This window comes from Carettochelys insculpta, chromosome 1 (genome assembly GCF_033958435.1).
Source record: "Carettochelys insculpta isolate YL-2023 chromosome 1, ASM3395843v1, whole genome shotgun sequence".
NCBI lineage: Eukaryota > Metazoa > Chordata > Testudines > Carettochelyidae > Carettochelys > Carettochelys insculpta.
Window position 1 is genome coordinate 331,536,434 of NC_134137.1, and position 121,896 is coordinate 331,658,329.

Here is a 121,896-nt window from a genome sequence, read left to right on the forward strand (position 1 = left end):
GTTTGATATTACAAAAGGGATTCCTATCTGGACTCCTGACAGAGCACACATATTTTGTTTATACTTGAAATGGATGCAGGAAGAGATTAGCAACTTCTTTTCATTTACTGTAAACAAGCCAGCTCCTCCCAACCAGCAATTTTGTGCAGATTTACAAATAACATTCTCTGTGGGTGTTTTAAAAAAGAAGAATAAAATAACTATTCCTGAAAAACAAACTTTGGATTCAGCACAGGGGGCTGTTACTGCCGAAGTCAAGAGGCAAGCCCAGAAATGAGAATGAACTTGTAATGACATGAAATAGGTCAACCAGGCAAAAGGTGCTGGGTGTGTTTGATTTTTCTGCTTTGGATTCAAAGAAACAAATGTGAAGTCAACAATGTGGACTTTGAGTGGAATGAGTGTCCCAATCAAAATAACATTTTGTAAAAATATTATCCTTTAAACACTGTTAGCTGCCGTCATACTTATAATAATCTGGAATAACAGGTAAACAGAATGTTAATTGAATTTGCAGATACTAAACTGAGCACGCTGTGAGCACAGGGAGTTAGAGAGGAAAGTGGGCAGGAAATGATTCAGTGGGGAATACTATAAACGAGTATAATGAGCATGAAACTATCCAAGGGAAGAGAAACATTTGGAAATCAGTAGAGCTGAAAAAAAACAAGGGGCTTGATTTTCTCTTCTGACTGAAAAGCACCTGGCACAATACCTGACTTGGGAGCAAAGCTGGCTAAAATCCATGTTTTTGCTTCTCTGAACATGATATTAGTCAGTATCAATTTGGTGTGCAGCACAAAGACTGTGAATGGCTAGCTAAATACAAAAGCAGTTTCTCTTCTCTTTGTGTTCACACATCCGGATCAGCTGCTGGTAGTAGGCCTCACCCTCCCTGACTGAGTTAACCTCGTTATCTCCAGCCTTGCTCTGGCCTGCCTATTTATACCTGGCTCTGCAAATTTCCACTACCTGCATCTGACAAAGTGGGTCTTTGCCCACGAAAGCTTATGCTCATACATTTCTGTGAGTCTATAAAGTGCCACAAAACCCCTCATTGCTTTTACACAAATTAGAGCAACCTAACAGTCAAAGGCAGTTTTTGATACACGAACCATTTACAGACAGGTCCCCGTTAGGTGAAACAAGTGTTCCCTGTAAGTAGAGCTCTTTAGCAGCCACTCAGGAGAGTTTCAGATGCCACCCAGCTGATTAGCAGAGTGCCAACAACTGCCCAGAGCCCGCAGCATGTGTTTCTACGGATGGTGCACCCCCACATATACCCTGGGCGCACATAAGCACATTTATTCCTCCCGTGGGTGGAAAAAAATAGAGGGAACATGGGGCGAGACCCACTTGTAATCCTCTGAAAGAGAGGAGTGGACGTTTTGTGTGATGTTGCTTGTGTAATCCCCAGAGGCATTGAGAACACATACTAGGGTGAGCAAAGTCACCACTCTGCAGCCTGGGCTGAGTGCCAGCTGCTCTTTAGCTCATGTGCTAGAACAGAGGGCTTTAGCCTTTCTAGTGCCAGGTACAATCCCAGCAGCCTGTGTCTGTTGGTGCTGCACTTGCCTAGATTCTACTTTACTTCATAGAATGAACTGTTCAGTTTAAATAGGAACAGCTAGTGTTGTACAGACATTAAAGTAAAATCAAAGGTACTTTGACATTTTGCCCCTTTAATAAATCTCACAAGGTGCTCTAATTACTATGGGCCTGACTTTGATCTCACTGGTGAAAATGTAAATCAGCAGTGACTCCACTTCAATCAACACCAATGTAAAACTTCTATAAATAAGATTAGAATAAGGCTGTTATAAATTGTTCTCAGTAAAATATGTGTTTATCTTAGACAGCCTAGCAAGGCTTTGCTCATGAAACTAGTGAAGAGGAAAAAGAGGTCTTCCAAAATATTTTTATTTGAAAAAGCTCCAATTTATACATTCTAGCCATGTAAACAAGGGTCCCTTAACTGGAATGAATTTGAATCAACAGTCAGTTTCACCAAGTTTGCAATTCAATCCTCCCTGCTCTTATGAACTTTGTTTGCCAGCATCAATAGTTACAACACAGAGATTGGGTTAATCTGATGTAGTGAAGGACTGGGACTAAAATAATGAATATTTTATTCAGCCATTTGGTATTTTTTTAAATTTCTTAGCGTTGAAGACATTTGCCGGGGTAATTCTTCAAATACACAGAGGTTAGAGGGCTGACAGGACGTTATGTTTGCATTCTGGTGAACTTTAGGTTATTTCCACCTTGGAAGGAGCAAAGAAAAGGGGCTAAGGAAGGACAATCTTATAGGTAGGGCACCAGACTGGGGTTTAAGCCAGTTCTTGGCTCTGCAGACTGCAAGAGACTTCCTCTGTGACCTCTGCTGTCTCTTAGGCTACTTCTACACTCGCCCCCTCCCTTTGGAGATGGCATGGTAATGAGGCAATTCGAAGCAGGCTAATGAGGCGCTAAAGTGCATATTCAGCGCCTCAGTAGCATAATGGCAGCCAGGTGAATTTTGAAGTGCAGACTTCGAATTGCAGCTTGACAGTGAATATGGGGGCAGCTTCAGAATAAGCACCCCGCTTCAACATTCCCTTACTCCCACAGAACTCAACCAGAGTAAGGGAATGTCAAAGTGGGGAGCTTATTTCAAAGTTGCCCCCATCTACACTGTCAATCTGCAATTCAAAGTCTGCACTTCAAAATTTGCGTGGCTGCCATTATGCCAATGACGTGCTGAATATGCATGTTAGTGCCTCATTAGCCTGCTTTGAATTGCCTCATTACTGTGGCATCTCTGACAGAAGTGAGCAAGTGCAGAAGCAGCCTTAATCTCTCCGTGCCTCTGTACCCCAACTGGACTATTTCCATAGGGACGTTAGGTTAAAGCTGATGATGACTTCAGATAATAACCCAAAATGTGTAAAGTGCATAGAAAAACCTACAGTGGCCTTTGAGACTATCTGTAGTCTCCAGAGAAATCATTGTCTGAAAAGTGTTGTTCCTGGAATCCCTTTTCTGCCTCAGGGCATTCCTCATCTACAGGCTTCTCCATCCCTTCCTCTCATTATTAAATCTGTTTCCTGTTCTCTCCCGCTCAAAGATGTGTCTTCTTTCTGTCCCCTTTTATTCCTCCTTTCAGGACTACTTCAGTCCTTGCTTCTTCTCAGGGACTGAGCTCTCTTATGCCATGCAGGTTCCTGCAGGAGACGCACTCCAATTCCATTCATCTGCCTGTGCACATCTTCAGGGAAACCAAAGGGGTTTGAACTGGCTGCTGCTTCGGAGCAAGAGCTGAGGTGAACACTGCTAGCAGGTTGTGGAGCATCTCAGTTTAGAAAAGTGCACTCTCTCTCCCTCCCTCTCTCTCTGATTTTGCTCTTTAAACTCTGTTACTTCATCAAACGTTCAGAATGAAACAGCAAACATTAATGTTATAAAGCAGAAAGCCATGAGTCCACAAGTCTTCAAGGAGTGCTATGTCTGTGAGGCACAGCCATGTATAGAAAGCTAAGCCAGTCCAATCGCCCTTTGATTTTAACTTCACGTTAACCAAGTCCTTAGATCTCCATCTCCAGATGATATTGAAAGTGATCGCAGACGAAGTTATAGATTTATAGAACACTAGAAATGGAAAGGATCTCAAGAGGTCATCAAGTGCAGTCTGCTGCCCTCACGCCAGGACAAAGCATCATCTATATCATCCCTGTTAGATATTTATCCAACTTGTTCTTAAATATCTCTAGTGATGGACATTCTACAACCACTATAGGCAATTTATTCTAGTACTTAACCATCCTGACAGGAAATTTTTTCTAATGTTCAGCCTAAACCTCTCTTGCTGCAATTTAAACCCATTGCTTCTTGTCCTATCAGAAGCTAAGGAGAATATTTTTCCCTCCTCCTTGTAACATCCTTTCAGGTACTTCAAAGCTGCTATCATGTCCTCTCTAAGTCTTCTCTGTTCTAAACTAAACAAACCCAGTTCTTTCTTTCTTTCTTTCATGTTCTCTACACCTTTAATGATTCTTGTTGCTCTTCTCTGGACATTCTCCAATTTCTACACATCTTTCCTGAAATGTGGTGCCAAGAACTGGGCACAGTACTCCAACTGAGGCCTAATGAGCACTGAGTAGAGCAGAAGAATGACTTCCCATGTCTTGCTCTCAACACTCCTGTTAATGCATCCCAGAATCATGTTTGCTTTTTTTGCAACAGCATCACACTGGTGAATCGTATTTAGCCTGTGGTCCACTATGACCCCTAGACCCCTTCCTGCAGTACTCCTTCCAAGACAGTCACTTCCCATTTTGTATGTGTGAAACTGATTGTAATTTCCTAAGTGGAGTACTTTGCATTTGTCCTGAATAAACTTCATCCAATTTTCCTGAGACTATTTCTCCAATTTGTCCAGATCATTTTGAATTCTGACCCTATCCCCCAAAGTACTGGCAACCCCTCCCAGTTTGATATCATCTGCAAACTTGATAAGCATTCTCACTGTGCCATTATCTAAATCATTGAGGAAGATATTGAAGACAAATGGCTGCAAAACTGACCCTTGTGAAACTCTACTTGTTATTCCCTTCCAGCATGACTGTGAACCATTAGTAACTACTCTCTGTGAATGGTTATCCAACCAGTTACACACCCATCTGATAGTAACCCCATCTAGGTTATATTTCCCTAGTCTACTAATAAGAACTTCATGTGATGCTGTATCAAATGCCTTACTAAAGTCCACATATATCACATCCACCACTTCCTTCCCCTTTATCCACAAAACTTTTTATCCTACCAAAAAATATCAGGTTGTTTTGACATGATTTTCTCTGGACAAATCCACACTGTTATCTACCTCCTTATTATCTTCCAGGTGTTTGCAGATGAATTCCTTAACTATATGTTCCATCATCTTTTCTGGCACTGAAGTTAAACTCAGTGGTCTGTAAGTTCCTTGGTTGTCCTTATTTCCCTTTTTTATAGATGGGCACTATATTTGCCATTTTCCAGTCTTCTGGAATCTCTCCTGACTTTTATAACTTTTCAGCAACGATAGTAAGTGCCTTGGATATCTCCTCTATCAGCTCCTTGAGTAATTTAGGATGCAACTGATCAAGAGCTGGTGGCTTGAAGACATCTAAGCTTTCTAAGTAATTTTTAACTTTTTCTTTCCCTATTACCCAGTTTCCATCAACCTTCTTGGTGAAGACAAACAAAGAATGCTGTTCTCTCTCACTTTCAACATTTGCCTCGGCCTCTCCAGTTGTGCTGCTTACTTACTTTTCAGCAAAGTTTGAAACTGACAGGCTATGTCGACACTAGCCCCAGAACTTCGAAAGGCGAATGATAATGAACCTAATCGAAAGATGCTAATGAGGCGCTATTATGAATATGCAGTGTCTCATTAGCATAACGGCTGCCGCAGCACTTCAAAAGTGCCACTTTCAATCACATGCGGCTCATCTACACTGGGTCCTTTTTGAAAGGACCCCACACACTTCGAAATCCCCTTATTCCTATGACAATTAGCATCTTTTGATTACGTTTATTATCATGCCCCTTTTGAAGTTTTGAGGCTAGTATAGACATAGCCACACTGAAGTAGCATGCTGAATGGCTGCTTCAATTTTATAACTAGTATTGTCAGTACTATTTGAATGTAGTGTCTCTGAAGGGGGGAGGCATACAAACTATGCACTGGGAAAAAAATAATGGTATACAAATTTCTTAAAGGCAATGAGGAGTCCTGTGGCACCTTAAAGACTAAAGCCATGTCTACACTGCACCGCCCCTTCCAGAAGGAACATACTAATGAGTGAAGGGAACATTCAAATGAGGCAGGGATTTAAATATCTCATGCCTCCTTTGCATAGTCCCATGAGTTCTTGCTTCTGGAAGAGCCTTTTCAGGAAACAAAAGCAACCGTGTAGACTTTGGAAAACCCCCTTCTGGAAGAACCTTTATTCCTCAAATGTTTGCCAATGTTTCCTCAAATGTTTGAGGAATAAGGATTTTCCTGGAAGGGGAGTTTCCTTCTGAAGGAACCCTGTCTACACAGCTGCTTTTGCTTCCGGAAAAGTCTCTTCTGGAAGTGAGATCTTGTGAGAGTATGCAAATGAGTCATGAGATTTAAATCTGCACCTCATTTGAATGTTCCCCTTTGCTCATTAGCATGCTCCTGCCAGAAGGGCAGTGCAGTGTAGACATGGCTTAACAGATTTCTTTGGGCATAAACTGCCATGGGCAGAAACCCACTTTTTCAGATCCACTGATTGGAAATTAGAGGCAGGAATAAATATACTAGCACATTAAAAAAAAGGTGTTACCTTTTCAATCGGAGAACCAGTGCTAAGCTTCTGCCCATGAAAGCTTATGCCCAAATAAATCTGTTAGTATTTCAAGCACCACAGGACTCCTCGTTGTTACTGTGGATACAGACTAACGCAGCTACTCACTGACACAAGTGTCTTGTTTTCAGGAGGCATGTGTCACCAGCCAAGAGAACTGGAAGTTTAAACATTGTTGACTGCATTTTTTATCTTTTTTTAAACTTAGGAGTGATCCTGAACTAGTAAAGTCAAGGAGAGTTTTGCTATTAACTTCACTGAGAAGAGGAGAGCCCTTATTTGTCAGCTATTGTACTAATTTCTTTTCACAAAATTAAATGAAAATTCATACTTTAAGTCTCAAATTTGCCTTTTTGCCTTTTTAGAATGAATTTTGCTTTGGTTTCAGGAGTTCTGAATTTTTCTTCTATAAAGAAGTGGATTTCATTTTGTTTTTGCTCTGGATTCAAGTGAGTCTGGGAAGTCATTATAAACATTGCAGTATTGTGTTCTAAAGAGCCGTTGCCCATGGCTACCCTGCCCACCTGAAAAGGACATATTTATCTAACATTCATCACACTTGTTTACATACTTACTCTGACATTACATGACCAGATCAGTGTTACGGCTGTAAATATTTGAGTTACTCTATTTAAAGAATAATTTTCCAGATTTTTAGTTTTATAGGTACCTTTGCTGACCCCAGATTATTTGTCACTTGGCCATGAAGCCAGTAGCTTCAGACTAGTCTGTTTAAGGTCACCCATATGAACAAGAGAATTGCATTAGATTCTGTTAATATCATGGGATAAACAGTGTGTTCTCTTGGGAGATAGCTTAACTATTTCTTGTTGAGATGGTTCAGTGAATATCAGAGCTGCACTCCACTTATTCCATTTTTTCCCCTCCTCCCGGGGTCATTTCACTCATTTTGTCCCTACAGTTTGAGCCAGCATCTTTACTTCACAACATGGGAAACAAATGTTCAAAATTCTGCCGCACAAATGGAAGCTGCCTAAATTAACCTTATTAATCAAATGGTTGCTTGTGTGCGCTAATGATATTTGGAAAGTCTAAGGTTCTCACTGCAAAATGAGAACAAAAAGCTTTGTCCAGACTAGAGCCCTGTACGCTGGTAGAGCCGTACTAATGCAGCTGCACTGCTGTCCGATCTCCCATGTAGCCACCATACATCCACAGGAGAGAGCTTTCCCATCAATATAATTAAATCACCCTATAGAGTTGTGCAGAAGCAAGGGAAGGCCACAACACCTAACTATAGCCAGGGACCCATGCTAGTCCAGGGCGGGGCACCAGTCTCTACAGGGCTCAGCTCCTTCAGCGGTGCTGAGCAGCAACACAGTAAGCAAGGATCCTGCCCTGGGTCGTGGTGTGGAAGCAGCCAGTGCCAAGCTCAGGTCCTTCCAGCAGGGCAGATCTAACAAAACACCAAGGCTATGTCTAGATTAGAGCAATTTGTTGGCAGAAGATTTTGTCGGACGATATCTTGTAACAAAACTTCTGTCAACAGAGCACATCCACACTGCAAAACAGCCACCCAGAACCACAGCAGACAGGCCCTCAGGTCACCATTTCCTTCCAGGAGCCCTGGTACGACGCACCCTTAAAGGGCCACCCCCAAGGCGTTCCTACCTCCTCAAGAGACAGAACACCTAGAGCAGGGCTTCTCACCTTTCTGGGAGACACAGCTTAGGCCAGGGAGCCACGACACCTGAGCAGCCCCTGGGCTTGTGCTGGCCCCACGCAGAGGTGCTTCAGCAGGTGCTGAACCTTCTAACGGCTGTCCTCCTCTTACTCACTGAGGGCGAGCCCAAGGCAATTCATGGACATTTATATCGGGTGGCTGGGCCAGGGACACAACACCCGTGTGTTCTGCTACCCTGGCTTTTTCTGGAGGCTGGAGGTGGGCACGTTCATCCCCCACCATGAGCTGGCAGCTGGGGACATGCAGATGCCACTCTGCATCACGGGAGTGTGGCCTTCTCCCTCACACCCTTGTGGATGGAGCCTTGTACCAGCCAGCTGGACCCCAGCCGGGAATTGTTCAATGCCTGCCTGAACTGGGCCAAGATGCAGGTTGAGGGCACCATTGGCCACCACAAGGCACACGTTAGGTACCAGCTCACCTTCTAGGATGTGGGAAAGTAAAACATCCACCAAATTGTGGTGGTGTTTTGTGCGCTACAGAATGCAAATGTGTCCAATCGGAAATGCATATGAGGTGATGATTTGCATATTGCACACTACATTTGCATAATGGCAGCCACTTGCTGGTCCAGAAGTGCCATTTTTGGGGAAAAAACAAGCAGTGTAGATTGGGTTCCTTCAAAACCGAACCCCATTTTTGAAAGAACCCCTCTTCCTGAAAAATATGAGGAAGAGAGGGTTCTTTTGAAAATGGGGTTTGTTTTCGAAGGAACACAGTCTATGCTGCTTGGTTTTTTTTCTGAAGACAGCACTTCTGGAACAGTGAGTGGCTGCCATTATGCAAATGAGGCACACGGTATGTAAATCAGTGCCTCATTTGCATTTCCAATCAGCCACATTTGTATTCCCCTTCTGAAAGGGAAATATAGTGCAGATGAAGCCTAGGACAGTTATTTCAAGATAATGGCTGTCATTTCAAAATAACTTTCCTGTGTAGACCTATCCCCAGTTGCATAAGAACAAAATAGATCACTGGACAAGAAAAGCTAATTGGCCTTCATTTGTCACGGCCTTCTAAAAATTAATATTAAATCTTATTTGATATTCTATTTACAAGTTGAGTGAATGTGAAATAATTACCAATAGTTTCCTTGTAGTCTAGAAGCACATCAACTTTTCAAATGATTCTTATATCTTATTGTGTTGGGCTTTTCAGATTGCAACGTTTCATAACAAGCAAACAATTAGGCGTGGAGAACACTGACTCACTGTTGCTGGTTTATTTCCATCTGTAATGTAATAAAACATGTCTTAATGTGTTAGGACATGGAATTTCCAAGAGAATGTGCTAGAAGTAAAGGACAGAATCCTGCATCAAAGAAGTTGTTGGGTGTTTTGCTATTGACTTCACTGACAGAGTTGAGTATTTTGGAACCTACTTCTGCGAGATTCACGTGTTCATGTACTGAGGCCACCTAACCTCCATTAAGACTTTTTATCCTTTATCCTTGCCATAAAGTTTTGTTTAAGTCAACAGTTTTTACTGACTTAGTGACTAGGCATAAAGTGTGCGTAGAATGTTGAATATTTAATAAACAAAACAGAACGAATTGTTCACAATGAGTGATCGCTATAATATGTCTACATTCTGGGGGCACTGTTGTATTTGTGATTGGAAAGTATTCCTCTTTTCACAGCTGTTACCTGGCTAAAGAACAATGCACTGGCACAGCCAAGAAGTGGAAGTTGAAAGAAGCTATTAATTTCCTTGGCGTGAGATAAGGTGTTTTCAGGATTACGGACTGTAAAGCTTCCTGTTTTTCAGAGAGTTCTCAAAAGCAGACCTGGGGTGACCAAATTCAGCTCTCAGTTGCACCAAACTCGGAGTAACTCCCAATGAGGTTACTCCTCAGTTACACCAATTGACTCAGAATCACTTTATGGACATATCTTGTTCTGCTGCTCTTCTTTAAATCTGAGCAAAAATCACTTCTCTGCACTGCATCCTCTCCATGTCCTATTAATTATCATTTATCTATTTATTTGTATTTCTGTAGCATGTTGGAGCCCAGTTACAGAGTAAGACCCCGTTATGCTAGGTACTGTATGAACAGGGAGCAATATATATATTGTCATGGCCCAGTATATATATACTGAGATAACGCTGTATATTTCTTATACCAGCACCCAGAACATAGAGAAAATGGAGATTCACTGGTAGCTAGAGTTTTTTGCTTCGTATAATAATCCAGTCAAAACTTGCTATTTTGGGTGGTAAATTTTAAATTATATGTTGTGGGTTCTGGCCAAATATTCATTTGCTTCACATCTTGAAAATTTCATCAAATCACAGATAACATCACAGTGTCTTGCTACGCCGTCCACACCAAAAATATGGTAGCAAACATTGATGCAGGTTAAATGAAACAATAAAAGATTAATAACAGTAAGTCTGATTCTAGACTCATCAAAACTGCATGAGTCATTTTCCCGTGAAGCTTACTGGTAGTTTTGTTTGGTTGTTTTGTTTCGGACATTTGACAGTTGCTTTTTGTCTAAAAGCCATTCAAAACACTGCCTTAAACAGAAGTTAATGTTGGCACTGGACTGCAGATTTATTAGGACCAAAGAGAGTGCTCAGTAGGGGGTAATATTTTTAAAGGGATAATGCAAATTAATAATGATCATGTATGAAGAATGGGGTTGCTATGTTTTATTCAAGAAGCCAGAAAAAATATTTTTTTGTTTTTGAATTAGAAATTCAGTTCTGACCAATCCTGGAAGACCCTACAGTTACCAGAGAATTAGTAAAATTAGGAGATGACTAAAGTCCACTTGACAAGTAGAGCCCTTGACAGAGGAAGTGATTTATAAAGAGACTATGTAAAATGCTTTGTGTTTAGCTTGTTTTTATTAATAACTGTTTCATGCAAATAGTCAATGAACATTTTTGGATTCATGATGTCCCTAAAGTTTCACTTCTACCTCTTCAATTTAAAGAGTTAAAGTGCACAATACACATTTTTGAGAACTCAGTATCAGAAGCAATGGCAACATACGATATTCATGGCATTATGCATTTCTATAGGGAAGTAGAATTGTTGTAATGGAATCAGATCAACAGTTGTTTTATATCCATATTATTATAACAACACTACAGTAAAAAGTGTCTATTTATCACATACACTCAGGAAATAAAAGCACTTCCTGTTTTGTCATATCTGGAACATTAGCCATCTGAACCTCCAAAAAAAAAAAGGTTAAATAATTTACCACACTGTTTATTTCAAAGAGCGCCTTCCAGAACCAAAGGAAATCTACGTGCCTGTTTCTGTTTCTAAGGGCATTGTTCCTTCTGCCTGTGATGTTCATCATTATGTTTTGCTGCTTTTGTGATCTAAATATAGTTCAATGGGTCAGAATTCCATGGTTATCCCAGTTGATTCCTTTCCTATTGTATAAGGATGAACAATAGGAAGCAAAGAATGACTAATGAACACAAGGTGTTGGAAACAGGTAAAAATTTCTGCATTCATAATATTTGCTTCTCTTTTGGACTCAGATAAAGCCCTGTGATTTCACTGATTCTATATCTATCACAACTGGATTTACATCATGATTTTCACATTGATCACATATATATTCTACTTTGACTTGCTAATCTGTATAAGATACCCTGTTGAAAAAATGTAAGGGAAGAAATAACCAACCCAAAATGGCAAAGGAAAATTGAATGCAAAGGAAACCCCAAGAGAGCCTTTTGGTGAAAGAGACTTATTGTGCCAAAGAATACATTGTAATATATAGCCATAATCTATGAAATTCTCTTAAATCTGAGAAAATACAGCTGTATTATTAGAATTTCAGTAGACTGAGTATTTTAATAGATTCCATTATAGAAACATACCCTGTCAAAGGTGTCTCAGTTCAGGGAAACTGCAGTGGTGTTACCCTTTTGGTGTCCATCAAGGGTTCATCTGCCATCATACATCTCTCTCCCTCTTGACTGGTGCATCTCCGGACTCAGGCTGTTCTAGTCCCTTCCTATACTTTGAATTCCCCAGTAAGGTGCACTGCCTCAAATGGCCTGGTTTGCTTTCTCAGAGGCTATGAACACTGCAACTCCCCATAGATTTAAGTTACTACACAGCTCTTTCTAAGCCTTCACATTTATTCTTAAGATACAAACGTTACAGGAAAAAAAACATGTTAAAAACATAAAAGAACATATACACATGCTAATAAGCTTACAGAAGATCACCCCAACTCCAACAAGGGCTCTTGTAGGAATTAGCCCTTCAAATACCATCCATGGGTTGATGACAGTGGTTAACTCCAAACAAACATCCCCAAGAAGGTCCAAGTCACTCCTTTACACAGTTAGGAACTCTGATTGTGTCTTCTTATTACAGGTGACCAGCAGACAATGGCCCATCCTCATGGCAAAGATTCAAAAAGCTAAATTTTTGCATACCCTAAGCAGGCCAACAGACTTGCCTGGCCCCTGGACAAGATGGTGGGGGGGTGGTACCATTCCCCCAGCAACAGCTGGTCCTTGAGCAGAAGGGGCATGACTGTGGCCAGCCTCCTCTAACCTGCCTGTCAGGACCACCAGGAACGCACCACCTGGGGCTCCAGCGGCAATTTAAGGGGCCTGAGTCTCCAGCCCTTTTAAAATCACCTGGCCCCAGGGCAGCTGCCTCCTTAGCTTCCACCTCCCCTGCTGGTGGGCCTGACTGTAAGTGATACAGTGATTCAAATAGTCCTTTGAAGCTCACAATACTTACCTGAATTTACATTAGTCATGTTCTTCCCTCTCTGAGACATTACGTATAATCCTTCAATAATACAAACACATCTGCATTTTGCAATATAACAATGCACTTAAATCAATAAGGCTGAACTTAATTAAATAAGATTTGTCCAGAATACTGCAGGAAATTGTCACAAGAGGTTTATATAGCTAAGGAAAAGCCAAGGAAAGCCTGTCTTTCAGGGCTCCAAAGCTGCCTCGTATTCGCCACACAGATCTCCAGTGAAGTAATTTAGTGCTGTGTGCAAAATCTCCTGAACGCCAGCAGGAGCTTTGCTGCCAACTTCAGTGGAATTCTTTTGTTTTTTTCCCATAAGGTCCTCGTCACCTCCGAAAATCAGATCTGGGAGATCTAAGAGATCTTGAGTTGTCACTGTTTTGTGCATCTTGAGAACTGCTGCCTGGAAGATAGTGTCTTTGTACAGAACTTTGTAGATGGAGTCCACCTCAGAGTCATGTCTTTCAATATTTGTGTCTCATGAGGTTTGTTTTTTTTAATTCCAATAGCCCCACTCACAGTGATAGAAATGTAATGGGGTGGCCATTTTGTCTGTGGTGCTCCCAGTGGAAAATCTGAGAAGCTGATTGTATTACTCTTGACGACTGTCATGATAATGAAATGAGTATGGAGTATTATTGTGGGAGGGTGAAGATACCCATGAAAAGTTTAGAACTAAAAGGGCAATTCTGAATTTACGGCTGGCCAGAAGGCCAATAAAAGTGACCAAGGATACAAGTAGAAAGTTGCCATTTCCTCGAGTAGGAAAGTGGTTTAGCATCTCCACTTGGGACACAAAAGCTAAGAGAATTGAAAGAGGCAAGCTGGGAAGTGACAAAGAATGTTGAATGTAAAGCTTGAAAGTGCTGCAGCACGGCACTGGGAAATAAAGATTACATTCTGAGTATCAAAGTGTTATATCTTTTGCTACTGGCTGAATTAGGCCCAGAGTATTGTGATCACAAATACACAATTACTGAAAATGAAATCTTTAACTAGTGGATAACTTTTGAGTATGGAATACTGCATTGTGTACCTCCTTGTGAATGTATAAATGTTACAAGTAATTCGACACAGCAATGGCTCAGTATCAGAGCAATCACCATGTTATTTAGGCAAACGGATTTCACTCTGCACAGCAGAGTTGTTGACAAGGTGATACATAAAAAATATGGGATGCAGAGCCTTAGCAACATCACTTGAGATAAAAGAAACACATTGAAACTTTATTGGCAGGACAGCAATATGAAATATATGTGTATCTATATATATATATATACCCAAGAGGAACTTTCTTAAGACATTTTGTGCAACCCAAAACTTTGAGACATTTTGTGATTGCAGACTGAGCAATCTGTTGACCAACTGTCTTTCAAAAACATGCTGTTAGTATATAAATCTGTATCAAAGGTACTGCAGCTGTTCAGCTATGAAGCAAGTCAATTTCTGTAGCTCACTGAGGCAAAGGAGAAATTACACATAAAAGCAGAATTTAAGACTGGTGTTGTGAAACTGCCTAAGGAAGCTAAACAGCAAACTCCCACTGAATTTTCAGCCTAAACCTACTTCTAACAACCCATTATAAAAATTGTCATTGACATGTTTATTAATGATGCTAAAATACTGCCGAGACTCGATAATTTATAGTTTTCTAGTTAAAAGACTGAGCTAAAGATATGATTGCAGGGGACACACAAGGGGAGGAGAGATGTCCCTTCTGCCACTTTCCAAAAGTCCCAAAAACACTAGTGTTTCACTCACCCACACAAAATTCAAACCCCCCAAATAAAACTGTTTCTCCATTATAAATAGTAACAGAGAGGTAGCTGTGTTAGTCTGTATTCTAACAAAACAAAACAATGAAAATGTAACACTTTAAAGACAAACAGAATGATTTATTTGGTGATGAGCTTTTGTGAGACAGACTGGTCCCTCCCACAACAGCTCGTCACTGAATAAATCATTTTGTTCTTCTTTAAAGTGCTACATTTCTGGTGTTTTGTTCCATTATAAATCGAATAATCAAATTCCATTTTATAACAGTAACAGCATTCAGTTATATCGCTCATCCTGCTCTGCTCTGGTGCTCATCATTTCAATATTTCAATACCAATGCCTGTTACCTAATTGTATATCTCTGTTCACTCAAGGTTCTTCTAGAGTGATAGTTGCTTTCAACATATCTAGTCTTTTAAATATCTGGTACAATGCTCTCTGTGCCCTAAACTCCCCATTGTGCAAATGGAGAACATGTTCAGGAAAAAATTATCTTGAAATTTGTTTAATTAATGTGCTTGTGCATTGACCAACCCGTACCAGACTCCTGTGAGGACATCCTAGCCTTGGCTTTAATTTCAACTTTAGGAGTAATATTACTTGAAAGCAAATTTCTCTTTCAAAGAAACAGTCTCTTCCTGACAACTCCTAAGTCCAGTGCTGGAAGTTTCTTCTCTGCTGAAGGCAGATGGGACAAAATCAGAGTTCATATATTTCCATATCTGCACAGACTGTACCATTTAGGCATATCAAGCAATGCAGCCACCCCTACCTCTGGCCTGCCCTTACTTATTTTGAGCAGTCATGATGAGCATCCAGTGAAATAACTAAGTAGCAGCCCTGTGGGCACCTTGGGTACAGGCTGCATGTGGCTCATAAGAAACATGGGGATTAGGTTTTCCTAGCCTGCTCCTGCCTCCACTGGCCTGAAGGGCCAAAATTCTCATTAACTTCATGGTGCAGGAGCTGGACCCTCAGTGGACGGAAGAAAAAAGAAAACCTGAATCAAAACATACCGTGAGATAAATCATTACATTGTTCTCACCTCATGCTCAAGTTTGCCAGAGTGAGGATTAAAGCAGGTCACTTGACCAGTTCTGATTTAATTACATTTGAGGTATTGACTGGTTTGAGGCTCCCTAAACTTATTCACAAATTATATGATTGCTACATTCATGCACTGATTTTAACTGATAGGTGCATTTTGTTCCAAGGTGAAGTTGTTAGCGTAATACTGTACTAACAGAATCCTGAATAACCTGAATAAACAAAAAATGTATGTTTACACGATGCAGAGACGTGTTGCAGAGAATTCTTATAGTTAGAATAATAAACTAAATCGGTCTTCTTGGAGCCCAGAAGCCAAGAAAAGCAGGATTCTATCTTATCCTAGAGGACACAGACTGGTTTAAAAAACAGCGGCATGCCGGTGGTATTATAAACAAAAGCTGAGAGAGTGAAATCTAGTAACAGTATTTATCACATTTGATACCTGGCAAGATCCCTTCATTTTTCGATGCTGTTGTTTCATATGAAGTGCATTTAAAAGTAGAGACAAATTCCCTTTTAAAAATTGTCCTGATTACACGCTCTCAAATTTGCAGTCAAAGCAGAAGGACAGGTGCACTGTTTCTTTATATCTGAAGCAGGAAATGAGGATGGAAGGGGCAGGGAAAGTTCTAGGAAGGTGCTCTGCAGTGAAACTGAGGCTGCATCTACACTAAGAGATAAGTTCATATTTAAGGCAGTTAGCTCGATATTAAAACCTCCCAGGCCTCACTGTAAATGCCATTAGCTCGATTGAGGGAGCACTAATATTTAGATAATATTTATATCATAATATCATCAGAATTGGGGGGATGTAATGTCAAGTTTGAGTTTAAAAGTTTGAATAAAGGCTACTGTGGAAGCATCATGTCTTAAAATCAAATTTGTTAGCCTCCCAAGGCTGACTGGCGCTGCTGCACCTAGTTCACAGTCCCTGTTACATGTGGGAGCTGGGAAACTGACCATCACAGCAGCCCTGGTTAGTTTCCCAGCTCCCACCAGTGGCAAGGAGCTGGGGAAATAGAATATACTGCTGCACCTGGCTCCCAGCTCCGTGCCACTTGTGAGAGCCAGGAAATTGACAAGCACAGCAGCCCTGGTCAGTTTCCCGACTCCTCACAAGCTGCAAGGACCGGGAACCAGCCAGCAGGGTGAGCGCTGCCAGCGGCAAGGGGTGCAGCAGGGCCCATGCGGAAGGGCACAGAATGTGGAGCTGAGGGAACTGTGGGATAGGTTCTCACAATGCGCTCCTGCAACAGTCAATGTTTGGCCATTGAGCGTTAAAGCAGTAAGTTGAATTTGTGGGGAGCCTGTGGGAAGGTGAGGATACTCAAACTCAAATTTATAAAACCCAGTGTTATAAAAATGCTATTAATAAATCGGAATTTATCTCATAGTGTAGACATAAACAGAGAGTTTAATGTTAGGCACAGTATCTTTTTGTACAAAAAGAGGAGCCTGAACTCAGATGGCTCACTGTCTCCCCTCCCAGCAGGGGATCCTGGGGCTGGGGCTGGGGCTACTGAGGTGCCATTACTCAGTACCAGCACAGAAAAAGCACTGGTTAGGCACAATATAGTTAGAACAGATGCTAATAGGGTATTAGAAGTGAGCCATTCCTCCTGTGCTTATTTATCCTTCTCACACCAAGTGCCAAGTGCACTGCCTGTGGGTCTATTGTACCAGATAGTAGGGAGTTTAATGTGAATATGGGTGCAACTACACTAGGAACTAACTTCAAAGTTAACTTCGAATTTAGGCACTACATCGAAGTAGCCAGCAGAGAGTCTACACACTTTTTTTTTTCCTTACTTCAAAGTTAACTTAGGGAGCCCAACTTTGAAGTTCTCACTCCATTCCTGGGAATGGAGCAGTGCCCTTACGTCGAAGTTTAACTTCGAAGTAGGGTGCGTGTAGATGCTCAACTTCCAAGTTGCTTAAGTAAGCAATGTTGAAGTTATTTTTGTAGTGTAGACACAGCCTATGAGTGGCATGACTGAGGACCCCCAAATCTAGAAGTCACAGTCCTGTCAATCCAGGTGTTGAAAAATTGTGACTCAGTCCGCAGAAAATCACGAGACTGACTAAAAAATAACAAGATTTCTCAAAAAATAATAAATTTGACTTTCTCTATTTTTGTTTTGTAAGCCTTTGGGGTACACTCAGGTCACATTTTTTCCAGCTTTTCTCCACATCGATGAATACTCTAAACCTCCTGTAGGAATGTCAAAGGCTGATATTCTCACTTCATCACAAGATCTCAGAAATGGGGGCTTTAAGAAGAACTCCAAATATCATAAGGCAAGAGAAATATGAGAGTTGCAGCACTGAACATGCCCAAGACTATCTTCTCGCATACACAGTGTAAGTATGGTATAGTGAATAAAGGTCTGTGAAAATGTCAACAATAATAGTGATACGAATTCCCTGTGAAATCCTGAAATAACAGGACCCAGAGTTGTCTCATGATAATGATCAGCAAATAATTTTAAAGGATTTAATACAGAATGTATGGAAAATAAATGTGTGTACAGTCGCCCCCATTTCTGTTTATACATAGCTTGTAATCAGAAAAAAATGGCAAGGAATAAATCAGCGTTCATGGAGCACTCGCTGCCCTTGGCCGGCCCACCCAGGGAATCTAATGTTGCCACCGACAGCTCAAATATGTTGGTGAATCCTGAGTACATGCCACCTGAAGCAAGTTGTACACACTTCAAAAAGATGGGCAGAAAAAAACCTAGATTTCTTTTGTAATATTTTAAACTCTCCCCACTCCAGGAAAGCAAATTTATAAACCAAGTGGGGTGGGGATAATCCTGCAACCAAGGGGCACCAACCGCTTCCATGTGCCCCCAGGAAAGATGTGGCCGGGGCGGCTGGCTCACCACCCCTGGAAAGAATGGGACCGTGGTTGGAAAAGGCACAGCAGGGCAGCCAGCCCTCAGCACCACCCAGAGCTTAGTATATTGCCCTCCCTCAACCCCCTAACCAGCCCTCAGATCTGTGCTGAGTAGTGATACGGTAGAAATTTAAAGGGCCTGGGGTGCTGGCCACCACCACTGCTGCAGTAGCAGTGTCTGGGAGCCCTGGGGCCCTTTGAATTGCTGAACACCAGGATAATTGTCATACCCCACTCCGCACCATCAGTGGGCCTCCCTGCCACAGTATTCACATCAGGACACTCACTGAGCTCAGTGGTACTACTCACATGTGTCAGGATTACCCTGTGAGTCAGAGGTGTGGGACTGAGCCAATAGACTTGTAAAGTCAATGTCGAAGACCATGTACTGAGATATACCCGGTATCTTTATGAATAGCTGTGCGACACTGAATATTATGCAGGCATTATTATAGTATTTGATTAATGATCTGTTACAGCATGTGCTGTTCCTTCAACTAAACCACTGTGTCTGAAGTTTGCAGCTTTTGGAGGCTAATCATGAATGCTCTAGAAAGGGAGAACGTTTACTGAGAAAAATGTAAAATAGAACAGTAAAGCTGGTTGAAAAATAGGGAAAAAAACCAAGTGTTTGCAGAAATGTAACTGTCTAGTTTTATTTTTAAATGAAAGAGTGTAAGAGCATGGGGGGAGGGATATGGTTTGAGCCTTGGCCTGCTAAACCCACAGTTGTGAGTTCAATCCTTAAGGAGGCCACCCAGGGACTGGGGCAAATAGATACCAGGGAGGATACCTGGTCCTGCCAAGAGGGCAGAGTACTAGACTAGATGACCTCCCAAGGCCCCTTCCAGTTTTAGGAGATGCACATCTCCATTATGTTTACTTACAAAGATTTGTGATAAGTTTTACATAAATATGCAAGGATGTGACATAATTTTTTTAATGTGACATAATGGAGCTGCCCCTACTATCCATTACCTAAAAAGAAGCTTCTGGCTCCCCAGTCTTTGCTTTTGATTGTAAAAGTCAGATCAAAACAAAGAAACTTCATCTGATGTTATGCAAGCTCAGCGGGGGGCAGGAGAACATGGCAAAACTATTGGTACAGGAAGTCATAAAGATACAAGTCATATTAAAGCAGTACAGTCTTGGAGGCTAGTCTGGTGGACGAGAAAGATTGTCAGATAGTCAAAGAGTTTGCCCCTTTGCCCCAATAGGTACCAGCACAAAAAGTTTCCAAGTTACAACCAGTTTACCATTGTCCCATAAAGTTTGTTTCCAGCCACCAGTCCTGGCTCTCAGTGTTCTGTGCTGTTATTTAGCTGTAATTTACCCCTTAATTATCTTCTAAGAGCCCAGTCAGCAGTGACAGTGTTGAAAATGTGCTAGACAAAATTTGCTTCCCATGGTCCAGTAAATTCTCTCAGCTGGCACTGGTCAGGTCCTGAGGGTGCCAGATTAGAGAGATTCAACATGTATTTGTCCCAGGAAAGAGGTGGCAGATGGAGGAACCATGCATGCAGCAACCAGCCTGGCAAAGAATTTGCTCTAGCTCCTATAGTTAGTGACAGCCACTTTACTTACGAAAACATTTATATATTATTATTATTATTTATCATTTTTAACTAGCAGCAGTTGTTTGTCCTGTGGTAGCACCCAGCAGCCCAAATAATTGCCCAGGATCCCATTGTGTTAGGAGCTGTACAGACATAGAACAGAAAGATGGTCTCTGTCCACAAGAGCTTGCAATCTAAGCAGAAAGCATTGAATGGTGTCTTTGTCATGGGCAAGAAATTTAGATCTCTTAGCTTGAATGGAGAAGTATGACTAGAGCTGGTTTCTGCAACTACATTACAATAGTCCATCTGTTTCAGCAGGCGGCTTATTCACCAGTGTTGCTGAAGCAGGCAGCAGTGATGGAATAGATTTGTTTGATGTCATTTGAAAGTAGGATGTTACTATGCCTGGGCCGCCGAAGGGCTGAGCAGGATGTATCACCCCAGTGACAGAGGTGCTTCCCTTTTATTTAGAAGCTAGCAGATCTTGCTGCCAAACATAGTCTGTGCCTTCCCCTCCAGCAGGGAGGTGCTCAATACCCAGCACTACCTCCAGCCCTGCCCTCTCCTCCAAGCCCTCCCACCCCTTTCCACCCCAGCTCCACCACCACCCCTTCCCCAACCCCTTGTCCCCAGGCTGCGTCTCACCACCCTCACCCTGCATCTGCCCCAAGCATGCCCCATCCCTGCTCCTCCCCCTCCCTCCTAGAGCTTACTGCATCCCACCAATCAGCAGTTCAGAGTGCTCCAGAAGTGCTGGGAGGGAGCGGGGTGGATCGGGAAGAGGGATGCTGGCATGCAAGAGAACCAGGGAGAGGGAGCCTAAGTGGGGAGCTTGGCTGCCAATGAGTGCGCTGCACCCATTCATTTTTCCCTGTGGATGCTCCAGCCCCTCAGCACCCACAGAGTCGGCACCTATGCTGTCAAGAGCTGGTTTAGCCATCTCAACAAGCTGCCACATACTGAGCAGTAGATTATTCCTATAAGTAGTAGTTACGTGAATGTGCTTGACTAGCTTGTTCCTCGGCCTTTCTGGTCAGTAATCAAACCCCAGTTCTGTTTATGATGGTGCTAAGGCCACCAGTGCAAGGGAAATCAAACAAATGGGTCAGAAGGCACAGATGAATCAGGCTTTTGTACTTGCTGTGCAAATCTTGGACTGGGCTGGCAGCTGGGGAAAGGAATCCATCTCCACCAGCAGAGGAGATTCCTATGCTTCCACGCCTTACATTCCAGCCTGGTGCTGGGGTAGGCGTTGCAGCACTTCTTTTCCTCTCCCTGAAGAAATGGTTAGTACATCTGCCTGGCTAGATTTTTACGGTACACTCATCACCAGGAAACCTGTGGAGCAGCTGCTCTACTGGCCCCATTCTTGTCCCTTCTATGTCACATCCCCAAATTCCCGCTGAATGAGAGAGAGCGGAGATGGCGGGGGACTGTAGGCAGGATGCTAACACATGCAGTGAGCTTCCCCAGAGCTGGGTTTTCTGAATCCAGATCTCCTGTGAAATAGAACTGCAAGAGTCAAACAGCGAGGACCCCACCAGCCTGCGCAGGAGGTAGTGTGACCCGTCACCTGTGAATAGTTTTCTGTGCCCTTTCCCCAGCAAGCCCCACCCTATAGTGATAATAGCTGTTATTTCCAATATCCTGGTTTAAAATTAATCTCAACTGAGGTTTACCCTTCTTGTTCTAACCATGCATAAGAGTCATTAACATTACTCTGGAACTTTAGAAACTCAGTCCAACTAATTCTAAAACCAATGGCTTCCAATTCATCCCAGGCATAACATAACTTTGTTACTCCAGAAAGCATATTCCAGTGGCCCCTCATCAAAAATTATTGCCCACCTCTGCGTTACAGGGTGCGTTCTCATTGCCGGGCTGGGGCCAACTCCTGGCCCTCTGGGGTTTGTTGTCAAAGCCAATGCCCTCATCCATGGTTTGCACATGTCTTCCCAACTCTCTCTTCTCTGCAGCTCCTTTCGCTATAGGACCAACAGCGTCCCCTTCATGATTTGGCCCTCCAGCTAGATCATTAAGTGTTCCCTCTTCCAGCATCTTGTCTATTGACTGCCTTAGGCAGTCTTCTCATCGCTGCCTCAGTTCTTTGCCACATCCTCTATAACTGGTGTGGTAACTGAGGCCCATCCTCTTCTCCAGGTTCCAGTCAAGGAACCATCAGTTCAGCAGTTCTGGACTTTCCTCTCACTGCTGCTTCCCTGGATTGCTTCCAAACACTCTGGTTCTCTTTCCCTCCCTGGGTGTGCCAACTTCAAGCACCCTACTCCTCTTTCCAGAGAGTAACTGCTGCCTCCTGTCCTTCAGCCTTTACCAGCTGTCCCATCTGTAGCCTGCTGCTTAGCTTTATTGACCCTGCTTGCCCCTGTACAGGCAAGCTTCTCTCTAATTAGCTGCCTCCTGTCTAATGCTCCCCTTTTTGCTGCCTAAATAGCTGAGTGGGCCCAATTCAGCTCTTCTGGAGGGGAATGGGGCGAACATCCCATCAGCCACCCCAAAGTGCACAAATTGGCCTTGATGTGCAAAAGCAGCTGTTTTGTCAAAGCTGCACAGAAAGCAACAGTTGGAATGGGGTCAGGGAAGTGCTGAATGTTCTCACATGAAAAGCCACAAAATTCAAATGGTGCTTTCTCCTCTAGGGAGCCTAATCTCTTATTGCTCTAACTTGATTAATGACAATCATGATTAATCCTTTGAGCTCCCAGTAAGCAGAAAGTCTCCACTGTCATTCTCCATCTCTTGTGATCCTTGGCAACAGTCTTGATTTGATCCCATGTTAAGCCAGCTGCTTTTACTTCATCTAGGAAGCTTCGTTGCCATGTTTGTTTGGGATGTCCCTTTTTCCTCTTTTTCTTCTGTTTCCATTCTAGCGCTTGTCTTGTGATACATTTCTTGCAGTCCTCACACAGGATGTGGCCTGCCCATAGCTATTTTGTCTTCCTGAGCTGGACCTCCATTGGCTTCCAGTTTGTTTTGGTCCACAAGGTTTCATTTGGCATTCTATCATATCACTTCAGGCATTTATTGACAAATGTCTGAATTTTCTTAGTGTTGTTCTGAACAACGCGCCACGTCTCCGAGCCATACAGCAGCACTGATTTCACATTGGAAGTGAAAATACATAGTTTGGGTCTTGTTTAAATGGATCTCATACACCAGACTGGTTGTAGTATGGCAAAGGCTTGTTGTGCCTTTTGTATTTTCACACTGATGTTCTCTTCAGTGCCCTCATTCCTGCTGATAACACTCGCCAAGTATACAGACTGGTTAACATCTTGCACAGCTTTTCCTTCGATTGTAATTTCGCTTTCCTGTCTGTTGTCAATGCACGTCAACTTGGTCTTCTCTTGACTGATCGTGAGGCAACTAGCTCAGCTGTTTCCTGCAGGGCATCTGTCTTCTCTTGCATATGCTCTAGTTTGTTTGCAAGCAGGATTAAATCATCTTCAAACTCTAGATCTTCAAGTTTCCTGGTTGGGTCCATTGGAGTTCCCTTCCTGAGTCACCATATGCTGTTTTTGTGACCCAGTCTAGGACAATCAGAAAGAGTAATGGTGGAAGAAGGCAACCTTGGCATATCCCTGTTGTGACCTGGAATTTTTCTGACAATTTTCCATCATGTACGACTTGGCAGGAGTACTCCTCATACAGTTTCTTGATGATGGTAATCAGCTTGCCTGGACCTCTGTAGTGTTTCACGATGGTCCAGATGGACTGCCTGTCCACACTGTCGAAGGGTTTCATGAAGTCTATGAAGCTGATGTAGAGAGGTGATTGTCATTTGATGCATTGTTCTACGATGATCTGAAGTGTTACCATCTGGTCTGTGCAGAATCGCCCCCTCCTAAAACCTGCCCGTTCTTCTCATAGTTTGTGGTCTATGGCATCTTTCATTTGTTCCAGGATGACTCTGATTAGTACTTTGCTTGGAATGGACGAGAGACTGATCTCTCTCCAGTTTTCACACGGTAAAAGATCTCTGGATTTAGGGAGTTTCACTAGCACCCCTTTTCTCCAGTCCTTTGGGATCTCTTCTGTTGTCCATATCAAATGGTGTAGCTGGTCTGCTATAGCAGATCCTCCTTCTTTTAGTATTTCGGGTGGAACATTATCAGATCCTGCTGCCTTGCCATTCTTTAGGTACTTTATTGCCTCGTGGACTTCCTCTTTTGTAACTACCCTAGTGTCGATGTCTAGAAGTTCTCTTGCTTCTAGCTGTGGTGGGTTTGTTGTTATTGGTCTGTTTAACACTTCTTCAGAATGTTCCTTCCATATAGCTAGCTGCTCATTCACTGAGGTGAGTAGCTGACCATCTTTGGTTTTGATAAATATGTTTGAGTTTGTTTTCCTTCTGCTCAAGACTGGAGTTGTATTGTACAGGGTTTTCAAGTCCCCTTATTTAGATGCTGACTCTGCTTTTTCTGCAAATCTTGTTTGTGAAATTTCTCTTGCCACTTTTCTTTACATCCCTGGCAATTTCATAGTATCTGGATGAGGCATTCAGATACTGGCCTCTTGTTTCTGCTTGGCTGACTAGCTGTTTGGGTGCCTTCCATTCTTCAGTCATTCTCCATTTGTGGATCCATTCTTTCCAGTTGGTGGGAGGTCACCCTAACACCACATTGCATGGTTCCACTATCACTTCCTTTACTGAGATCCAGACTCCCTCCACAGTTTTTCCTGCTTCTTCCTCCCTTTCAAATGCCCCAAAGCAGTTGCTCAAGGTACTCTAGGGGCTTTTTTTCCTTTCTTGTACCCTCAGCTTCCCCACATCGAATCTGGCTCTTGTACTGAGCTATCGTTTTCTTACCACAAGTTTCATTTTGAATTTAGCAGCCACTAAGATATGTCTGATCAAATGGCTGCTCCAAAACTAGCACACACATCTTCCATGGATTTTTGCCATCTCCCTCAAACTGCAAAGTGGTCGATTTGGTTTTGTGTACAATGGTCAGGTGATACCCAATCTGCTTCATGGTAATTTTTTGTGTGGAAAAAGCGTGCCTCAAATTACATGTTCATTAAAGGCACACATGTCCACAAAGAGTTTGCCATTTTCATTCATCTGACCTAGACTGTGTGTTCCCATTTCTTTTTCTCTTCCATTGTTGTCACTGCCTACCTTTGCATTCATGTCTCCCGTCAGTCTCAGCACATCACGTCAGGGTGTCTTGTCAAGCACTGATTGAAGTTGTGTATAAAACTGATTTCTTTTTCTTCCACTGCATGAGTTGGGGCATTGTACATTATGACGGTAACCTTCTGGAATTGGGATTAAAATCTGGCTCTGATCAGACGCTCTGATAGTGGTTCCCACTCTGTCAGATTTCTGATGGCATCTTTGGACAACCGAGGGGTTATGGTGGGTGAAAGGCTGGATATAAGTAAACAGTGTGCCCTTGTAGCCAAGAAGGCTAATGGCATACTAGGGTTTATTAGGAGGAGCATTTTGAGCAGACCTAGAGAAGTAGTTGTTCTCCTCTATTCGGCAGTGGTGAGGCCACATCTGGAATATTGTGTCCAGTTTTGGTCCCCCCGGTATAAAAAGGATGTGGATGTGCTGGAGCAGGTTCAGCACAGGGCAACAAAAATGATTAAGGGGCTGGAGCACAAGACCTATGAGGATAGGCTGAGGAATTTGGGCTTGTTTAGTTTACAGAAGAGAAGACTTAGGGGTGATTTAATAGCAGCCTTCAACTTCCTGAAGGGGAGTTCTAAAGAGGAGGGTGAGAAACTGTTCTCAGTGGTGTCAGATGGCAGAACCAGGAGTAATGGTCTGAAGTTGAAGAGGGAAAGGTGTAGGTTAGATATTTAGAAAAAACTACTTCACCAGGAGAGCGGTGAAGCATTGGCATTCATTGCCTAGAGAGGTGGTGGATTCTCCATCCCTAGAGGTTTTTAAGCTCTGCCTTGACAAGGTTCTGCCTGCGACGACTTAGTTGGGGTTGATCCTGCTTTAGGCAGGGGGCTGGACTAGACGACCTCCTGAGGTCCCTGCCATCCCTAGGTTTCTGTGATTCTATGAGACGAGCTACCCCTGCCTCATGGATGTCATCTTCCTTCTCTTTTCCTGAATATAATAAGATCTCTCCTGACTGCAGCCTAGCCTCCCCAAAGGTGTTCCATCCAGTCTCACCAATGCCCAGGATGGAGAGTTTGTACGCTTGCATTTCTTTTGCCGCTTGTGCACATCTCCTTTTTCTCTCAGCGTTCTTACCTTCCACGTGCCAATCACCAGATTGTTCTTATGAGAAAGCAGCTCGCTCGCTAGGGGCGTCTGGGGTCAGTAACACAGTGTCCTTTCAGGTTTGACTGTTGTATGTCATAAGGCTCCACAGAGGAGTCCTTGGTCTTCCCTGGACTGCGGTGATTTTGAACGATGGAGAGGTTTCCATAACATTGTTTTGTTTTACAGGGGTGACTTGTTAGCCCATTGCCCAACTTTAGGTGACCATCTGTCCCGTTTTTCCCAGGACAGTCCCTTATTTAAGCTGTCCCACAAACGTCCCCACTTTTTTTTAAGAAAATGGGCAAATTGTCCCATGTGTTGTGGGGCTCTGTTCCCCGGCACCCAATATCTCAGGGAAGCAGCCTCTGCTGCCAGGGAGCCCTACTGCAGAGCAGCTGCCCAGTTCCTTGGCACCCTCTGCCTTGGGGCAGCACCCCCACTGCCAGGGAGCTCCTCTGTCATGAGGCTGTCCTGCACCTCAAGGCAGCAGCTCCTGCTGCAGGGGATTTCCTCTATGGGGAAGCTGCCCCATTCCCTGGCACCCCATGGTGTCAGCCCCCACTGCCAGCAAGCTCTGCCATGGGACAGCTGCCTCCTCCCCTGGCACCCCGCACCTAGGGGAGGCAGCTCCCACTGCCAGGAAGCCCCTCCATGGGATGGCTGCCTCTTTCCCTAGTACCCTGTGCCTCAATGAGACACCTCCTGATGCAGGGAAGATGCAAATGCCTTGTTCCCTCTCTCCCCCGCACGCCCCCCCACTGGGAGGCTGTGAAACCCCTATTCTCAGCACGCGCGCTTGCACACCCCCCCCAGAAGTTGCCGAGCCCCCATCCTCCCCTCCCCCTCATCAGGAGGCTGTGGAGCCCCCATTCCAAGTGCCTCACCATAACCTTCCTCCAGTATAAATCGCTGCAGCAGCCCTGCACAGTATGACGCAGAGCCCCAGGTGACACACTCCAGATGGCACTGGAGTGGGGGAGGAGGTCAGGGTGGCTCCAAGGGCTGGCTGCTCCAGCCCCTCCCCTTTCAGGAGCACAGAGCTGTCCTCGCATCTTGCCCAGGAGCCTAGCAAGGCTGTCGGATCACCTGCCATAAACCCTACCCCCCCAGCCAACCTGAGAGGCACAACACTTGCTGCAAAAGTACTAGCCAGGTGTAGGGTTGACTTTGCCTCAGTGATGAAGGGCAGAGACTGGTGCAGGACACACATTGTTCTGCCAACGTCACCCATCCTCAGAGCCATGACAGTTGGATGTTGGCTTTGACCTGAGTAATCCCATTGTTTCCAAGCTCGAAAATTTATCTACAGGCATTAGTGATCCACTTCTTATTCTGGGGTTGCCATTGAAATACAAGTTGTATGTTACCATCAGCAGCACTTACGCTCCTACCGTGACAAGTGCTGACAATGAGAAAGAAAAGCTTAGTGGTGCCTTGTACATGAACTCATTGTATCTATGTCAGTGTCAGATAAACCAATTATCTAGGAGGACTTTTGTGAAAAGTTTGAAAGTTATGTGGTAGTCTGGTGGACTTCCATTAGACATGTGATTGGGAAGGGGAATCGCAATGGAACAGGGCTACTTACAGAGCGTGTCAGCCGCTATTAGCAATCATGAATACCTTTTTCCACCTACCAAACCACAGAAAAAAAGTCATGGATGCATTCAAGATCCAAGAGATGGTAAAGTCATGATTATAGTCATTGCCATGAAGAACTGCAGCACTCCTAGATCAGATGTTATTCCTGCACACATATGCAGTTATGGAGGTAAGATCCTCCTGAGGTGATGTCATGAACTACTTCTAAATATATGAAGTATGGAAGACTGCAGGACTTAAAAAATAACACCATCACTGTCACCAAATACAAGAGAGAAAATGAAAAGTCCAACTAAGCATCTTGTTGCTCTCCATTGCCAAAAAGGTAGTAGTATTCTTTGATCATTTGCTACACAGCGTCACTAATTTTGTGATACTGGAGTTGAGATACAGAATTAGGCCAAAGCAGGGAATGGCAAACATAATAATTGTAGCATGTCAGTTTCAGGAGAAATACAGAGACTAGCAACAGAATCCTTATGCTGTCTCTTCTGACCTGGCTAAAGCATTTGATGCTATCAGTAGACCTGCGCTTTGGCAATTACTATGTAAATTTTGTTGTTCTGAAAAATTTACTGACATTTTGAGACTATTTCATGATGGAATGTTCAGACAAGTCTGAGATGACGGCCTTCTATCTGACCCACTTCTTGTTACTAATGGTATTAAGCAAGTTTGAATAACTAGTCCAATCTTGTTTAATCTTTTCCATGCAGCAATATCAATGATGTTACAAGAGAGCAGAATACTGGTATCATGTTTCCAATCTTCTGGAAATATTTAATCTGAACAGGCTCTGATCTTCCCTGGAGGTCTTTGAGGCAATTGCTCATGAGCTGCTGTATGCCAATGATTACTCCAGGAGCACATTGTCTAAAAGACATACAATCAGTTATGGATAGATTTACAGTCTGCAGAAAGGTACTGGCTGAAAATGCATTTGCAAAAGGCAGCAGTCACGTAACAACCTGCACCAGGGAAATCCTGCATAAAACCAAAAGTCAACATTAGCAACACATCTGAATGCTGTTACAGACTTCTGCCCTCTTAGCAGTACATTGTCAAATGATAAAGATTATTTTGTTAGTCTTTAAAGTGCTACTGGACTGCTGTTTTGTTTTGTCAAATGATGTTACCGTAGACAAGAAGCTAAGTCACATAAACAAATCCAGTTCATCATTAGGCTGGCAGCAAAGTGTCAAAAGCAGCTGTGCTGTCCAACCTGTCGTATGGGTGTGAGACGTGGACCTGCTACAGTCATCACATTAAGCTTCTAGGTAAGTTCCATTTATGACATCTGTGTGCCATACTCTTCATCAAATGGCAGGCTAGCTTTTCCCATACTGAGGTTCTGGACTGAAGCCAATCCACAGGGATTGAAGCCATGCTTATTGCATTTCAGCCTTCAGGGGCGGTTCATGTGTTGAGAATGGACAACATCAGAATGCCAAAGCAGAACTGCATGTGGGCAACTGCATATGAGGCAGCTAGAAGGAACACTTCAACGCACGGGTGCCAGCTTCTCGTTTTTCTCTGGGGGTGCTCAACCGCTGCTCCACCCACAGCCCTGACTCCACTCCATTCCTTCCCCCTCAGGCCCTGCCCCTGCTCCCACCTTTTCCCCTTCCCTAAGCACACCATGTCCCCATTCCTTTTCCTCCCCTCCTGCACACCACCGAACAGCTGATCCACAACTGGTGAGAGGCCCTAGAAGGGAGGCAGAAGGACTGGACGGCAGGGGTCACCAGTGGGCAGAAGTTGCAAGGGCGGGAAGGAAGCTTCCCTGACTGTGTACCCACAGAGTCAGTACCTATGCCTCAAGGCCACAATGACTCAGGTGCTGGCTTCACGGGTGGTGGGTATAAGACACACAGAGAGACAATGCCCTCTCCGGGTCTTAGTGCTCAACCAATCCCCTACTCCTATCCCTGTTCTGACAGTTCCCACAGCAGGATGTTGAAGCTTTGTGAGTCTTCCCAGAGTGATCTAGTTAGCTTAACTGTGAAAAGTCTTTCATCTTGACAGACCTACTGGCATAACATTGAACCTGTGAAAGAGCCATTAAGTAGTAATGAAGCCATTTAACAAGCATTGCCAACCTGGAGGTATATATCATCAGTTTCTGAATTTACTGTCAAAAACTGTTGTGCGTTATTGTTATAGCTTTAAATTTGCTTTAAATATTTCCTTTGGTTGTTGTTGAAGATTGTACACAAGTCTAAAAAATCCTGGCATAGATTTTTAGATGCACAGTCTGAGTATTCAGTTTATCTTTAAATGCTTGGATCTTCAGACACAGGCTTTCTAAATATATTCTTCAAAAGACCTCCCTTATCTAAAATACACATTTAAATTATTACAGCACAAAAACGTGTTTCCAAAGTCTTCCTGTCCATCCATGCTCTCCTTTCAACACCAACAGCCTATTGTTGAGCACCTTTATAAGGACATTCCTTTCCTTCCAGAGAGCTGGACAAATGAGTTTCCCTTTCTTTACTTCTGACTGTTCAGTGTACCAGTCTCAAGAGAACCTTCCACCAAAATCAGTACCTTACTAAGATATAAAATCCTTTGTTCTGCCTAAAATTGCTAGAAACCTATTTTTAACATAAACACATAATGAAAGATCATTGTTATTGTGTGTGTGAGATCACACACAATAAACTAGTGTTCCCATTTTATAAAAGCAATGAACTTTGTGAGGAACACATTAAACTGTTCTGACTAATTTAAAATAATATCCTTGTTTCAGCGTGTTAAATATATAGTAATCAGAAATGATTACTTTGCAAAGGCTTAAGAGCACATCTAAAATAGAACATTAGGTTAGAAATACCAATGAAAGCCAAAATAAAACAGAGAAGAGCTGCATCATGGTTCCCATAATATTCCCATAATATTTTATGTTGTATTCAGTGAGACAGCAAACTTGCACTTACTTGCAAATAAATCTCTGACAAACTTCAAGTTATGTCAAAAAACCTGTGACTGACATTTTTATTCCCAAATGTAGTGCTTTTAATTAGGTACCTTTCTACATGTCCAGTCTTCACAATCTGGGAGTGTGGTAGAAATTATGCTCCATTTTCTTTTTTCATTTTCATTTTGTGTTCCCTTGGGAATCTGGACACTCTGGGTTTTGTAGAGAAAACTCTAGTCTCTAGTGTAGACTGAAGCATAACTTGAAACCATTCTAACATTGGCATCTACGAGTCATCAGCAATGGAAAGATCATGCTGGCAAGCAGTAATCAATGATAGGGTTACCCAATTCAAAATTAACCACCATATGGATCTCAAGGAACAGAGGGTGAGTCATAAGCTGCGGCACTCAGCAGGAACCCTTCCTCTGCATTGAGCTACTGTGCACTTCAAGAGGAAAGGACTGGCACACATTCCTCTTTTTAGTCACAACTGTATTCAGAAGCTGTAAAACCATTCTCAAGGTCATGTCCAGTTTCTAAGGGCAACAATAATATTCCCACTGACAGCCTTGATTCATATCCTTCTACTTTGGTCAAGAAAACTCTTTAGTCATTAATATAGCAACCAAATAATGTTCATTGTACATTCCCAGGAATTGTTTAGTATGAGTTGTAAATTACAGATGTCTTATTTCTAGAAGGGCTCATCTACACTAGCCCACTCCTTCGAATGGGGCATGTAAATGAGCCTGATTGGAGAATAGGAATTAGGTGCTATGCTGTATATGCAGCACCTCATTAGGATAATTCCCATCACAAAAACTTCGAAGTTGCTAACTTTGAAGCACTGGCCAGCAGTGCAGATGCAGGGACTTGGAACTTGTGTGGGTACTTTGAAGTGACCGCAGCTACACTGCTTGCCGGCGCTTCAAAGTTAGCAATTTCTAAGTTCTAAGTTCTAAGTTTGCACAGCTGGAATTATGCTAATGAGGTGCTGCATATGCAGCGCAACACCTCATTGCTATTCCCCACTCAGGCTCATTTACATGCCCCCTTCAAAGAAGGGGGCTAGCATATACAAGCCTAAGAATAATTAGCACATGTATTCCTACTTTCCATTCCTTTCAGGAACCCATCCCAGAAGGGGTCCAACCACTGTTATTGGATAGCTCTTGTGTGGTGCTGTAGCCACTAACTGCAAGGTTAATAAATAACAAGCACCTTAGAGATTAACAAATGTATTTGGTAATGAGAGTTTGTGGGTAAGACCCACTGCTTCACATGACTGGTGTAGACAAACAGAATGCAGGGTTTATATAAACTATCTGTTCCAACCATCTGAAGCAGTGGGTCTTACCCATGAAAGATGATGACCTAATACTTTTCTTAGTTTTTAAGGTGCGACGGTACTACTTGTTATTTGTGAAGCTACAGACTAACAGACTCCTCCTCTGAGACTCTTTATAATGCAAAGTTAATAGTCTGTCTGACATAGTATACAGGAGAAGTAGGTGTTCTTGGCCTCTCACATGACTTTGAGATGAACTAGTTGATACTGAGCAAACAAGTAAGATGAAGTCCATTAATAACACAAATGCGCATTACACTCCACAGACTTTTCACGTTTGGGGCCAAATCCTCAGCTGGGGTCAACTGCCATAGCTTTGTTGAAGGCAAAAGAATTCCACTGACTCACACCAGTGGAGAATCCAGCCCATAAAAGTTAGTATGAGAATAAACACGTTCTCAGAACTGAACCTGACTTTGCTTTGTCTGGGCTTGAGTCAGCTTAAAATATTTGGCCAAGTTGTACAGGGACTTCAAAAGCCAACCCTCTCCTCTCTATGCCAAACATTCTTAGATAAAAAACTCAGATAAGGTGTCTCATTCATTAGCTCATATACTTAAAACAAACAACAAAACTTAAGCACTATGCTTGCTTGCTTTGGGAACTTGCATGGTGGATTTAGTAGGAACAGAACACGACAGAGGACAGAATTCATCATCTCTAATGAGTCCTCCTATAAGAAAGTCCTCCTACATTATTCTCGCTACTAATGGTGATAAGAATAACTTCTAAAAGGATGAGTTAATTTGCCATGCCCTCTGGATCCTTGTCTTGTTCAGGTCCTTCAGTTTTTACACTGCATTCACGTTGTTGGCCATGAGTTTTTCTTGAAATGGATTGATTTTGAAAAAAATAGCTGGAAAATATGCCTTTGTTGAATGGGAATAGCAGCATAGTCATAGGGTAGAATCTGTATGGTGCCTTCCTTCAGAAATTATTGCTTCAAGCAATGATTTGTCAGAAACGCTTTTTTAATCTACTGTGTTCCAAACAGTTTGTCTGTCTGTTTGATCAAGAATGCCTCCTAAATGGTAAAAGTTAGGACCACCAAATCTGGTATACAGCTTCCTCTTATCATAACTTATAGTAAGGTAAGGGGTTGGTTGTGCCCCAAATGGGATAGCTGGAATGGGATTGCTACTCATAAAACCAAACAGAAAAGAGACGGACTCACCACATCAAGTACGGTCCTCAAAGCTGACATAACAGAGCAAATGTTGAAAGTGACTGAATCAAGGTGAGCTAGAAAAAAGAGGATGAACCTGGAACAGGATTGTTTCTCAATAAACCTTATGGAAGAGAGAAAATGGAGAAATTTGGAGTAGTGCTCAGTTTTGGCACAGCTAAGTTTGGAGAACTAGAAGAAAATGTTGTTAGAAACCAAATTGACTGTAGCTCTTCTTAGTTAAAAAAATAGCAAATGTTAAGTGTTTATACGGATGAAGAAAAAATACACTTGATGGGATTCCCATTTAAAAAATTACTAAAAAAGTTAGACAGATTTTAACAATCACCTTTTCTAGTAAATCCAAAATAAAAATTAACTGCATAAAAATAACACTATATTTTGAAAAACACAATGATATAAATAAAGCATGTATATTTTCCTTTAATGTTATTTAAAAAAAAAAAAAACACCTTTATTGAGCAAAGGGCCTGAGCAATGCCACGTGAATCTGCTAGTGTCTCTAGAAAGATAAGTTGCATCATATCATAGCTGCTGGTGGAGAATGTCTCCTAGCCAAACAAAAATAAAATAAAATAAAATTAAAAAATCAGTGAGATGTTCACTCCCAGGTGTCAGCATTCATTAAAGCATTATGTGAAAGGACAGGTTATAGTATGTCCTCTGTGAACGTGACTTCTTATTCCACGGTGAGTCTCACTATCTGAATTCAATCTCCCAAATCTTTCTCACCCACTAGATGGGATGGGAGATCAGATTGCTCAGATCGTGTTTTCTGTTGCAATCAAGGACTGTTTCTTGATAATGCAGATATCAATCTTTATTTAGAAGAACGTTCTCAGCAGAGCCGTTGGCAGTAGGAGTGCCACAGTTGCACAGTCTTAGCTATACACTCCTAAATGCATTTCTGCTGCAGAATTTATTACACTAAGCTGCATATTTATAAGATGCACTATATGTAAACAGGAGAATGATCCCGCTTCTGTGAGGAATTTTCCTGGCCTATCCACTATCCCAGTGAAATGGTCTTGTGAAAAGATCTGAGTTCTCACTCCCACTTCCATTACCCATAGGCCTCCCTGACCTTGAGGGATCCCCTTCTACATACCTGAGTGACAGAGGCCTGGTAACCCCAACAAGGCTGAGCCCAGGATTCCTGGGGGCTCAACCTCCAATCTTGTTGTGGTCATTTACACCAGGATCTAGAAAGTCCCCACTCCAGGTGCTCGCTCCACTTTCCTGACCCACTGATGATTGCATACAGCTCAAGCACTATTAAACAGCAATCACAATGGAAAAGGTTAAAGGAAAACATGTTACCCTGCTCTGGGTAAGTGGACATCACAAAACAGCATCTCTGGAATGTAAGGGATGTTCATAATCTGTTCCTCAAACATCTATGGCCTCCTTCCCAGACCCTGGCTGTTCTGCAGAGGTGCTGCAGCTCAGAAGCTTATTCTGGTGGTCACCTTATGCTATGAGGTGGCAGGAGCTTTTCTTTCTAGGAGGATGGGTTGGAAGTGAGCAGGCAAAGGAGTGGTATTCTGCTTCTACCCTCACCTACGTTCTGGCCAGCACAGCTGAGTAAATGCAGAGGGAAAAGTAATGTTCACCAGGTAAAGGACTGATCCAGATTGTGTCTCCTCTGCAGCAAGGCAGAAATCAGGAATGATAGTGTGATGTCCGTTATCAGGGCTAGTGGCAACTCCTACAACTGAGGTCTTTATGCATCTTCAAAGTTGCTGCTGTGCACGTTAAAATGTGATCTCTGTTCATTTCCCCACACATAACGTACACTTTACTCTATTCGAAACAGTTTTCACATTTCTGATGTGACCATCTTTAAAACTCTTAACAGTAAATTACCTTCATTGCAATATAAAGAATCATAGCACTGTGGTGTCATAATGGGGTGTAATTCAATTGATTGTAATGGGATTTAATACCCATTTAATACTTGGAGACGGAGGTGCCTGCACAATGGCATCAGGGAGTGTACTGGAAGATTGGGCTGTAAGATAAAAGGGGATTGCCACACTATTTTCGTTTTCAAGACACAGCCTGGTGATTATGGTGACTATACAAACCAGAATGGATTAAAAACAGTCGAGCTTACACAGAAGCTGGTAAACCAACCATGTACCGAATGGGAGGGAGCAGCTGCAAATTACCAAAAAACTCCTAATTATGTGTAACCCTTTTGCCAGGTGGACCCAGCAGCAGCAAGGGCCAGGTACAACATCTAGGGGCTCCTCTTCATCCATCCAGCACAAAACAGGCTCCAGTCCCCACCTAGTAACCTGGGAAATTCACACTCCGATGCTGGGCACCTCGGAGAGGCAATGCTTCCCCACTTGCAAACACAGAGTCTGAGTTTAGAAAGAAACTTTTAATAAAAGGGAGGGAAGTAACTTGGCATTAATTTGGGAAAACACCACAAAAGGGGTTCATACATATAAACCATGAGTAAAAGTCCCACCCCATGGAGATTGGGCAGTGTCCTTTTCCTCTCAGGTTCTGAAGTCCAGCAATCTGAATGCCCCTTTCACGCACCCATCCCTTCTCTGCACCTCACTCACAGTTGCTGCCCTTTGTCAGAGCAAACCGACAGTTCAGAGGTGCAGCCACAAAGTTCACTTCCCCTCCTGGGTGGGAAGAGATAAAGAGGGTAAAGAAACTTATGCACCCTGCTGGTCACCTGCTCACTGCCAGGGGCACTGTTCTGCCAGCTGCTCATCACTCCTCTCCATCATCTTCCTACTGGCTGTCAATCACCACCCACTGCATGCATCTCTTGGCTGTGACATTTGCCCATCCCTCTCAAGTGATTTCAGTTCTCTGTGATTTCAGCTCTTAGCACACAGGGTAGAACAAACACATCTCCAGCACAATTAACATAAGAAAAAGGCTTTTAGTGATGCGTGTTGAGATGGGGTCTTCAAACAGTGGGGTGAAACAGGTCAAACCACTCCATACACAGAACAACATGTATCCTTCTGACCAGAAAAACTTTCCGTCACCGACCTCTGAAAGTCAAGGCCCTACACAGCAAGGCTCTTTGTGCTAACTGTGAGCTCTATCCTTTGGAACAGTTTAGCACAGTCATGTTTTGCTGTGTTCCCACAAAATTACAAACACTGATAACCATATTTCAGCTATTCCTGCATTTAATACAAACATAGCTGGTGTCGGATCACAAATTAGGTTGATTACAGTGAGCAAAATATCAGTCCATCTGCTCAATATCTAGCAAATCTAAGCAAAGCAGGACCAAACTGTATTTACATAGACACACTCAGGGTTTCTCTCCTCACCCCCACGCTCTGGTTAACTGTATTTCTTCCAATCCTGCTTGTATCTGTATTGCAATGAATGTTTGATAAAATCCCATGTTTTGTTTTTCATTTAACGAATGGGGAAGCTGCAGCACAAAGAGGTCAAGTGACCTGTCCAGTTGAAGGCAGAGTGAGGGTTAATATTCAGGTATCATGAGTCTGTAGCCTAGTGCCCAATGCACTGGCTCATTTTTGCATTACTCCTATTCATGCAAGAGGGTCCTTAATGCCTGCATGCCTTCTGTCTGTTGCCTGACTTTTACTAACGAATCTGAAGCCAAACAGAAAGCTCACAATGAAAAGACCTTTAAAATAATCTCCCAAAAGTGGGGTATGGTGCCACAGCAAAACTAATCCCGCACTATCTAGCCAGAATTGCAGCTGAAATGGGAAATGTCACAGCGGGGAACTCCTAACAAGCCCCAGGATTCCCCTGCATTTTGGAATAAGATTGTATTAGTAGATAATGCTCCTGTTTCAAAAAAAAAACCCTCATGGTTGCAATGAACGTTTTAAAATGTCATCTACACCAGAAAGCAATGTGGAATGGGAATATTAGCAGTTCGTGATCTTCTGCATGTAGTGGTTATGTGTTTAGTGTGTGCGTCAATGACAGACTGAGCGGTACTGAGCACTAAACACCCCTTCAGCCTTGATCCTTCATCCCATATACACTGTGCAGCACTCCTGCACAAAGGTGAGCGGAGAGGCACAAGCGAAGCTACGTTACCTGCCTAGGCACTGTATGAACCTCTGCACCCACTCCCTTACTCTCTATTAGTCTTTAAAGTGCTACATGACTGTTGGTTTGTTTTGCTAGAATACAGACTAACACAGCTACCTCTCTGTTACTCTCAAGAATTCAGTTAGAAAAGGTTCAGGGGGTGATGGAGAAAGAGCTTAAATCTAGACTTAAATTCTATCCATGGCCAGGAAACAGGGAGAACGAGTACTTCTGGGCTTGCTCTTTGAGGGGCTAACAGCAGGTTACTCCCTGAAATAGAGCTTGACCAAGAGGCTGCTGTTTGTCAAAGAGTGTATCACAAGGAAGAAGGAGACTAATAGAGCTGGAAAGATGAGCAGCCCCAGATGTACATCTGAGCAGCAGAACCACACCAATGAGCACAAGAAGGAAGCTGACAAGAAACGACAAAGAGACCAAATGCAAGTGGAGAATACAAAATAGGCCAAATTCTCAGCTGGTGTAAATGGGCAGAGCTCCCCTGAAGATAAGCATCTGGCCCAATATTTTTACTGGGGCATGGTGAGACGTTGTTACTGTTTTAACTGCTTTCTCAATAAAAGGGAGCATACTTGAAAGCAGTAATGCCAACGGGGACAAGGGTAATAATGGACAGGAAAATTAGCACCTGGTGTGCAATGTGCTATGGCCACAAAACACACTAGGGCTGCATACATCAACATGTGCCAAAGTAAGGAGGGGAAAGCTCTTCTTTATATGACCTTTGAGCATTTCTGGTCATCTAAATATCCACCTGATGCACTGGAGGAAGTCCAAAGGAAAGCAATAGAAATGGTCAGTGAGCAGGTGCGACGGATTTATGAGAGGTTAAAAGACATAGATTTTTAAAAGTTTGGGTACCAAACAATTACAAATGATATAATGATTAACTAACAGATATTTTGGAGCACAAGCTTTCGTGGGCAAAGACCTGCTTCATCAGATGCATCTGATGAAGCAGGTCTTTGCCCACGAAAGCTTGTGCTCCAAAATATCTGTTAGTCTATAAGGTGCCACAAGACTTTTTGTTGTCCTTGAAGCTACAGACTAACACGGCTCCCTCTCTGATAATGATCAACTAATATTTGAAGGGTATGAACACAGAAGCTGGAATGGAATTTTTGTGCATGGTGCGAAGAAAAATAACTAAGGGTAATGCCATGAAATCAAAAGGAAAATTTAGTCTCAGAATTAAGGCTGTCTTTCTGGAAGTGAGATTTACCCTGAGGGTATGTCTCTACTATTGCATAAATCAACCACCGACCACTTTAGCATTGACTCGAGTACTCCATGGGTGCATCTATACTACAGAGTTTTGTAGAAGAAACTGGGGTAGCATAGACAAAACTCGTGGAGCGTCTACACACAAAATGTGTTTTGTTGACAGAAACTGTCAACAAAAAAAGCTCCGGGGGCCCTTTTGTCGACAGAACAGATGAAAAGATCAATCCGCTTTTATGGGAGGGCAGGATCTGATGACAGAAGTTTTGTCGGAATGCCTCTTCCAACAGTAACTTCTGTAGACAGATGCTTCTAGTGTAGACGCAGCCCATCAGAAAGAGAGGTGCAAGATGAGCCAGAAGGAGAGCATCTCCCTTCAAAACACCACTATGAAGACACCGAGGTAAGTAGATCTAAGTACATTGACTTCAGCTATGTTATTCATGTAGCTGAAGCTGTGTGACTTAAATCAATCTGCCACTTTTAGTATAGACCATCCCTTAGTTTCTTTTCTTAGGGTTTATACTCTGCAGCCAGTTAACTTGACCAGTATCTATCCATCCCAGCCATCCCACTTGCACAGCATCTGTTTATCACAGTTTGTTATCCAGCATACATTACTACAGTGTCCAAGCACCCTGCAATCTTTAAAGTATTTACCCTCATAGGAAAGTATGGTTATGCCCATTTTACAGATTGGAACTGAAGCATGGTAGAAAAGAAAATTGTATTCCACCTCCTAGTCCATGGCTAGCACTCTAACCCTTGGATCATTCTTCCTCTCATTGACCAAATCCAAGTCCCAATGAAGTGAATAGGAGTTTTACACCATTTGATATTAACTATGTCAATATTGCCTATGTAATGCAGTAAAGAATATATTGTTCACCACACACATTGAAAGAGCACAAATAGCCAAATCTGGATTATGGAAATATGTTGGAAACTTTCCCTAATTTTTCACTGAGAGAAAAAAAATAACAGCCTAAAAATACTTTGGACCAACCCATTGGCAGCTACCCAAGGTCTCCATGTGCTCAGTAGGAACTAGTTTCCCACTGTTGGTATTTAACAGCAAACTCTCCCACCCCTACACTTGATAGATGACTTGAGTGCTGAACTGGTGGACCACCAAAATAGCCGTTTAGGAGGCCCTTGGAGGATTCATTCTTTCTCCTTTCTGAATATAGAGGCTAAGATGAAAGTTTCTACAAATAGCTCCAGTCTCACTGCCATGGCTCAGTGGAAAGGGAACCAGACACACCTTAATTCTAATCCCAGCTCCAAAACTGTTGTGAAAATCAGCCTTAAATAGGTATTTAACTGCCCCGAGTCAAATTCAGCATTCAGCACTTTGGTCTTCTGATCTGGATTTCAAATGTACTTGCTTTGCATTCAGTGACCAAGCACAATTAGGGTGCGTCTACACTAGCAAGTACATTTGAAATCCAGATCAGAAGACCAAGTTCTTTCGAAAGAACCTGTGGAGCATCTACACACACAGTGCTCTTTCAAAATTAACTTTGAAAGAACTCCACCGTCCCTTCAAAGTCAGTCCTCCCTTCTCAGGATGGGAAGAGCGCCCTCCTTTCAAAGATTATTTCGAAAGAGAGCAAGTGTAGATGCTCTGTGGCCCGCTCTTTCCAAAGAGGCAGTCCTCCATGGCCGCCATCAGCTGGCAGGCGGCGGTGGCGCTCCCAGCACAAGTGGAGCTCTATGGCTCCAGCATCCAGCTGCATTTCAGGATGCAGGCTCCCAAAATCCCTCAGGCAGGAAGCTGAGAGCATGCAGGCAGCAGAGAGCCCACGCTGCTGCACAGCTGGCTCCCTGCGACAATGCTCCAGCCAGCCAAATGCCCTCCTCGGCACCATGGACAGCACCCCTGACTCCCCGCCCACCCCAGGGGCCCCCCAAAAAAACCAGGGAGCCCTCCCAGGAGGGAAGCTGGCCCCCCAAGTGCTGGGGCCCCTCCTGGACCGATGCTGAGGTGCGGGACCTCCTTGTCCTCTGGGCAGATGAGGAGGTCCTGTACCAGATGGGGGTCTGGCACAGGAACGCGGTGGCGTTCCAGCACCTCATCATGGGCCTCACCGGCCAGGGTCACCCCACCTGGACCCCAGACCAGGTGAGGTCCCAGGTGAAGGAGCTGAGCCAGGAATACTGCAGGGCCCAGGACACAACCGGGCAGTCAGGAGCAGCACCCACCAGCTGCCCCTACTATAAAGACCTGGACCTCCTCCTTGGGCCCAAGGAGGTGGGACCCCTGGCCATGCTACTGGACACGATGATCCTGGCATCAGAGCAGGAGCCTGAGATGGGGACAGAAGATGGTGTCAGGTGCAGGCCCATGGAGGCTGGACACCACCAGCGATGAGGAGGGCTCAAGCAAGGGGGCCCTCATCATCAACATCCCATCCGGGCTGTCCAGCCAGGCCCCATACACCTGTACCTCACCTGACTTCCTGGAAGGACCCACACGTAGGTGGCCCACACACCAGCCACCCCAGGACTGGGGAGAGGGCATCTGGTCCTGCTCAGGGTTGCCATCCACCACCCCAGGGCCTGTGGACTCCACACAGCCGCATTCCCCGGGCCCGGTGAGGGGGGCCAACAAGCGGTGCTCAGCACCACGTGGGCAGGACAGCACCACAGGCTGGCTGTGGAGGGACCAGAGAGGCAGCGTGGGGCAGCCTGTGCCCTTGGCAGCCATGCAGGGAACCTCGGGACATGGGCATCACAGGGCACCCGGCAGTGGGGGCACATGGTTCAGTGCTTGGGACTCATGGCGCCCCCGCTCTCCCCTTTTGTCTCCACAGCTCCTGTAGCCAGCGGCCAGACCAGCCCCACCACTGAGGGTGAGAGGGAGCAGTCCGGCCCCTGCACCTGCACCATCCCTGCATGGACCCGCCGCCAGTCCACCTGGGTAGGGAGGAGGACACAGAGGAGGCTGCCCACACTGCAACACTGCGGGACCTTTCCAGTGTGCTGCAGGAGTGGCTGGACATGGAACGGCAGGCCTGGGACTGGGTGGCAGCCAACCTCAACACCCTGACCCAGGCCATGGCCGGACTCTGGGCCCTGACCACCGCCCCATTACCACCCACTCTCGCAGCCGCCTCCCCCACCCCCACCCCACCGTTGCCCATTCACCCATTACCCACCCACCCCACCACCTTTCCCTCTCCGACTTCCCCTGTCCCTCGCTCAGCCTCTGCCCACTCCCCAGTCTGCCCTCCGACCCCACCACACACAGTGAACCGCCCCCCCCCTAAATGCGCAACCTCGCTGCCCTGGTCCCAACCCACTTGTCCCTGGCCGACCTCGTCCAGCTGGCCCACATGCTGCTGGCGAGAGCCAGCCAGGGGAAGGCTATGGTTTGCACCCCTCACCCCCGCCCATGCCGACCCCACAAAGCCCACAGAGGCCTCACCCCAGGTGCACCCTTACCTGCCCGTGCCACCGGCCCCGTCCCGTCCCAGCCCTCATGGGGCCTCTGGACATAGGGGGAATGGGCAGGGAGTGGGTGACAGGGATCATGCTCATCAAGCCCCCAGGAGAACTAATGCTGCCCCCCTTTCCTCGGAGTCTGCCCGGGGCCGCTCCACCCCTGTCAATAGTTATCCCCTACCCCCATTACTTGTTCCACCTCACTGTAAATAGTTGTCTAAAAAAGACTCAACCTTGTTATTTATATTAAAATGTTTATTTTTGTGTTCTACCCTATGTCCCCTGTGCATGTGTGGTGGTGGTGGGGAGCGGGCAGTCTAGTTGTGTATGTGTGCAGCGTGGGGGGGGGGGCTTACCATGCACTCTGCTCAAAGGCCTGCCACAGGGTCTCCCGGATCCATACCCGTCCTTCTGGGCCAGGTGGCACGGGGTGGCAGGGGGATGCTCATACCCATGCCCCAGCTGGGTGGCCCACCCCTGCATTAGGGCTTGTTCTTGTCCTCAATGAGGTTATGCAGGGTGCAGCAGGCCCTGGCCACTGCCGGGACCTTGGCCAGGCTCACCTCTAGCCTTGTGTGGAGACACCTGAAGCACCCCCTGAGGTGGCCAAATGACCACTGCACGGTATTGCGGGCCCGGTTCAGCCGCTCGTTAAAACAGTCCTGGATCAGCTGGATGTGCCCCATGTATAGCCTCATGAGCCAGGCCTACTGGGGGGTAGGCTGCATCCACCACAATACACGGCATTGTCGTGTCCCCGATGGGCAGCTCCCGCTGGGGGAGGAAGGTCCCCGCAGACATGCAGCATCCCAGTCCCAAGTGCCTGAAAACTCTGGCATCATGGGCACGGCCATACCAGCCCACGCAGATGCCCTGGAACCGGCCATTGGCATCAATGAGCACCTGCAGGACCACGGAGTGGTAGCCCTTCCGATTCACATAGGCCCCACAACTGTGCTCTGGGGCATTGATGGCAATGTGGGTGCCATCCACAGTAATAATAGGAGATTTCAATTATCCCCATATTGATTGGGTGCATGTCACCTCAGGACGGGATTCAGAGATTAAATTTCTTGTTGCCTTAAATGACTGCTTCTTGGAGCAGCTAGTACAGGAACCCACAAGGGGAGAGTCAATTCTCGATCTAGTCTTGACTGGAACGCAGGATCTGGTCCAAGAGGTAACTGTTACTGGACCGCTTGGAAATAGTGACCACAATATAATAACTTTTAATATTCCTGTGTTGGGAAGAACACCGCAGCGGTCAAACACTCTGGCATTTAATTTCAAAAAGGGGAATTACACTAAAATGAGGAAGCTAGTTAAACAGAAACTAAAAGGTAGAGTAATTAAACTAAAATCCCTGGAAGCTGCATGGAAACTGTTTAAAGACACCATACTAGAGGCCCAACTTAAATGTATACCCCAAATAAAAAAACACAGTAAGAGACCTAACAAAGAACCACCATGGCTAAACAGCCATGTTAAAAAGGCAGTGAGAGAGAAAAGGGCAGCTTTTAAAAAGTGGAAGTCAAATCCTAGTGAGGAAAATAGAAAGGAACACAAACACTCCCAAATTAAGTGTCATAATGTAGTAAGAAAAGCCAAAAAAGATTTTGAGGAACAGCTAGCCAAAAATTCAAAAAACGATAGTAAAATGTTTTTTAAATACATTAGAAGCAGGAAGCCCGCTAAAAAAGCAGTGGGGCCCTTGGACGATAAAGATATAAAAGGAGCGATCAAGGAAGACAGTGCCATTGCGGAGCGATTAAATGATTTCTTTGCTTCAGTCTTCACGGCTGAGGATGTTACAGAGGTTCCTAAATCTGAGCCAGCCTTTTTAGGTGACAAATCTGAGGAACTCACTCAGATTGAAGTGACATTAGAGGAGGTTTTGGAGTTAATTGATAAGCTGAATAGTAACAAGTCTCCAGGACCAGACGGTATTCACCAAAGGGTTCTGAAAGAACTCAAATGTGAAATTGAGGAGTTATTAACAGTGGTTTGTAACCTATCCTTTAAATCCACTTTGGTACCAAATGACTGGAAGACAGCCAATATAACGCCAATATTTAAAAAAGGCTCTAGAGGAGACCCTGGCAATTATAGACCGATAAGTTTAACATCAGTACCAGGCAAATTAGTAGAAACACTAGTAAAGAATAAAATTGCAAGGCACGTAGAAGAGCACGAATTGTTGGGCAAAAGTCAGCATGGTTTCTGCAGAAGGAAGTCATGTCTAACTAATCTATTAGAATTCTTTGAAGGGGTTAATAAACATGCGGACAAGGGGCACCCAGTGGACATAATATACCTAGATTTCCAGAAAGCCTTTGACACGGTCCCACACCAAAGGCTTTTATGTAAATTAGGTGGTCATGGGATAGGAGGAAAGATCCTTTCATGGATCGGGAATTGGTTAAAAGACAGAAAACAAAGGGTGGGAATAAATGGTAAATTTTCACAATGGAGGAGGGTAACTAGTGGTGTTCCCCAGGGGTCAGTCCTGGGACCGATCCTGTTCAACTTGTTCATCAATGATCTAGAAAATGAGGTAAGCAGTGAGGTGGCAAAGTTTGCAGATGACACCAAGTTGTTCAGGACAGTCAAAACCAAAACAGATTGTGAAGAACTACAAAAAGATCTCAGCAAACTGAGTGATTGGGCAGCAAAATGGCAAATGAAATTTAATGTGGGTAAGTGTAAGGTAATGCATGTAGGAAAAAATAACCCAAATTACACATACTACATGATGGGGTCAAATTTAGCTACGACAGATCAGGAAAGGGATCTTGGAGTTATAGTGGATAGTTCTCTGAAGACATCCACGCAGTGTGCAGCGGCAGTTAGTAAGGCAAATAGGATGTTAGGAATTATTAAAAAAGGGATAGATAATAAGACAAAAGATATCATACTTCCCCTATATAAAACTATGGTACGCCCACATCTTGAGTACTGCGTGCAGATGTGGTCTCCTCACCTCAAAAAAGATATATTGGCATTAGAAAAGGTTCAGAAAAGGGCGACTAAGATGATTAGGGGCTTGGAGCGGGTCCCATATGGGGAGAGGCTAGAGAGACTGGGACTTTTCAGTTTGGAAAAGAGGCGATTGAGGGGCGATATGATAGAGGTATATAAAATCATGAATGGTGTGGAGAAAGTGAATATAGAAAAATTATTTACCTTTTCCCATAATACAAGAACTAGGGGACACCAAATGAAATTGATGGGTAGTAGGTTCAAAACTAATAAAAGGAAATTTTTCTTCACACAGTGCACAGTCAACCTGTGGAACTCCTTGCCCGAGGAGGCTGTGAAGGCCAGGACTCTATTAGGGTTTAAAAAAGAGCTTGATAAATTTTTGCAGGTTAGGTCCATAAATGGCTATTAGCCAGGGATAAAGTATGGTGCCCTAGCCTTCAGAACAAGGGCAGGAGATGGATGGCAGGAGATAAATCACTTGATCATTGTCTTCTGTTCTCCTTCTCTGGGGCACCTGGCATTGGCCACCGTCAGCAGATGGGATGCTGGGCTGGATGGACCTTTGGTCTGACCCAGTATGGCCATTCTTATGTTCTTATGTTCTTAATAATTACACTTTCAATCACATCAACTCTGGTATTCTGTGTCTCAGTATTTCATCTGTAAAAAGGGAATAGTTAAACTTACCCAGCTCCAAAGTGGGAGTATGAGGATTTTTTCAGTGACCAAGGATGCAACCCTAGCCTCAATGAAATCAATGGCAGTTTTACCACCAACTTCCAGTGAGCCAGGATGTGCACTCAAGTGAAGGCAGTGAAGTTACACATAGAATTAATATGGCCCATTATTTATGAACCTGTTCAAAAATAGTGCTGTTCAAGCTGTAGTGCTATTGTTGTAAAGCTACGATGTCAAGGAGGTATTTGTTTTCTGTTTTAAATAACAGAAAGAAAACACTGTGAACTTTCAATCAGATTGATATTCGGTGTGCAGCAATGAGGGTCCTTTCAATCAGATTGATATTAGGCATGCTGTAACCAGGGTGCTGATGCACAGACTGGAGAGGTCTTCCTTCTCAAAACATTGTTTAATTTTAAAATATTGTGCCAGCAGAGATTCAATTGGCATCCTTTTTATGTTCAGAAAAGATAGCTGCTATTTGTGTATAAAATATAACAACAAGCAACCTGATGCTCAAAGATTAAACAGAAACATCCTTTACTCATATAACAAAGGACAAACTGTTTTATTTTGTTTAAGGTTAGAGTGGAACTGACTTGCGCATTCTTTGCTGCTAATGATTTCCAACATTTAATCCAAAATTACCTTAATTGTAAAAGGTACAGTAACTAACAGTCTATTTACCTATTATACCTTTCAAAACCCTAAGAATGAAAAAGAAAGGAAAGCGTTAATTAAAAACACCATAAATCTTACAAGTCTAACCAGGCACATTCGCTTTCAGTCCCTCTTTACATGGCTGGAGCGGCATAAAGCCTCTGTAACGCAAATGGGAATTTGTCCCATCATTCTTTTCAAATACAAATAAATTCATAGATTTTCATCACAAAACAACATGTGCTCTCCTCTGTTTAATTGGAACACTTTTGTTCTTTTGATCTCTTAAAGAAAAATAGTTTCAGTTGATGTATCTGCCAAGTGTGGAAATTTTGGTAAGTAACAAATAATTTGTTAAATGACATATACAGTAAACTCTTGTGTAAGGAATGTGCCAGCAGGAACTCAATGCTGCTGAAGGTTGGGAGGAATACATCTCCCAGAGATCATTTGCATGAGAATGCAAAGGTGTGCATAATGTGATACCTTGCAAACAAAGCCTGATGGGTAGCAAGGAAGCAATGAGGTTTTGTCTATTGTAAACACATTGTTGTAAAATCACAATTTATGCTAACACTCAGTATAAGAATTGTGAAATCTCAACAATGCTCCAAGTTGTTGTGGGGGACAGGGCAGTCATCATATCTGCATAAGACATGGATTACACAGGGCTCCCCTGGTTTAACATATTGTGAGGCAGAAGGGGAGGAATTGGGGTTAAGCTGGCCTGGCTTGGCCTAAGGGTATATAGCTATAAGCTTAGGTTGACTAGTTCTACCCACCTATTAAAAGATAGAACTGGATGGTAGTGTTTGTGTTTTGTATGAGACTCTACTTTGGTAGGTGTTGTGAGCTGAAATCACAGGGGTTTGCCTCAGGCTAAACCCACAGCAGTGGATAGACAGCATGACCCATAGATGGCTGATAGGAGCAAGTGGAATACTGGACCAGTGCAAAGGTGACATTGTCTCAGGTTCCATCAGGGAATGCATTGCTATGAGGTGTCAGGGCCTGCACAGACTGGACCAAGTTGTAAGTGGGGTGTTTGAATTGGGGATGCGGAGAAAGTTGGGTATGTGGATTGGTTATCTGCAGTATTGGACTGGGGAGCCTGAGAGGCATTTGAGCTGGGACAGTTACTTGAGGATTGGTTATGAACTTTGGGTGTGGTATTTTCCCAAGCTTACGCTAATTGACCTTTCTGCATCTTTTATTAAAAGTTCTTTTCTACGCTCACACTCTGTGCTTGCGAGTGGGGAAGCACTGCCTTTCCGAGGCACGCAGGGGTGTGCGAATTTCCCAGGCTATTGGGTGGGACTTGAACTGGTTCTGTGTAAGAGAGATAAAAAGGAACCCCTAGACGTTGAACCCGGCCCTGGTTGCTGCCAACTCCTTCCAGCAGAAGGGTTACACTTGTTCCTCCACTATTTGATAACTGATGAGATAACCAGCATAACACGGGCAAACACAGATTTCTTTTTCCTTTTCTTCTGAGAGTCAAGTGGCTCCTCGTTGGGCATGGCTGTGCCCACTGCCCTGCAAGAAGCTCCTCACGCTGCACAGCAATGTCTGCAGTGTGTCCGCCACCTTGCAAGTGGCTCTAGCTGTCCCCACCAAAAGGCAAATGAGGAAGCAGTGAGCAGGAGCTGGCATGGGGGGTGTCGGAGGAGATGAATTTTCATACTGGGGGAGCCACTGCCTGTGCCTTCCCCCAGCTGCTCTCCATTAACCGGAATATTTGAATATCTGGCAACCTCCCAGTCCTGGAGCTGCTGGATATCAAAGAGCTCACTGTATTCATCTGATCAAGTGGCTTTTACCCACAAAAGCTCATGACCTAAGAAACGTATTCATCTCTAACATGGCACAGGGCTGCTTGGTATTTATATATAGCGTGATACATCCCAGAGATCAACATATTTATCTGTCTATTGTACATAAGTTAGGCTCCACATAAAAAAATAAATAAATAAATGTCTCTGTGACCAGGAACACAGACCCAGCAGACCCCCAAAGGTGCACTTAGCAGCCCTCAATCTCTTGATACACCTCTTGCCCAGTGTCTCTAATAAAGAGAGGCAACATCAGCCTACATTAGGTCAGTAGGACTCCACAGGAATCCAGAAGAGTTCCTTAGGTAGCTCTGGAGATCTGAGAAGACATCTGGCCCTTTATGAGCTTCATTAAATAAAGACAACTGTGCTGCATTCCTAAAAGAGGGACTTACAAAGAGAGGAAATTCTCCAGGGAGGTCAAGGTAAAGGAACCTGTCTCCATTTCCCTAAGGAAGCTTTGGGAGTCTAGTTGTATATACTTGAGAATTAAGCTCTGGTTTGCTTATCTGTTGTTTATGCTTTGGTTTGTTTAGCCCAGAAGCACTGCACAAGATTTCTGAGTCTTACTGCCTTTTAATTTTGATATTGTCTAAACCCAGTAAATGAGGCTTGTCTGACAATGGATTTTTCTTTTGTTTAAACAGAAATGTTTCCAGCCCTTTGTGATGGGGCTGGGGAACAAGGACTTGGACACAGTGTGCATTAGAGGATTTTAGCAGGGAAAGGATGCCTTTTGAAAATTCTGTTTTACACTTGATTTATTTAATTTTTTGTTATACCCATTCTCACTGGTGAAACAAGGGAAGGGGTAAGCTGAGCTAAGAGGCAGAAGAAAAATATTAGTAGATCATCAGCAAACATAAATCTTCCATTTTTTATTTTTACAGGACAAAATCTTAAACTGATGTTATTCCTTGTGAGAGCATGTACCCAAAGCAAGTTTAGTGAATGACAGTACCTACTGCAGACATCATTACTCACCAGCTAACCTGAGCCACATCGTTTTTCTATATAAATGGGAAAACTATTGTAGCAATATCTGCAAAGGTGTTTCCCCTCCTATTTCTGAACGTAGAGACCTGCCCCCTCCAAAAGCCTATCTACTGGCATTGGTAGATGCTTTCTCTCACATGCCTCTCAAGCTGAGGGGGACATCCCCATAAACATAAGCAAAAATGTCTCCTCCTTATTCTTCTTACAAACTCTGCTTTATTACAGTTCCTACAGAAGACTTGAACAGGGGGAGGCTGCTAGTGTGCTGAGACTACTGACTATGAAGCTGCCCAATATTGCCTCATTTTTTCCTTGTACATCATCATCCAGCTATCTATATCCATCTGTTGTCTCTTGGCTTCTCTTTAAACAGCAAACTGTTTGAGGGCATGGAGGGCCTTTGTTTTGGCTCATGCAGCACCTAACACAACAGAGTCCTAGTCCATCATGGCGGCCCCCAAGCACAATGGAAATACAGATGATGATGGTGATGATGATGGTTTTAAACTTCCAGCAGACACCAAGAGGAACTGTGACTCAGAAGAATGCTCTGAGTCACAAAGTTTTCCCACAATGCATGCCAGCACACTGTAAATTTGTATTTGTGAGCCAGTCCTATATGATAATTTATCTACAGTTTCATCACTGTGTTGAACTATGTACGAGATGATATTACTATCTCAGGAAACTCTTCAAGTCACAGCATTTACTGCTATTATCTGAGGCTGAAGAACAGCAATCGCAATTGACTTTACCTCCAAAGTTTTTAGTTAATAAAATAATTAATGTACTACAACTCAATTATTGTGTTCCAGTCATTAGCTCTTTTAAGACCGGAAATGTACACAAGGCAATGTTTGACCCCCAGCACAGCAATGAAACACAAAAAGCTTCTGTACATAGATTGAAATAAGAGAATAACATAGGGCTTTTCTGCAGGAGTTGCCCACCTCAGCCTACAACAGCTATATCATTGTTTTAGGTGACATCTTACTCAACCCTGATATTGCAATGAATCTCACATCTGTTCAAGACTTGAAGCTAATACAAATTTGATGTAGCAGTATGAATGCAAGAAAATGATTACTGAGCATTTTCTTTTTCATTGTAAGAGGCATGAATATTACCTGAATTATAAACCTAAAAGTCTGGTTTTGGAGAGTGAGAAATGGCAATGGTCATTGTACTGTAGCTGAAACCAACTAGTGCAAATATAAACAGCCATCAAAGCCTTTCAGAAATTATCCCTTTACTTTGCTATAGTTAAACTTACACTCAGACCATTTTATAAGATAATGTAGTAACAGCAATGAGTTATACAAAATGGAGAATAAAGCACAAGAATGAGATGTTGAGGATTTTCAGTGAAGGATAACTGGACCACCCCTCATTTACCTGGTATCAGGTGCTTGGCTATGGGAAGATACAAGGCAGTGTTTCCCAACGTGTGGTACGTGCACCATCAGTGGTATGCAAAAGGATTTTAAGGGGTACGTGGCAGAAAATAAATTACTAAATATCATGAACTAAGCACTGGCACAGCACTGGGGTGGGGGGTACACCAATACGGCTGAAGTCCCAAAAGGGGTATGCAAATGTTTTAAGTTTGGGAAACACTGGTTTAGGGCATGAAAGGAAAGAAAACAATATATTCCATAAAAGACCCATGAGATCGGATACAGTGTGGACAGATAAGATGGGTCTACATGTGAGCAGCCCTTGGAAAGGGCGAAAATCGAAAGAGGGCAGTCGAAAGCACGGCTTTCGAAAGGGAGCAACTGCACATTGAAAGCGGATCAATGGGTCGATCCACCCGTTCGATCGGCTACTGAGCTCTTTCGAAAGGGAGTGTCCGCATGCTTCCAAGCACTCATTCGAAAGAAGGGAGGCAGGAAATGCCACGGATGGGGTCCCCTGGCCAACAAGCCCTTCTGGGGCCGCAGCCAGATGCTCCCTTAAGGGGTCTGTCCCTCCACCCTGAATGAGCTGAGTGCTGCCCAGCTGTCCCCAGCCAAGCAGAGCCCACTGATGCTCCAGGATGGAGTCTCAGCAGCAGCTCTTCCACAAGGACACCTTCATCTTGGAGACCCTCCTGGCATTGCTGTGCACCGTTGCTGCAGCTGCCCCAGCACTGCTTGGGTGGCTGAGCAGCCCCCCTTGGGGCCATTGGGTCCCCCCCCGGGTGCCCCGGCATCTCTGGACCCACCCCAGCAGCACCGACTGGTGGGAGCGCCTAGTGCTGGGGGAATTGGACAAGGAAAGGTAGCTGCGGAACCTCCATATGTCAAGGCAGACCTTCGACGAGATCTGCCCTGACACTGGCTTGCTCCGGCACCAGGACTCCTACATGCAGCCCCCTCTCATCCTGGAGAAGCGGGTCATGATCGCCATCTGGAAACTGGCCAGCCTGGACTCCTACCACTCCATAGGACGACAGTTCAGGGTGGGCAAGGGCTGTGCTCATGGAGAGGTAAGTCAGGCCCGGGTCACACCCCGCCACACAGATGGCAGGGTGGGGCAAGGGGAACCCACAGCTGCAGAGGCCAGGGGCCAGGCAGGCAGACAGGGGATGTGGGGTGTGGCCCATGAAGCCTTCACAGGAACACGTTACCCTCCCCCTCATGAAAGTCGTCAAAGCCATCAATGCAATGCTGCTGCACAGGTCGTCTGCCTGGGGGATCCAGATGCTGTCATAATGGGCTTCGAGAACCTGGGCTTCCCAAACTGCTTCAGTGTATTTGATGGTATGCCACACCCCAGCCAGTACATAAATGGGAAGGGCTACCATTTGGTGGTCCTCCAGGCCCTGGTGGATGCAGGTTCACAGACATCTACATGGGCTGGGCCAGCTGCTCCCATGATGTTTGTGTCCAGAAACTCCGGGCTCTGCTGGTGCATGGCGGCCAACTGGTGGGGGAGGACGTCACCATGCCACTCTGCATGGTGGCAGACATGGCCTACCCCCTCCAGCTGTGGCTCCTATGGCCATACATGGGCCACCTCAAGTCCACACAGGAGGCGTTCAACCAGCGCCTCAACCACACCTGCAACATCATGGAGCAGGCCTTCGGGCGCCTTAAGGGGCAGTGGAGGTACCTCCACACAAGGTTGGAGGTTGGGATCCTCCATGTGCCCCAGGAGGTGAGCACCTCTTGCATCCTCCACAACTTATGTCCAAGGGAGCCAATGGGGTCAACACCTGGTATGAGCAGCCGGGCACTGCCCCATCTGCCAGGCCCATTGGGACAGCCTCCATATTAGGGAGGCCCTCAGGCAAGCCTTCAAGGATGGCTGCCTGTGATCCACACCCACCCCCATCTCACATGCAACCCCCACCCCCTGAACCACCAGCACCCCCCGATCTCCACTAGTACTGCACCCACACATCTGCCACCAACCATCCCTCCTTGATGAGCACGGCACAAGAGGGGTGTATGCAAAATAAACATTTATGAACAACTGAAGGGTATGTGCAATTATGTATGGTGGGGAGACAGTGTACTGTGCAGGCGGGAGGACTCCTAACCTGGAGGGGGACAGGAGGGCTCTCTAACGGGAAGGGGGTTGGAGGGGCTCAGTCCAGGGCTGGGGTGGTGGTGGGCTGCGAGCTCCATTGACCCTGGGATCCCCTGACCCCCTGGATATGGGATCCTCAGCAGGGCTGGGAGGGGGCAGGAGCACTGGCAGATAAGGCTGCGAGGGAGTTATGGGGGTGCAGCAGCAGGCTTGGTTGGGGGGCTGCCGGGGGAGTCAGGAGGCAGGCCACATTGGCTGCATGCTTCCGGAACATGGTGCCAGTGTCCTCCAGGGTGGTCAGCAGCCTGTCCCACGCTGCCCTCCACCTCTTCAGGTCAGCCTCAGAGAGCCAGAGGTGCTGCTTGGCCACCTCAGCCTGGTGGTGGCTGCCTGGGTCCTCCTCTGCCAATCGAGAGGCCCTCCAGCCGAGGCCCCCCCAGTGCACCATGTGGGGTGGGGCCTGGCCACCCTCAACATCTGCCAGGAGGTTCTCTGGGACCAGAGAGGGTGCAGGGCTTGGATGGTGCAGCTGTATGGAGAGAGGGACAGCATGTCGGTAACATATTATAGCCTGGGAGGGTCTAACCATGGGCCAACACTCCCCCATCGGGTCACCCACCCCTGTCCCAGGGCTGGAATCCCCCCACCTCAGGGCACCCGCAACCCTCACAAGGCCAGCATCCCACCCGATGGCACAACAGCAGGGGGCATCTTGGGTGGGCTTCTCTGCCACAGGGTGGGTGGTCCCTGGGTGCTGCCCAGCCCTGACCAGCTGCTGCCCCATGTATGGTTCGCAGCACTGTCCACTGGGGGCAGGTGCTGGCCATCGCTGGTGGGTCACCACAGGGTGCTGTGTACCACGCCGGGCTGGGAAGTGTGCAGCCTGGGACCACTGGTCCTGTGTATGGCCAGGTGGCCAGTGCATCACCCCTACCCTATGGACCAGGTGCGCGCCCCACCACGTACATACCAGAGGGTACCTCAGAAACGTCCGGGCATGCCCAGCTCCTGGTCACCCAGCTCGATGAGCGGGAGGGGATGTAGATGATCAGGTCCCGCTCCTCACTCAGCCACTCACTGATGCCCTCGGCCTCCTAGGTCCCCAGTCTGGGCTGCTTCTCTGCCTCCAACTGCGGCTCATTCACTGAGGTGTTGAGGACCGCCAGGGCGGGGAGCTGTCCTGGGGCCCCAGGATGGTCCGTAGCTTCCAGAAGTAGGAGCAGGTAGCTGGAGCTGCCCTGGAGTGGCCAGCCTGGTCTGAGGGCCGGGCATAGCCCCGGCAAAATTTTTTAACTTTGGAGCATACTTGGTCAGCAGTACACTCTGGGTGGCCCTTCGTGAGGAGGCTCTGGGTCAGGCAGGCAAATGCTGCAGTGTTTCATCGCTTTACACCCATTTCGTGGAGGACCTCCTCCTCCTTCCATAATCCAATGAGGTCCCTCAGCTCCCTCTCGGTCTATTGGGGGGCATGTTTTTTTTCTCACTCCCAGAACCCTGGAAGCCCTGCAACGGCTCGGAGGTGAGGCCCTGGGGCTCCTGCAGGGGGTGGCTACTGGCCATGGTTGCCTGCTGCTGCTCTGGGGCCGTGCAGAGGGTGTGCTGCTGGAGCTGGTCCTAGCATGCTCTCCACTTCCTGCCATGGGATTCCTGCATCTGTGCAGCTTTAAGGGCCATGGACACAGGGTTCATAGAGCCCCACTACTGTTGGCTGGAGTGGCCCCATGCTCCAGCTGACTGGCATCATGGTGGAGCCCTCTTTCGAAAAAGTGATCTGTGGAGCATCTACACGTGTGCGCTTTTGATTTAGTTTTTCGAAAGGAGACGATCTTCCTGACACGGGACCAGGGTTTGCATTTCAACATCTGCGCCCTGTTCTTTCAATACGCTTTCAAAAGATGGTGTTGCACATGTAGACACTCCTCCCATTCTTTCGAAAGAGAGCCAAATATTTTGACGTTTCATGCATGTGTAGACACAGCTATAGGGTCAGTGCTTCCTTTCTTAATCCCTAGGCCAGGATGTTTAATTTCTATTTACCTTCCACTCCTGGAATCTATATTCATTTAAACCTTATTTCTTGGCATCTGTTATTAATAGTAAGAATGTAGGTTCTTGGAAGCACTTGCTGGTCCCAGTAGTCTTCAAGTCATAGTTCCAGTGAAACCAGACAGATCAAACAGATGAAACCAAACAGATACTAGTGATGGAATTTGCAGGATCAGGCCCTAAATATTATTTGGCTTAAGACAGGTGAAGTAGCTAAATCCCTTCAATTTCCCTGCATTTCCAGATGTAGCAGAGGAAAAGTCCTACAGCCCAAGACAAGCTTTCAAATAGGCTATATGATGTGATAGATGTCTATAAAATCATGAATCAGGTAGAGACAGTGATGTGTTATTTAGTGCTGCAGATCCAAATTACCAGGTGGTCACCTGATGAAACTAGTAGACAGCACGTTTAAAAGTACTTTGCACAATAACACACAACGGTGCTGGAACAGTATTTATAGTAGGGGTGCTGAGAGCCATGGTATACCTTGTATCTAATGAAAACTACTTTATGCCAGGGATGCAGCAGCACTCCTAGGCCGTGTCTACACGTGCACGCTACTTCGAAGTAGCGGCGCCAACTTCGAAATAGCGCCCGTCACGGCTACATGTGTTAGGCGCTATTTCGAAGTTGAAATCGACGTTAGGCGGCGAGACGTCGAAGTCGCTAACCCCATGTGGGGATGGGAATAGCGCCCTACTTCGAAGTTGAACGTTGAAGTAGGGCACGTGTAGACGATCCGCGTCCCGCAACGTCGAAATAGTGGGGTCCGCCATGGCGGCCATCAGCTGAGAGGTTGAGAGATGCTCTCTCTCCAGCCCCTGCGGGGCTCTATGGTCACCGTGTGCAGCAGCCCTTAGCCCAGGGCTTCTGGCTGCTGCTGCCGCAGCTGGGGATCCATGCTGCATGCACAGGGTCTGCAACCAGTTGTCGGCTCTGTGGATCTTGTGTTGTTTAGTGCAACTGTGTCTGGGAGGGGCCCTTTAAGGGAGCGGCTTGCTGTTGAGTCCGCCCTGTGACCCTGTCTGCAGCTGTTCCTGGCACCCTTATTTCGATGTGTGCTACTTTGGCCTGTAGACGTTCCCTCGCAGCGCCTATTTCAATGTGGTGCTGCCCAATGTCGAAGCTGAACGTCGACGTTGCCAGCCCTGGAGGACGTGTAGACGTTATTCATCGAAACAGACTATTTCGATGCCGCTACATCGAAATAAGCTATTTTGATGTAGAGTGCACATGTAGACGTAGCCTTAGTTCCTAGCCTTATGAACATACAGGCAACCCATGAGACTCCTTGCTACAGGCTGTTGTGAAGGCCAAGGCTACGCACAGGTTCAAAAACTAATTAGGTAAATTCATGGAAGTCTACCAATGTCAGCTAGTGAAGACAGCGACCCATGTCCATATTCTAGGGGTCCCTAAACCACTGACTGCTAGATGCTGGGACTAATTGCTCTACTCTGCTCATGCCCTCTGGTCTTTCTGGAGAACATAATCCAAGATGCGGTTACTCACACTGAGCGTGCAAAGCTGAAGACCATGACTGCTATGGACATAGCAAACCAGTAGTCATGTAGCACTTTAAAGACTAATAAAGTGATTTACTAGGTGATGAGCTTTCCTGGGACAGCTTCATCGGATGAGGTGAGCCTGCCCCATAAAAGCTCATCACCTAGTAAATCTTTTTGTTAGTCTTTAATGTGCTACATGACTGCTGGTTTGTTTTGTTAGAATAGAGACTGACATGGCTACATCTCTGTTCCTATGGCCATAGCCTATGCACTGATGTGCCAGCGGCATTCAAGGGGTTTGGAGACTAGAAGAGTGTAATTCTCAGGAGAAAAAAAACCTGACCTCTGCCATCTGGACCATTGATCTGTCCCCACAGGGTCATCCCTGTGTTTATAAACCGTGAGACACTACAGTTACTGATGCTGGGGACATGCACTGCAGAGGTGGCACCCTTTATGCAGCCAGGACAAATGCTGGGCAGAGCGTGCCAGGCCAGCTCTGCAGAAGGCACCCAGACACCCCTCCAAGGGTCACTCAGTCCCTCTTCTAGGAATGCAACACACTTGTCTTTGTTTAAGGAAGCTCATGAAGAGCCAGATGTCTTCTCAGCTCTCCAGAGCGACCTAAGGAACTCCTCTGGATTCGCCTGGAGTCCTACTGACCTAATGTAGGCTGATGGTGCCTCCCTTTATTAGAGAGACTGGGCAAGGGGGTCTCAAGCCACGGAGGGCTGCTCAGGCTGACTGTGGGTCTGTGCTCCTGGTCACAGAGACAGCTGCCATGTCAGTCAGGTCGGTCACACACACACACTCTCTCTCTCTCTCTCACACACACACACACACACGTTTGACCGAGCAATAGGGCAGGTGGGGGACACAACCAGAGCGCCCGCACGGCTCGCTGTAACCCGGCTCCCGCCGTGCGGGCCGCTGCCTCCCGCTTCCGTCCTCCTCCCAGGGCCGGAGCCTGCGCAGGAGCCGGGGGGCAGCCCCTGGCGGGCAGGCGGGGGCTCGGCGGGGCGGGGCGGGGCGGGGCCCGGGGCAGCCTGGCCCCACCCGAGCCCTGCTGCGCGCGGCCGAGCCAGAGGCTGCGGGGGCGCCGCGGAGGCAGCGCGCGAGCGGAGCCGCCATGGGGCTGGAGAAGGAGACGGGCGACACCAAGATCTTCATGGCCGAGGAGAGCGCGGGCCGCCCGGAGAAGCGGGCGGAGAGAGGCCCGGACAGGGACCCGCGGGGGCTCAACGCCCACCTGCAGGTGAGGGGGGCGGCACCTGAGCGCTTCGCCGCCTCCGCCCGCTCCCGCGCTCGGGCCCTCCCTGCCCAGGGCCGGGCGGTTCTGGGCGCGCCCCACGCGTGTTTTGTCCTCCGGGGCCGTTGTGTTATACGGGGCGGTGCAGAACTCGCGGGGATCTCTGGGCGACCCCCCCCCCCCTCCCCCGGCCCGGCCACCTGTGCAGGTCCCGCTCGGTGCTGCGCAGGGCTCCTGCCACCAGGGCATCTGCACGGCGGGGCCGGGCCGGGGTGTTTAACACAGCCCCTTGCACCCTGGTCTCCCTCCTTCCCGGCGGTAGCAATCGCTCCAGCGCGCTCCCCTCTTCACCCTCGCCCTGCTCCTGCCTGTAGGGACAAGCCCAGCTCACTAGGGGGTTGTTTCTCTCTCCTAGCTGGGGTTTGAGGATGTCATAGCCGAGCCTGCATCATCTCACTCCTTTGACAAAGTCTGGGTCTGCAGCCACGCGCTTTTTGAGCTCAGCAAATACGCGCTGTACAAGCTCCTGACTCTCTTCCTTGCTATCCCACTGGCTCTGGTTGCAGGACTTGTCTTTGCAGTGCTCAGCTGTCTGCATATTTGGTGAGTAAATTTATTGCTGCGCTCTTCAGTTGTCTTTTTACTGAAACCTTAATATCCATATATAGTAAAGAAGTGCCTCTATAAAATCAGTCTTTGTGCACAAGGAAGAGTGAACAATTGCTATGTTGCTGCCATAGATCGTGACTACTGATAGTCAACACCACATCTAATATATTCCAGCCAGTTTGATTATTTACTGTATATTTAAGGGCGTGATAGATAATGAGCGTTTTGGGCCTCAGTTCCCCATTTGTAAAATTCCTTCTAGCATGGATCTGTCTTAATGTTGCTTGCAAGCTCCTTGGGACAGGGATTGTTTGTTGCTTTGGGTTTGTGCACAGTGGGATCCTGATCTAGACATAAATAATAATAATGGTGATGATTTAATTTATTGGACTATGCAGATTGCTTAATCATGTGTCTTTAAGGTAAGGGCTTGGAAGAGGTTTTATGCCAGCTGAACGGAAAGGCCATGTTCTGCTCCCTCCCATCACAGCTTTTTCTCATTACTTTAACACTCAGTTCCTTACTCAGTCTTATTCAATTGAGCCAACTACTCCTCCTTTCCCATGCCACCTTTTGAAAAAATAAACTTAGGATACATTTTAGCTCTGTTATTAGCACTAAAGCTGCTGCCTCTGCCTTTGAGCGTGAGGCTTGGTCATTGCTTCATGAAATGCAGTGTGCACTGTATACCTCCAGGAGAGAATTGTCTTCCTGAGTGTAGGTAGTGTGATTCTGGCTATGTGCCCAATTCACATGGAAAAGCAGTATCTAGAAGCTCACAGGGCAGATGGTGTATATTGCTACATTTCTGGCAATGGTCTGGAGAATCTTCAGAAAGCTGAATTGTGGAAATGGATGGAAGGAAAAAAGAAAGGGGAATAGAAATGGGAGGCTACATAAGGGGAATTGGGAATCCATCTGGCTGCCATGGAAGGTGAAGGGTATATGTTGACCCAGGACCCACTGTCATGTCTACAAACCAAGATTCTCTTTACTCATTTTAGATAAGATTTCCATTGTCAGAACTTGCTTTCAGGCTTGGGTAGCTGGAGTTAGCACTCAGAGCTTTTGAGCTCTTTAAACATCTAAAGATGTTGTAGTCTATGTTCCAATTTCATTAAGACTGTTATAGTTTTCTGTGCCACAGTAGCACTCCTCATATGGGTACCAATGCAATGAAATAGAGACCTGAATTTTCCTGAATTAGGTCTTTGAAAATCAGAAATAGCCCCAATCTGGCTCACGTGGGTAATCCTCATTGACTTTAACAGGAACTACTGTGAATCAGCACTTATGAGATACAGGTGTCTGAACAAATTTTGAAAATTACGGCCTCAGTCTTTTTCTGGCCCTAATGATTCCTGCCACCAAAAGAAGCTACCAGTACAGAGAAGAATTTTTGTTCTGATTTCCTATTATGTCCTGGCTGAGGTATAAAACAGTTACCTAGGTCTGGCTCCATCCCTACTCTTGCCAGGGTCCAACTCTAGTGGGTGGTGAAGACCAACTAAACCCAGTTTTCTTCACCAACTCCAACCCAAAGTTAGTGAAGCTTGAGTCTCTGTTAACTTTTGTTGATTCCCTTCGAATGGAACTCTGATTTCAGGATCTGCTGGTAGAGTAGGAGAGCCCAGGGAGTTTGAGGCCACTGGTCAGTCTTACATCAGTCGTTGGAAAAATCATGGAAGAGCTTCTCAAGGAAGTCATTTTGAGGCACTTGGAGGAGGGGAGAGTGATCAGGAATCGTCAGTATGGATTCATCAAGGGCAAGTCATGCCTGACCAATCTGATTAGTTTCTACGATGAGATAACTGGCTCTGTGGATAGGGGAAAATCAATGAATGTGATTTATCTTGACTTTAGCAAACCTTTGGTACGATCTCCCACAATATTCTTGTCAGCAAGTTAAAGAAATGTGGATTGGATAAATGGATGGTAAGCTGGATAGAAAGCTGGCTAGAAGGTCAGGCCCAGAGGGTAGTGATCAACGGCTCGATGTCAGGATGGCAGTCGGTTTCTAATGGAGTGCCCCAAGGTTCAGTTCTGGGTCCTGTTCTGTTCAACATATTTATCAATGACCTGGATGAGGGGTTGGATTGCACCCTCAGCAAGTTTGTGGATGACACTGAGCTAGGGGGAGAGATAGATAAGCTGGAGGGTAAGGACAGGGTCCAGACTGACTTAGACAAATTGGAAGACTGGGCTGCAAGAAATCTGATGAAGTTCAATAAGGACAAGTCCAGAGTCCTGCACTTGGGCCGGAAGAATCCCAAGCATTGTTACAGGCTGGGGTCTGGCTGGGTTGGTAGTAGTTTTGCAGAAAAGGACCTGGGAGTTGTAGTGGACGAGAAGATGGATGTAAGTCAACAGTGTGCCATTGTAGCCAAGAAAGCTAATGGCATAGTAGGCTGCATCAAGAGGAACGTTGCCAGTAGATCCAGAGAAGTGATTATTCCTCTTTATTCGGCTTTGGTGAGGCCGCATCTGGAGTACTGTGTCCAGTTCTGGGCCCCCAATTATAGGAAGGACGTGGATACACTGGAGAGAGTCCATCGGAGGGTGACCAAAATAATAAGGGGGCTGGAGCATATGACTTATGAAGAAAGGTTGAGGGAATTGGGACTGTTTAGTCTGCAGAAGAGAAGACTGAGGCGGGGGACTTGATAACAGCCTTCAACTTACTGAAGGGAGGCTGCAAAGAGGCTGGAGAGAGGCTGTTCACAGTGGTCACGGATGGCAGAACACGGAACAGTGGTCTCAAGTTGTGGTTGGAAAGGTCCAGGTTGAACATAAGGAAAAACTTTTTCACTAGGAGGGTAGCGAAGCATTGGAATGGTCTACCCAGGGAAGTAGTGGAGTCTCCATCCCTGGATGTGTTTAAGTCTCGGCTCAACAAAGCCCTGGCGGGGCTGATCTAATGGGTTTGGTCCTGCTTAGAGCAGGGGGCTGGACTCAATGGCTTTTTTAAGTCTCTTCCAGCTCTATTGTTCTATGATTCTGTGATTTTTAAGATAGTACTGGCGTCATTTGGAATACAATTGGGCTTAAGAATATATCCACTGCTTGTGCTAGGGGTGGGGGAGGGAGAGGAATACGATTCAAATCCCTACGTGCATGGAACAGCTCCAGGAAACTCCACTAGCAGGTCGTGAGCTCACCATCCCATGTAAGTGGCTGCAGGAGTAGCTAGCAGAGCCTCCATGCCTCAGTTCTTCATCCATGACACTGCACCAGTTATATTGTGGGGTCTTTTATGTGACTAAATTCCACGCTGTTTATAAAGTGCTTTGAGGTCCTCAGATGGAAAGTGCTATGGACATGCAAAGTGGTGTTGCAACCATATTATCATACTAAAAATCCACGTAGGCCTGGCCTGACCTGGCATTCCTAATGCACTCAGAACTCTTTGACACTTCAGCAGTAGTTATACACCTCATAGTTGAGAGCAGACTTTAGATATTGGTAGTTGGGATAACTTTAAAGAGAGACACAACATATTATGTACATATGTTAATGGGAGTGGGGAAGGAGAAGGAAAATGTAATAAGAAAAATAGCAACAATGGAATTTGATTTACATTTTCATTTTTTCCTGTTAAAAAGTAATACACCCACCTATTGGCTACATTAAACTGGTTTGCATAGTTACACGATCTGATAAGAATGAGACAGTCTGAAACTGTGCCAATGCCAGCCAACAGTTTAGTGATCTGTATATGAGCTCAGTGGAGCAAGGTTACCTCTCAGCATTCTTTTGCCTGTAGTGATTGCTTTCTCTCATGCTACAGACTCTATGCTGTTGAAAATTTGTTACACCCAGTGTTAGAATCTCCATGTGACTGTCCGGAGTAAATTTTTTAAAATATCCTTGAACTGGAGCTGGAATTTTCTCTTGAAGTGGCTTGTTTTGTGGCTGGGTTGCACTGTTTCAATACCAGCATTTCAAGTGATGCACTCAAAATTCTGATCCTTACCATAGATCAGGGAATAAATATTGCTCCATGTTACATGTGTGCAACCACTTTGAAGCATAACTTGTCTGCCTTGTGTAATTTATGGCAGAATTTGGCCCTACTCTTTTCCTAAAGGTATCCAGGTGTTTGTTCATTCAAGTCCTAACCATGAGAAAAGCTGAGGACTTGCAACCCCTTTTGGGGAACTTTCCAGTAGGCTAGTGTAGCATACACAGATATCCTCTCCCATGTTGCAAAAGCAAAGCAAAGTTCCCATCTGCCATGTAAAAATTTCCAAGACCTTGCAAGCTTCATGCCTTTACCTCTTTTAGAGCAGCAGGTGGTTGGCATTACCCTGTATTAGGGACTCATGGCCTAAATTTCCATCTACCGCTTGTTACAGTGCACAGCCAATGACCAAGATGCAAAGAAGTGGACATCTGTCACCTTTCACATTTTTCTCCACACCTCTGTTTTATGGCTTACTGCTGTGGTACTCAACCTTGATGACCACAAAGACATGAGAGCTGAAAAGCTACATCCTCACTGAATGAATGGAATGAGAGAGCCACTGAACAACTGTCATGACATTGTGTATTCAGTGTAAGAATTGTCTGTCCTCCCTCATCTCCTCTACCCATTTCTTGGCTGCCAGGAATTAAAAGGAAAAGATGTTGTCTTACATGCCTTCCCCACCCCACCTATCTTTTTGTAAAAGGTGGATCTTCAGAGTTCACTGCTGGGAACCATACCTGTGTGTTCCCATAAGGCACATCTGCACAGCATCTTGGAACAAACTTCCCAGGCCACGCCACAGACTCACCCTTGCAGGATTTGTTTTAGCACTGTAAAAATAGCTGTAGATGGTTGCAGCTTTGACTGGAGGGAATTTGTGAGCTCAGGTTCCTCTGTCAGCCGCACACACCATCTACACAGCTGTCTTTAGAGTGATGGCAAAAGTCTGGGAACCTAGGCTGGAGACTTGCTCTTAAATGCAATATAGATATACTCTCTGCTCTGAAGTGATTTTGAACGGCTCTGACTGCCTGTAGCCTGCTCCACTGTAGAACCTGGATCAGTCCTGCCCACCCCAGAAAGGACGAGAGGATTGTTCCATAATATGTGTGGATCAGGAGTAGGAAATAACCACTCAAGGGAAGATTCTGCTACATTTACAGTCATCTTTGCTAGTGCTTCTGCCTCAGGGTTTCAGCTTTACCATTTCCTCTCCCTCACGGGTGGTTTCCTACTTTCCCTTCCTCCACAACTCCTAACGCAGCTTCCCCCATAGGATTTGGGGTGGAGGTTTAACTTTCACCAGGTTATTCAGCAAATAATTGATCAGATATAATGTAGAGAAACCCATAAGCTACTCATGGGAAAATGGTGTGCAGAAGAGGAGTCGCAACTTATCTAGCAAACATGCAGCACAGTATATGCTGTAGTCATGATAAATCATACTGTTGAACTCGAGTCGTCCATAGCCACACATCTGAATATAGCTTTGCTGGTGCTCTCTCTCTTCTTTTTAAAAACAAAAAAGACAACGGTACTCAGTACTCAGCCCCAATCCCACCATGCACAGCCAATCTTGCAGCTGGGGCTCCCAGGACAAAAAAAGTCACTGGTGTTCCCTCTTGCAGTACGTGCATATAAAATTCCAGTCACATTCAAAGTTCTATATGTTATGTACATTACTTTCTGTTTCAGCAGACACAAAGAACTGGAAGGTTTTAGAAGCACTATTCTTCTTTAAATCCATCTGGGTTAGCTGAGAGTGCAACGTAGACATATTATACTGTGTGCATTGTTGGACTTGATCTGATAATGGCTGAGAACGCAAGCAGACAAACGTTTAGCATTGCTTTATGGCACAGCCTTTTGGAAAACCATTTTACAGTCACAGTTCATCATTACATAAATCATTTCTATCTATGTCTGTTTTTTTTTTATGTGTGCCGAACACCCTTTAAATGACTTCTAGCTTCTTGAGATGCCTGGATAAATGAAGATAGACCACATTCCTGTAGTGCAAAGTATACCATATGCTGCTTCTCAACATAGACAAACTCCCCTTTTTCTGAAGGTTTCAAATGTCTCTGGACCTCTTTGATTAAATAAGTTTCCAATGTCATGAATAAAAAGTAACCGAGGATTAAGTGGCAAATCCATTATTCTACAGAAGTAGTAGTAATCCTCAAATCTTCCACTTTCTCCTTTCTAGGATTGTGATGCCTTTTGTAAAGATCTGCCTCATGGTATTACCTTCAGTGCAGACTGTATGGAAGAGTGTGACAGATGTTCTTGTTGCACCGGTATTTCACAGCCTAGGCCGATGCTTCGCTGCAGTCAATATACGCCTGGACCAAGAGTAGACACTGGGGATATAATTCTGCTGTAGTCTTAGATGGTGGTATACCTCTTCGCTAATGCAATCTAGATGCACTTACCATTCATTCCAAAACTTCTGGGACTAAAATAGCTGGTTTAAAGTGGAGACACATTATTTTAAAAAAAATTACTTTCAGGGGCTCAGTTTAAGATAAATTAGACTAATTGCATGTCTGATTATTTTAAACAACAGAAAAGAGTGCGATATTTTGACAACACTTTATTTTGATGGTGCATGGGTTGCCAGATTGCAGAAGAATTCCCAAGGAGGTACCACCACTAGTGACCACCACAATAATGTCATATAAAACTGCTGTTGCTGATGGTGTTACTCTGAATACTAGTGAAATTAGTAGCAAAGTAATACACTGAGCCACTCGCTTCTAGGGGTCAGAATGGGTCAGGGTTCAGCATTACACGTGGTTCTTATTGTCAGCAGAAGTTGTGATTGATGTCCTGCATGAATCGCTGTTGGGAGGGGAATTCTTTTCTACTGATGTGCATGGGACATATTCAACTCCCATTACTGCTTTGTAATTCTGCCATATGTCATGGAAGAAAAGTTCCCCAAAAGTTACCTCTTAAAATAAGGTGTTAGCAAATAGTTTGAGACAATCAGCTAATCTATGTATTTTATTTAATGAAATTTTAACTTTGCTGTATATTTTGTACTTATGTAAATATTACTTTATCAGTTTTCCTTGAAGCCTTATTTCTACAGCATTTGTATACTTTCAGAATTATTATACTGAAGAAGTTTGGCACTGCGGGCAATAAAATGAGATTGGTGAGATTTTCATGACTATATTATGCAGATTTTTGGAAATGCTGCTGTGCAATTCAAGTATACCCAATATATATATTTCTTTTCATAATTGAATATAAAAGCAGTGCACAAATGTTTTCATACAAGAGTTGGAAATAATTTTTTTTATTAAAAACAGGCTGTATCATGTGCAGCCCTGCCTATATCTTTGTATTATCAGCAACACTGTGATATTTAAAATAATGTATACTATTCTGGCACGTGGATTAAGTGAAAAGCATTCTCTCTTGTTCTGAGCAAGTGAACATATTTAGTATGCTTGTCCAGTTATATCTGCACATATAATTGACTCTGATAAATGCTTATTTACTACTTTTAAAGTCTAACTGTAAAGGAGAGTTTCACCCTTGAACTTAATAAACTTTGTAAACCAGAATGACGTGTATGAAAAGGTACATGAAAATTATATTGATCTTGTTATGGGGTACATGATACTGATTTATATAAATGCAAATGAACAATTTACAACTGTAAAATGTTTGTAATGTGGTGCAATATGTTCTCCTCTGAAGCAATGTCTTGCATTCCTTATCATATGTGAGTTATGTAATAAAATAATTAGCTTTTTCAATTTTTGGTGACCCAGTTTACTCAGTCCTTTTTCTTGTCTTGGTTAAGATGACAAATATGTAAGCAATTTAAAAAATGAATCCAGGATACTTATGCATCTTTACACCGAGTATGTTAGGAAAATATGGGGTGAATGGACTAATCTTGATGATGTTTTACGCATTTATAACAGCAGAGAAATTGTCTCCCTGTGTTAAATTTAGAACTGCTCATAAACTCAAACAAATTAGCAAGTAACATAGAATGCTTTCTTCTGAAATCTTGTTGATATTTTCTAAAATGGACTTCCCAGTGAGGCATTTTGGCTACAGGTCAAATGCTAGGGAGAAAAAATAGAATATAAATTTCATACATATAAAACAAAGATGTATTTCATAGAATCATAAGGCTGGAAGGGACCTCAGGAGGCCATCGAGTCCAGCCCCCTTCCCCAAGCAGGATCAACCCCAACTAAGTCATCCTGCCCACGACTTTGTCAAGCAGGGACTTAAAAACCTCTAGGATGGAGATTCTGTCGCCTCTCTAGGTAATGCATTCCAGTGCTTCACCACCCTCCTGGTGAAGTAGTTTTTCCTAATATCCAACCTACTTCTCTCCTTCTGTAACTTCGGACCATTGCTCCTCATTCTGCCATCTGTCAGAGAACAGTCTCTCTCCATCCTCTTCAGAGCTCCCCTTCAGGAAGTTGAAGGCTGCTATTAAATCACCCCTCAGTCTTCTTTTCTGTAAACTAAATAAGTCCAGATCCCTTAGCCTCTTCTCATAGGTCACGCACTCCAGGCCCTTAATCATTTTTGTTGTCCTCCACTGAACCTGCTCAGGCACATCCACATCCTTTCTATATTGTAGAGGGGCCCCAAAACTGGACACAGTATTCCAGATGTGGCCTCACCAGTGCTGAATAGAGGGGAACAACTACTTCTCTAGATTTCAAATGCTCCTCCTAATGCAGCCCAATATGCCGTTAGTCTTCTTGGCTACAAGGGCACATTGTTTACTCATATCCAGCCTTTCATCCACCATAGTCCCTAGGTCCCTTTCCGCTGTATTGCTGCTTAGCCAGTCGGACCCCAGCCTATAACAATGTTTGGGATTCTTCTGTTCCAAGTGCAGGACTCTACACATCTCCTTGTTGAAATGAATCAGATTTCTTTTGGTCCAATCCTCCAATTTATCCAGGTCACTCGGGATCCTATCTCTCCCCTCCAACATATCTACCCCTCCCCCTAGCTTGGTGTCTTCTGCAAATTTGCTGAGGGTACAACCCAGTCCCTCATCGTTTGCCAATGAGCATAAAACAGTTCCCTTCACCACACAGCAGTAAATGAACTAGTATTCATTATATAGTCCTTGTACTTCGAAACCACACACATTCACATTCAACTCTGGATCTTAATATACGTAGCTGATCCCTAACTGGTGCTGGTCAGAAACTCCTCCCTCCACCCCCTTAAAAATTTCAATGAATATATGTTTGAAATTTTTCAGATTTTGTCAAAAAGCCAAAAGTATTTGAGAGCTCAAAACCCAAAATTTTTCACCTTGTGGTTTTTCAGCAGATACCTGCATATTTTAGATATGCATATTTTGTATAAAATGCCCATTTCACACAAAGGAGCCATTTTACATCAAAAATGTTTTGACAGAAAATTGCTAAAGAGCTGTCATCCTTTAAAAATGTGCTGAATCAATACCCCATCAATGAATGTCACTAAGCTTTGGGGAAGTTCAGCTCTGAATCCAAACTTTATGACTGAGCCACAGCGACAATTGATTTGCTCTTGATCACATGCTAATTCACAGTGCTTTTTTGTGATGGTACAGTGCAGTATGCCATACAGGCACCTCTGCAGCCCCAGCCAGGATCCCCAGCTGGGTGGTGGGGGGATCCTGGCAGCCCCAGGATGGGAGCTGGCAGGGGCACAAAGCTCAGCCAGCAGCTTTAGCCCTGGGTACCCAGCCAGTGACAGAACACCCCAGCAACCCCAGGGGTGGGAGCCAAATGCAGCGTGCAGCTCTGCTGGCAACTCCAGCCCTGGGGATCCAGCAGGGGGATAGAGGTCCCCAGCAGCTGTGCGGCAAGCAGACTGCGGCAGGAGCCCTGGCAGCAACCCTGCCATAGGAACCCTGAGTGTGGGGAGCTGTGTACTAGTTCCTCTTTTTTTCCCCCTTTTCTTGTTTTTCACAAAAAAGCATGGCTAATGGATAGGTACATTCTTAAAAATAGCTTGCTGCAGTCATTAGGGCTCCAAAATACCAAGGAGAAGTTAGAAAACCAAGTTATTTCTTAGATTTTGGTCAGTCTGTACATTATTTATTACTAATTAATCTTTTTCACCATTACCGTAACTGCATAAGACAAAAGCAAGCTTATAATAAAAAACATCTCATTAAGGAAAGTGTACAGATTTACATAGTCTTAATTGTTTTATATTTTAGGACCAATGGAATTTCTCTGGAGTAGATACACTTCTGCTTATAAAAGTGTTTCTTCCATCCTTAAGAATACTGTCAGTTTTCTTCTTTTGAAAAGTGTCAGAAGAGTATCATGTTAGTCTGTATCTGCAAAAACAATGAGAAGTCCTGTGGCACTTTATAAACTAACAGATATAGTGGAGCCTGGGCTTTCACGGGCAAAGACCCACTTCCTCACTCTGTGGTCTTTGCCCACAAAAGCTTAGGCTCCAATATATGTTAGTGTATAAGGTGTCACAGGACTTCTCATTCTTCTTTGAAAGACAAGTATTATGAAAAAGGAGGAAAGACTCAAAAAAGAGGAGGACTGGAAGGGACCTCAATAGATCATGTAGTTCAGTCCCTGGCAGTGAGGCTGGAATAAGTATTATCTAGACTATCCCTGACAGATGTTTTTCTAACCTGTTCTTAAAAACCCCCAGTGCTGGAGGTTTTGAGTTAATTTATTTCAGTTCTTTACTACCTTTACAGTTAGGAAGTTTTTTTCCTAATGTATAACATAAATCTCCCTTGCTGCAATTTAAGCCCATTACGTCTTGTCCTGGCCTCAGTGGATAAAGGAGAACAATTTATCACCTTCCTCTTTATAACAACCTTTTGCATACCTAAAGATTGTTATTGCGTTTTTTCTTCTTTAGAGTAAACAAAGCCATTTTTCCAATCTTTCTTCAAATGTGATTTTTTTAGACCATTAATCATTTTTGTTGCTCTCTTCTGGACTTTGTCCACATCTTTCCCGAAGTGTGATGCCCAGAACCGGACACACTATTTCAACTGAGGCCTTTTTGATGCTGACTAGAACAGATGAATTTCTTCTTGTGACTTGCTTATAACATTCCAAATAGTACATCATAAAATGATATTTGCTTTTTTTCCCCAAAAATATTATACTGTTGACTCATATTCAGCTTTTGATCCATTATAACCCCCAAATCCTTTTCTGAAATACTCCTCTTCGAAGAAGTCATTTCTCATGTTGTATCTGTGCAAACACGTTGTATTTAAGTATTTCTTCATACGTGTAATGCTTTGCAGTCACTGCTATTGAATTTCATCTTACTTATTTAATTTTTTTTCCAGTTCTCAGGATCATTTTGAATTCTAACCTGTTATAAGCAAACTCTCTATTCCATTGTCAAAATCATTCATGAAGATATTGAATAGAACCAGACCCAGGGCTGATCCCTATGGCAACTCACTGGATATGCCCCTTCAACTTAATTGTGAACCACTGATAACTACTCTATGAGGCCGTGTCTAAATTAGTAAGGTCTTTCAGAAAATCAGGCCCTTTTTCGAAAGAACACACGGGTGTCCACACACAAAATGCGCTCTTTCAATCCGAAATCAAAAGAATGTGGCTCTTCTTCTGGAAGCCCTCTTCCACTCCCAGATCAGGAAGAGTGCCTACTTTCGAAAGCTTCTTTGTAAATAAAGCACGTGTAGATGCCCTGCAGGCCATTTTTTCAAAAGAGCAATCATCTTGGTGCAGGATTTTTTTGATCCCTGGCCCGTTCTTTTAAAAGAACGGGGACTGTGTGGACACTCTCTACAGAAAGAGCAGATTGATCTTCCAATCCGCTTCTGTGTGTGTGAGTGCACTTTCAAAAGAAGATATTCTGGAAGACGATCTTTTGAAAGATCGCTGTGGCCTTAGGGTGTGTCCACACAGCAACCTTGTTTTGAAATAAACTATTCCTGAACAGCTATTCCAGAATAGCTTATTTTGAAATAATTCTACTACACACAAAACTGCATTTAAAACTAACACTTAGCTATTTCGAAGTACAGCATCTACACACACAGAGCCTATTTTGAAATCGAACCATTGGACACACTATGGCTTATTTTTTAATAGTCTCTATTTCCTGTCTTAACAGCACATCTTTCAAAACAGCTAATCAGGAATAGCTATTTTGAAATAGGCACTATTCCTTATAGAATGGCCATGTCTACACTAGCCCCAGACTTCGAAATGGCCACCCAAATGGCCATTTCGAAGTTTACTAATGAAGCGCTGAAATGCATATTCAGCGCTTCATTAGCATGCGGGCGACCGCGGCACTTCGAAATTGATGCGGCTCGCCGCCGTGCGGCTCGTCACAACAGGGCTCCTTTTTGAAAGGACCCCACCTACTTCGAAGTCCCCTTATTCCCATGAGCAGATGGGAATAAGGGGACTTCGAAGTAGGCAGGGTCCTTTCGAAAAGGAGCCCCGTCGGGACGAGCCGCGCAGCGGTGAGCCGCGTCAATTTCGAAGCGCCGTGGCCGCCCGCATGCTAATGAAGCGCTGAATATGCATTTCAGCGCTTCATTAGTAAACTTCGAAATGGCCATTTGCGTGGCCATTTCGAAGTTTGGGGCTAGTGTAGACGTAGCCAATGAGGTTCACCTATTTCAAAATAAGCCAAGAAGTATTTTGAATTATTTCAAAGTTAGCTGTTGCATTGTGTAGATGCTAGGTTAGTTATTTTTAAATATCATCTGTTATTTTGAAATAACTTTGTTGTGTAGACCTACCAAGAAAGCTTTTCCAACCATTAGCACACCCACCTTTTACTAGATTCATCAGTTTTATCTCTCTAGTTTATGATAAAATCATATACTTCCCTCCCTTCACCAGCCTTGTTATCCTATCCAAGAAGGATTTTGAAAAATGAGGAAAGAATCATGCTTGTTCTTCATAAATGCAAGTTGCCCCTTAGTTATCACTTTATGTTCTTCTAGGTACAGTAAACCCTTGAAATGTGATTTGGAGTTCTACTTAACTCGCATTAACGCAAGTTAAGCTCAACTCAAAATCCCACTTCCCCCTGCCCTGGCTCAACCTCCCAGCCTGCACGGCCCTGGTTCAACACCCCCTCCCCCCACCCCAGCCTCGCTCACCACCCGCATATGGCTCTGACTCATCCCCACCCCCCGGCTCTGGCTCACCACCCCTCATGCGCAGCCCTGGTTCAAACTCCCCCCCGACCCCAGTTCAAACCTTTGTGCGTGGCTCCCACTCAATCCCCCTGGCCCCAGTTCAACCTTCCCATGGTCCGGCTCACCACCCCCACGCATGGCTCGAGCGAAGCACCCCCCACATCCCACTTCAACCACTCCCCTGCGCATGGCCCTGGCTCAACTCCACCCCTCTGCACACCTAACCCACCCCAGGCTAAACCCCCCCACCGCTCTCCGATGCCCCAAACCACTGCCATTCTTAACCCTCCACAAATGCCCCCCCCCCCCCCCCCGCAACCCCAGGACTTAGCTTTCAAAAGGAACTCCATGTGCTCCTGGCACTTCCCTAGCTGCAGAACATGTGTTCCGCCGAGGAAAAAAGCTGTCCCCTGACTAATGCAAAATTCCAGTGATGCGAGGGTGTGTGGGAACACAACCCTCACATAAATGGGGACATTAGTTTACTTACACATTTGTATTCCATTATCTTTCCGGAAAAGGAAGTTAAGTTGAAAGTTTATAATTCCCTACATTGCCCATGTTTTTCTTTGTGCAGATGGGTATTATATTTCTTCCTTTTCCAGTCCTTTAAAATCTCTCCCATCCTCCACATTCTCTATGATAATTGCTAATGACTCAGAATCAATGCATCTAATTCCTTACATATTATAGGATGTGTTACATCAGGCCCTGCAACTCAGACACATCCAAATTGTCTAAGTAATTCTTAACTTGCTCCTTTCCTATTTTAGCATCAGGGCTTATCCCCATTAATACTGATATTTGTTATGCTGCTCAATAAACTGTGCCCAGATGTATTATTTTCCCAACAGATGACTAGGTAATTGAAGTCTGCCACTACCACGACCAAATCCTTTCTTTTGGATGAATTGTTTTAAAAAATCCTCTCAAGCTCTTCTTTCTAGGTGGTCTATACTAGCCTCTCATCGTGACATTACCCTTATTTTTTACCCCTTTTATCCTTACCCAGACACATTCAATAGCTCCCCTCCCATTTCTATCTCAAACTCAGTCCAAGCATACGCATCTCTGATATACCAGGCAACACCTCCTCCCTTTTTTGCCAGCCTGTCCCATATGAAAAAGTTGTCCCCTTCTATATAAATATTCCCATGGTACAAATTGTCCCACCCAGTCTCTGTGATGCCAATTATGTTGTAATTGTGATTATTCAGTACTATTTCTAGTTCTTCCTGTTTATTCCCCATACTTCATGTATTAGTATTCAAGCATCTAAGATCTTCAACTCCCTCTGTATTCCTACATGAATCTCCTTTGTCCCTGTTATGACTGGTCTTGTTGTCACCAGATTCCAACCCATCTCCCAGGTCTCCATGTTTTTGGCTAACCTGTGGGCTTCTGTCTCTCCTGCCCAAACAAGCATAGTTTAATACCTACCTTGCTAGGTTAGACAGTTTGTATCCAAAATACTTCCTCTCTTCCTTGCTAGGTAGATCCCATGTGTGCTCAACAGACCTTCTTAGAACAGCATCCCATGGCTGAAGAAGCCAAAACCTTCCTGGTGATATCATCAATGTAGTGAAGCATGTGAACTGGTGAAAAGCTACAGAGACCATTCGATACTTGGTTATTCTCTTCTGGTTTTTTTTTTTTTAATGGCCATGACTATTCCTTCATGCATCACAAAACCACAGCCACAGTTTGTACTTGGCATTTCAATATCATTGTTGGACACTAATGATTGAATGGGCATAGAGACTGGACTGTTCTCTTACATCTGGAGGTGTACTCAGGTCAGGCTGTGCTCTAATATGGTATTCATTGCTGCAATATCTATGACGCTTAAGATCAAAAGAGGAGGAAGCCAGCATAGGGCAGTGCAGATTTTGGAGAAAATTAAGTTATTTTTGCATGGCTGTCAATCCAACATTTTTCATAAAGACAAAAGTTGCTTAAAATTTGCAAAGGAGACAATAAGTGGTTAAGTGGGAATGGAATGGTGACTGAGGGAAAGAAAGAGTAGAAATGACGACTTTGCTGCAAAATGTTAACTATGTAAAAATTAGGGTATGAGGTCTCAAATACAGGTTGAAATGCTCTAGTCCAGTACTCTCTGTTCTGGCAACATCCAGATTTTAGTTAGCCAGATGTTCACTGCTGTTCTGGCAGCATGATTTGAGTTAGCCGGATGTCCACTCATCGTGGGCATGGCCAAGTTTCTCAAGATCCCCTAAAGTTTGATTACAGCCATCAGTCCTGGCTCTCAATGTTCCTTGCTGTTATTTAGCTCTAATTACTCCTAAATGTCTTCTAAGAGCCCAGTAAGCAGTGGAAGTGTTGATAATGTGTTAGCCAACATTGACCTCACATGGCACTGGTAAAGTCCTGAGGTGCCGGACTAGAGAGGTTCAACCTGTATAGTCCAGCTGCAAACAGTTGTAATCATGAAATTCATTTCACTCAGCCCATATACACATCATCTACCTTTTTTAATAGAACTTATTAGTAAGCCATACTACTTATTATCCTTCTTTTATGCGTTGCACATACTAAGCCAAAATGTGCTCTTAGGTACACAAGTATAAATTCTAAGAGATGTCATTGACTTCAGTGGCATTATTGTCAATCTCTACCTATATACCTAATAGAAGAGATGGTCCAGTGGTTGGAGAACTAGTCTGGTGCTAAGAAGACCTGGATTCAAGCCTTCACAGACTTCCTGTTTTCATCAAGTCATACAAGTCACTAGATCCGCAGCTGTAATTGCTATAGCTCTATTTGATAGACAGGAAGCAAGGCACAGAAAGTAAAAGGCTATGGGTGCACATCTCATTGTCCCCTGCACATATCATAGTCCTCAGCACTCAAGGCAGAGTTAATCAAGCTAATGTGTTAAAACAGCAAGGCTGTGTCTACACTAAAGAGTTTTGTTGCTATAAGGGGCAAGTTTTGTCAACATAACTCAGGGAGCATCTACGCACGCAAAGCGTTCTGTCAACAGTCTCAACAGAATTCTGCCTTTGTCTCAACAGTGTTATCCCTCGAAAATTTGAGGAATAACACTTCTGTCAACAGAGAGGTCTTCTGGGTCACCAGGCAGCCCTTTTTGAAGAGCTTCCAGTTAGCCGTTCTGTTGACAGAGGGCAGGGCAGTCTGGCTGCTCTCTCTTGACAGCGCATTGTTCTGTCAATCTGATTTTGTGTGTAGATGCACTATGTCAACGGAGCTTTTGTCGACACAACTCTGTTGACAGATGTTACTGTCAACAGATGCTCCTAGTATAGACGTAGCCCAAGAGAACAGCAGCGACACAGGAAGCATCTGCTTAACAATAGGCATGCGGTTCAAGGAGGTTTGTGCTCACACAGCTTTACCATGCCTGTACTGCTGGGGCTATACTACTATTTATATTTGTCTAGCTAACTCATTGAGAGCTAACATGACTCTATGCAAACAGGGGTGTTCCACCCCAACTCATAGTGTAGACAAAGCTTCAAGAAACTGCTCCTCTGCCCCAGTGATTTCAGCTGATCTATGATTATTGAAACAAGCTTAGGGTCTTCCACTTAGGTTTTCTCTACATCAATTTCCATCTGTGTAGAATGATGATAATATTACTTTCCTTGCTCAGAGGAGGGTTGAGAGGATAAAGACATTATAGATTATTGTAATATGTACAATAAGTCCCTTAGATTTATATTGTGAAATGTCAATTTAGCTATGTTGTGGAAAAAAAAAACTTTCAGAACCATGCTTTACATGTGGAGGCTATTCTATTTAAAACCATAACTAACCATAGAATTGTCATATTTATATTTGTCACTTAATATACAGAGGGGTTTAATCTACCACCTTACAAGGCATTTAACACAATCCTTTACAACTGGTTTATTGTAAAACCAATATTTTACTGTTCCATACAGAAAGAGATTGTTGCACTTCTATTTTCCCCCATCCAACATGTTCTTTAATAAAACCAAGTTTGAAAGAAATCTTAACAGAAAAAACAACTAGAATTCCTGTGGCACCTTATAGACTAACAGATTCTTAAAAATTCCTAAAAATCTGTTAGTCTTTAAGATGCCACAGGACTTCTCATTGTTTTTGCAGATACAGACTAACATGGCTACCCCTCTGATATTTAACAGAAAAGTTACTTATGATTAAATGAAAGCCTCTTTCCCACCTAATGAGTATACTTAGACACACCTTTCCCCCCCTCCCCCAGAGACAGCTGAAAGGTTCAGGACACTCTGGCAGTTCTGATGCATTGGACCACACACTTATATCTGGCAGAAGACAAAAAATGTTAACTCCATTATTTGTACTGGGTGTGATCTTCCCCCACCTGCAGGGATAAGCTGTTGCTGTAAAGTAATATCAATGTTCTTATTTAAAAAAGGCATGTTGAAAAAGAGCAGTCTTTGACAAAAACAAATAGAACAAGGTCAAACACTGGACACTTTCTACCAATACTATATGCTAATGAACTGAGCAAAGGAAAGTTAGTGCTGACTGCAAGAAACTACAGTAAGTATACTTGGCTTGCAACTAGAAGAGAGATGGCAACTGAGATAGAATCATAGAAGAGTAGGACTGGAAGGGACCTCGAGAGGCCATCAAGTCCAGCCCCCTGCCCTCATGGCAGGACCAAGCACTTTCTAGACCATCCCTGAAAGCCATCTATCTAACCTCTTCTTAAATAGCTCCAGTGATGGAGATTCTACCACCTCCCTTGGCAATTCGTTCCAGTGTTTGATCACCCTGACAGTTAGGAACTTTTTCCTAATGTCCAACCTGAACCCCCCCTGCTGCAGTTTAAGTCCATTGCCTCTTGTTCTATCCTCAGAGGCAAGGAAGAACAAGTTCCCTCCCTCTGCCTTATGACACCCTTTTAGATACCTGAAAAGTGCTATCATGTCCCCCCTCAATCTTCTCTTTTCCAAACTAAACAAACCCAAGTCTTTCATCCTTTCTTCATAGGTCATGTTCTCTAGACCTTTGATCATTCTCGTTGCTCTCCTCTGGACCCTCTCCAATTTCTCCACATCCTTCCTGAATTGTGGTGCCCAGAACTGGACACAATACTCCAGCTGAGGCCTAACCAGCGCAGAGTAGAGCGGGAGAATGACTTCTCGTGTCTTGTTCACAACACACCTGTTAATGCATCCTAGAATCATGTTTGCTTTTTTTGCAACAGCATCACACTGTTGACTCATATTTAGCTTGTGATCTACTATAACCCCTAGATCCCTTTCTGCTGTACTCATTCCTAGGTAGTCCTTTCCCATTCTGTATGTATGACACTGATTGTTCCTTCCTAAGTGGAGCACTTTGCATTTGTCCTTATTAAACTTCATCCTGCTTACCTCAGCCCATTTCTCCAGTTTATCCAGATCCTTTTGAATTATGACCCTATCCTCCAAAGAAGTTGCAACCCCTCCCAACTCGGTGTCATCTGCAAACTTAGTAAGTGCACTTCCCATGTCAATATCTAAATCGTTAGTGAAGATATTGAACAGAACAGGTCCTAAAACAGACCCCTGAGGAACCCCACTAGTTATACTTTTCCAGCAGGATTGAAAACCATTAATAACTACTCTCTGGGTACGGTTATCCAGCCAGTTGTTCACCCACCTTATAGTAGCCCCATCTAAGTTGTATTTGCGTAGTTTATTGAAAAGGATATTATGTGAGACCGATGCTGTAGATGTTTATGTTTGAGCTAAATCACCGGTATAAATGCCTACTTACTGTTTTCAAACCCAGCACTAGGCAGGCCACCTCATTTTCAGCTGAATTAAATGAACATGGTCATGCCACAAATGTTTTAATACAAGAATAGCTTCCCCTTGAAGACCCTTCCACCTAAGTAAATCTTAAATAACTACTGCAAAGATTTGATTTATTACTTTGACCTTAAACAGCACAGAATAAACACTTGGCTAGAGATAGGTATAAAATACAGATTCCTGTTCTGCAATATAGACTTCTCTCATCAAAGCCAATGGGACTTTTGCCATTGTCTTCAGTGGAAACAGAAACTTCCCTGGCTTCATTTGTTATTTTAGATCTGATGCAAGACACCATGGTACTTCTAGCAACTAAAAAGGGAGAGGTAGAACTCTCACAAAAATATCACTAATTTTTGGTTTGTTTGTCATAGCACCTAGAAAATGCACTTTTTTCCCCTTTAAGAGATATTTTCATTAAAAACCAAAACCTTTCTGCTTCCCAGAATACATTAGTCAACGTGAAACTGATGATCATAAATGAAATACAGCTTATTTTGTCAGTCTGACCTCAATCTGAATACCATCAACGTCAAGTATACACTGTGTACACCAGCAAAGACTTTTTTGATATAGTGCAAGCATTGAATGAAGTGTTGAAGGAGGCTGTAAGGCCAATGTAGATAATCAAGTTGTGTTACATAATTCATACTACAGCAACTGTAGCAGCTCATCATTTTAACATCAAGCTCCAGAGGATGTGAACCAATGGAAAACTATATTCAAAAACCTCCATGGAAATGAAATTAAACCAGAAGAGTAAACTGGTATGTCAAGATATCAGTTTACTGAATGAATTTGAGAATAAGATAAAACAAGCAAACAGCCCTGGAGATGAAATATCAGTTGAATGAAAGGGAGGTGAGAGTTATGACAGAACAATTTCAAAAATAACTGACAGCACTGAGTCATAGGCTTGAAAAATATTCAGCATGAAGTTATCAATATCAAAATAACAGTAGCTCCACGAAAGACCACAAGAGATTATTTGATCAGACTGACGTTATAAGCAGAATAGGAAAACACAGAAAGCCAATAAATAATGTGAAAGAGTTTAAGCACTACTAGAATGAACTCTGATCTAAGGATGTTCAACATAATCCACAAATTTAGAAAACATACAATAAGGGAATACACAGGAATAGCCATGAAAGAAATAGATGAGATACTGAGAGGAATGAAAAACTGGAAAGTGCCAGGATCGGATAGGTTCCATGATTTCTGGCTAAAATGCTGCCAGCTCTTCAAGATTGTTTAACTGACTGCTTAATAAGTATCTGAATAACACGCGTCCAAGATAAAAGGTGGCAGGGAGAACAATCTTGAGAGAGAGAGAGAGAGAGAGAGAACCACAGTAATCCTATGAACTATATACTGATTACATGTGTACTAACTATGTGGAAACTTCTAATGTCCAGGAAGACCGGGATAGTACTAGCTCACCGGGGAATGCTGCCTCTTGAGTGAAAATGCTACCCAATCAACATGAGAGGTACAAATGACAATCTCAGACTGAACAGGAAGATCATGGAAGAGGCAAAATAAAAAGAAGAGAAAGATGTAGGGATGGTGTGGGTAGACGACCAAAAAGCATGACAGCTCCCTGCATTTCTGGGGGAAATTCACAGACACAAGTTCTTTCTGCAGCAATCTATGGTTAATTGAAACACTTAACTCATCCTGTAAGGTTTGTCATTGATAAAATTAAAAGAGGAATCTTTCAAGGGGATTCCTTAGATGCTGAAGCTGTTTGTGGTGCTGCTGTGGAAATGGATGTCCCATGAGATAAGTTGTGGTTATCGTATCAGGTAAGAGCAAATATTAACTATTAACTAGCAAACTAACTATTAACTAACAAAGAGTTAACTATTTGTTATACATGTATGATCTGAAACTACATGGATGTTCACAAAAGGAGATACAGAAATTGATGACTAAGGCTATGTCTACACTACAGGGTTTTGCTGACAAAGCTGGCACCCCGTGAGACATAACACTTCTTTCTGTTGATGGAGATCTGTCAACAGAAAGTCGATCTGGACATTCTAGGGGGCTCTCTGTCAACAGACAGGGCTTCCAGGACATCGGGCAGCCCTGTCTGCTATGCTTCCAGTTGGTCATTTTGCTGATAGACTGGCTCAGCAGTCCATCCGCTCTCTGTCAACAGAGTGGACCGCGATCTGCTTGGCAGTTTGGCCACAATCTGTTCACAGAAGTTTTGTCGGAAGACATCTTCCAATAAAAATTTCTGTTGAGAAACCACGTGAAGCTTAACATAGCCACACAGAGAAATTTAGTGGAGGTACAAAGCTATGGGTTGACTTGGTTAAATATAGGTCTGTATGGATATGTCTACACTGCAAAGTTATTTCAAAATAACAATCCCATTTCAGAATAACTTTGCAAGCGTCTACACAATGCAACAGCTATTTCAAAATTATTATTTATTATTTATTAAATTATTTCAAAATAGCAGTCATCTTTTTTTTTGAAATTGGTAAACCTCATTCCATGAGGAATAGCACCTATTTCGATAGAAGGGCTGTATATACAGGGAATAGTGACTATTCTGGGATATCTTATTTCAAAATAAAGCTACTATACAGACATAATATTTTGCATTAGAGCCCCTGGACTGAAGAACTTAAGGATCTGAATATGGAGGAGGCTTGAGAATACTTTAAATCCAAGTTGCAGAAACTATCTGAAGTCTGCATCCCAAGCAAGGAGTAGAATGTGCAGGAAAAAGTTGCAGGCCAAACTAGATGTAAAACCAGATAAATAAGAGAAATCTGAAAGCCTATGAATAATGGAAGGTGGGATTGATCAGCAATGAAGGCTACCTCTTGAAGGTCCTAAAGGGTAGAAATAAAATAAAAACTGCCAAAAGAAAAGCAGAGTCACACCTTCCAAAGGTAATTAAAGCCAACAGTACAAGATTCTATAACCATATACAGGAAATAAAAAAGAAAACAATACAGAAGAAGGGGGACTATCTACTATCTATCTGCTATCTACTGAGGATAGGTTGAAGATTAAAGATAATTGAGCCATGGCCCAACAACTAATCAAATACTCGGCCTCAGTATTTAATAAAGAAGAGCTCAGAAGTAGTGCAGGTTTCCTAACTGGAATAAGGCTATGGAGGTAGAAATTACCATATCTGAGGTGGAAATCAAATTCCAACAGTGTGATTGGATTAAATAATTGGGGGGGCAGATAATCTCCATCCAAGTATATTAAAAGAACTAAGAACTGGCACATGAAATGCAAGTCCACTAAGAAGGATTTTTCATGAATCTTGGAAACTTGGGACTCACACCTTCTGACTGGTGAACACCTACTATAATTTCTATTTTTGAGAAAGGCAATAAAGTGATCTGAGAAACTACAGGACTGTTAAATTGACCTCAGTTGCAAGCAAGGCCTTGGAAAAAATTTGGAAAGAGAAAGTGGTTTAGGACATAAAGGCAATTGGAATAAAATACCACAACCTGATCTTGTCCTTTGAGAAAATGGCTTGTTTTTTTAGACAAAGGAAAGACAGTAGCTCTAATGTACCTGGCTTTCAGTGGGGCATTTGATACAGTGCCACTTAGGAAATTATGAGTCAAACTGAAGAAAATGGAGATTAATATGACAATTGCAAGGTGGATAAAGACTGGTTGAAGAGGAGGCTACAATGGGGCTCAATGAACAGTGAATTGTCAAGCTGGAGTGAAGTTCCAGTGCAGTTCATCCAGGAATAGTCTTGGGAGAGATCTTATTAACCTTTTTATTACTGTCCTTGACTCAAAAAGTGGGAGTGTGCTAATAAAATGTGTGCAACACACGAAGTTGAGAAGCACTGCCAATATGAGAAGGATGGGAATATCATACACAACTATCATGGAAAAGTAAACTGGAGTGATAGAAATGGGGTGAAAACGATTTAGATATTGACATAGAAGGTACACTTATTAAATTTGCAGATGATACGAAGCTGGGAGGGGTTGCAACTTCTTTGGAGGATAGGGTCATAATTCAAAAGGGTCTGGATAAACTGGAGAAATGGGCTGAGGTAAACAGGATGAAGTTTAATAAGGACAAATGCAAAGTGCTCCACTTAGGAAGAAACAATCAGTGTCACACATACAGAATGGGAAAGGACTGCCTAGGAAAGAGTACAGCAGAAAGGGATCTAGGGGTTATAGTGGACCACAAGCTAAATATGAGTCAACAGTGTGATGCTGTTGCGAAAAAGGCAAACATGATTCTAGGATGCATTAACAGGTGTGTTGTGAACAAGACACGAGAAGTCATTCTCCTGCTCTACTCTGCGCTGGTTAGGCCTCAGCTGGAGTATTGTGTCCAGTTCTGGGCACCACAATTCAGGAAGGATGTGGAGAAATTGGAGAGGGTCCAGAGGAGAGCAACGAGAATGATCAAAGGTCTAGAGAACATGACCTATGAAGAAAGGCTGAAAGAATTGGGCTTATTTAGTTTGGAAAAGAGAAGATCGAGGGGGGACATGATAGCAGTTTTCAGGTATCTAAAAGGGTGTCATAAGGCAGAGGGAGGGAACTTGTTCTTCCTTGCCTCTGAGGATAGAACAAGAGGCAATGGACTTAAACTGCAGCAGGGGAGGTTCAGGTTGGACATTAGGAAAAAGTTCCTAACAGTCAGGGTGATCAAACACTGGAACGAATTGCCAAGGGAAGTGGTAGAATCTCCATCACTGGAGCTATTTAAGAAGAGGTTAGATAGATGGCTTTCAGGGATGGTCTAGAAAGTGCTTGGTCCTGCCATGAGGGCAGGGGGCTGGACTTGATGGCCTCTCGAGGTCCCTTCCAGTCCTACTCTTCTATGATTCTATGATCTGATGACGTTACTTATGGAAATATCACTCTCACGTTTGAAACTTCTTTTCATTTTTGTAGGTGATGAACTTCCTGCGCTATGAGACCAAAGCTTTGAGGTTCAAAGTTTACATCTAGTTATCCTAGTACAGTGGTTCTCAACTTGTGGTCTGCGGACCCTTAGTGGAATGAGACCATTTTGTATGTGGCTGCAGGCTCAGTTCTTGTGTCCCCATTCCCCCTACCCTCGACAGTGGGGGGCCTGCCCTGGCTCTCCAGCCCTATGCTATCCCCCTCATGTTACAGCTGTGTATCTAAGTTTTTATGCTCCAGTAGCCTAATATGCCTAATTTAGTACTTAAGGTATATAGAGATAAGAACATGCCTTTTGCCATCCTGGATGGTTGGCAGTGTCCGTGGAAAGGTCTGCACTAAGCTGGGATGGGCCGAGAGCCAAAAAGTTTGAGGACCACTGTCCTAGTACAATGTTCTACTAAAGGACGTGTCAGGTTATCTCTGCAAAAATACAGAAAACGACTGCTTGTTCCAAAACGGTAAAATCTTATACAGCAAAACAAGGAATTAATTCCTAGCACTAGTGCAAATTTCGTAACCTTAACTGTAATCACTGTGACAAAGTGCAAAGCATTGTTATTTATTTCTGAGAAAACCGAATCCTTGAGCTGCCATGGGGAGATTATAAAGAAACCCCATGCTGAAAACAATGCAGCATTTACCTCCACACCTCTTATTTCAAACTTCTGGGAGGTAATATGCCTGACAGCCATGCTACAATAGGTTGGCAAGGATCATTCTCCTCCCAGTGGAAGCACAGTAAAAGCCAGAGGGAACTGTTCCGTATTTGCATAGCTGTGAAATGAATCACGCGGGACAGCATCCCTCTTGCAACCCACAAGGCCCCCCATGTTCCACAACTGTTCTCGTACGTAGCAAACTGGTGGCGCCGAAAACCACCAGCCCTCACTGTGGTGTCGCCCTGCGACACAGCCAGTCTCCTGCTTTCCGCTCTGACCCGTCGGCGCCAACGGGTTAGTACGCGCGAGCCGCTGATAACTAGAGGCTTCTGACTGCAACCAGGGCAGGCAGCTTGTTATCCTCGGGCTCAAACGCGGGGCTCTTCCACCGCCGCCCTGGCAGCCCGCCGCGCAGCACAGTGACGACTACGTGGGTTTCCCTGGGCGCAGCAAGCAGCCGCCCGGCCTGGCCTGGCCTGGCCTGGCCCGGCCCGCTGTGTGTGGCTGCCAGAGCCACCTGGCGCGGGGCTGCAGCTCAGCACAGGCAGAGCGAGGTTGGGAAAGTCCACTCGCTGGGGGGGGATTGTTTTTCCGTCCTGTCCCCCCCTCCCCCCCGCGCTGGGGATGTGCCCCCCCCCCCCCCGCCCCCCGCTGGCATCCCAGCCAAAAGCAAGCAGCACAAGCCCTGGCCGGCCGCCAGCTGCCTCCCTGCGAGCCACCTCCCCCTCGCTCGCTCTCTACACCGCGGGCTCTTCCTCTCTGGCAGTGTCAGCGCAGCCCGGCTCTCCGTCCAGCCCGAGGCAGCATGTCCGGGGGCCAGTACGTAGAATCCGAGGTAGGATTTGCCCTGGGGTCGCTTTCTGAGCCGGTCACGTCTCCGCCTAGCGCCGAGGACCTGCGCCAGCGCTGGCTGGCTTCGCTGGGCATTCCTGGCACTTGGCTGCCGGCTCTCGAGCGTGACCCCTCGCCCGCGGGGCAGCTGGGCGGCGCTGGGGCAGGGTGCTCAGAGATAAGGAGCGCGAGCCGGGGTTTGCGCGGTTTTTTCTCCCCCTTTTGGTCCTCCGAGGAGGAGCCCGGAGCTGTCCGGCCCGCTGGAAAGTTCCTCTACCCACCCCGGGCCGATCGCTGTGCCGGCGCCCGGCGCTGTACCTCGTAGGGCCCGCGCCACCCCCAGCCGCTCGGCCAAGCCACAGGCTCAGGTGCAGCGCCGAGAGCTGCCGGCTACTAGGGACCTGCTGCACCGAGAGCCAGCGGCCACGGCCCCGCCTGCGGCGGCTCTTCGGCCCGCCACGGCCCGGTGGGGCAGGCTCTGCCCCGCAGCCAGTCCCTTTGGCAAGGCACCGGTTTCCCGCGCCGGGCTTCGGGCGGCCGGGGCTGGGGCTAGGGTGTGACGGACGGTGGTGGGACTCGCCCCGGCGGGCGGAGATGAGATCAGGGACTTGGGGCCGCTGTGCGGGGACAAGCGGGGGCCCGGCGCCGAGATCGGGGCTGGATACAGAGATGCCGGGAGCAGGACCAGGGACGCACCCGTGGGCGGAGGGGCTGGGGCAGGGCGCGGGCAGCAGGGGGGCTGGGGGGAGGAAGGGGGCGCTGGGGCGGGGCCGGGCACGTTCCTGCAGGAGGGGCGGTGGCTGCGGAGGGCGCGGGTAGCTGGGGGCGTTGGGGAGGGGCTGAGGCAGGGCCGCTGAGGAGGGGCCGGGCGGGGACGGGGGCAGGGGGCGCTGGGGAGGGGACGGGCACATTCCCGCAGGGGGCGCGGCGGCTGGCGTTGCGCGCTGGCCGGGGACCCCTGGCGGCGGCCGCGGGAGTCGGTGAGGTGCCTGGTACCGAGCAGGGCGGGGTGTGGGGTGGGCTGCTGCTTCTAGCCGCTTAAAAAGGCAGCGGGGCGCTGCCGGGTCCGGGTCCGCGCCCTCCGCTGGATGAGCGAGCGAGCCCCGGGGAGCTTCTGACCGCTGCCCGCTGCGTCCCCAGGGGCTGCTGTACGGCGCGCCCGCGCGGGAGCAAGGCAACATCTACAAGCCCCACAACAAGAGCATGGCCGAGGAGCTGAACGAGAAGGCGCTGCACGACGTGCACACCAAGGAGATCGACCTGGTCAACCGCGACCCCAAGCGCCTCAACGACGACGTGGTGAAGGTAAGGGGGGGGGTGTTGTTTTGGGGGCGGGGACTGTTGTGAGGGAACTGAGGCTGTTGGGGGGGATCAGGGGCTGTGGTCGGGGGGTGCAGCTGACACCGGGGGTAGCGGGGATCGCGCTTGTGACAGCTCCGTGCTCCCCACTCCCGGCTGTCCCGGCAAACTTCGCCAGCGGGGGTGGGAGGGGGACGCGCTACTGTCTCGGCTGAAGTCGCCTCCCGTCGTCTCCTATGCAATGCCGCCCCCCCCACCCCCAGGCGGCCTGCTGCTCCCGCGAGTGGAGCCCACACAGCCCGGGGTGCGGTTCGCTCTCCCACGCCTGGAGCTCTGACAGAGGCAAACCAGCGTCTCCTCTAGAGCCCACTGGGGGCCAGCTCCCTGGTAGCTCAAACTGCGGGGGGGCTCCTGCACTGAGGTCCCAGGGTCAAGTCCGCCTGTCTGTAGTTACAAGTGGGGGCTCATCAGGGTCCTCAGCTAGGGAAACTGTAATCCACAGCCCTGTAGGGTGTGGTTGGTTGTCCCATGTAGTGGCACCTAAACCACTTACACAGCAAGAATGAGTCTTCTCTACAGCTTTAGCAAACAGCCAGCTCACTAAGCTCTAGAGGTCCCAGGTTCAAGTCCTATCCCCTCTGTGGGCTGTTACAGGAGTGCAGCACCAGGGATGTGGGGGGGCTGAACCAGCTATATGCCCTCCATGCTAGGGGGACCAGCATAGTGCCTGCCCCTGCTCTCTGGGCATCTCTCTAAGCCTGAACCAGTTAACTGCTGGACCAACAGGTGCTGAACTGGGAGGGGATGTGTCACAATACAGACCCCAGGGACTGGGTGAAATGAAGTGTACCCATCCTGTCCTGCTGCTGGAGTCAAGCTGGTTGCAAGTGATTCACCAGCAAAGATTCCTGTATGTACCCTAGTAACAGAGAGATAGGCATGTTAATCTGTATCTTAACAGAACAAAAAAGCAGTCATGTCCCACTTTAAAGACTAACAAAATATTAGGTGATGAGCTTTTGTGGGGCAGACCCCTTTCTTCAGGTCTCAAGAGAGTGCCTGTTTCCGGTACAGCACTCTGTCCAGATCTGATGAAGTGGGTCTGCCCCTTGAAAACTCATCACCTTGTAAATTATTTTGTTAGTCTTTAAAGTGCGACATGACTGTTTTTTTGTTTTGCTGATAAGAAATAGCAGGGGGAAAAAATCAGGTGGAACTCAGATTACACTGTCAAGGATGTTGACCAGGATTTCACTAAATGATTTTCCTGTGGAACAGCTTTTTCCTGATCTAGATACACACTGCTCACTTTTCCTAAGCCAAGTGTTTGCAAAGCCATAGGGCCTGTTTTTTTTTTCCTCCAGTATTGAAAAGATGAAAACAAGCAATAAACAAGCCAAAAACAAAATAAAAATCCCTCAGTGCGACTGTGCGTGGATCTCTGGTCAAATTTTTAATTCCAGTTTTGATAATTCCAGCAAATCTGAGTTAATGGACATTCTTGTTATGGCCAAGAGTCAGCGAAAGCCTATAGTTGATCCCTCTTTAGCAGAGGGTTTTACACTGCACACCTGATAGTCAAGGACAATGCTGTTCAAGTTTGCTGGAATCTGAGGAAACAGAATTCAATACTAACCTGTTTCAGATCCAACAGTCAACTAGTACAATCCTAACAAAACAAAACAGCAGAAATGTAGCACTTTAAAGACTAACAAAATAATTTATTGGGTGATGAGCTTTCGTGGGACAGACAGTCTGTCTCACGAAAGCTTATCACCCAAGAAATCATTTTGGTAGTCTTTAAAGTGCTACATTTCTGCTGTTTTGTTTAGTTGGAGTACAGACTAATTCGGCTACCTCTCTGTTACTATTAGTACAATCCTAGTCCATCCTGCCAGGTAAAGCCTGTCTTTTCAGGTGCTTTCAAGGAAATATTTCATTCTCTCCATCCGAACAGTTTCACATTTGTTCATTTTCAAGGCAAGTCAATGAAATGCTTTAGATTTCTGGGGCCTAATCCTGAAAGGTACAGAGCACTCTTAAATCTCATTGACTGCAGCTAGGTTTCAAGGCAGCTACTGCAGCAGGGTCTGCCTAACTGTGGGGATCAAGCCCTCGAAGATTTGCAGGCAGATGGCATGCTTATGGAATCATTGTCATAGTGTTGGCTTTATGATCTAGAAACAAAAGAAGTTAAATTCTGTACACATTTCTGTACCCTGGGGTCTGTACTACCCCTCCCAGTTCAGCACTGAAAAATGGTAGTGTCAATAGTGTAAATCTTATTTACAAACCTACAACTTGTTTTTATAAACTGAAATTTTGTTTTCCTTTTGGCAATGGCAGAGGAGATGTAGAAGGGAGTGCCATGTAGAACAGCATGCCTTTACTCACTGTGTGCTGCAGCAGCCGTAGTAGAGGTCCCTGATGCAGCAGAAACTTCTTATGAGTCAGGGCCCCCAGGCAAGCTGGAATCTGAGAAACCACATAACAGAATTGAACAGAGAAAGAAAGAGTCTCTTGGGAAAGAAACATGGGGAATGAGAATACAGCTGTTAAACAAAGCTGAAATTTACTAAGTACATCCCTTCAATCCTGCTGGGACAAGATCTAGGGTACATCTACACTACAGGGCAGATCAACCCTGCTACGATCAATCTTCCAGAGTTTGATTTAGTGCCCCTAGCAGGGATGTGCTGAATCAAATTTACAGGGCACCCCCATCAACCATTATACTCCAGCCCCACCCCCCCCGCCCCCAGTATGAGCATGCAATGTTGACAGAAGCAAATGCTTCCATTGACCTCCCTTAGTGGAGACGGCGTGGAAGCCCAAATTAAGGAACATTGACTTTAGCTACATAATTAACATAGCTGAAATGATGTGCCTTAATTTGACCTTCCACTGTAGTGTAGATCTGCCCTTAAAGATAGGGTTACTTGTTACTCCCAGTGATCCGAAAGAAGGTTAGAAAGTAAGATTTATACAAATTGAAAAGAACAAAATCTTTGGTCTTTCTCTTAGCCAATCATGGATCCCTCTTATTCACAAATATGCTACCAGCAAATGCCCTAAAAATCCGCCAAGCAAACTACCAGAAAACTGATACTGCTTCCAAAGTATGCCCATCCCAGAGAGGGAGAGACAAGGAGTGTAAGTATATCAAGACAGTGTGCAGATCCCCAGCTTCAGTAATGAATCCAGTTTTTAGAGAGATGAGATAGATGAGGTAATATCTTTTTTTGGACCAACTTCTGGTGAGAGAGACTAGCTTTCAAGCTACACAGACTATCCAACTTTTCTTTATTTTACTAACAGCAACATATGCAAAATCCATAGGGCAATTGGCAAAGCAACATTTTCCCAGGTAGTTATGAGCAGGCAACAATTCATTTTGCTATTTATACTTTATTTTAACAGATCGGACCAATTTGCAAACTTTAGGTCAAAATTTCAGGGTTCTTTGATTATTAGTTTTAATTTCAGCTCATTAGAGGGTTCTCGGGATATTCATATCCAGTTTCTAATCCAAATCAAGACATTTTGAGAGATTCTGGAGAGGCAGTGTTGTCTAGTGGGCAGCAGTTGACTGGATGTCAGGTTATCTGGGCTCTGTTCCTGTTTCAACTTCTAGCTGGCTGGGTCACCTTATGTAAATCATTTTGCTTCTATTCCCCACTACCATTTGTACATCTCATCTGCTTAGGGCTTATCTGCACTACCAGGGAAGATCCACCCACTCAAGGTCGATCTTCTGGCGTTCACTTTCACACATCTAGTCTGGATCGAGTTCTCACACAAGATCAAGCTCTCAGGGGTCACAGTCAACCCCTGTACTCCTCACAAGACGAAAGGAGTAAGGGAGGTTGAAGGGATAAAATCTCCCATTGACCTTCTGTATAGACAGAAAAGTTAGCAAAGCTGAGATACGTAGATTTTAGCTACACAATTGACATAGCTAGAATTGCATATCTGGAGTCAACTTTCGTTATCTAGTATAGCCATAGCCTTACACAATATGCTGTTCACGTCAGAAAGTGGCTTAGGGCAGTGGATGTTTGTACAGTACCCAACATAACAGGTCCCAGTCTCACTGGGGGTCTTTAGATGCTACCATAGAAGAACTATTAAAATACAAGTAATAAATACTACAAGTGTAGGACTGTAGGGAGTCAGATTTGGGTTTCAGACCTATCTCAGCTTTGTTTAAAATATTTGTGTTTCAGCTGATTTGGAACCTTCAGTCTTTTTATCGGGCCTCCATACATTTCTTGCCACTGTGCTATGACAGTCAGACAGCAACATGGGGGCAAGTAAATCAACCATGAACAGTAAATGATTAGACCGGGAGCAAGGAATCTGCCTTGTAAGCAGCCCTTTAAAAGGCCTCAGAGTTGCCTGCACTCAAAAAAAATCTCATAACAAGTTTTAAAAATAGCCCTGGATTGTGAAAAGCAGGGATCTGTTCCCCTGATGTACATCACACTGAGCCATGTAATTCACTGCATCTGCACAGTGTCCTCTGCACCAGATAAAGACACTGTCTGGAACAGCAAAGTAAGGTGATGCCAGATGGGTAGAAATCAAGTAAAAGACATACACCTGTGCCTGATCTGTACTGAAGCTTGGTTCTGCAGCAAGATATATTTGGTGACTTTGGCTTCGGTCACAATGTATCTTTCGAAGAGGTGTGAAAGGGAAGCCAGGTGCTACAGTAATTGCTGAAAAGTGAACTAAAGGGCCTGCTTTATTTTAGCATTGAGGTGTATAGTAGAATTCACTGTACCTAAGGCCTTCTCAGTTAAGGTGAAAACACAACACAGTGGGGTATTCTGTGTGGGAGGACAGATGGTGTTGTCTTTGGGGGTAGGCTAGCCAGGCCATGCTTTAGAAACTGTAGGGTCAATTCCCGAACCAGTCAAACTGCTTGCTCCTTGGCAAGTCACTTAGACTGTGTCTACACTAGCCCCCTCCTTTTGGAGGGGGCATGATAATGAGGGATATTGTCAGATGGTAATGAGGCACTGCCATGAATATGCAGAACCTGATTAGCATAATGATGACCATGCACAATTCACAAGTGCTGCTTTCAAAATGCACGCCCCCCATGTGGGCAGGGGCCTTTTGAAGGAAGCCCCCAATTTCAAAAGCCCCTTCTTCCCAAAACCAAATGGTAAGAAGGGACTTTCGAAATCGGGGTTCTGTCGAAAGGCTGCCATCTACGTGGGCAGTGTGTGTTTCGAAAACAGCACTTTCAAATTGCGCGCAGATGCCATTATGCTAATGAGGTGCTGTATATTCATGGCAGCACCTCATTTGCATCTGATGATATCACTCATTACCAGGCCCCTCCAAAAGATATTGATATTGATAGTGCTTCCCTAGCTCACAGGTGTGTTCCAAAGATAAATACTCTACAACTTGTGAGGTGCTCAGGCCCAGAGCTGGAGGACATATGCACCAACTCCAACGTTTAGGCACCAATTTAAATTCTCAAATCCCTTGCTGAGCTGCCACCTAACCTTGAAGATTCCTAAAATATTTTGGTACCAACATGTTCATTGTAAAAGTCCCGAAGGTGCCTACATTTCTGATGCTGCACATATGCACAATACCTGACTGTAGATGCCTGGGCCCGAGCATGACCCTCAAACCAGATGAAGATTGGTGTTGACTCAGGCCCTGTATTTCTCAGCTGTGGGCCAGATTCAGCAGGCATTTTAAAGCACATTGAAATCCAAACAAAACAGCTGGATGAGGGAATGAGGCTTTGAAATACCTGTGTCCCTCTGTAGATTTGAGACTCAGATCCTACGGCAATGTACCCCATGTAAGTACCTTCTATAGTTAATATTATCCCTGCCCAGTCTCCATCTATGGGCTGGGAATGGGGTGGGGGAAGAAAGAATCTTTCAACATTTGGTTTTTTTCCTCATCCTCACAAAAGTCTCATTCTATGAGATGCTGAAGGCCCCTGACTGGGTAGCTTCGTGCAGGGCAAGGTTCTAAATTAACCACTGCACTCAAGTCTCTTCATGAGTGTACAGTACTGTGTATTCATCAGTCTGTGTGAGAGAAAAATCAGCTTGCTTTAAGCAGTGCCGTGAGTTGCCCAATTTAAGCAGACGCACCATTTGGACTGAACTACCACAGGGTGAATACAGCAATATTTTCCATGGATGGTCACTCAGTGTTGTCAATGTATTAGCTTCAGCAATGTGCTCAGCTCACATGTCAGCTTGCAGCAAATATTCTTGTGATAAAATTTTATTAGCATTTATGTTCCTGGGACACGAATTTCATAGTTACATGCATGAGTAATTCCCAAATTGAATTTGAATACTGACATGCAGCAGTTCTGGTGTGCTTCCACATGCATCCAGTCAGGGAAGAAAACAATACCACATGACTTATTTCATATACCTGTAAGGCCTGTCCAATCCTCGCTAACCAATACAGATTAGCTTGTTTATACTCACAGGTATATTTGATAAGTTTAATATCCACACAGTTGAAAATTGCCATAAAATTAATTAACATATTTTCAAACAACAAATACATCTCAGAGGGCTGCAACATTTCTGGATATGTCATGGGTAGTAAAAAATTTGCTATGTTTGTCAGATTATATTTTGATATATTTCAAAATTTTTACTCAGCTTCAGTTGAGCACTGTTTCATATTATTCTTTACAAATAAATCAGTCAGCACCTCTGTAATTTTATTTTTCCTATGCTCTCAAATACTCTGTTGACAGAGACCATACTAGTTTGTAGAGAGATAGAAAATAAATGCCATAGTGTTTGCTTGCCATTTTGTTTCTTGGTTTATTTGCTGTATGGTGTACCTTATAAAAAATGACCATTGATTTTGTGTCCAGCTACAGGGTACCTAGCTTGAGACCTGCAAGGTCTAATTTGTGAGGGCTGAGAACCAGTACCACCTATTTGAAGATCTGGATTCTCTGTATCTCAGAAGAACATGTCTTGTTGTCTCACCTTGCACACGAAAATTGAGGCACCAAAAACTAGTTGTCGTTTTCAAAATGTAGACCTTCCACAGTATCCATAAGTTGCTGTGCAGATCTGTTACAATCTAAAGTTACAATTTTCCTAAGATGTTTTTCATCTGCTTAGGAAAAAATGGGGCAAAATTCTTAGTTAAATGTGTGCAACCCCGCTGAAGTGAATGTAATGGCATACATGGAAGAGAACAGAATTTGGCTTGTGTAAGCTTTCTTTTAAAAACTTAGTTCAGTTTGCATATGAAATTTGAAAGTGTGTGTTGCTGCAACATTTTGAAATAAAGAGAGGGTTGTGAAGACATGCTGGCATTCAGTATGTCAAGATTCTCTGAGGTTCTGCTTGTCAGAATCTGGATGATTTTCAGGTAAAGCCAGACTTCACATGTTCAAGAAGACACTTTCTGAGGGTTTAAGTCTCTACAATTTTTTCAGTCAGAAAGTATTTGGAGGTAGAGACATGGGAAGGAGGAGAGGTAGACTGTAATTTATACCTATGTAGATGCAAAGCTTCACCTTTAAGAGATGTAGCCTATCCTCCTCTAGCTATTCTTTGTTTCTTACACAAGCAGGGTGGGCCATGACCCTTTGGCATCAGTAGGCACTGCTAGTGATGAAACACCTATCTGGTTCCCACTCCTTGAAGTCATGAGCACATCCAACCAGATTATATCTGTGTTCTACCAGGGTGTGGTAGTCAAAAAGTGCCCATTGCACCCACTGGAAAACCCCAGGCAAGGCCACCCACAGGTTGGTTCTCATTTTGTTTTAAAAAGCAATGAACACCAAATGTTTACTGCCTGAGAGACACTTCTTTCTGGGAAATATCTCCTGAATATTTACGGATACAAACAAGGAGTTTTTGCACCTAGTTTAATTTGCAAAAGCTTGTATCATTTTTGCTCAAATACAGTTAAGTATTCCGTCCTTCCACTTCAACAGCTTATTCAGCTTCACGCAGTTCAGCTTACTACAGGATCAAACATATTCCAAAAACTTTGATCAGGTCTGAACACACATCACGTACACCATTTACACTGGTATCAGGGAGGGCACTCCACAGCCTGCTCTACACTAGGGGCCAATGTCAACCTAAGATATGCAACTCCAGCTACATGAATAATATAGCTGGATTCAGGCCTTCTGATGGGTGCAGGGGAATGCAAAGGAGGAAGTTTCTCTCTGGCCTGGTGTTTCAAAGCCAGCAGCCAGAACTCTAGACCCCTTTGAACTGCCATAGAAGTGCTGCTCCACTGCTCTGTGAGGCTCGGGAACTGGGGGATGGGGGGCGGGGCGGAAACAGCACCATGGTTTGAGCAGTGCAAAGAGCTGACTTCCCTAGGCCTGCCCATTCCACCCTTCCGGGGTCATGGAGCTGAAACGTGCAGTTTACTCCACCGCAGTAAGTGTAGACATACTCTATTGTTGAGACTAGCCCATGAGCCACGCTGGCCTGGCACTCCCTGTCTATGTATCTTAACGTGAAACTTGGCAGAATTGATTTTTTTTAACAATTTTAACAGGTAATATCAGTGTTTACTTGTAAGTATTTTTATTTATTTAACTTTTCACAGCTATTGAACAAATGACTATCTTAGTTCACAACCCTTCTGTGAGGAAAGTCAGTTTTGTCATCCATGTTTTACAGATGGGGATGCTAAGGCACAGAAAAATTGTGGATTCTCCCAAGTCAGTGATAGTGGGTTGAAATAGTTTAAGTAAATGAAAATCTATAGCTCACCAGGACTTTTCTTCCATCGGAGATTTAATTCACAGTCCCTTTCCTTTATTTCTGCACAGTGCTGATAGTTTCTTACTGCCAAATATTAACATGCAAGTATGTATTTGGCCCCTTAATGGTATATAGCTCCTGAAGTTTGGACAAACTTTACCTACCCATACACTGACAGAACAAGGAGCAGTGGTCTCAAGTTGTGGTCGGGGAAGTCTAGGTTGGCTATCAGGAAAACTGCTTCACTAGGAGCATGGTGAAGCTCTGGAATGGGTTAGCTAGGGAGGTGGTAGTATCTCCTTCCCTAGAGGTCTTTACGTCCCAGCTTGATAAAAGAGTTGGGATCGGTCTTGCTTTCAGCAGAGGGTAGGACTTGATAACCTCCTGAGGTCTCTTCCAACCCTTTGCTTCTATGACTCCGGTGACCTTGTTCAAATGACTCTTTGATAATAGTTCTGGATTCAGGGATTAGGAGACTGATTCACCATTGCAATATTCCAGTGTTATATCAGTATGCATTGTTTTCTAACTGGCATAATGCAGATAGAGAATCGAGGCAAAGTGTAGCTCTTCTGAAGCATCAGCCTCCCTTTACATGGCAAGGAAATAGAGATACTGGGCATTATTTTGCTGAACTTGTAAGTTTAATCATTCCTATGTGTTACAGTGGTTAACAAGTAATTGTATTTATTCTCATCTGTATTTATTCTCTTTTTAAAATATTTTGTTTATATTTAGGGCCTCATCATAATTAAACTCCTGCGCACTGGCTTCCTATTCAACATCATCAACTATGATTCAGAACTCAACAGAAAAATGTTTATTTGTTTGCTACAGTGACAGAACTATCAGTAACTATTCAGTGCTGATGCTTATTGTGTTAGTATTTTTACATTGCCCCAAAGTATACCAGTTGCTTTACAGAAGGCAAAGGTGATAACTGATATATTTCGACAGACTGCATGTAGCACATGAACTTTAAAACCTCTTTGACAAGTTCAAGTTTGTATTTTCAAGGAATAAATGTACCATTTGGGAAAGAAGTCCTGATACGCAGCATTGAACTCTAGCTCACAATTCTTCATTAACAAAACTGGGAGTTCTGGGACATGAACATGCAAGGAGCATGCAATAGAGAGATCTGCACATTAGGCCCAAAAAGGGAATTTTGCACTTTGATGCTTTTTCAAGCAATAAGAAGCAATAAATCAGACTAAAATGGCTTGGCTAAAGTTGTAAAACTAGGGCTGCCTGCTAATTGAAGAGAACATCCATGTCAATTAAGTTAAGCCCAGTATTTCTCAGTACCCTCCAACTGCCAGCCTCTTAATACATGCAGAGGGTTCAATTTCATCAGTGGTGTCACTCCCTGGCTTTAGTGGACTTGTACATGGGATAAGTTTGGCCTATAGCCTTGTGGTTATCGGGAACACATGCTATGTGTTCAGACAAGTGGGAACTGATAAATGCAGCTTCTCAAATAGGAAGTGAGAAGATACCATTGCAGCTTAAGGTGAAAGCATCACATTCCCTGTTCAGACAGCTGCTGAGCTGAATTTAAACAGAGGTGTTCAAAAGTGCCAGGAAAAGGTCATTGGGTTTTGGGCATCTGCTTCCTTCAGGCTCCATCAAAATCCCAGCCCTTACTCCTAACAAATAACAAAAAGCACACTCCATTTGCACACCACACATATTTACCATTGGCCTCATTTCTCTGCTCCCAATGCTTTGATGAGCTGCACACAGACATATCTCTTTTTCTATTCAGAATTCATTGCAGGAGCCAGTCCCATGACTCACAGGGACATTTGTAAGAAAAAAAATCAGTATTTAAAACTTAATTCTTTTAACACTGTTACATGAAGATCCATAATTTAAGGTCTTCTGCAAAAAGTTTTAAAAGAAGAAATGCAGAGACAAATATTAATTAATTAGACTTTATACAGTCCTTATGTGACTTGTATTAATGCTACCTTCAGTTCTAGGCATGCCCAGATTAAAACCAGGGTGTCAGGCATCTGTGTGGAAGAAGAAGGAGAAAATAGTTACACTCATCCCTCGTTTAATGAGTACTCTACTTACGAGTACTACTAAAATGAGGGACACATATACTTACGAGTACTTGCTAAAACGAGAGACACATGTACTTACAATTGTTCACTATGCGAGTGAACTTCCCCGCTTATACGAGCCGGCCCCTGGGTCCCTGGCTGAGGCGCGGGGAGACCCTCAGTCCTGCGGCTGGAGTGGAGCCAGCCACAGGGTCCCTGGCCAAGGTGCAGGGAGACCCGCAGCCCCACGGCTGGAGCCAAGCCAGCTACGGGGTCCCTGGCCAGGGGGCGGGGAGACCCGCAGCCCAGCAGGACCTGCTCCCAACACTCCCCTTGTGGCAACTCCCCGTGCACCCCCACTCTCCACCCAGTCCCAACATTCCCCCAGCCCACAGCTCCCCATGCAACCCGCCCCGCAGCCTGCTCCAAACACCCACCCCATCCCATTCCAAATCCCTCCTCCCAGTACCTCTGCTGCAACCAGGAAGAACACGCCGCCACCTCCTCCACCTGAGCCACCTGCAGGTTTTAACCCTCCCTCCTGCTCAGGGACCCAAACTGCCCCCAGCCTTTAACCCCCTCCCAACCACAGGTTCACTTACCTTTCAAAAGCAGTGCCACCTGCTGCCACTCCAAGCACTTGGAACCAATCAGAGACGTTTACACGTATTTTAATAGGAACTTAGTGTCCCTCTTACGAGTTTTTGCCTACAAGCAAAAAGTTAGGAACCAATTGTGCTTGTATAGCGAGGGATGAGTGTACATATGTTTATGACAGTCAAAGGAAAAATGATTTTTTCAATTGATGTTAAGTGGCTGCCCAGTGGAATTGGATTTTGGGAAACTATACTTATTCTCATCAGACTGATGCGTTGATGCCTTCACACAAATTCTCATTAAGTTTAATTAAAATTTTTATTATTGATTTCTTTGTTATTAAGGAGATTGTGTTTCTAAGTGGGGAGATTTACATGAATGAGAAAGAGGCTAGAGAAAGTGATACTGACGCACAAAGCATTTCAGCTAGAACCAGATCCAAAGGCTACTTTAGCTAATGGAAATATTAACAGCAGCAGGGCCCTAAAAACAAGTCATTGGCATTGTTTTAAAGAATAATTGCATCTTTTAAAAATATTTATTTCTCATAAAGAAATCCTAGAGTGAAATCCTGAAATCAGTGGCTGATTCCTCATTTACTTCACTGTTGCCTGAATTTTACCTCATAATTCTGTGTGTGTGTGTATTTTTTTTTTGGAAGTAGGAAACATTTTCAGATATTGTCGATATGGGTGAGTGAATCAAACATATCAAATTATGGAGTGTAAAACAAAGTGGCACAACAAAGTTAAAGATAATTGAGAAAAGCTTTAGTGTGGGGAAAATGTAGTGACCTAATCTAGCTTTCAGAACACCAATTCTGATGGAGGGAAATAGCAGGTTTCTTTCCTCTATGACAAACTTAATCTGGCAGTGTCAAAGATATTTTCCTATGGAGTTGGCTGGTAGGAATACACCATCTGGACAGGATGTATAGTAGTACTTAAGATAGAATCTGATGACTTGTTGAATGGGTAGTCTATCAAATCCCTCAAGATCTGTTGAGACAGATTAGCTAAGAAATTGGATAAAGGCCCTACAAAGAATGCCAAGTTGTTTAAAGATGTTATATTAGTGAAAGCAGGTGGATTTTTTCCCCGCATTTTTCCTGCATAACTTTGCTCTCCCCCTTAGTTACGGTGACTTCAGTGGGACCACTCACCCAATCAAGCTACCCATGTGCTAAGAAATTTGTACAGGCCTTGATTATACTGAAGCAATAACCCTACATAATAAGGAACTAGATGCTTTCTTCTTGGTAAAACTTAAAACTGGAGCTCAGTGTATTAATAGCAAATAATTAGAAATGCTCACAAGCACGTTGTGATTTTCTCAGATTGATTAATTATTTAAATTATGCACTGAATGTATGTGTGGATTTTTTACCCATTAGAATGATCTGATATTTAGAACTGAATATTTGAGTGGTATTGGTTACTTTTGATTGGACACTTGGAATACTTCTCTTTGCCAATTGGGGGAGTATCAGCCTTACAATCTGGATTCTCATTTATGAAGAATGCAGCATTTACTTTCTGTGAATACTCTCAAGTACTCACCAAAGATTCACTATTTCCATGAACATTCTTTCCAGGAAATGAATTTAGTAGACTATTGTAGTGCAAGTGAATGCAAAAAAAGGAGGAAACACAAAGCAAAGTCACTTTAAAATTTCAGTATACTTGGCATTTTTAATTTATTTGCTACACTGTGTATGTTTTATGTAAAACTGAGAACCTGACTATTTGTGATGCTTTTTTTTTTTTTTTTTTTGCTAAAGGAAGAATGTTATCCCTGGGGAACATGAGCAGCTTCTATGGAGGCAGCATGCTCTGAGGGACTGATTTTCAGGGTTTGAAGCTGAGGTCTAATCTTGATTCTTGTATTCATTGGTTGTGTCATCTGTAGCAAATTACCTCTTTGTCTCAAGTACCTGAGTGGAGTCCTGTTAAATGTCTTCTGCCAGATGAAAGGTCAGAGTGATTTCCCTGTTTGGATGGAACTCATACCATCTCTGTATACAATCAAAACAAAAAGCAGTCAAGTAGCACTTTAAAGACTAGCAAAACGGTTTATTAGGTGAGCTTTCGTGGGACAGACCCACTTCTTCAGACCATAGCCAGACCAGAATAGACTCAATATTTGTGCCTTAAATATTGAGTCTGTTCTGGTCTGGCTGTGGTCTGAAGAAGTGGGTCTGCCCCACGAAAGCTCACCTAATAAATCATTTTGCTAGTCTTTAAAGTGCTACTTGACTGCTTTTTGTTTTGATAGTGTACAGACTAGCACGGCTTGCTCTTTGTTACTATTCATCTCTGTATACTGTTAGTAATTCCTAATGGCTAAATATACTTGTCAAAACATGAGGATATGTACCTTTGAACAGTAAAAAGTTCTTTGTCAGGTACCAGATAGCACCAAATGGCTGTATTTAAAGGGGTTAGTAGTGGAAAGTGAGACACCTGAGCATCAGCATTCTGTGTATGTTTTCAGGAACAAAATATAAAAGTCCCCAGAAATGCAGGTTATTAGACAGTGCTGCCTCCATCCTTGGTTCTAGTATAAGAGCAAGTTTTTGTTTAACATGGAAAGCAAGTGAAGAAGATTCTGAGTTCCCCATCTTCCTTCCCGTCACCCAACACCTAGGTATGTGCAACCCAAGGCAGCAAGGAGTATCACATGACAAGGACCAAAATATCTGTTGGAATCTTTTGTAATAGGGACAGCAGCCCACCATGCCCATTCCTTTGAGGCTCTGAAGTGCTTTGTGATGTTATTGCTCCAGTTTATTGCAAAATCAAAATAAGTAAATTCACATAGTTTCTAGGAGGCCAGGCAAAAGAGGTGAAGGAGTAGCTTAATGACGCACAACCCTACTCCTTCTGCTTCAACCCTAAACCAGCCCCATAGCCCGCCGAATCTTCTTTTCTCCTCACATTCTGCCAGGATGACCTAATATGCTTTTGCAGTGTCTCAGTTTCTATGACACCTGGGAATGACTGTCAGGAAGGTTCTTGTGTGGACGCATGCATGTGTGTGTTCTTGTGTGCAGGCATGGATTTTGCAAACAAAGTAGGAATGTTTGAGTCAGGGAAGCATTTCAAAGCTTGGATGCTTATCTGCATTGTATCTGCACCTCTTGGGTTTTTCTTGCGTAACTTTTACCAACTTCAAACCACATAACAGTGTTCTCCAGGGTTTGTGACTATACATTTTCAGTAGTCAAAAAGTAAGTGGAATTACAAATAGCTAAGACCAAAATCGTCTGGACCTCCCATTTTTAATAACGTACTCACTAGTGTTAACCACTTCTGGTAAAAGTTAATTCCATCATGGTATTCCCCTCCCAATTGCTACTCATAATATGGTGTGGCTGTGGTCATTTTATGATTATCTGCATCTTTGCTTCAACTGAATTGTTTTTAAAGGAAGTTGACAACAATGGAAAAATTTAAATGATAAACTGATCATAATAGGGAAAGAGCTTATCTGCTTCCTGCTATACGCTTTTTACTAGTCTTACAAGGGTGCAACATAATCTTGCAAAAATATTGGTTTATTTACTATGAGAAAAACTTGCATTGAAACACAGTGCTGGCATTAAAATCAGCCTCAACATTTCACATTAAGCATGCTTTAAAAACATATTTACCCCTTTTTGTGGCTTATATAGAAATATACTGAGGCATGCAAATTAGTCATTAAGCATTTTGCTTTGGATCAGGCTTTGCAGCCTAGCAGAGCAATTAAACACATGATTTCAGTGGAACCATTCATGTGCTTGAAGTTAAGTACATACTTAATTGTTTTGCTAGACTGGGGCCTTCGGAGATCAACTGTGCAAGGGGCTGAGTGCTTCCCTAGGGAGCTGAGCAGCCTTCCAATGACTTCAGTGGAAGTTGAGGGCTTGTAGCACTTCACCATGATGCTCATCACTTTGGCTGTATCTACACTATGAGCTAATATCAATTTTAAGTCAGTAAGCCCCATTTTTCCAAGTGCCTGTCCTCACTGTAAATTTCATTAGCTCGATTTATGGAGCACTAAGTAGTAGGCATCCTTCAATCCCGAGGAATCATGGGTTTACACCCCAGCTGGACTGATTCAAGCAGTGTCTTCTGTGGTTGTGCAATCCAGTCCGGGAGTGGCAGTCCTTTCCGCACTGTGAGCAGCAGTAGGCAGATGACGCTCTGGTATCACGGGCACAGATCTTCCTGACAGCTCTCCTGTCTTCCGCTTCTTTCACCAAGGTAGTTTCATACATAGCAAGAGCTTCCTTCACTCCCTGTTTCCAGGCATGCCTGTCTGAGGCAAGCGAATGCCAGGTGTTCACACTGATAGAGAGAGCACTGAGGTCACGCTTGCATGTGTCCTTGTAGTGCAATTTAGGTCACCCTTTTGGCCTCTTTCCAGATGCCAGTTCGCCGAAGAGGAGGTCCTTCGGTATTTGGCCATCCGTCATGCGTGAGACATGGCCCAGACAGTGCATACGCCTCTGTTTGAGAAGGGTGAACATGGAGGCAGTGCCTGCCCTCTGAAGCACTGCGCTACTGGGGGACCTTGTCCTGCCATGAGATACCGAGTATGCGCCTAAGGCAGCGCATGTGGAATGTGTCGAGCCGCTGCTCTTGTTTTGAGCGCAAAGTCCATGTTTCACTGGTGTACAGCAGTGTGCTCAAACACAGGCTGTGTAGACCTGCACCTTGGTGTGTACAGTGAGCTTATTGTTAGCCCATACTCTCTTTGTCAGCCTGGAGAACGTTGTGGCAGCTTTTCCAATGCACTTGTTGATCTCGCTATCAAGTGACAAGTTGTCCAAGATTGTCGAGCCTAGGTACACAAACTCATGGACGACTTCCAGTTCATAGTCTAGCACACTGATAGATGGCTCGTTACCCACATTTTGGCCCATCACTTGGGTCTTCTTTAAGCTGATTGTGAGGCCAAATTCCATGCATGCATCCGCAAAGCGAGTTATGAGTGACTGCAGTTCCTGCTGAGTGTGAGCAGCAATAGCTGCATCGTCAGCAAAAAGGAACTCCCTTAGTTGCTTCGTAAGCACCCTGGTCTTCACTCTGTGCCTCGACAGTTTGAAGAGGTTGCTGTCCGTTCTTATGCGGAGAGAGATGCCCTCTGTAGCAGTTCTGAAGGCATATTTGAGCAAAACTGCAAAAAAGATGCCGAACAGTGTTGGAGCCAGCACACACCCCTGCTTCACTTCGCTGAGAATCTCAAAGGGTTCGGATGTGGATCCGTCGTATATGACGGTCCCCTTCATGCCTTCATGGAAGGCCCTAATAATGCTGAGCAGAGTTGGGGGACAGCCGATCTTAGCCAGAATCACAAACAGACCTTTTCTGCTGATGAGGTCGAATGCCTTGGTCAGGTTGATGAAGGCAATATACAGAGGTTTGTTCTGCTCCCTGCACTTTTCTTGTAGTTGCCTAACAGAGAAAACTATGTCTATGGTGGACCGTTCAGCTCTGAACCCACACTGAGACTCAGGGTAGACTGGCTCCGCAAGAACGTTGAGCCACTTCAGAACAACACGTGCAAATAGCTTCCCTACGGTACTGAGAAGGGAGATGCCGCGATAGTTGTTACAATCGCTTTTGTCACCCTTGTTCTTGTAGACAGTAACAATGTTAGCATCCCTCATATCTTGCGGTACGCTGCCTTCTCTCCAGCATTGGCAAAGTATTCCATGCAGCTCTGAAACTAGAGTACCATTGGCGCATTTGAGCATTTCTGAGGGAATACCGTCTTTCCCTTGGGCTTTTCCAGAAGAGAGTGCTTTTAGCCTGTCGCTGAGTTCCTCCAAGATGGGCTCAGCATCGAGTTCAGTCATGGTGGGCAGAGGCTCGATGGCATTCGGGGCTCTCTCTGTAACTACGGTCTCTCTGGCGTACAACTGTGAGTAGTGTTCCACCCAGCATTCCATCTGCTTGGTTCTGTCCTTCAAGACTTCGCCCGTGGCCAACTTAAGTGGGGTAGTCTTTCTTCGTGATGGACCGATGGCCTGCTTGATCCCATCGTACATTCCTCGCATGTTACCAGTGTCCGCGGCCTGCTGAATCTTGGAGCAGAGTTGGAGCCAGTAATCGTTGGCACACCGCCAAGCAACCTGCTGCACTTGACTCCGAGCAGACCGGAGCGCCTGCAGGTTCACCTCACTGGGAGAGGACCTGTATGCAGCCAGTGCCTGTCTCTTCTTCTCAATCAGGGGCATCAGCACTTCAGTGTGGGCTTTAAACCAATCAGCAGACTTGACTGTCTTCTTCCCAAAGGTGGATATTGCAGTATTATAGATAGCATCAAGAAGGGCTTTCGAAAATTGGGGGGGGGGTCCTTTCGGAAGGTTCCATCTCCATGGGTGGCACGCAATTTGAAAAGCCGCACTTTTGAATTGCTGCGGCCACCATTATGCTAATGAGACGCTGCATATTCATTGCAGCGCCTCATTAGCATATTTCGAACCTGCTCATTAACATGCCCCTTTAGAAAGGAAGGGGGACATGTAGACCCAGCCATCCTGTATGTGCCCCACAACGACCCACAGTTCTCTGCTCTGGCCTGTTCCATCTCCACTGCTCTCAGATGTGGAGGAATTAGGATTCAGGAAGATGGCTTCAGTTCAGCAACCAGAAGCCTGTGGCTTTAGAGTCATTAATGGCTGAAAAATTCTCTTTCTTTTTCTTTACCAGTAGCACAGTCTGAAACTTTCCCGCAGCCAGCCACATCCCATGGCTTGACCCCGAACCAATAAAAGGAAGTGCTGAGCAAGATGCCAGGCAGCTTGCACGTGGTGAGGGTCACAATTTTCAGGTGCTAGCTATAGCCGGGGGTCTTTTAGTCTCCTGGGGGGAGTCTCCCTCTGGTCACGATTTTTGGGTGCTAGCTATAGGCAGGGGTCTTTTAGCCGCGCGGGGGATGTCTCCCACAGCAGTCACAATTTTCAGGGCTGGCTGTAGCCAGGGGTCTTTTAGCCACCTGGGGGATGTCTCCCTTGGCAGACATGATTTTCAGTCAATAGAAGAAAATAGTTTGTCACTAGAGTGGCTGTCCTCTCAAACCGCTTTTTTTTTTTTTGTATGGGCTTTGTCCAAATGCCAAAGGGGCTTGCTACAGTCAGGGGTATTTTAGCCACCCGGGGGATGTCTCCCTTGGAGAACATGATTTTCAGGTGCTGGCTGTAGCCAGGGGTCTTTTAGCCACCTGCAGGAAGTCTCCCTTGTCGGTCAAGATTTTCAGGGCTGGCTATAGTTAGGGGTCTTTTAGCTGCCCCGAGAAGTACATGTTTCAATGAAAACAAGAAATCCTGTGGCAGCTACTTCTTCTTGTTCTCGAAGGTACAGGCTAACACGGCTACCTCTCTGATCTATGTTTCAATGAAGGCAATCTCGTAGCTCTACAATTACCACAGTTCTCAAAGTAAGGCTTGCAGGGAGGAATATTCTTGTTCTGAGGGTCTTTTGTGGCAGGTCTAAACCTGGCTGTAGTCTGGAGTCGTTTAGCTGCTCCAAGCCATAACTGATTCATTCAAATTTCAGTGTAGCAACTGTGTCTACTTAAACATATTCTTCTTCTAAGGGTCTTTTTTGGCAGGAGGCCTAAATCCAGATTCAGGTCCAAACATAATCAAAGGGTCTCCCTGGGCAGTCAACATTTTCGGGACTGGCTATAGTCTGCTGTCTTGTAGCCTTTCCGAGCCATTATTGTTTCAATGATTCATTCGTTTCAGTGTAGCACCCATGTCTATTTAGGGTCTTCTTTTCCAGGAGGCCTAAATCCAGATCCAGGTTCAAATATAATCAAAGCCTAAACACACTGCTGATAGGGACAGGTGGTAGGTCTCCCTGAGTGGTCATGATTTTCGCAGCTGTCAAATGTCTGATGTCTTTTAGCCGCCCCGAGCCATTGCTGATTCATTCGAGTTTTAGTGTAGCATCTGTGTCTACTTCAACACATTCTTTTATTTTCAAGGATTTTCTTTGCCAGGAGGTCTAAATCCAGATCCAACACTGCAAAGATCCAGTACTTTTGCATCCTGTTTTCAAAAACCTTTTGGTTGGGACAGGTTCACTATCCCTCCACTCCCCTCAATTATAAAAAGCACAACTCTTATAAAGGCAAGCCAGATCCCCTGGGAAAAGAGATGTTAGTTTAACATGGCAGGGAAAGAGGGAAATGAAATATGGGAAGACGTCATCAAATACCCACATCTATTTGCAGGGCATTTTTTTCCCAGGCTGCACCAATGAAAACAGCCATACTGCTACAGGGCTCAGGGAACTGTGGAATAGGTTCTCACAATACACTGCTGCAGCACTCAATTTAAACTACTTGTGTGTGGCAGCAATAAGTCAATTTTGTGGGGAGCATGTGGGAAGGTGAGGATGGCCAAAATCGAATGGCTAAAACACAGCGCTAAGAAATGAATGTTAATAAATTGGATTTTAGTTTGTAGCGTAGATGCAGGCTTTGATAGTTCACACCCAAACTGGTGTCTGTAAACGGAAACTTTTGTGGGCACAAACAATAGTGCTTCAAGAACACTGCAGTAATTTTTTGGGCATGCATAGTTGTCCCTGGAGGAAATATTCTCAGTTTGAAACCTCTATGAAAAGGTGGCCTTTAGGTATCATTAGTTCTCTTTCAGAGAACACAACATGGTAAAGTTTGCGTTGCAATGGGTATTGTCTCAAAGCACAAACATTTAAAGGGGGCAGGAAGGTTAGGTGGCGATTTGGGATTGAGATTTATTGGAAACACCCTCTACCCTCAGTTCAGTGGATTTTGATATTTAACTAACTTTTGCACTCATCTCTCTTTTTACATATGAACAGTGCACATTTCTTCACTGAGTAGTCTGCTCCTTCAAAACAATAACTCTTATCGCAAGGGCTGTAATTAATAGAGATTTTCTTTAAACATGCCATGAAAGAGTAGACAAGTTCTTCAGATTATTTGCCCCCTGGCAAATAAACCTCTGTTAAAATGCACTTTCCTCTCTGATTAGTTAGTTTAATAAACACATCCCAGGCAAAGAGAGCTGCAGTATCTCTCAAAGCAAAACCTAACAAAAGCCACACGTAATGCAACAACTGAATTGTAGGAAATGGCTGAGGTCAGGAAATTTATTGTAGACATAGATCAGAAATTGATAATGTTTAAAAATCTTCAATCTAAGCAGAAGGTTATATTGAGTTATTAGCACTCTCTCATTGGCCAAAGCCTGTTCCCTCACCTTGTCTCTTTGGAATTTAACATGCCTCTATTTTCATTAGTATTGCGGACAACTCATGGCCATGTCCTAACAAACTCTAGAGTCTACAGAATTACAAGTTCCTGGTATGCATGTGATGCAGTGAGGGAGGCTTTTGCCTAAATCTCTGCCTGACTCCCTGGAGCTGCAAAAAGTTCTTTACAGGCTAACCTTCATTTGGCATATCTGACACAAGTGGAATCCAAGAGCAACTCAGTGAAGTTTATCTCATCCTCATGAGTCAGTGTGTTTCTCTCCTAAAAGCTGAGAACTTTGCAGTATCTCCCTGCCCTAATGTCCGTATGTCTGGCCACTTCACTCCTGTTTTACATGGTTCTGTTCATGTTGGATCTTGTTATCATTCGGTGACACTCACTATTGCAGAATGCTACTGGACTGATAACCAAAGAGGAAAGCTAAGAGACAGTGCAGGAAGACTGATGCAGTCAGAACAATAGAAATGACAAGAGAACCTAGAAACGATATAAAAATGAATAGATTGCCTAGTCCATATGCTGCTTGTACAAGGTCAGTCCTTACATTATAGGTAGAATCTGCTACCTACAGAAGGGATCGGAATAATAGTTCTGACTCATTCCCTGATCCTATGGGCTGATCTGTGCTGACTACACTGTGAATTAGAGCATCCTATGGTCTGCTCTATCTTATGCCAGCAAGGATAACTCCTAAGTGAACTAATAACAGCTCAGAAAGTGTGTACCACAGCTGTGCTCCCTTATTAATAATACTGCATTTTTCCCACATTTTGCCTGACTTGTCTGTTTAGACCATAACCTACAAGAACTGTCTCATACTATATGTTTGTACAGCACTTAACATACTGATGCTCCAGTCTTAGCTAAGGTCTATAATTACATACGTCATTTCAATAATAAGACTGTTTGGGACCATGAGGAGACTGATGGCTACATATATTAATAGCATACAGGACTTTAAATCTCCTAATTTTGCTGTGCTGTTTGTTGGTCTGTTCACTCTTAAGAGTCAGGCTAACCTCACTACTTAATGGCTGTGGCCACCCTACCCCTCCCTTTTAGAAGGGGAATGTTAATGAGGGATTTCAGCAGATGCTAATGAGGCACTGACATGAATACGCAGTACATCATTTGCATAACAGTGGCCATGCGCGATTCCGGAACGCACCCCACCCGTGTAGCTGGGGGCCTTTTGAAAGGACCCCCTGACTTCGAAAGCCACTTTTTCCTAAAACCAAATAGGCATTAGTATCTGCCAAAATCCCTCATTAACATGCCCTTCCCGAAAAGGAGGGGTAGTGTGGCCACAGCCGATCACTGTGGAGCAGCTTGGCCAGCGGAAGAGTGAAAGGGAAGGCTGTGGCAGTGGGACATTCACTATGATTCACATGAGCCAGTGTATTCAGTTCTCATACTCATGCATCTGATGAAGCGGGTCTTTGCCCACAAAAGGTTATGCTCCAAAATATCTATTAGTCTATAAGATGCCACAAGACTTCTTGTTGTTCTCGAAGATACAGACTAACACGGCTCCCTTTCTGATACTTGTATTCAGGACCGTGCAGCATAATCTAAAATTGATATAAAAGGTCCCCTGGTTGTTAAAGTTAGTCTGGAACAACAATTCCTCCCTGACTGCTAGTGAACACTGCTTAGTCTCTCACAAACGTAATGGTTCCTGTGTTCTTTTTGAGTCACTCCGCCATGGCGTAGCAAGTGCCATGACTCTGTAATATCATTTTTGTTTTACACTTAGAACAGGCATGTTAAAAAAAGAAATATGGCCTGACTCTCCCCTCCTCAGGAGTCATGCTTAGGGTATGTCTTCACTGTGGGCTGGGGAGGTGTGCAGTGATCAATCCAGCCGGGGGTCGATTTATCATGTCTTGAATAGGTGTGATAAATTGACGAGTGAGTGCTCTTATTGACTCAGGTACTCCACCAAAATAAAGAGAGGGCATAGTCAAAAAGAGAGCATCAGCTGTCAACTTACCACTGTGAAGATAATGCAGTAAGCAAACCTGAGTATGTCAACTTCAACTATATGATTCGTGCAGCCAAAGTTGCATAAGTTAGGTTGATGGCCTGTAGTAATTGTACACAAGGCCTTAAGATAGTGACAGGCTAGTGTTGTAAGATGAGCTGTTATTGAGACTCAAGCTTAAAGAGGGCATTCACTCTTGACTTTTGAACCTGACAAACAAGGAGATTGCTGGGAAAACTGCTGCATTCTGTTGACAGATTCTTGACAGAATGCATTTGTAGTGTGGATGCTCCTTAGTTTTATCAACAGAAGGCCTCTTCTGTCTACAGAAATCTGTAGTGCAGATCCAGCTTTTTTTGTTTCAGCAATGTTAGAATAATGTGACAGAAAAGATAATGTTGATGGCAGGTTTTATGTGCTTAACTAGAAAAATCATTCCATAGTTTGGGAAAAGTGATATTGTAATCCAAAGATTTTTATCTTATCTATTGAAGAAATGTCTTTTTAACAGCATCAGTTTGTTAATGAATGAGGCAATCCACACTGCATAGATCCATGCCCATTTTTTTCCACTCCGTGTTCAGAATCCCTCTAGAAAGCAGTGTGCGGGTCTTTGAATCATTTGAATTCCAGTTCATGCATCTTCAGGTTTTCTTTTGAAACAGAAATATAATATCCAGGTCCTGTCATAATGGAAATGATGTTTTTTTTTCATTTCTGCATGTGTAGATATGTTGTACTGTATTGGACCGGATTCAACACCACGTGATAGTTGATATTAGCAAAACAATGTCACAACAAATCAAGCAAGGATTACTTTTTTCAGACATATGTTGTTAGATTTTGGTTAACTTGTACTTGCAGATATGTGAATAATTTTACAGGCCAATGTGCTGCACAGAAGTATTCAGTCTCATTTGTAAAAGTCCAAAAGTATAAACCATTCAATCCTAACAAAGCCTTAATGGAAATACAGAGAAATTTGAGTATGGTTATTCCTTTGATGTCACTCACAAGTTTGCCAGTGTGGCAATATGTTTAATTCATTATAGTTACAAAAATTTCCATTTTCCTGTTTTTGCTTATTGATGGTGTTGAATGTGTGTGACTTTATATGAGAAAAGGCCCTGATTTTCTATACTGATTTCACAAGGAATTATTTTCCAAGTTAAAACAAAAATGCATTTATATGAGCTACAAACCATACACTGTCTCAAAGGGCATGTAACTATTTGAGGAAAAGATATTTGCCCATCCTATCATTCAGAGGTGATATTTTTATTATTATATTTTAAATTAGGTGGAATTGAATTCTACAGACTCTTTATAACTTTCTGGCTCAACTGGGCTTCTTTAAAAATCCATAGAGTTGAGTCTCCATTGCACATACAACATATGTTCCTAATAGAAGATTGATTCCCTTGTGGATGACTTCTGTTGACAGATTGCCGTAGTGTACGTGTAGCCTTGGTGAAATAATTATTTTGGAGATGTACCAAATATCACTTTTGTGCTATTACAGCCTTCTTCAGAGTGGCAGATGATCAAATTAGTACCATTATAGCCTGGTATTTGCAAGCATCAAGGAGGCAGGGAATGGTGACTGACAAAGAGCCAAGCCTAGGGAGAAGTCTGTGTTCTGGGTGGGGGAGGGGGGAAATGAATGCTCTGGTCAATTTAGTAGGTCTAGTGAAGATCTGCCAAACTGACTACAATTTGCTCTCTGATTGAACCTATCACTTCGCCCTGGACAAGAAGAATAAGGGAAGTTGACAGGATAGTTTCTCTCATCAAAACCCTGCATTGTGGACACCAGGGTAACTGAACCTAAGCTACCACAACTCCAGCTATATCATTCATCTAATATAATAGGAATTGTGTAGCTTCAGTTGACTTTCTGCTGTTGTGTAGATATAGCCTGAAGCTTAGTAACATGCCAAATTAAGATCAACTGATGTTATCCATCCTTAAACTACACCACATCAGGAAGTTGTATTTATTTAAACCATTTTAGAAACTGATGTAGTTAAATAGTTGGTACTTCTTGATGGAGTCGTAGGTTGATTCAAGTGAATGGCAAAACTCACATTGATTTCAGTGATAAGATTTCACCATCTTTGTGTAGACCAGCTGCTGGTCTGAGGATTAGACAGTGTTGTTTTGTAATTTTCTTTTTGTGAATAAAATCAGATTCCCCCATGGTGGTGATGTGGCAACTAATGACTCACTATGAGTATGTGTATGTCTCATCCCCTATTACCCCTCCTCTACTTAAGATACATCGATGACATCTTTATGATTTGGGCCCATGGTATAGAGACTCTAGAAGAATTCCACAGAGACTTTAACAATCTACACCCTACCATCAACTTATGCCTCGATTACTCCACACAAGAGATACATTTCCTGGACACTACAGTACTAAGCAAGGATGGCCTGATCAGTACCACACTGTACTGAAAACCCACTGGTCGCTATACTTACCTACACCCTTCTAGCTTCCATCCTGCACACATAACTAGATCCATTGTTTACACTCAAGCTCTTAGATACAATCGCGTTTGCTCTGATCCAACTGACAGAGACCAAAAACTACAAGATCTTTACCAAATATTCATAAACCTGAATTACCCACCAGGAGAAGTGAAAAAACAAATCAACAGGGCCAGACGAATACCCAGAGACCAGCTACTCCAAGATTGGCCCAAAAAAGCCAAGAACAGAACACCACTGGTCATTACCTACAGCCCCCAACTCAAACCACTGCAACGAATTATTAAAGACCTACAACCTATCCTTAATCAGGATGCCACACTCCAGAAGGTCCTAGGTGATATGCCTATTCTCTCCTACAGACAACCTCCCAACCTTATGAGGATCCTCATGAACAGCCACAGTCTATACCCCAGGAATACCAGTCCTGGAACCTTTCCTTGCAACAAAGCCCGCTGCCAGCTTTGTCCACATATCTTCTCTGGAAATACCATCACTGGACCTAACCAGGCTATTCACAGAATCACGAGCACTTTCTCATGCTCCTCAACTAACATCATATATGCCATCATATGCCAACAATGCCCAGATGCTTTGTATATTGGACAGACTGCTAACTCCCTTAGACAACGGGTTAATGGGCACAAAACAGACATCAAAACACTCCAGATCCACAAACCAGTTTGTCAACATTTTAATGGAGTGGGCCATTCTGTTAATGACTTAAGAGTATGCGTATTACTGAAAAAAAATTTTCACACTGCTATTCAAAGGGAGACAGCCAAACTGTCTTTGATATTCAAATTCAGCACATTAACACGTGGTTTGAACCGGGATGGGAATTTTCTGAATCACTATAGGGGCTCGTTTGCATACTTGGCTTAATCTAAATCATGACCTTCCCCCCGCACCCTTTCGCTCTCTGATTTGCTCACCTTGATCATTTTTTTTCTGATTTGTCCTCCTTCGTTACTGTTTTTGGTTCTCTGTGCCCTAAATATTGAGTCTGTTCTGGTCTGGCTATGATCTGAAGAAGCGGGTCTGTCCCATGAAAGCTCACCTAATAAATTATTTTGCCAGTCTTTAAAGTGCTACTTGACTGCTTTTTGTTTTGATAGTATATAGACTAGCACGGCTCCCTCGCTGTTACTATGAGGATGTGGCTTGTGTCTGAAATTGGGTGGAGGCTACTCATTTCTGGGGATTTACACAGAGTGTCAGAAATCACAGCCATGCACTTTTAAATCAAACATTCCCAGTACTCCAGTAAGAGTTGGCCTCCAGGGAAATACAGTTTTAGCTGTTTATCCGTTAGGAGTATGTACATGATTTTTCATCTTTACAGATACTACAGAAGAGGTTAAAAAATTATCACAGTCCCCCATCCTACAAGGTGTTAAAAATATCAGCCTTCATTATCACTGGGTAGACACTGATGTGTCTCAGAATAGTGTAATTAACAAATGTACTGTGTCTTTGAAAATCATATTAAAGAACTGTTGCTCAGTGTGTGACCTATTGAGCCTGATCCAGTAAATCCATACTTTTGGCAACAGTTTCATTTGGATCAGCTTCTATGAGTGTATTGTTCTTTCCACCAATTTAAATAATTGTTTTAATATCTTGCAGTGGAATACTATTGTAATGTTCGTTTTTCCTGTTGACCTACTCTGTTTGGTTACGTTGGCCACACCAAATATCCTGTGCTGTGAATTATATCAAACGTGTTCAGCTTGTGTGACAAGGGGCTGACCTATTAAGTCTGTTAATATGCTAATGGAAAGATTATAATTAAGCTTCCTGGATATTTTGGCATTTCAGCAATCTGTAAAATATGCATTTTTGATTGTAGCAGTCCTTCAGGTGTAGTAGTCCTTCAAGTTTTGCACAAGTTGACTATAAGACAAAATCATGAACTGTGTACTAAACGGTATTTCTTCTATTGATATAGGTGTTTTACCAACAGAGTATTAAGCCATGAGCTATATGAGAAAGAAGTGGACTACAGTAAAAAATGTTCTTAATGATTGACTCAAACTGAGAAACCCCTGACAATCTAGAATTAAGGAGATGCATCATCAGGTGCTGATATAAATATGGCACATTTACAACTTGCTATATTTGCCCTTAAATCACAAGTTTAATAAACAACCTTCCCCACACACTGACAGTGATAATTCAGTAAGGGCATTAAGGGTGATATGCTGAGAGATGTCTTGCTTGTCCACCTGTGAGGATGTTATCAGGCCCTCTGTTCCTCCATCAAACTGTATTTGACCTTTTCTCTCTCAGGGCAGCATGGCCTAGCACCAACAGTCCATTGTCATGCCCCAGTCTTGTGGGGTAGTGTTGCCTAATGTCCATAAAGTCAATGTAATTCAACTTGTGGTTGAGGTAGTACAGCCTAGTAGCCAGAGAGTTAATACAATTTCCCCATCCATGGACTGAGGCCCCTTCCACTCCCTATCCCAAGCATCCCATCAAGGTTCTGATGCCCACCACCCCCTGTACCAAGCACTGCCCACTGTATATAGTTCACTGTTTTCGCAGTTTGTAAATAGTTTTGTATTATGCCATTTATTTTCACATTTATCTTTGTTCAAGTAAAAAAGTTATTCAACCACCACCCCCATATCCATGTTTATTTGGCAGGGGCTGAGGGGGGGATGGGACGGGTCGTGGTGGGGACGGGGTAGGGCTGCAGGCCTGAGGCCCAACTGGGGATGCCCGGGGCAGGTCATCGGGAACATCAGGAGAAGCTCTCCCTCAGGGCCTCATGGATCCACATCCCATCCCATTGTGCCTGGAAGATCAGAGCTGTGCCCAACTGCTCGTAGCCATGGCTAGCATCCACCCCAAGTCCCCAGAGGAAGGCCTCACTCTTCTCCTCCACAATGTTGTGCAGACACAACATGCAGCCACAACTTGGGGGACATTGTGCTCCCCCACATCCAGGTGGGTGAAGATGCAACAAAAGCATGTCTTGAGGTGGCCAAAGGCGCACTCAGCGTGCATCCAGGCCCGGCTGAGTCAGGCATTAAAGAGTTCTGGGCCCAGGTCCAGCTGGCTGGCATACAGGTTCATAAGCCAGGGCATGAGAGAGTAGGCTGTGGCCCCATGATGCACAGTGGCATGTGCATATCCCTGACTGCCAGCTCACGGCAGGGGATGAAGGTGCCTGTCCTAAAAATTCTAGAACTCTGTTATCAAAAAAGGCTGTATTCCCCATCACAATGCCCCCATTTCACAGAAATGTTTTGCTGGCCTTTCAAGGGGAATAAGCCCTAGAGCTGAATATTTCCAGCTTCACTCCTGACAGAAGCGAGCTGGAGGCTGGCCACTTTTAGAACATGTTGTAAGATGACTCTCATTAGTCATGTCCTCTGCAAACTCCAGGTTCTGGAATCCCCTGATATGTAATTTAACATATTACCATGGGGGTGATGATATGCATGCTTCACATGACTGGGGAAATGTTATTTGCTCTTGACTTAAGCTCCACAAAACATGTAGATTCAGAACACCTCAAATACATCTAAAAATAATTTATATCTAGGGTTTCTAGATTCTCTTTTTATACTGAGCTGTCCATATTTTACAAATTGTTAAATTCTTATCACCTTGGAATGTGAAAAGACTGCCTGATTCAGATGAACTAGTAGAAGTCCCTATTGTGTTGTGGAAGTTTGGAGCTTGGTCTCATGTTAACATATGTGTCACAATGGCTACGTCTACACAAGCCCCAAACTTCGAAATGGCCGCGCAAATGGCCATTTCGAAGTTTACTAATGAAGCACTGAAATGCATATTCAGCGCTTCATTAGCATGCGGGCGGCCGCAGCACTTCGAAATTGACACAGCTTGCCGCTGCGCGTCTCGTCCCAACAGGGCTCCTTTTCGAAAGGACCCCGCCTACTTCGAAGTCCCCTTATTCCCATGAGCTCAAGGGAATAAGAGGACTTGGAAGTAGGCGGGGTCCTTTCGAAAAGGAGCCCCGTCTGGACGTGCCGCGCGGCGGCGAGGCGTATCAATTTCAAAGTGCTGCGGCCACCCACATGCTAATGAAGCGCTGAATATGCATTTCAGCGCTTCATTAGTAAACTTCGAAATGGCCATTTGCGTGGCCATTTCGAAGTTTGGGGCTCGTATAGACACGGCCAATGTGAAGTGACTTGAATGTGAGGGTCCAATCATTCAAGAGGCAGAACATGTGACATGATTATGCTGATTACAATAGGAATTGAAAGCAAAGAGCACCTTGCAGGATAAGCCCTTACATGATCAGGAGGTATGAAAATGTTGGGTTGATACTTAATGGCTAACATCTGTTTCTCTCATTATTTGCTCCTCTATAATCCATGGAAATGGACGAGGGAAAGATGAAATATTTTAAAAATGTTATTAAATGAATATAGATTTTCCAATGCAATAAAATTGTCTAAGTAAATGAATTGTAATAATTTCACATAGCCACATAATACTCACTTGAAGTTATTTCAGAAAACAATTATTTCATTTAAAAAAATTAGACTTTTAAATTCATTGTATTGTTTCTCATTCTAAGAAAATATTTTTTGTCTTTAACAACCGAGTCCAGTGTCAAAAGTGCTGTTTTTCATTAGAATTCAAAGGAAATTACACAAACTTATCATATTTCTTTAACAGCCATACTTTGGCACTTCATAAACCCAGCAATAACTTGTTTCCCTATTAAGAAAGGCCTCAAGAGACAGGCCCATAATTCATTGTCTGGTGTGATTATGTCTAAAATTATTTCAATATTCTAAATGCTTTTGCATAATGAAAGGCTTTGCGTGGAAATCTTTACTACTGTCTATAAACCATTCACTCTTCAGTACTGCATATTGTGATTCTGCAATGCAAAACGGCAGCTGCTCTTTAATACTAGTTATCTCTTCTAGAGCATTGCATATTTACATTAGAATATATAGAGCCTAAGTTTAATCTCACTTCCCTGATCAGGTAAATTAGAAATAACCATGGTGTAAGTGGACAGCAAATTGTTGTCTATTGTATCTACTTGTGCCCTTCAAAGAGTGGTCCACAGTGGCTGTGACAACACCAGCTCCCAACTTCGAAGGGAGCATGGTAAGTAGGGTGTCAGGAGATTATTAATGAATTGCTGCAGTGCATATGCAGCACTTAATTAAGCTAATTCTCCCCTGTGGCAACTTTGAAGTGTTAAACTTTAAAGTGCTGGCTTACGTGTAGCCACAGCAAACCCACCAGTACTTTGAAGTGCCCAGAGTGTTACAAAGTCCCTTTTTTTGAGGAGTAAAGGGACTTTGAAGTAGCCTGGACACTTAGAAGTACTGGCAGGTTAGCCGTGGCTACACGCAAGCCAGCACTTCGAAGTTTAACACTTCAGAGTTGCTGCAGGGGAGAATTAGCTTAATGAAGTGCTGCATGTGCACCGCAGCAATTCATTAATAATCTCCTGACACCCTACTTACCATGCTCCCTTTGAAGTTGGGAGCCAGTGTAGACACAGCCAGTAAGACAGTAGTTGCCTTTCTCTACAGAGCAATTCTCCTTATGTCCACCTGAGGCCTCAGAATGCTGTCACCATTTGTTCTTTCTGATCCTTCCTTCAGGGTCAATAACCCAACTACCCTGTGTCCAGCCTAGGAGGAGACTCCAGGCCAGGAATTTGAGGCTACATCTACAGTTACCTTGAAGGTCGACAGCTGCTACTCAATTTTGGATATGCCAATTGCAAACCAAAAATCAACTTTGCAGCCGTCGACTTTGGTGGCTATCTTCAAGACAGAAGGTCAACAGGAGCACTTATCCCATAAACCTTCCTTAATCCTCGTGGTTCATGAGGAGTTCCAAGGTCGACATTGACCCCAGAACATGCCATTTTGTGCATGCACAAAACAGCACCCCAAAGGATCGACCTGGAGTGGTTGATCTTCTACAGTAAGCGTAGATGTAGTCTGAGCTTCCATTCTAGTTACATGAACAGCTCCTCTAGCTCCAGCTAGCAGAGACTCATTTTAGTCATACTTTCATGCAAATGCTTCTCACAGACCACTAGACTGTTCTGGGTAAATCAGAGATCAAAGTCCTGATTCTTCAACTTATTTAAGCAGGTGCTTGACTTTTATGACATGAGTAACCCTATTTTTAGTCAGCAAAAGCTTAAGTACATGCATAATGTGCACATTTGTGGCTAAGTCAATGGGACTTGCATGCTGAAAGTTAAACAAATGCTTAAGTTTTGTTGAATCGAGGCCATAGTGAATAGGTCACTATTAAGACAAAGGGTGTCTGGAATCCACACATCTCTGTCTGTTGTGACTATCTGTCTAACTTGCTGTCCTCTTTGCCTGCAGATTGATTTTGAAGATGTCATTGCTGAACCTGATGGAACACACAGTTTTGATGGGATTTGGAAGGCCAGTTTCACCACCTTCACTGTGACAAAATACTGGTTTTATCGCTTACTGTCGGCAATCTTTGGCATTCCTATGGCTCTCATCTGGGGCATCTACTTTGCCATTTTGTCATTCTTGCACATCTGGGCAGTGGTGCCGTGCATAAGGAGCTACTTGATTGAGATCCAGTGCATCAGCCGGGTCTATTCTATCTGCATCCACACATTCTGTGATCCATTATTTGAGGCCATCGGTAAAATGTTCAGCACTATCCGGGCAACAGTACGTAAAGAAATATAAGTGATGCTTCAAGGACAGCTCTCTGTCTGGGGAGTCTTTTTGTGTGCCAATTTCAAGGCTCCTAAATAAATCTGCAGTAACTGCTGGTGAATATCCTGGCCCAAAACAAAGAATACTTGTTCAGTTTTTCATAACTGATGTTTATCCCTACTGGATTTTTTTGTCATTCTATTTTTTTAAAACTGATCTTGAATTGCTACTTTCCCATTCCAATCACATATCATTTTGCTGACCTTGTGACAAACAGATTGATGTGCTTTGGTTGGGTTTTTTTATGCCCTCCATTCATTCCTTGCAAGACACATTAACAATGATATAATAAAGAATGGCAAAAATGCTTTTCAACATTGTCATTCCATTCATTTTATTGTGGGCAAACAATATAAAGCTATTGCAGCAGAATGAACCTGACAAGTTGGCAGGTTTTAAAAGAATGTTCTTGTATCAATTGTATTGTCAGTTGACTACAGCCATTTACTGTAATGGTTAGATACAGTCTATTATGAAAAGATAGCTATAAACAAATTTTTAACTAATATATGTTCTGAAAATCTAATGCCTCATCAGGTCAGAGACTTTGACACATGTGGCCTTCCATGTCTCAATGTCCACAAAATGCTACAAATAATGCCTTCTTGTGTCATAGTATCTAACTGAATTGTTGCTTCCAACTGTTTGTCAACCCATCTCTATAATTACAGAAGCAAACTGAAGATCAAAGCTAAAAAAAATTTTTATGAACATGTTTTTTCTGGCAGCGACTTGCATGTCTCTTAGCTGTTATGTAGGTATTTATCAGACGAGTAAATACCACAAATGTGTCTGAGGTGATACTGGATTAAAATGAATAATCCAGGTACACCACACTCATGCTGTGTCATGCTAACCATGAGCTGTTTCTGAGCGAAGCCAGCTTTAAAAAAAACCTTCCTGTCAGCTGAGGTCAGCATGCTGTTAGTGCACAGATTATTTTCAGGAGCATTCACGCTTTGCTGAGTCCAAATTAATCCATCACAAGAGATGCTTTAGAAACAACACATTGTGTTTCACTTTTTTTGCTGAGCTGCAGCCATCCGGAAGTCTTAATGGAGGGTATTGTGTGAACCTGTCAAATGTTGCAAAGCACGAGCCCTTGGAAAGAAAGCATTTGCAACATATTATGCTGTGACCCCTGGGAGCCTTTGACCTCGCAATGATGTTACTGAGTTCAGGGGATATCCTCATATGGTTTGCATGAAGCATTTGAACCCTTACAACATGCAATGTACATAAAGGTGCCTGATATAGTCAAAGGTTTATGCCTAAGTTCCAAGATTCTGCATATTGCTTTTATCCGAGTCAGGGGTGCCTTCCATTCTACTTCTGCTATAAATGCATTTAAAATCCATTTGGAGGATGCAGCTGCTTCTTCTCTCTATTTTTATAGGCACATATGTTACAAACCTATTAACTACTTTTGTTTTGCATTTAAAACAGACACTGGTATGGGTATAGTTTTATGTTTTTACTATGTACATAACTGAGAGTGTACTATTATAGAGATTTTGCAGTATTAAAACCAAGCAAGATTGTAAACAAGAAATATTTTGTCTTTATATGAGAAAAATCACTTTGCTTTATTATGTAAAACTGTGTATCCTGAAAGATGTCTGTTCACTTCGATTTGTTAGTCCTTAATCCAAATACATTGCTGCTCCAAGACACTTACATCGATATGATACGCTTACAGAGTTAACTGACACTTTTTTTTATTTTGCATGTAACGCGAAGGCTACAATCTGCACAATAAAAATGTTTAATGATAGTTCCAGTCTGAATTATTCTTCACCTAAAAAGCCATTTTCACAAATCTCACATCCTCGAGACCAAATATTTCCAGAGTAAGAGTCAAATACTTCATGTAATGATTCTTGAGAAAGATCTTGTAAATATACCTTGAGTGGTGACTCAGTGTTTCCTATATGTGGGTTTTCACAACAGTAAATGATGTGTCCCTCAGTTATACATTGCAGTTGTGTGGATAACAGATAGCACTTTGCACTGGGATTTGGAATATGTGGCTTCTAGTCCCAGCTCTGCTTCTGGGTGATCTTAGCAAGTCACTTCACCTTCCTGGTCCTGAGGCATTGGACTAATGACATGCTTTGGAGCTGTACTGAAAAAAACACTGTCAGAGCTAAGTAGTATTGTATATTTCATCTTACATAAAAGACATGGTACCTCATCCTGCCACACTTGAGCTCTGGGAAGTCTATCATTGACTGCAATGGAAACAAGACTGGTCTTACCAGTACCACTATTTATCGCAAAGGTGGGCAATATTTCTTTGATGTCGGGGGAGCCAGTCTAAGCATTCGGTAAGCTATCGAGAGCTGCACTCTTCCGTGACATTAATGGAGGAGGTGTGGGGTCTGAGATGGAGCTTGGGTGGAGAAGGGAGTTTGGAATACGGGATGGAAGTGCAGGAGAGGGTGTAGAGTGTGGGAAGACATGTGAATGAAGGAGCAGATTGGGAAGTGGGGTGCAGGAGCAGCTTGGGACCTGGAAGAGGTGGAGGATCTGGGAGGGGGGTTGTGACCTGGGGCAGGAGACTGGAGTGCAGGGTCTGTGAGGGGTTATGGCTGCAGGAGCAGGGATGCAGAAGGTTGGTGACAAGAAGCGGATGAGGTACCAGGCTTTAGCTGGGCTTTAGCTGGGAAGCATTTACCTAGGTGGCTCCTGGCCAGCAGCCCAACAGGTTCCTCAGGCAGGCTGCCTGCCTTTCACACCCCAAAAAGACTACTGTCAGCCTGCAGGTGGTGATGGGGAGAGGATTCATGTGGTGGCCCCACCCCTAGCACAATCTCACAGCTCCCATTGGCTGGCTGTGGAACTGGCCAATGGGAGCTGTGAGAGCTTGCGGGGAAAGCAGGGTCAGTGGACAAAGCCCCTTCCCCCTCTTCAGGAATTGACATAACACAGGACAGGCTAATTCTTTCCTTCAGGTTTATTACTTAACATCTTGCATCCTCTTACCATAACACAAGCACATGCTACAAATTAGGATATTACATTTTGAGCCCATAAATCTATTAGCTGTGCTTTAAAACATAAACTGCAAACAGTCCCATAAGGTAAGTTCTCCTGCATTCTACACTCACAGGACTGAAAACTGAGTGATAATATAGTAAGCAGTGCATTTAATTTCTCTTTGCTGTGAATGAAGTGAGTCTTCTTAAAAAGCGAGGATTTTAAAATAAAGAATGAACCGGAGTAGATGAATATATGGATGGATCGTGCAGAAAACAGCAGGGATATTTACAATACCTTAAATTCTGTATTACTCTTTCCTTTGAAAGTTACTTGATAGACTTTGGACAAAAGCAACTGTCCAACTTGTCCATCTGACAATGGCACATCACGAAGAGGTTTCAAGGACCCCTGAGATCTGACTTTCTTTTCCATCCTACATAACAATTCACTAGTTAAAGTGTATAGAGTAAGCAGGAAATAGTAGTAGTAGTAGGCATCCTTCAGTCTGCATAGACTATGGATCACGCTCTTTATAGTTTCAATTGAGGGCTTCATTTACAGCGTCTACTGTGACTATGAAGACCCACACGAGAGTGACAGTCCTTGCTGCATCTCTTGCAGGTGTGGTGGGTGTCTGGCAAGTCCTTATTGTGCTTTCTGTGCGCTCGCTTCTCCTCTACTAGCTGTCTGATCCTCATCTCGCCTTTCTGAAGGCCCTTGTGTAACCCCTGCCTCCATCTGCTGCAGTCGTCTGCTAGTTCTTCCCAGTTGTCCAGCTGGATGTCTACCTCTCTGAGGTCCCTGTTGCAGACATGTTTGTAGCGCAACTGGGGGCGTCCGGGAGGTCTTTTGCCAGAGGCTAGCTCACCATACAGGATGTCTTTTGGAATCCTTCCATCATTCATCCTGTGGACGTGGCCAAGCCAGCGGAATACTAAGTGAGTATTAGGCTGCCATGCCATCTGAGGCCTTTGCTGCAGATCGGGGGGCCCAGCCAGTGTTCTCTGTAAGCTAGGCACTTGTGAGGCCACTCAGGAGAAATTCAAATGCTGCTCATCTCATTAGCAAAGCACCCACAGCGAGGTTTATTGTGCTGCCATTGGTAGTGCACATTGGCACATGCCTCAGTGCACATAAAATTATTCCCCACATGGATGAAAAAATCTGCACATGGTCCTAGATATGCTGTTGAATAATGGCAGGGAAGAGGATAATGATAATGATTGAGCCAGGTTATGAAACATGAGTAAAGTCCCCTCTAAACTATCAGTTGGAACCGTGGTCTAAGAAGACCCCCTGCTACAGCTATATCTGTAGTGTAGACATGGCCTTAAATAGCTGGCTTGCTGCATAACAAAAGGTCAGATGGCCCAAAAAAGCACATCCCAGAGTCCCTGGTACAAAAAGCTATGCTCAGTTGGGATAAGGATAAGGGTGGCTTTAGGTCACCTTTATGTTCCCCAATCCCAGAGCTTCTGGATATAGGCCCAGTCCCCAGCAAGAAACTACTTCACCAGGAGGGTGGTGAAGCACTGGAATGTGTTGCCCAGAGATGTGGCGGATTCTGCATCCCTCGAGGTTTTTTAAGTCCCTGCTAGACAAGGTCCAGTTGCGATGATTTAGTTGGGGCTGATCCTGCTTTAGGTTGGTGGCTGGACTAGATGACCTCCTGCGGTCCCTTCCAGTCCTATGATTCTGTGATTCTATGAAACAAAGCAGACCGAAAGCTGCTTTATTATATACAAGCTGCGAGCTGTTCTCAAGCCCCATTCTGGCAGCCAGGGACCAGTGAGATACAGGACTGCCACAGCCAGGAACCTTCTTCCTGGTCATATCCTCAAACAAGGAGTGTGGGCAGCCCTTCAGCAGTTCTGTGCAAAAGGAACCTCTCACTGGCCAGTTAAATCAGATGTCGGGCTGCTCTACATCCAAGGGGCAGCACAATGCAGCCTGAAGGAACCAAAAGTGGGGGAGGGGTGTGAACTTGGCAATTGGAAAAGTATATAGGGTGACCACATTGCCTTATGGCAAATACAAGACACCGGCCTCCAGGGACAGGAGCTACTGCCCCATGTCAGGGCTCTTCAGCGATGGGGGCAGCTGCCCCACAGTAAGACACCAGGGGTAGGGTCTCCACAAGCTCCTGAAGAGGGGGAGTGGAG

The 121,896-nt window shown here is 44.2% G+C and overlaps 2 protein-coding genes across 3 annotated transcripts; both read left to right on the plus strand.

Moving 5' to 3' along the window:
- Nucleotides 1-57,418: 57,418 nt before the first annotated feature.
- On the plus strand, nucleotides 57,419-65,965 carry CAV2 (caveolin 2). The gene is made up of 3 exons (XM_075014810.1): nucleotides 57,419-57,622; nucleotides 58,032-58,219; nucleotides 64,402-65,965. Exons 1-3 carry the CDS (start codon nucleotides 57,497-57,499, stop codon nucleotides 64,550-64,552), a joined length of 465 nt encoding a protein of 154 aa, XP_074870911.1. The 5' UTR covers nucleotides 57,419-57,496; the 3' UTR covers nucleotides 64,553-65,965.
- Nucleotides 65,966-83,431: 17,466 nt separating this feature from the next.
- Nucleotides 83,432-118,526, plus strand: CAV1 (caveolin 1). Of its 2 annotated transcripts, none has more exons than XM_075014822.1 (3): nucleotides 83,432-83,587; nucleotides 84,724-84,888; nucleotides 116,381-118,526. In XM_075014822.1, the coding sequence occupies exons 1-3, from the start codon at nucleotides 83,558-83,560 to the stop codon at nucleotides 116,720-116,722; spliced, it is 537 nt and encodes a 178-aa protein (XP_074870923.1). In that variant the 5' UTR covers nucleotides 83,432-83,557; the 3' UTR covers nucleotides 116,723-118,526. The 2 variants fall into 2 exon arrangements, with proteins under 2 accessions (XP_074870923.1, XP_074870932.1); XM_075014831.1 differs by lacking the exon at nucleotides 83,432-83,587 and adding an exon at nucleotides 83,817-83,951.
- The last annotated feature ends 3,370 nt before the right edge of the window (nucleotides 118,527-121,896 follow it).

What these genes read in the sequence shown, in the direction of transcription:
- CAV2 (XM_075014810.1), top strand. Translation starts at nt 57,497, where the DNA reads ATGGGGCTGGAGAAGGAGACGGGCGACACCAAGATCTTCATGGCCGAG. An exon ending in GGCTCAACGCCCACCTGCAG is followed by an intron (nt 57,623 to 58,031) that starts GTGAGGGGGGCG and finishes TCTCTCTCCTAG; the next exon opens with CTGGGGTTTGAGGATGTCAT. An exon ending in CTCAGCTGTCTGCATATTTG is followed by an intron (nt 58,220 to 64,401) that starts GTGAGTAAATTT and finishes TCTCCTTTCTAG; the next exon opens with GATTGTGATGCCTTTTGTAA.
- CAV1 (XM_075014822.1), top strand. Translation starts at nt 83,558, where the DNA reads ATGTCCGGGGGCCAGTACGTAGAATCCGAG. An exon ending in GCCAGTACGTAGAATCCGAG is followed by an intron (nt 83,588 to 84,723) that starts GTAGGATTTGCC and finishes CTGCGTCCCCAG; the next exon opens with GGGCTGCTGTACGGCGCGCC. An exon ending in TCAACGACGACGTGGTGAAG is followed by an intron (nt 84,889 to 116,380) that starts GTAAGGGGGGGG and finishes CTTTGCCTGCAG; the next exon opens with ATTGATTTTGAAGATGTCAT.